General features: G+C 34.7%; 8 protein-coding genes and 1 pseudogene across 8 annotated transcripts; 5 read left to right on the forward strand and 4 right to left on the reverse strand.

Moving 5' to 3' along the window:
• Positions 1–15,275: 15,275 nt before the first annotated feature.
• Positions 15,276–19,752, forward strand: LOC131625859 (protein FAR1-RELATED SEQUENCE 5-like; annotated as a pseudogene).
• A 2,261-nt stretch (positions 19,753–22,013) lies between these two features.
• LOC131625860 (protein FAR1-RELATED SEQUENCE 5-like) lies at positions 22,014–26,544 on the forward strand. Its single transcript, XM_058896689.1, has 4 exons — positions 22,014–22,760; positions 22,830–24,188; positions 24,275–24,303; positions 26,313–26,544. The coding sequence occupies exons 1-4, from the start codon at positions 22,014–22,016 to the stop codon at positions 26,542–26,544; spliced, it is 2,367 nt and encodes a 788-aa protein (XP_058752672.1).
• Positions 26,545–28,372: 1,828 nt separating this feature from the next.
• On the reverse strand, positions 28,373–52,113 carry LOC131625861 (uncharacterized). The gene is made up of 6 exons (XM_058896690.1): positions 52,082–52,113; positions 51,743–51,915; positions 31,815–33,295; positions 31,506–31,738; positions 28,862–29,296; positions 28,373–28,745 (listed from the first exon to the last, which is right to left on the reverse strand). Exons 1-6 carry the CDS (start codon positions 52,111–52,113, stop codon positions 28,373–28,375), a joined length of 2,727 nt encoding a protein of 908 aa, XP_058752673.1.
• A 4,499-nt stretch (positions 52,114–56,612) lies between these two features.
• LOC131625851 (1-aminocyclopropane-1-carboxylate oxidase homolog 1-like) lies at positions 56,613–58,074 on the reverse strand. The gene is made up of 3 exons (XM_058896682.1): positions 57,463–58,074; positions 57,069–57,390; positions 56,613–56,970 (listed from the first exon to the last, which is right to left on the reverse strand). The coding sequence occupies exons 1-3, from the start codon at positions 57,963–57,965 to the stop codon at positions 56,719–56,721; spliced, it is 1,077 nt and encodes a 358-aa protein (XP_058752665.1). The 5' UTR covers positions 57,966–58,074; the 3' UTR covers positions 56,613–56,718.
• An 8,920-nt stretch (positions 58,075–66,994) lies between these two features.
• On the forward strand, positions 66,995–68,510 carry LOC131625852 (1-aminocyclopropane-1-carboxylate oxidase homolog 1-like). The gene is made up of 3 exons (XM_058896683.1): positions 66,995–67,582; positions 67,657–67,978; positions 68,076–68,510. Exons 1-3 carry the CDS (start codon positions 67,080–67,082, stop codon positions 68,325–68,327), a joined length of 1,077 nt encoding a protein of 358 aa, XP_058752666.1. The 5' UTR covers positions 66,995–67,079; the 3' UTR covers positions 68,328–68,510.
• Positions 68,511–75,933: 7,423 nt separating this feature from the next.
• Positions 75,934–77,812, forward strand: LOC131625853 (CASP-like protein 5B3). Its single transcript, XM_058896684.1, has 3 exons — positions 75,934–76,302; positions 76,599–76,731; positions 77,391–77,812. The coding sequence occupies exons 1-3, from the start codon at positions 76,166–76,168 to the stop codon at positions 77,580–77,582; spliced, it is 462 nt and encodes a 153-aa protein (XP_058752667.1). The 5' UTR covers positions 75,934–76,165; the 3' UTR covers positions 77,583–77,812.
• A 1,479-nt stretch (positions 77,813–79,291) lies between these two features.
• LOC131625854 (CASP-like protein 5B3) lies at positions 79,292–80,678 on the forward strand. Its single transcript, XM_058896685.1, has 4 exons — positions 79,292–79,428; positions 79,813–79,836; positions 80,310–80,415; positions 80,538–80,678. The coding sequence occupies exons 1-4, from the start codon at positions 79,292–79,294 to the stop codon at positions 80,676–80,678; spliced, it is 408 nt and encodes a 135-aa protein (XP_058752668.1).
• A 19,962-nt stretch (positions 80,679–100,640) lies between these two features.
• On the reverse strand, positions 100,641–103,357 carry LOC131625855 (transcription factor bHLH104-like). Its single transcript, XM_058896686.1, has 5 exons — positions 103,158–103,357; positions 102,523–102,645; positions 101,930–102,007; positions 101,278–101,440; positions 100,641–101,024 (listed from the first exon to the last, which is right to left on the reverse strand). Exons 1-5 carry the CDS (start codon positions 103,253–103,255, stop codon positions 100,770–100,772), a joined length of 717 nt encoding a protein of 238 aa, XP_058752669.1. The 5' UTR covers positions 103,256–103,357; the 3' UTR covers positions 100,641–100,769.
• Positions 103,358–121,753: 18,396 nt separating this feature from the next.
• LOC131625857 (RING-H2 finger protein ATL16-like) lies at positions 121,754–123,061 on the reverse strand. Its single transcript, XM_058896687.1, has one exon. The coding sequence runs from the start codon at positions 122,984–122,986 to the stop codon at positions 121,997–121,999; it is 990 nt and encodes a 329-aa protein (XP_058752670.1). The 5' UTR covers positions 122,987–123,061; the 3' UTR covers positions 121,754–121,996.
• Between the last annotated feature and the right edge of the window lie 21,118 nt (positions 123,062–144,179).

Raw genomic sequence — 144,179 nt, forward strand, 5'->3', positions numbered from 1 at the left:
CTATGGATCTGCTTTTCTCTCAAACTAAGCCCAGCGTTTCCTCCTTTTACACACCCCGTGTTCCTTTGTTTTTAGCCCATTTGTCTTTAACCTTTCACTATAGTTTATTTTATTGCTTTATTATTCCCTAAATTCTAATTGTTAATAGATATAAACACAAAAAAATATCTTTATTAGACTTTTTGTTTATTTCTTTTAAACATTATGCAAAACATATATTGTCTAGTTTTAATTTCAACTTCTCTTTATAATTTAATATTTTTAAAAGTCTTCTGTAAATTTGTTTTTGATTAATATTTGTAAATATTTTCACCAGTTGCTTGTGCATTATTTTTCATTACTAACGTTATGTTTTGATTGCGAGGTACAACACTTGAAGTCTTTGGACTATCGCAAATTCCATTCGCATATATTATCTCTGATTTTCGTTTTAATTTATATCCTGGGGTTGTAATAATTTTTATTCCCGTCTGTTGAGTTATGTACTCCCCCTCCCAAAGCCATGTAATAGCGTAGGACTTTACACTCCGCACTTTAAATTTTTGTACAAATTTAACTATTAGTAATTAGGGTGTGTATGGCAAGATAAATCAACTGAACGCTAGCTCACTAATTAAAAAGATAAAATATTCTGAAATAACACACGTGATTGCTGCACACACTCACCTCTAGGGTACGCCCCTCTTGGTTGCCTTACGAATGATAATGGTCAAGTCCCTCGAACGCAGGGATGTCTTAGCAAGGTTGCCTACGAATAAATCATCATAGTCCCTTCGATAAAAAGATCATGGTCCCTCGATGTCCCTTCGATGTTGCCTACAATGACATGATCTTGTCCCTCGAGTTGCCTACGAAAATGATGATAGTCCCTTCGAATGCTAAGACATCCTTACATGTTGCCTTCTATGACCATTCGACGACCCTTCGATGTCCCGAACACGTCCAATAGATAGGACTACCTACCCACAAATGGTATGGTTAGTCCTATCCCTTAAATGAAAGTCGAAAGTATAGGAAAGACCAAACATAGGGTAAGTAGCCTTCAGTTTGCTTGCTCAACATAAAAATGCTTTTCACACCCTATTTTTCAATATTGTCTTTTTAGACATCTTCAAATCAAACTGTTTCTCAAAACACACACACTATGCTTTTTCATGCTTTTCAAACAAAACAAAACGAGTTAAGAAAACTAAGAGCCCGTAGATAACTACGGATGAAAAGGGTGCTAACACCTTCCCTTTTCATAACTTACCCCCGAACTCTTTTTCTCAAAAGGTCTTTCCTGTACTTTTATACCTTTCCACAATTGGACAAAATAAAAGTTGATGGCGACTCTTGCTCACCGCAACATTGTTTGCGAAAAAATAAAAGTCAGTTCTCCCACCGTGTTACAGAACTGACGACTCTGCTGGGGACTGACGACTCTGCTGGGGATAAATTTAAAGAGGGGTTACCTTAGAGTTTAGTTCACTTTAATACTTGCTTGTTTGTTTTGTTTGATTTACTTTTAAAGGGTATTGCTTGGGTATTTTGCTGTGTGAAAGATCCTACACCCGGATCTAGTGTACCTTAGGTATATGGCAAGAGACCAAGGAGACTGTACGGCGTATACCGCTATGGTTGATATGGTAGCCATCGTTAGTGCGACACTTTGGTTTGTCATGATGTTCCTTGGGATCCGACTCGAGGAAAACATTTGGCTGCCACGTGGTGTCATTAAGCACTAATTTGCCCTTAGAACCTTAGTTGAACTTGACTTTGGCCAATAGGACGTAGCGAGGTGGCTGGCTTTGGTTTCGACTGAAGTTGGTTGATACTCGAAGCTACACTCATATGGACTGGACTTTCAGGACATTTTTGGTCGGTGATTCGATTACTGAACTGAAATAATGCCTTCGAGAAAGGTCAATGATATGAGCTCCCTAGAACCCGATCTTTATCTAGGACAGGTTGAACCAACTAAACTTCAGCGGGGAGGGTATTTAGCTATGAATTTCATGCGAGCCTCTAAACCTAAGGACACTTGTGTGACTTGCTTGTGTGTGCTGCTAGCCCTTTGGTTTCCTCGCAGGATTTGTTTATACACTAACCGTTTGGTTTCCTTGCAGGATTTATTTATACCTTAACTGTTTGGTTTCCTCGCAGGATTTGTTTATACCCTAACCGTTTGGTTTCCTCGCAGGATTTGTTTATACCCTAACCGTTTGGCTTCCTTGCAGGATTTGTGTGTACACTAACAACTTGAACTTTTTGTAGAACTTACTCATCCCTATCACCTAACTAACCTTTTTTAAGGATCTAAAGTATTTAGGCGCGCAATTCTAGGTGCTATCATCAAGAGCCAGATTCCTAACAAAGGGCAAGAGGATTTATTTTCCTCTAGCCAGATACCTTCAAACTCAAAGGTACAGTTCCTATCAAGGGGCAAGAGCATTTATTTTCCTCTAGCCAGATACCTTCAAACTCAAAGGTACAGTTCCTATCAAGGGGAAAGAGGATTTATTTTCCTTTAGCCATATGCCTTTAAACTCAAAAGTGACGTACCCTGAATCAGAGGCTATGATCCATTGGATATGGTGAGCTTGATTCTTATAGAAGGACGTCCAAAGATGAAAGTCAAAGTTCTTCAGAGAAAGCTGCAACCAAGTTCAATCTATAATGTTGCAAACTGGATTCCATAACGATCCTTGAAAACATTGCATAGGCATTTACATACATATCATTGCATAACATGTTTCTAGAGAACAAAGTTTCTCGTCTTCTTCCGCAAATCCCTAAAGTTGGATACTTAAAACTCTTGTGTGACTTCGTCGGAATCTTCCTCCTAGAAGTAATCTAAAGTGTCATGCAAGTTCAGACACTAACGCTCGGTTTGCTTTCCACCCTGGATCACTTGGCCATTCAATTGATGATTGTCAGCCATTCAGAGACAAGATTCAAGACTTAACAGATGCAAAGGTTATCATATTCGCACCTGCAAGCAAGATTTGAAGTTCTCCTTCGACTTAACAGATCTTCTGAAGCAATAAGTCCATGCAGAGAAAATCTACTCAACGTTGACAATCTCTATATCATCATGCATGTTCATGCGTAGTCTTTTTTGTTTTGATTCAATACTGCTCATATGTCATACTTGTTTGTTTTTGAACTATAATAATGATGCATTGGATATGTTTGTCTCTAAAAAATTCATTCGCTCTCGCTCTAACATGTTTTCTTTGCTTGTGATACCAAACTCTCGGTGATAAAGCATGATAACTCCGAAGGGAGAATGACGAACACATAATACTCATAATCTCAAATGGTGTGCTTTCGAGTAAAACCCTATTGATGATGTACATGCATTATTTCAAATCCCCAAACACTGAAGATATAAGGAAGTTAATCCCTTGTCAACCCCTTTGAGCCTTGAAGTAGGAGTTTTCTTTTCTATATGAAAAACCCTCATATTTAACCTAGGGGCAGGGTAGTGTTCAGTTAACGTGATTGAGTGTTCAGTTAACGAATGTAATGTTCGTTAAACTCACGCGAATGAGGCGGCAACACACTCTTCATTAGATTTTATAAATTCTCTCTCTTGATATCAATTTATTTATTTTTAAGCCAAGGGGGATAAATCCCACCACAAAAAATATTTAAAAAGAAGAGAGAAGTTCCAGAGCAAGAAATGCCAGGGGGGACCAAACTAAAACCCCTTAATGAGAAATTCTATAATTAGGAAGGCCAATAAAGTTTTTGGCAAACTCCATTAGAATCTCCCTATGAATAACATCCCACCAAACAAAATCTTGTATATGTAAACCTATGTTAGCAAGCCTATCAGCACAATGATTTCCCTCCCTATATATGTGAGTGATCAAAAAGTTAATGGATCTAGTATGATGTAGGACATTCTTCCATCTATTCCGAATAGTCCAAGGGACAATTTCGGGCTTGGAAAAAGCGAGAACCACCAGTTTTGATTCAGATTCCAGCCATAAATTTGTCCAATTATTTTGCCTAGCAATCTCGATAGCCAAAATGGCGCCAGATAATTCAGCCCAGAATGCATTACCCGAACCTAAGAATTTGGAGAAACTGCCATGATGCTTTCCGGTATGATCTCTAAAGATACCACCACAATCCGCCCGTTGAGGCACCCCTGTAGCCGCACCATCAGTATTACATTTTAACCAATTGAGAACAGGAGGATGCCACAAGAATTCTTTAACAAAAAAAGTTTTCGGAGGATTGACTTTAACATTGAAACTTTTGAGGAATTGAAAGTCCATAACCGAGTTTGAACCAACTTTCGGAGTAGTGTTTCCCGCGTACTCAGCATCCCTCTTGACCTCTTTGAAAAGAGAAGACCAAGTGATGCTCTTGTCCTCGAACCGGCTTACGTTACGAGCTTTCCAAATCATAGAAATAACACTGACCACCGCAGCCAGCAACACTACCTTACTTTGAGCAGAATGGAGCTTGTTGTATGCAGACCAAATATCCGGAACAGCAGATAAATTATGAGCCAAAGAAGTCGAAAGAAAATTCCATAATTTAGCAGCAAAAGAGCAAGAGAAGAATAAATGTTCAACAGTTTCACCCTTAGCACCGCAAAGATTGCAAACCGAAGGAAGATAGAACCCCCGAATGGCCATGTTGTCGTCTGTCGGAACTTTATTGTGGAGCAGCCTCCAGAAAAGTAAAGATGAAGAGGCTGGAATTTGCGCATTCCAAATGAGCTTTCCCCAATCAACAATGTTATTAATGCGGGATTTGAAATCATAAGTTGTTTTCAAAGTAAGGACGCCGTCTGTTGTTGAATTCCAAACAAAGAGGTCCTCTTTTTGGACAACAAAAAGATGAACATTAGAGAGGAGATTAGCAAGATTAGGAAACCGAACCGTAATATCCGTAGGCATATTCCACTTGCAATTTTGAATATATGCAGCCGCCTTGTCTTCGAGGAAAGGGTGAGAACCTCCGGTAGCGTTTAGGGATTCGAGAACAGCTGAACCATTCCAATTATCAGACCAAAATTTAATTCTGTTACCATTACCAATCAGCCAGCTAGAATTGCCTTTAACATCCTCCAAAGAAGCTTTCATGCTGCTCCACAAAGATGAAAAAATATGGTATGAAATCTCTTTTCCATCTCGCAAGACTCTAGCTTTTAGAAGACAGGCCCACTGCTCCTTTGAATTGAAAAGGCTCCATCACAATTTCAAGTTGGCAGCCTCATTTAACTTGACCAAAGATCTAAGCCCCAAACCACCCTCCTCAAAAGGCCGGCAGCAATCATCCCAAGCCACCGTAACAATTTTGCGAGATTCAATCTCCCCACTCCATATGAAATTTCTAGCCCATCTATTAATGTTTTTCAGAACCGAAATAGGCCAAGAGTAAATTGGCAATGTGTGAATCAACATGCTCTGAATAACTGATTTAACAAGAACCAGTCTGCCCGCAATAGAGAGTAAGCTAGCTTTCCAAGCCGAAAGTTTGGTTCGAATTCTATCCGCAATTCCTTGAAAATGAATTGGTTTAGGTCTTCCCCGGAAAATGGGAGCCCCCAAGTAAGTGAAGGGTGTTAGACCTGTGTTGAAACCAAGTCAGGAAGCAATCTGAAGGTGTTTTTGGCTAGAAATAGACCCTGCATAAATAATAGATTTAGAAGGATTCACAAGTTGACCCGAGGCTTTAGCATATCTTAGAAAAATAGTTGTCAGAGCCTCGATGGATCCTTTGTCGCCTTTGCAAAAAACCATAATGTCGTCGGCATAGAGGACATGCGAAGGCACATAGGAATCCCTTGAAGCTTTAATCAATTTCACCTTTTTGTTCTCCACTAGCTTAGTCAGACCTCTACTTAAAACATCTTCAGCTAAACAAAACAGAAGAGGTGATAACGGATCGCCTTGACGCACCCCACTCATACAAGTGAAAAAACCAGCCTGCAATCCATTCACTGAAACAGACATAACAGCCGAGTGAAGAATAGCAAAAATCCAGCTGCAGAATTTTTTGTCAAAACCAAAAGCTTTGAGGACCGTGAGCAAGAAATCCCAGTTAAGGGTGTCGAATGCTTTGGAGATGTATACTTTGATGACAAGGTTGCCGTGCTTGCAACGGTTTTGGAGGAGATTAATCGCTTCAGAGGTAATGCAAACACAGTCTTTGATATTTCTTCCCTTGATGAAAGCTCTTTGCTCCGTAGAAATAAGAAAAGGAATTAATAAGGATAATCTGTCCGCAATAATCTTGGTAATGATTTTATGCTTGAAATTTGCAAGAGCGATGGGCCTGAATTGATCAATTGAGTCTGCATTGGGAACTTTGGGAATCAAAACTAAGGTGTTGGTGTTATAGTTAGGCGTTATCCAACCCTCTTTGAAAAATTGCAAAACTGCACCAAAGACGTCTTCTTTTATAATGCTTTAGTACTTTTGATAAAAGAAACCGCTGAAACCGTCTGGGCCAGAGGCACTCTCGTTGTCCAAACTCATAACCGCCTCATAAACCTCCTCCAAAACCGGCAGCTTGGTGAGAGCCGAGTTGTACTCCTCAGTCATTAAGTGAGGAATAACTTCACCAATTAGACTCGTATCCTGCAACACAGAAAACTTGTTAAAAAGGTTAGTGTAAAATGAAACCATATGTTCAGCAATCTGTCCCCGGTCCATAATTAAGTTTCCATCCACTTTCAGACAAGAAATTCGCTTGGTAATTTGTTTGATCTTAGCGATTCTGTGGAAAAATTGCGTATTTTTGTCCCCTTCAGCTTTCCATTTAACACAGGCCTTTTCCTTCCAAAAAATTTCTTCCCTTTGAAGGGCAAGGTCAAGCTGATCCTGGGCATTCCTTTCTATGACATCCAAAGCATCCGAAGTACCCTCCTTCACAATCTTGTCTTGTATTTCTTTAAGGTTATCTTCAACTGTTTTGACATTATCATGTACATTCCCAAAAGTGGATTTATTCCAATCTTTGAGTCTAGATTTCAGAATCTTAAGCTTTCTTTGAAGAATGAACATAGGGCATCCCACCACCCTAGTTTTCCAAGTATCAGCAATAAGATATTCACAGCTATGATGAGAGGCCCACGTTCTAAAAAATCTAAAAACAGAGGCAGATTTATCATCACTTAAAAAGAATTCGAAGAGAATAGGAAAGTGGTCAGATTTGTTCCGAGGTAAGGTTTTGCAGGAATTGTTAGACCAAAGATTTAACCAACCTTGATTGCAAATAGTTCTATCGAGGCGCCTCTCAATATGCATATTACCTTTTCTACCATTTTTCCACGTGAAAAGGGCTCCAGCAGTCGGAAGGTGCACAAGGGAATTCTGGTTTGTCCAATTGTTGAAGTCCTCTATCGGAGGTCTAGCCGGAGTCCTAATACCACAGTGTTCACGAGCTCCCAAAATGCAGTTGAAATCTCCAATGAAAGCCCAAGGAAGGTTGAACTGAGTTTGGAGATGAGAAAGGTTATGCCAAAGCACTCTGCGAGTCACTATGTTTGTAGAAGCATATACTACTGAAATACCAAAAGATTTCTCATGGATCTTTAAGAGAAAAGAGACCTGCTGGCTATCAGCAGCAACTACCTGAGGCTCTAATTCCATGCGACAACAGCACCAAAGATTAGGATCTAAACCATCCCTATTGTTGACAGCAAAAAGCTTAAAACCTAATCTATGGAGCCATCTAATAAGAGCATCCTTCACCTCCATCCACGGTTCAGAAATGAAAACAAAATCCGGTTTATTTACACGAATAAGTCTTTTGAGAGCTAATTTTGTAAGAGAATTAGCTAAACCCCGCACATTCCAATATAGGCAAGTCATGGGAAAGATATAGCAGGTCCTGCTTGAGACCTAGAAACCCGTTTCGCTTTGCTTCTTACTGCCTGTTTCTTTTTGAGAATTGATACCGCATTCGTAAAAGCTCCATCATTATCCACTTGTTCTTCCTCTAAGTCAGCTAGATCCTCCCAAGAGTTTTAGAGAAAAGGACCATCATTGGCTTGCGATGATTCTACAACAACAATTGAATCTACAAAGACAAAAGGTTGTGATCCTGAATCTTCCGGAGGTTGAGACATGAAGTTTAGAGGATTAGGTAAAATAATTGGATCAGTTTGAGAATTATCCTTCAGCTATTGAACCTCCTTGGCTATGTTTTCATTTCTGTCTGCCACATCCTCAGAATGTTTGGTGTTTTGTTTCTGGACATATGTGGTTTTGTGTCTTGTAGTTGGATGAGCAGATTGCTTCTGCAGAAACTTACAATCTTGTCTAGCATGCCCCAATTTTCTGCAATGGTCACAAAACTGAGGGATGTTTTCATATTCTATATCTGCAAAGAAAGCGAACCCTGTTCTTTCTACCAGGACGTTGTGATTCAGAGGTTTTGTTAAATCCATGTCTATAAGAACACGAACATATTGTCCAAAAGTTCGATCTATTCTCGACCGGGACGACTGTTGAATGCAGTATAGGGCAAGCAACAAAAAAGATTTAGAAATATTGATCCGGGAATTATCGTCCTCAGAGATGGAGAGATGCCATTCAACAGTTTCTATGATTTCGAACTTGGGTTTGAATGAGCAAAAAGTAAACAAAGATATAGACAGGAAAAGAATAAACACATTCTTAGAAGAGAAATAACTTATCAGGAATGTAAATATATTCACTCTTCACAAACATACACTTACCAACCCGTTATACTCAACCTACGATACTCGTCTATGTCATCACGTATCTCTCACATAAGTGTCCATCTCTGGAGCACAAACGAGATCATCTCACAACTAAGGTTATCTCTAACGCGAAGTCGCGAGAACATCCGTATTCTCGCGTCGGCGATCTCTCGCGCGCCGCTCAAACACGAAAGCATTACGTACAGATACAAACGGTGAATGCTAGCTCTAAATCTATCTCTAGAGTTCAGAACCAACAGAATATCATCCTAGATAAAGATTCAAGCAGTTTATCTCTAAAGCAACTCAAATCTCCAGCACAGAGCAAAAATCCAGAACAATATCAACACAGATTTATAAAGCAAGTTAAATATAACATTATAATCGGTAAATATACACAAGATTCGAGTAACTATACAAACAAACCCAACACAAAGTAATACACAGAGAATAGAAGAGATAAACCAAACATCTCGCGGGTTGTCAGCTCCGGTTGATGAGAAATCCACCTCCGATCTTCCAAGTGCATGACCCGGTGTTGTTTTCTAAGCTAATCCTACTCTAAGAATGAAAATGATGGAGTTGGAACCAAAAACTCTCCAAAACCATGCCCTAGAAATGTTACAAATGAAGAAATATAAAGACAATTTCTGCTACGGCCGCTTAGCGGCCAAATCTCGCTTAGCGGACTACACGTATTACAAAAATATCAAGAACAGTAAACAGGCCTTCGCTTAGCGGCCAGAGTTGCCGCTTAGCGGCCAGGGAAATTTGGTTCGCCCCTGGAAAGCGCGCTTACACGCCGCTCAGCGGCGCTCTCTGCACAAAACTTGCTTATTTGATCCAAAATCGCGCAATCGGAGCCGTGCCTTCGACACTTTATTCCTCGAGGCTCCAATAAGCATGAATACCTATAAAAACAAAGGAAAAACTATTAAACGGTATATAAAACATATGAAAACTAAATAATGTGAATATATACACAAAAGTGGGGATTTTATTACAAAATCAGAATGAATAGAATCGATAAGTGCCACAATTATATACTCAAAATAACAACATTTTGGCACTTATCAAACTCTCCCCAACTTGAAACTTTGTTTGTCCTCAAACAATGTCAAATAAATCAAAGAATCAAAAGTAATAAACCAAAGAATTGTGAATCAACAAGTTTTGAAAACCAAAAACAAATGTATGGCTTAATACAAAAACGTATAAACAAAGTAAATACTTACCACTATACTACAACGACAACATGTAAATGAAACGAATCCTAAGCACAAAAAGCATACAAAACATTCTAACACAATACATGTTCACATCATGAATCACACCTAGCAAAAATTCATCAATGAATGAAGAACACACAAAGGTGAAGGACTTTTAACACTCATCCAACAATCTTGCAAACAAAAGATTAAATTATGCATTCATCCAAAAATCACATTGAAGATACAAAAGCAAGATCACAAGGGCTTTCCAAGGTTGTAATGTGGCTTGGTTAACAAACAAGGGATAAGTCCTAAGGCTAATCGAAACAAAAACTTGCCTAAACCTAAGGGAGTGATCAATCCACCAAAGATTCAAACAACAAAATCTCGATTAAACTTCTTCCTTAACCACAAGTTTCTCAAACCAATCACCATACTTATTAGCACAATTATTCGCTTCTCTTTTCTTTTTCTTTTTCAAAACTTTTTCACATTTTTTTCTTTCTTTTTCTTTTCTTTTCTTTTTCACTTTTTTTTTCTTTTTCTTTCTTTTCAACCTCATAACAACAACCAAATAAGTACATAATCATTTTCTCCCCAACTTGAATTCAACCACATCATCATGTGAATACTCCCTACTTCTAAGGCAAGGTAAAAATTCATACCAAAAATCATGGTTGAGGGTTCAAGAAAACAAAAAATCAATCATCCATGCAAAAATGAGAACTAAACACTCAAAATAAGTATTTAGGAAAAACAACATGGACATTGACAAAAAGGCTCAAAAGGGTTAACAAATGATCACACACTCACAAGGTGAATTGACTATTTGGTTATGGTGGTTGTGCTCAAAATGAAACAAAATGCCTTGATCCTTTTCATGCTTTCATAAAATCAACATAAACAAAAGATTAAGCATAATAAAATCCAGTTAAAACAAAGATTGTGGCCTCCAGCATATGTGAACAATGGAAAGTTTCCTCACATTTATGGTTTGGGAACTAAAGTGATTCAATCAACGAGCAAGTAATGCAAAAGAATGAATGGTATGGTAATTGTACAAATGAAAAGTTTCCTAAACATGCTATGCTATAGAAAGCGATAAATGAGTACCTTGAATGATACAACTTCAAAAACAATATCCTACCATACATCCGCAAGTTGAAACACTCAAGCTTTGGAAAATCACCTCAAAAATCTTCGAATTACCGACAAAATTCAAGTACAAACAACCACAAAAGAATTAGAAAAATAAAACTAGTATCTACTACTAAATAGCCTTGGTGAAAGTGGGAAAAATGAGTGAACCAAGTGGAATGGGAACCCCACTGGTACAAAGCAGAAAAACAGAATTTTACTGTCATCGCTTAGCGGAGCTAGGCTCGCTTAGCGATGACAGAAAAAACCAGAAAAATCAAAACAGAAATAGCTGTTCCAATTTTCCTCCACTTCACCTAAATACCTCTTAAACATAAAAATAAACAAAATTTACAACCATTGGGGTGCCTCCCAATAAGCGCTTGTTTTACGTCGTTACCTCGACGCCTTTATTGTTTCGGTGTTTGGAAAGTAGCTTCCTCTCGTCATGCCATGGTGACGTCTCACCGCGCAAACCTAAAGGAAGTGTCCTAACCAACCACTTAACAAACGTTACAGTACAAAAATATACAACAATTTCACAAACATAAAAGAAAACACAAGTATAAAAATATGTACACAAACAAACATATATATACAAGTATGAACACATACATGTATTATTATACAAAAAGAGAAATGTTGGTGAATGTTGGATTCACAAGTTGAAAAGTGAAGATTTTGAATAACGAACTGGTCTGATCTCAACGTGTTTCACCAACATTCACCAACAAAGTATACTTGTATGCAAACATATACAAGTAACTATATGGTGAACATAAACAAGTAAACATGTACAAGTAAGTATATATGCAAGTGAGATTATACAAGTAAACATATACAATATATACGATATATACAAAGCTCAAAACCACTAAAACTATTGCGATGCAATCAAGCCATCCCCGGCAACGGCGCCATTTTGTTGAATGCAGTATAGGGCAAGCAACAAAAAAGATTTGGAAATATTGATCCGGGAATTATCGTCCTCAGAGATGGAGAGATGCCATTCAATAGTTTCTATGATTTTGAACTTGGGTTTGAATGAGCAAAAAGTAAACAAAGATATAGACAGGAAAAGAATAAACACATTCTTAGAAGAGAAATAACTTATCAGGAATGTAAATATATTCACTCTTCACAAACATACACTTACCAACCCGTTATACTCAACCTACGATACTCGTCTATGTCATCACGTATCTCTCACATAAGTGTCCATCTCTGGAGCACAAACGAGATCATCTCACAACTAAGGTTATCTCTAACGCGAAGTCGCGAGAACATCCGTATTCTCGCGTCGGCGATCTCTCGCGCGCCGCTCAAACACGAAAGCATTACGTACAGATACAAACGGTGAATGCTAGCTCTAAATCTATCTCTAGAGTTCAGAACCAACAGAATATCATCCTAGATAAAGATTCAAGCAGTTTATCTCTAAAGCAACTCAAATCTCCAGCACAGAGCAAAAATCCAGAACAATATCAACACAGATTTATAAAGCAAGTTAAATATAACATTATAATCGGTAAATATACATAAGATTCGAGTAACTATACAAACAAACCCAACACAAAGTAATACACAGAGAATAGAAGAGATAAACCAAACATCTCGCGGGTTGTCAGCTCCGGTTGATGAGAAATCCACCTCCGATCTTCCAAGTGCATGACCCGGTGTTGTTTTCTAAGCTAATCCTACTCTAAGAATGAAAATGATGGAGTTGGAACCAAAAACTCTCCAAAACCATGCCCTAGAAATGTTACAAATGAAGAAATATAAAGACAATTTCTGCTACGGCCGCTTAGCGGCCAAATCTCGCTTAGCGGACTACACGTATTACAAAAATATCAAGAACAGTAAACAGGCCTCCGCTTAGCGGCCAGAGTTGCCGCTTAGCGGCCAGGGAAATTTGGTTCGCCCCTGGAAAGCGCGCTGACACGCCGCTCAGCGGCGCTCTCTGCACAAAACTTGCTTATTTGATCCAAAATCGCGCAATCGGAGCCGTGCCTTCGACACTTTATTCCTCGAGGCTCCAATAAGCATGAATACCTATAAAAACAAAGGAAAAACTATTAAACGGTATATAAAACATATGAAAACTAAATAATGTGAATATATACACAAAAGTGGGGATTTTATTACAAAATCAGAATGAATAGAATCGATAAGTGCCACAATTATATACTCAAAATAACAACATTTTGGCACTTATCAACGACGCTGCATCAATACAGATTGGCGTACCAACGCAGCGAGCTATGGCAAAAACGATTCTAGGTCTCCAATATTCCTACGATAACCCGAAGAAACGAACCCATACCTGTGCCAAAGTATTACTTTGGAGGGATGGATTAAAATCTTTTGTCCAAGCAAAAAGCTTCAAGGAACCTGGATTCAAACTGATGGTACCGGAAGCCCGAATTCTGTGCATATCTTCAGAGCTGGCAAAATTGAACTTGTAATATCCCTTTCCCAGAGACAACACACCCCGGTTCTTGATGTCCGTCAAAATAAGAGACAATTTTTCTTTCAGAGCAGCTACCGTTAGCGGAGTAGATCCCTTTGGCCAAATGGAGTTTGTTTTTACATTCAGCAATACCTCCTTCATATTCGTCTTCTGGAATGGTGATGGAGGGTCTGTCCCTTTTGATTACCGGATTTGGAAGTTGTGAAAGCGGAATGTCACAGACTCTTATAAGAGCTTGAGCGAAGGATTTTGAGCCTTGAGGTTTCGGTTCCGTTGAAGGTAGAGTAATGGTTTGTTTCGGTTTGTGGGGATTGTTGTGATTTCATTTCTTGTTTCTGGAAAAAGATCCTGCAAATCCATGTCTCATACAGCAGAAATTGAAAAGGGGAAAAAATTAGGGTTCATCGCAAATCTTCATAATCGCCCTTACTAAAGATTCTTTCATTCATATAGCATATCACCGTGTCTCTTGATATCAACTAAAAAGAACATAAAATAATGATATTGCCTTATTAAAGTAAATGTCTGTTTCAAAAATAAAAAATAAGAATGGCAGTTCTCATAATTTTCGTCCAACAACTATTTTCATTGGTTGGACAATAATCCGTGAGCCATTCGTGATGAAATCATCCGCGTCAAATAGCATTACTCTATTTCAAAATGGTGACCAATTTCTAAATACGCCCACCTTCGTAGGATTTCGTGAAAAAAAATTCCGCACCATATAGCACTCCCCATTATAGATTAACTTTTAAGAGATCAAAATTAAGACTTGTTAAAGTCCAACTCTTATTTTGTTTGGCTTAGATCCTTTCTTTCTATTTTTTCTCTCCAACTATCACCTTCACACTTTTATCTCTATCTTTCTCTAATATTTTCTCTCTTCTTCATTTTATCATTTTTTCATAATTCCATAATTTCGGTTACACTTACTTTTGATGAATGAGAGAAGGGAAGAGAAGGAGAAAGAAGGAGAGTATCCATGGTCTATTCCGATAGAAGTGACATACATAAGCTAGCATTGAAAGTCTTAGACTTTTTTTCTCAATCATATTTAGGAATATTGTTAGGCTATGTTTGACAGTTACATAGACATGATTGTGACATATCCCAACCCAGGGAATGGATGGTCCCCAGTGTACTTTTCACGGAAGCGGATTCTCTCACGTTCTGGCGGGAACGTTAGAGTAACTTTGATTAATTTTCAACCACATAATACTTCTAACCACTCAAATGCTTCCAGCTGGCTTTGGCTTAGTTAACAAATAAATTAAAAATATAATATAGAAACAACTCTTAACATTGATCAAATTTTGTTTTCTCCTTCAACAATACACTTCACTTTCTGTCATTGTACCACCATCACCGCCGTAACTTCCGCCGACCATCGATACAGTATTTCCTCTTCCTCTCAACATATGTCTCTATTTTGTATGAAAAAAAATTAATTTCTAACATTTCTTATATTGATTGAAAAAATAACTTAACACATGTTCATCTAATCTATTCTAATGGCAAATAATAAACTTCTTCAATGTTTTTAAGTTGTTTTCTCTTGACTCTTACTCTTGGCTTTGATGAAAGTTGTTAAACAAGAAACAATCATTTTAAGTTGCTGTCTATTTGACTCTATTTTCAATTTTTGTTCATCAAAGTTGTTTTAGTTTTTGTTGTGGTTTATCTCCTATTATCAATTAGACAAAACAAAGTTCATTGTATTTCTAATTATGTGTATGTAATTCAAAATTTCAGGTTCTTTTGCTAGGAAGTATGATAAAAAATGACATCTAAAAATATTGATTGGAAGCCAATGATTGGTATGGAATTTGATTCATCAGAGGCAGCTTTTCAATTTTGGCTCGCATACAGTGCACACGTTGGCTTTGGCGTTAGAAAACGTTACGTGAACAAGAATAAAAAAACAGGTTCTATATCATCATGCCGGTTTGTTTGTTGCAAGGAAGGACTACGACAAGCAGACAAGAGAGATGCGTTTGTTAGTAACCATAGAGCTGAAACAAGAACTGATTGCAAAGCAAGGATTTCTATTGTATTGAAGAATGAAAAATTTGTTATTCATGAATTCATAGAGGATCATAATCACTCTTTGCAACAACCAGAGACCACACACATGCTAGCATCACATAGAAAGATAACTGAGGTCCAAGCATATGAAATTGATTTAGCTGATAACTCTGGATTACGACAGAAGTCGACATTTCAACTTATGTGCACACAGGAGGGGCATATTTCTAATCTTGGATATACACGTTTGGATATAAAAAATTATCTCAATGCAAGAAGACAAAGAAGCATGGTGTACGGTGATGTTGGATGTCTTTCACAATACTTTCAGCGGCAATTGTTGGAGAATCCATCGTTTTTTCATGCATATCAGATGGATGTAGAAGAACAAATTACAAATGTGTTTTGGTGTGATGCAAATATGGTTTTAGATTACGGATACTTTGGTGATGTGGTGTCATTGGACACTACATATTGTACGAACCATGCTAATAGACCACTCGCTCTATTTTCTGGTTTCAATCACTATAGACGTTCTGTGATTTTTGGTGCAACATTATTGTATGACGAGACAATCGAGTCATTTAAATGGTTATTTGATACATTCTTACAGGCACATAACAACCAAAAACCAAAGACTATCTTTACCGACCAATATCAAGCAATGGCTAGAGCACTTGCTGAAGTAATGCCTGAGACTCACCATGGTTTATGCACCTGGCACTTGTTGCAGAACGGAATCAAACACCTTGGGAATTTGATGAAGGGTGGAAGCTTTTTTTAAGAGATTTCAAAAAATGCATGTTTGAATTCGACCTCGAAGCATATTTTGAGATAGCTTGGGCTGATTTGGTTAATAATTACAATCTTCATGAAAATAATTGGATCAAATCTGTTTATACTATTAAAAGAAAATGGGCTTCATGTTACATGAAGAAAGCATTCACACTTGGCATGCGAAGTACACAAGTCAGTGAAAGTTTAAATGCTCACTTCAAATCTTGTATGAAACCGAATGTGGATATCATGCAATTCTTCAAACACTTTGAACGAGTTATTGAGGAGAAGAGAGGAAACGAGTTAAGTTGTGATTATGAGTCATCGCATAAGCTTGCAAGGTCAAAATATGAGATGTCTCCAATAATATTACAGATGGCAAAAGTACACACACACACACACACACACACACTGTATTTGAGTTTTTCCAAAATGAGTTTAAGTTGTTCTTAACTTTATCATTATCAAAGAGAAACAAGTCTCCATCTTTAAGCGAGTATGTTATCACTATGGTCAATCATGAAGGATCTTGGAAGGTATCATTTGACCGTACTTCAATCTCCATTACTTGTAGTTGTAGAAAGTTTGAAACTTTTGGCATACTTTGTTCACATGCATTAAAAGTGTTTGAAGTGAACGATGTCAAGGCTATTCCCGTGAGGTACATTTTACGAAGGTGGACAAGGGAAGCTCGTTGCGGCATTATGCAAGATTTTAGGGGAAAAGAAGTTGAAGGAGATCCAATGCTATCTAGAACACGGAAACTTAGACAAATTGTCTCTAAATTCATTAGAGTTGCGACTGACGCATCATCCTACGAAGAATACCTCACAATCGTTGATGAAAGTGTAGAAGTCGTGTGCAAGAAAATAATGGAACTTCGCTTGCAAAACAGAGACAATGACACTCATAGTAGTGAGAATCCATCATTTCTAAGTCACAGTCTTACACAACCGAAAGGATTCAAGAAACGACAGGGTTTAAAGAGACAAAAGCGACTTAAGGGTTGGGTTGAACGACAACCTGCAAAAAAAATAAGTATCGCATGTGGAAAGTCACGCAATCAAGTATCTCAGGAAAAAGCATTAACAAGTGATTTGATCAATGGTATATCTTGTTCAACACCTCCACAAGAGGATCTGTTTAGCTTCACAACTCTTTTGATGGTAATTTTACTTGTCTTGTCTTTCAAAAGTGATTATCAGTTTTTTTTTACATATCATGACGTTAATTATTTTTTGTTTCTTTGTAGGCGCCCCTAAATGAAACAAATACTACATCGTTATAGCGATCAAAGCTAATTAGTCACGAAGTTATAATTTTTTGGGAATATATTATGTTGATATTTTGGTGTTACTATTTTTTGGTACAATACTTGATGAATTGAAAATTATAATTAGGTAGTTCATGATGTAGTATCATGAAGCTGTAATTGATATGTAGAATTATATTAGGGGTGACAATTGGATCCATTAAGCTAACATCTATCCACCAAAAAATCCATCCAATCCACCCACCACGTAAAAAACTAAGCTAATGGATGGATTAAATCCATCAATTTATATATATGGATCGATCAAATCCATCCAACACATTTTAATAATCCAACGGATTATTTTTATTTTATACTTTAAATTCATTAAATTATTTTAAAAATAATAATAAAATTTGAAAATACAAAAAATTTAGTTTCTTCAAAAAATGAAATATCGAGTTTTTTTTTTCGAAAAAATCGAGTTTTTTCAGAAAAACCAAAAAGTCGAACTATTTTCAGAAAAAATCGAGTTTTTTCAAAAAAACCTAAAAGTCGAGTTTTTTTCCAGAAAAACGAAAAAACCGAGTTTTTATAGAAAAACCTAAAAGTCGAGTTTTTCTTCAAAAAAACGAAAAATCGTGTTTTTTCGGGAAAAACCTAAAAGTTGAATTTTTTTCTGAAATAAAATCGAGTTTTTTTCAGAAAAACAAAAAAGTCACGTTTTTTTGGAAAAACGAAAAAAATCGAGTTTTTTTTAGAAAAACCTAAAAGTCGAGTTTTTACCAAAAAAACGAAAAATTGAAGTTTATCGAAAAAACGAAAAAAAAATCGGATTTTTATGGAAAACCGAAAAGTCGAGATTTTTTTCGAAAAAAGGAAAAATTGATTTTTTCGGAAAAACCTAAAAGTCGAGTTTTTACCAAAAAGTGAGGTTTTTTGAAAAAAACGAAGAGTTTTTTTAAAAAACGAAAAAATCGAGTGTTTTCGAAAAAACGAAAAAAAGTCGACTTTTCTTCAGAAAATCGAAAAGTTGGATTTTTTTTGGAAAAACGAAAAAGTCGAGTTTTTTTCCGAAAAAATCGAGTTTTTTTAGAAAACGAAAAAATCAAGTGTTTTCGAAAAAACAAAAAGTCGAGTTTTTTTCAAAAAAACAAAAATCGATATAAAAAAAAATTGATATAAAAAAATATTTTTTAAACTAATATAATTATTTTTTAAATAATTAATTTTTTTAAAACTAATATAAAATCGTTTTTAAACTAATATAAATTTTTTTAAACTAATATAAACTTGTTTTTAAACTAATACAAAAAATTATTTAAAACTTATTATTGTTTATCTATATTTTATTGTTCTCCACAACACTCAATTTTTATTATGAGCAAAGATTAAAAAAAAATTGGATGCAAAAAATAAAATAAATAACTCTTTATTAGTTAATTAACACTAAAATTGATGTCATTCCAATTTATCAATTAAGCATGTAAGAAGTTTTTCCTAGCCAAAATATTGACATGAATGGAAGTATAACATAGAACACACGTGACACGCCAACATATTAATCCTTTTTGGTTTTTGTTGATAGGCAAAAACAGTTTAATTGGGTAAATCGAGACAATCAAATAATTTGTACGTGTCTATTTTCTCTCTCTTCTAACGGAACAAATTATAACAATGAGACCACTTTGTCTCTTCTAAGAGAGCAAAGAAAGCGTGTACAAAATAAGGGAACGATCAAACCGTTCGACCACTTTCTCTCCTCTAACAACAAACAATGTGTGTGCTTTCCCGCCACAAATGTGAAACATTACTAGTATAAATAGATAGACGATTATAGTGTGAACAGTGCCAAGAAAGATGAAGCAACCAAGTTCTCTTTCTCCATCACGTAGGGAAATAAAAAAAAGATAAAGCAGCGTCTTCTTCCATTGATAACAACAATGATGATGTTGAACTTTCTCCTGACAGTGAAGCAACTGAAGCTCCGGCAACTGCACATCCAGTTGCTACTCCAATGCTTACTCAGCCTACAACAATTGAAGATCCCACAATGAGTTCTGTTGTTCTGTCGGTTCCTCCCGTGCTTGTAGATCCCGCCGCCTTGAATCAACTTCCGCCAGTCGTTCAACCCGCTGTGGTGTATGATATCAACGTTAATATTGTTGAGGTTATAGCTAGAGGTGGCAATTGGATCCATTAAGCTAAAATCCATCCACCAAAAAATCCATCCAATCCATCCACCACATAAAAAACTAAGCTAATGGATGGATTAAATCCATCCTACACATTTTAATAATCCAACAGATTATTTTTATTTTATAATTTAAATTTATTAATTTTTTTTTAGAAAAACGAAAAATCGATGTCTATAAGAACACAAACATATTGTCCAAAAGTTCGATCTATTCTCGACCGGGAAGACGCTGCATCAATACAGATTGGCGTACCAACGCAACTAGCTATGGCAAAAATGATTCTAGGTCTCCAATATTCCTGCGATAACTCGAAGAAACGAACCCATACCTGTGCCAAAGTATTACTTTGGAGGGATGGATTAAAATCTTTTGTCCAAGCAAAAAGCTTCAAGGAACCTGGATTCAAACTGATGGTACCGGAAGCCCGAACTCTGTGCATATCTTCAGAGCTGGCAAAATTGAACTCGTAATATCCCTTTCCCAGAGACAACACACCCCGGTTCTTGATGTCCGTCCAAATAAGAGACAATTTTTCTTTCAGAGCAGCTACCGTTAGCGGAGTAATCCTTTTGGCCAAAGAACTCTTCCATGGAGATTTTTTTACATTCAGCAATACCTGCTTCATATTCGTCTTCTGGAATGGTGATGGAGGGTCTGTCCCCTTTGATTACCGGATTTGGAAGTTGCGAAAGCGGAATGTCACAGACTCCTGTAAGAGCTTGAGCGAAGGATTTTGAGCCTTGAGGTTTCGGTTCCGTTGAAGGTAGAGTAATGGTTTGTTTCTGTTTGGTGGGGATTGTTGTGATTTCATTTCTTGTTTCTGGAAAAAGATCCTGCAAATCCATGTCTAATACAACAGAAATTGAAAAGGGGAAAAAATTAGGGTTCATCGCAAATCTTCATAATCGCCCTTACTAAAGATTCTTTCATTCATATAGCATATCACCGTGTCTCTTGATATCAACTAAAAAGAACATAAAATAATGATATTGCCTTATTAAAGTAAATGTCTGTTTCAAAAATAAAAAATAAGAATGGTTGTTCTCATAATTTTCGGCCAACAACTATTTTCATTGGTTGGACAATAATCCGTGAGCCATTCGTGATGAAATCATCCGCGTCAAATAGCATTACTCTATTTCAAAATGGTGACCAATTTCTAAACACGCCCACCTTCGTAAGATTTCGTGAAAAAAAAATCCGCACCATATAGCACTCCCCATTATAGATTAACTTTCAAGAGATCAAAATTAAGACTTGTTAAAGTCCAACTCTTATTCTGTTTGGCTTAGATCATTTCTTTCTATTTTTTCTCTCCAACTATCATCTTCACACTTTTATCTCTATCTTTCTCTAATATTTTCTCTCTTCTTCATTTTATCAATTTTTCATAATTCCATAATTTCGGTTACACTTACTTTTGATGAATGAGAGAAGGGAAGAGAAGGAGAAAGAAGGAGAGTATCCATGGTCTATTCCGATAGAAGTGACATACATTAGCTAGTATTGAAAGTCTTAGACTTTTTTTCTCAATCATATTTAGGAATATTGTTAGGCTATGTTTGACAGTTACATAGACATGATTGTGACATATCCCAACCCAGGGAATGGATGGTCCCCAGTGTACTTTTCACGGAAGCGGATTCTCTAACGTTCTGGCGGGAACGTTAGAGTAACTTTAATTAATTTTCAACCACATAATACTTCTAACCACTAAAATGCTTCCAGTTGGCTTTGGCTTAGTTAACAAATAAATTAAAAATATAATATAGAAACAACTCTTAACATTGATCAAATTTTCTTTTCTCCTTCAACAATACACTTCACTTTCTGTCATTGTATCACCATCACCGCCGTAACTTCCGCCGACCACCGATACAGTATTTCCTCTTCCTCTCAACATATGTCTCTATTTTGTATGAAAAAAAAATTAATTTCTAACATTTCTTATATTGATTGAAAAAATAACTTAACACATGTTCATATAATCTATTCTAATGGCAAATAATAAATTTCTTCAATGTTTTTAAGTTGTTTTCTCTTGACTCTTACTCTTGGCTTTGATGAAAGTTGTTAAACAAGAAACAATCATTTTAAGTTGCTGTCTCTTCGACTCTGTTTTCAATTTTTGTTCATCAAAGTTGTTTTAGTTTTTGTTGTGGTTTATCTCCTATTATCAATTAGACAAAACAAAGTTCATTGTATTTCTAATTATTTGTATGTAATTCAAAATTTCAGGTTCTTTTGCTTGGAAGTATGATAAAAAATGACATCTAAAAATATTGATTGGAAGCCAATGATTGGTATGGAATTTGATTCATCAGAGGCAGCTTTTCAATTTTGGCTCGCATACGGTGCACACGTTGGCTTTGGCGTTAGAAAACGTTACGTGAACAAGAATAAAAAAACAGGTTCTATATCATCATGCCGGTTTGTTTGTTGCAAGGAAGGACTACGACAAACAGACAAGAGAGATGCGTTTGTTAGTAACCATAGAGCTGAAACAAGAACTGATTGCAAAGCAAGGATTTCTATTATATTGAAGAATGAAAAATTTGTTATTCATGAATTCATAGAGGATCATAATCACTCTTTGCAACAACCAGAGACCACACACATGCTAGCATCACATATAAAGATAACTGAGGTCAAAGCATATGAAATTGATTTAGCTTATAACTCTGGATTACGACAGAAGTCGACATTTCAACTTATGTGCACACAGGAGGGGCATAGTTCTAATCTTGGATATACACGTTTGGATATAAAAAATTATCTCAATGCAAGAAGACAAAGAAGCATGGTGTACGGTGATGCTGGATGTCTTTCACAATACTTTCAGCGGCAATTGTTGGAGAATCCATCGTTTTTTCATGCATATCAGATGGATGTAGAAGAACAAATTACAAATGTGTTTTGGTGTGATGCAAATATGGTTTTAGATTACGGATACTTTGGTGATGTGGTGTCATTGGACACTACATATTGTACGAACCATGCTAATAGACCACTCGCTCTATTTTCTGGTTTCAATCACTATAGACATTCTGTGATTTTTGGTGCAGCATTATTGTATGACGAGACAATCGAGTCATTTAAATGGTTATTTGATACATTCTTACAGGCACATAGCAACAAAAAGCCAAAGACTATCTTTACCGACCAATATCAAGCAATGGCTAGAGCACTTGCTGAAGTAATGCCTGAGACTCACCATGGTTTATGCACCTGGCACTTGTTGCAGAACGAAATCAAACACCTTGGGAATTTGATGAAGGGTGGAAGCTTTTTTTTAAGAGATTTCAAAAAATGCATGTTTGAATTCGACCTCGAAGCATATTTTGAGATAGCTTGGGCTGATTTGGTTAATAATTACAATCTTCATGAAAATAATTGGATCAAATCTGTTTATACTATTAAAAGAAAATGGGCTTCATGTTACATGAAGAAAGCATTCACACTTGGCATGCGAAGTACACAAGTCAATGAAAGTTTAAATGCTCACTTCAAATCTTGTATGAAACCGAATGTGGATATCATGCAATTCTTCAAACACGTTGAACGAGTTGTTGAGGAGAAGAGAGGAAACGAGTTAAGTTGTGATTATGAGTCATCGCATAAGCTTGCAAGGTTAAAATATGAGATGTCTCCAATAATATTACAGATGGCAAAAGTACACACACACACTGTATTTGAGTTTTTCCAAAATGAGTTTAAGTTGTTATTAACTTTATCAATATCAAAGAGAAACGAGTCTCCATCTTTAAGCGAGTATGTTATCACTATGGTCAATCATGAAGGATCTTGGAAGGTATCATTTGACCGTACTTCAATCTCCATTACTTGTAGTTGTAGAAAGTTTGAAACTTTTGGCATACTTTGTTCACATGCATTAAAAGTGTTTGAAGTGAACGATGTCAAGGCTATTCCCGTGAGGTACATTTTACGAAGGTGGACAAGGGAAGCTCGTTGCGGCATTGTGCAAGATTTTAGGGGAAAAGAAGTTGAAGGAGATCCAATGCTATCTAGAACACGAAAACTTAGACAAATTATCTCTAAATTCATTAGAGTTGCGACTGACGCATCGTCCTACGAAGAATACCTCACAATCGTTGGTGAAAGTGTAGAAGTCGTGCGCAAGAAAATAATGGAACTTCGCTTGCAAAACAGAGACAATGACACTCATAGTAGTGAGAATCCATCATTTCTAAGTCACGGTCTTACACAACCGAAAGGATTCAAGAAACGACAGGGTTTAAAGAGACAAAAGCGACTTAAGGGTTGGGTTGAACGACAACTTGCAAAAAAAAGTATCGCATCTAGTGGAAAGTCCCACAATCAAGTATCTCAGGAAAAAGCATTAACAAGTGATTTGATCAATGGTATATCTTGTTCAACACCTCCACAAGAGGATCTGTTTAGCTTCACAACTCTTTTGATGGTAATTTTACTTGTCTTGTCTTTCAAAAGTGATTATCAGTTTTTTTTTACATATCATGACGTTAATTATTTTTTGTTTCTTTGTAGGCGCCCCTAAATGAAACAAATACTACATCGTTATAGCGATCAAAGCTAATTAGTCACGAAGTTATAATTTTTTGGGAATATATTATGTTGATATTTTGGTGTTACTATTTTTTGGTACAATACATGATGAATTGAAAATTATAATTAGGTAGTTCATGATGTAGTATCATGAAGCTCTAATTGATATGTAGAATTATATTAGGGGTGACAATTGGATCCATTAAGCTAACATCCATCCACCAAAAAATCCATCCAATCCACCCACCACGTAAAAAACCAAGCTAATGGATGGATTAAATCCATCCATTTATATATATGGATAGATCAAATCCATCCAACACATTTTAATAATCCAACGAATTATTTTTATTTTATACTTTAAATTCATTAAATTATTTTAAAAATAATAATAAAATTTGAAAATAAAAAAAATTTAGTTTCTTCAAAAAATGAAATATCGAGTTTTTTTAGAAAAACTAAAAAGTCGAACAATTTTCAGAAAAAATCGAGTTTTTTCAATAAAACCTAAAAGTCGAGTTTTTTTCCAGAAAAACGAAAAAATCGAGTTTTTATAGAAAAACCTAAAAGTCGAGTTTTTCTTCAAAAAAACGAAAAATCGTGTTTTTTCAGGAAAAACCTAAAAGTTGAATTTTTTTCTGAAATAAAATCGAGTTTTTTTTTTCCAGAAAAACAAAAAAGTCAAGTTTTTTCAAAAAAACAAAAAAGTCAAGTTTTTTTGGAAAAATGAAAAAATCGAGTTTTTTTCGGAAAAACCTAAAAGTCGAGTTTTTACCAAAAAACGAAAAATTGAAGTTTTTCGAAAAAACGAAAAAGTTAAGTTTTTTTGGAAAAACGAAAAAGTCGAGTTTTTCGGAAAAACGAAAAAAAATCGGATTTTTTTGGAAAACCGAAAAGTCGAGATTTTTTTCGAAAAAAAGGAAAAATTGATTTTTTTTCGGAAAAACCTAAAAGTCGAGTTTTTACCAAAATACCAAAAAGTGAGGTTTTTTGAAAAAAACGAAGAGTTTTTTTGGAAAAACGAAAAAATCGAGTGTTTTCGAAAAAACGAAAAAAGTCGACTTTTCTTCAGAAAATCGAAAAGTTGGGTTTTTTTTGGAAAAATGAAAAAGTCGAGTTTTTTTTCCGGAAAAATCGAGTTTTTTTAGAAAACAAAAAAATCAAGTGTTTTCGAAAAAAGAGAAAGTCGAGTTTTTTTCAAAAAAACAAAAATCGATATAAAAAAAATTGATATAATTTTTTTTTTTAAACTAATATAATTTTTTTTTAAATAATTAATTTTTTTAAAACTAATATAAAATCGTTTTTAAACTAATATAAATTATTTTAAACTAATATAAACTTGTTTTTAAACTAATACAAAAAATTATTTAAAACTTATTATTGTTTATCTATATTTTATTGTTCTCCACAACACTCAATTTTTATTATGAGCAAAGATTAAAAAAAAATTGGATGCAAAAAATAAAATAAATAACTCTTTATTAGTTAATTAACACTAAAATTGATGTCATTCCAATTTATCAATTAAGCATGTAAGAAGTTTTTCCTAGCCAAAATATTGACATGAATGGAAGTATAACATAGAACACACGTGACACGCCAACATATTAATCCTTTTTGGTTTTTGTTGATAGGCAAAAACAGTTTAATTGGGTAAATCGAGACAATCAAATAATTTGTATGTGTCTATTTTCTCTCTCTTCTAACAGAACAAATTATAACAATGAGACCACTTTGTCTCTTCTAAGAGAGCAAAGAAAGCGTGTACAGAATAAGGGAACGATCAAACCGTTCGACCACTTTCTTTCCTCTAACAACAAACAATGCGTGTGCTTTCCCGCCACAAATGTGAAACATTACTAGTATAAATAGATAGACGATTATAGTGTGAACAGTGCCAAGAAAGATGAAGCGACCAAGTTCTCCTTCTCCATCACGTAGGGAAATAAAAAAAAGATAAAGCAGTGTCTTCTTCCATTGATAACAACAATGATGATGTTGAACTTTCTCCTGACAGTGAAGCAACTGAAGCTCCGGCAACTGCACATCCAGTTGCTACTCCAATGCTTACTCAGCCTACAACAATTGAAGATCCCACAATGAGTTCTGTTGTTCTGTCGGTTCCTCCCGTGCTTGTAGATCCCGCCGCCTTGAATCAACCTCCGCCAGTCGTTCAACCCGCTGTGGTGTATGATATCAACGTTAATATTGTTGAGGTTATAGCTAGAGGTGGCAATTGGATCCATTAAGCTAAAATCCATCCACCAAAAAATCCATCCAATCCATCCACCACATAAAAAACTAAGCTAATGGATGGATTAAATCCATCCTACACATTTTAATAATCCAACGGATTATTTTTATTTTATACTTTAAATTTATTAATTTTTTTTTGGCTTAAATGCAACTTTTGTCCCCCTATTATGATCATTTTCCAATTTTCGTCCCCTCATTTCAAAAACTGGTTGAATCAGTCCCCATATTTTAATTTTCTGGGGAATAAAGTCCCCTTTCCAATCTGGGAGATTTTTTTAATGATGTGGCAGAGTTAATGGTGATGTGGCAGTACCATATCAGCAACATATTATTTAAATTTATTATATATTTATTTCAATTATATTTTAAAGGGTTAATGAACTTTTTCGTCCCTTTAAATATTTCAAATTTCATTTTTAGTCCCTCCAAAATTTTCCTTCAAGAAATCGTCCCTTCAAAAATTTTCTTCTGAACTATTGGTCCTTAACGTCAAACTTCGTAGCTAATCGGTGGCTAAATTTGTAGCTAATCTCTAGCAAATTTGACGTTAGGGACCAATAGTTTAGATGAAAAATTTTGAAGGGACGATTTCTTAAAGGAAAATTTTGGAGGGACTAAAAACGAAATCTGCAATATTTAGAGGGACCAAAAAGTTCATTAACCCTATTTTAAATAATTTCTAATATATTAATATATAATAAAACAATATAAAAATATGACTTGAACCCTAAATCTATGTGATATGATTCTCTTTGCAGCGGCGTCTGGGTTCATCTGGTTATTGGAGAAGCAACGACTTCATCTTCTTCGTCTCTTTTCTTTCACCACCTATCCATTTTATTTCATCTTTTTTTTCTTTCCATGTCTTCAAGGGTCTCATTTGCATCTACAAATCAATCTGGTTTAAGAAGAAGAGGGAACAAGTTTTGGTGCGAGGTTGAGTCTCTATTGATGACATCTTGGACCTACGAGAATCCTGGAAGAAGGTTCTATGGTTGTGGGAGTTTTAACTTGATGAGGAAAAATGGGTGTAACTATTTTGAATGGTTTGATGAAGAGATGAACATCCGTGCAAAAGATGTGATTCGATCTTTGAAAAACAAAAATGATGAGCTTCTGGATTTAAGCAAGGAGAGCAAGAATCATGAAAAAATTCTGCAGTTGAAGATTAAGTATATGGGTTGCTGTTTGGGTTTGGCATTAGGGTTTGTAATGTTATTAGTTGTTACATTAGTTGCAACAAACATTTTCAAGTAGTTTAATGTTCAACTTAATTCTGTAATGTTCAGCTTAATTGTAATGTCATTTTCAACAAACATTTTGTAATGTTCCATTGTAATGAGGCTTATAATTCTGTGTTGTTAATGGTTATAATTCTGTGTTGTTAATGTTCCATTTGGTTATATTCACTGTGTATGCTTGTTAATGGTTATAATTCTGTTTTAATGTGAACCTGTTATTAAGCTAATTAAATTTGTAACTTGCAACTTGCTATAAGATGAACCAAAACAGAATATTGATCTAAGACCTGATACATTTGGGGTATAAGACCTGATATATCATAATGCCAACACAAAATATTGATGTAACTTAAGATGAACCAAAACAGAATGGTTTCACATTACAAAATACATATATCCTAATGCCATAAACAGAGTGGCTTACAAAAAACCAAATGCCATAAACAATATGTTTGGAACACAAAACAAGTAACTTAAAACTAGAATTCCATAAACAGAATGGCTTACAAAAAACCAGAATGCCATAATAGGCTTAAAAAATGTTTGAAACACAAAACAAGTAACTTAAAACCTAATGGAACTATTCTTGAGTTGGTCTTGGTGCTTGCGAGCCTCCTTCTATGACAGTTTGCTCAACATTCTTTGTTTCCTTCTTTTTTGCCTTCTTGTTGCCACCCTTAGGAATGGATCTGTCAGCTGCTCTCTTACCTTTGCAAGTTCTTTTGTTATGTCCCATATTTCCACATTTTTTGCATTTCACAGTTTGAAGAGTTCTTGGCAACGTGTTTGTGCTTCGAGGCTCATCATTAGCCTTGTTTCGATTCTTTTTAGGGCGTCCAATAGCTCTCCTCATGACAGGTGGGTTAATGGCAGTGTCTCCACTAATTGGCCATAGTTGTGGCCCATTTGTTGGCAATATTATGTGACTGTATGTAGCAAGCACAGTAGATCTCCTATATGAATAAAACAGTCCCATTAAAAAGCATACACAGTGAATAAAACAGTCCCATTAAAAAGCATTCATAAAACAGTGGATATGTAATACGAATAAAACAGTCCCATTATTTACCTGTAATACGAAGAAACATAATCCTCGGGCGCTTTTTTGTTATACCAAATGCAAGCAATAGCATGACAACAAGTTATCCCTGTTAATTCCCACTTCCTACATGAGCATTTCTTTTGAAGCAGATTCACAACATACGCGTCAATACCATTTGATACCCCAAAAATGGCAAAATCATCATCAGAATGCCAAGTTGCACTCCATCCACCAGCTTCCCTTTTTGATTTCTCTAAGACCTTTTGGATGTTTGGACTTATAATTCCTTTGCATTTAGACAAAGCATCTTTTTGTGTAGCAATCCGCATTGTTAAGTAGTGCTTGATTCCTTCCAGCAATGTAATAATCGGTTTATCTCGATACTCCAATATTGCTCTATTGAAGGCTTCGCACATGTTATTGACTTGTAAGTCGCATTGTGTATCTAGCTTAAAATGTGCCCTGCTCCAACAAGCAGCAGTGTAACACCCCATACATAATTGACTAGTATATTATGCATGAAACGTTAAAAATTGATATTTGAGTACATACAAAAGCTCAGATACAAGATGATCCATATAAAATACAACATGAAATTCTAATAAGAATTACAAAACATGTGTCTTCAATGGATCTGCACAGCGGAAAATGAGATCTGACGAGGTCTCCGAGCCATCACCATTTCCAAGTCTTCAGTCCAATCCTGCCACTGACCAATCGCTACTAAACTACACCTGAAAAAAAATATAAGTGTATTGGGGTGAGATTACTAAATCTCAGTGAGTCCTCCTATCCTATGGGTCCACTCGGTTCTACAGGGTACATGCATCAACAAACCGAATCCACCATTGATTCGGGGTTATCCTCACATCCGGTACAAGTACGGAGCAAACACATGAATCGTCCACCATAGGAGTCATCATATCACAAATACCTATTTGTATAACAAACAAGTATGCAGGCCCATACCCATGTACGGGGAATCCAGAAGCGCGTTAATGCCTCGACTAGGTTATAAAATACACACCCTCGATGAGTTACACCCATGCCTATTGCCAAGAGACTCGTACAAGCACACTGCAAGAATAGTTAAGCGGGTTCGCACAAGCCTATTTGGCCGCGAGATGACATTAGCCGAAATGGCGTCATTGTCCCGGTAACCACCTTTACGCACGTGTGTTCACTCCAAGTACTGAACCGTCGTCTTGACACATGAGCCCACCGGGCGAAAGCCTAGTGCTTAGTCTACTTGACTTCACTAGAGGTGAGTTACCGATTATGTATTAGCCTACATGGCCACATAACCCCACCATACCGAGCACGCAAGTGTGTTAACGCCAAGTGAGTAAAAACCCCGTACGGAAACTCACGAGCACACTGCAACGGTAGCTCAGGTGTGAGCCCCAATGATCATAAGATCGAGCTATAACATGGACCACAAAGTCCAGGACACTCCATTGACCCCAAGGTCAGAGTCATGTTCCCAACCTAGCCCCTGGCCCGCTTCGATTCAAGCATACACACGCATAACAAGCGATAATCCATACAATACAATCAATTCCGATCGTTTAACCAAAACGACGGTGTCCACAGATTCCATGCATCATACATAATGGCATAATAATTCCAAATATGGATATCACATTCATAATAAGTAATAGATAATTTATACCACGCATAACGTAAGAATTATTAATCAGTTAGTAAAGACATAAGTTCTTATACTAATTCAGTGGTTCACTAAGTGGGGTTCCAATATTATTAAATCAAACATTCTGGTTTGGGGACCTATTTCATTAGATAGTACATGTTACTAGCTTTCCAACGATATAAAGTTTGCGCGAAACGGACTTACGACGCAAAAGTTATGAATTTTCGAAGTTTTGCAAAATCTGCCCCAAACAGTGATGTAACGGGTTACATGAATCATGTAACCGGTTACATGACCCAAAAACTGCGTTTTTCACACATGTAACCGGTTACATCAACCATGTTACCGGTTACATCGCTGACAGACCCAAAAATTCTGCATTTTAAGAGTTCTAAACCAGACCCAAACCCCTGTAATTGATTCCCAACATCATTCATATAATTCCAACAAAAATCAAACATGCAACAATGATCCAAGGTACATATCATACTCATAAAACATAATATTGTCATTAAATCAAGCATGCATCACATTTAACTCAATCTAAACCCTTTACATACAAATTTCCCTACATTCCTACCCAAAGTCTCTAACTAAGGACTCACCTCAAAAATCTGAACTTGATGATGATGGAGATGAAGATTCTGACTTGATAATGGAAGGGCAGAGATGATTACAACCTTGTTGTTCACACTGGATCATGGTTCTTCATCCTAATTTGCCAAGGCCTTGCACATGCATGTTGGTGATGGAGCTTGAGTTCTTACTCCATCTTTTCTCCCCCTTTCACGTTTTCCTCCTCCCTCTCTATTCCAAATTTTGGTTTTGCTTCCAATGGAAGAGTAAGATAACATCCAAACAAACCCTTAACTTGACATTAGTGATGTAATGACAATACTACCCTTATGAGACTTATTTATCCTCTTTCCTTTAAAAAAAATAAACAAGGTGCTAGTATACTTTTATCTACTAATGTTTTCACCAAAATTAATTAGTGACATCCATTAGTGATAATTATACCGGGTATTACAAGCAGGAACTGCCATCATGTCTTTCCAAGCCTTTGGATTAAGTTCTTTCATATGGATCATTGCCCTCTCCCATCCAGGTAATGTTGTTGCTCTGGCAGCCCTCCATAAAGCCTCCTTTAGCTCTATCCCCGGGTATTTCTTTCTCCAATTGCCATACAAGTGTTTGACACATAGTCGATGTTCGACATTTTGGCTTGTCTCCAGAATAGCCGGTACTAATCCCTAAAACAATGAAACACAAAACACATATAGTAAATATGACATAGAGCATAAATTATAAAGTCGAGATGTTGAATACCTTCTGCTGGTCTGATATAAATCCGTAGGCCTTGTCTTGGATTTGTTGTAAATCATCGAGCAACAAATGCAGGAACCATTTCCAAGAGTCTTTGGTTTCGGCTTCCACAACTGCATATGCTATAGGCATAATCTTGTTATTTCCATCCTTTCCAACAACAGCTATCAACTGACCTCCAAAATCCCCCTTTAAAAAGCATGCATCCAACCCAATTGAGGGTCTACAAGTTGTGACAAAGGCCGCCTTACATGCTTCCATGCATACATAAATTCTCTCAAATGTAGGACCACCATTTGAATCTGAACACTGAATCTTAACTGTAGAGTTTGGATTAGACTTAAGCAATTCATTAGCATAGGTCCTCAAATGTGAGAATTGTTCACGACCAGCTCCTTGAATCAACTCTAATGCCTTTCTCTTAGCCCTGTAAGCTTGGTCTTTTGACAACTTAACACCCCATTTTTGAAGGGCTTCTGCAATCAGGCCTTTACATCTCATCTCGGGACTGTGTCTCAACATATACATAAATTTGCGACCTAACCATTCAGTAGTTGCTTGTCTATTCTTGGGTGTCCTTTGGAAGCTATGTGTTTCAGTTAAACTTATAAGTTGCCAGAATATATTTCCAGTCCTCATGCTAAACCGTATATAAAAGGGGCAGCCATCCATGCATCTTACCACTACTCTCTTCTTATCATTCTTGGTTATGACAGCGTTTTTCTTTTGTTCCATTGCATATTCCTTCATAGCATCTCTAATTTGCAATTTGTCTTTGAACTTCATGCCTAACTCAAATTTAGTGGTATCTTTAAAAACTGGAAACTTTGGCATCTCATCTTCAACATCACTTTCTGGAGGGGTGTGCAGTTCATCCGAATCACAATCATCCTCATCTGGAATAACATGTTTGGAAGAGCTTTCACCACACTGTGCATTGGGAAAAATTGTTGCCCAATCCATAACACTTTCATCATCACCTTCCTCACTTTCATCATCAACTTCCTCACTTTCACCATCGTATGTATCACTTTCATCATCAACTTCAGCACTTTCCTCATAATCCGGATCAGTTTCACTGTCATCTCCTTCATTCTCCACATTCACATCAGCCCCATTAACATCAGTTGTTGCATCCTCATTCAAATTCACATCAGCCCCATTGACATCAGTTGTTGCATCCTCATTCAAATTCACATCAGCCCCATTGACATCATTTGTTGCATCCTCACTTTCCACATTCACATTAGCTGCCTCACTCTCCTCATTCAAATTAGCTGTCTCACTCTCCACATTCAAATTAGCTGCACCACTCTCCACATTCACATTAGCTGCTTCACTCTCCACATTCACATTAACTGCCTCACTCTCCATATTCAAATCAGCTGCCTCATTCATATCAGCCTCTTCATCACTCTCTATGACATCAGGTATATCAACATCGTGTTCAACATATATATCAACTACCTTAAACCCTTTAACATCTTCAATAAACCTTAAAACATCTTGGTCATTATTTAAAGGTCGAAGCTGAAGGATAGAAAAACACTTAGAAAGGGGGGGGGGGGTTTGAATAAGTGTAGCTTTAAAAACTTGACAGATAAAAATAAATTGCACAGTTATTTTTATCCTGGTTCGTTGTTAACTAAACTACTCCAGTCCACCCCCGCAGAGATGATTTACCTCAACTGAGGATTTAATCCACTAATCGCACGGATTACAATGGTTCTCCACTTAGTCAGCAACTAAGTCTTCCAGAGTCTTCTGATCACACACTGATCACTCCAGGAACAACTGCTTAGATACCCTCTAAGACTTTTCTAGAGTATTCTGATCCACACGATCACTCTAGTTACAACCTGCTTAGATAACCTCTAAGACTTCCTAGAGTATTCTGATCCACACGATCACTCTAGTTCCTTACAACTTAATGTAATCAATTCTAAGAGTATTACAATTGCTTCTTAAAAGCTATAATCACAAACTGTGATATTTCTCTTAACGTTTAAGCTTAATCTCACTAATATATTACAACAGCAATGTAGTGAGCTTTGATGAAGATGAAGATTCTGAGCTTTGAGTAGAACAGAGTTTCAGCAAGTTAATAGGCGTTGTTTTTGTTCAGAATTGTTAACCTTGCTTCTCATCAGAACTTCATATTTAAAGGCGTTGGAGAAGATGACCGTTGAGTGCATTTAATGCTTTGCGTGTTCCGTACAGCATCGCATTTAATGTTATACGCTTTTGTCAACTACCTCGAGCCTTGTTCACGCTGTGTCTACTGACGTTGCCTTTAGTAGCTTTTAACGTTCCTTTTGTCAGTCAGCGTAGCTTGCCACGTGTACTTTCTTCTGATCTGATGTTTGTGAATACAACGTTTGAATATCATCAGAGTCAAACAGCTTGGTGCAAAGCATCTTCTGATCTTCTGACCTTGAAGTGCTTCTGAGCGTGATACCATCAGAACTTCAGTGCTTCTGATCTCATGTTCTTCTGATGCTTCTATAGACCCATGTTCTGATTCTGCTTCGACCATCTTCTGATGTCTTGCCAGACCATGTTCTGATGTTGCATGCTGAACCCTTTGAGACAAAGCTTCTGAGCGCTGAATTATGCATACTCTTTATATATTTCCTGAAAAGGAAATTGCATTGGATTAGAGTACCATATTATCTTAAGCAAAATTCATATTATTGTTATCATCAAAACTAAGATAATTGATCAGAACAAATCTTGTTCTAACAATCTCCCCCTTTTTGATGATGACAAAAACATATATAAATGATATGAATTTGCGATCAGAAAGAGCAGACGGCAAAAGACAAATTACACAGCTATAGCATAAGCATATGAATATGTCTCCCCCTGAGATTAACAATCTCCCCCTGAGATAAATAATCTCCCCCTGAAATAAATACTCGAAGAACTTTAATAAAAGACTTCCCTGATTATTTCGGTAGAGACGATCACATAAGCTTCTGTCTTTAGAGAATTCATAGCTTCTGACTTCTGCTTCCATTGGACAGCTTCAGAACTAGAATTTCTTTAGATCCTTAGAACACTCACAGCTTCTGATTCCTGCTTCCATCTAGGACAGCTTCAGAACTTGAATTTCTTTGATCTTCAGAACATTCACAGCTTCTGATTTCTGCTTCCATTTAGGACAGCTTCAGAACTTGAGTTTTCTGGATCCTTAGAACATTCACAGCTTCTGATTTCTGCTTCCCTCGGATAGCTTCAGAGCTTTGAATTTCTACCAACCTCACTTCATGCTAGATTTGTATCAGAACATTGTTGAATGTACCAGAGCATCATCAGAGCATCTCTACATCCTGAAATGTTACAGAACAAAAACTAAACGACAAAAGTCAGCATGAACGAGTCAGAACATAAAATGTATATTCGAACACATGATATGTATCAGAGCCATATTGGCTAAAATAATGTATCAGAGCAAATAGAATTTTGTCAGAACAAATAGACAAATATGGATCAAATTCTATTATCAGTGCTTCTGATTCATTCTTCTTTCTTGCTTCTGATTTCTGAAGCTTGATAGCACTCAGCTTGCTTCAGTTTCCATGAGCTTATTCTTTTTACAGAATAACACTTCTTATGGTTTTGCTTCTTGTGTTTGCTTTGAAGATTCTCTTCACTTCTTTATACCTGCAAAACACTTAAACCATATAGAACTTGCAGTTCTTGTTAGTAAAAGCAACTGATTAAATTGAATCATTTATCACATATTTCTCCCCCTTTTTGTCATATCATCAAAAAAAACAAAAAAGATTCAGAGACGAACAAAACGGAGGAAGAAGATGATTTCATTGAAGTTCAAACAGCAGGTACAGAAGTACATGAAGATAAGTAAGATCAGATGCACAAAAACAGATGCAACGAAAAGAAAGAAACAACACAGACTCAATCTAAGATGGCCCTAGCCTTGACAAGATCTTGGCCAGCATCTCTTGAACCTCATTGTTGTGTCCATCTTGCCTCACCATGAAAGCTCTATACTCATCATTGAGTGAGCTTTGCTCATCCTGTCTCCTCTGAATTTCTTCCAGAGTCCTTGCAAGACGAGAAGATTCATCAGAAGAAGCTTCACCGCTTTCAACCACAGGAATAGCAACTTGATCTATAGCTTCCATGGATAGATCATTTGCAGGGATGTCCTCAACAGGATCTGATTCAGCAACATGATCTTCAGCATCTGCTTCTTGCATGGAAGCATCTCCATATTCTGCAGCAGGAATTTCCGAGTCTCCATTCTCAAGTGCCTGAAGAATGGCAGCTAGATTCCTGGGAGCAAAAGGACCTTCAACTTCTGGTGGGTCAACAACTTCTGGAATGATCTGTTAGAACAAGATTTGTTCTTATCAATTATCTTAGTTTTGATGATAACAATAATATGAATTTTGCTTAAGATAATATGGTACTCTAATCCAATGCAATTTCCCTTTCAGGAAATATATATAAAGAGTACGCATAATTCAGCGCTCAGAAGTTGTATCTCAAATGGTTCAGCATGCAACATCAAAACATGGTCTGGCAAGACATCAGAAGATGGTCGAAGCAGAATCAGAACATGGGTCTATGGAAGCATCAGAAGAACATGAGATCAGAAGCACTGAAGATCAGAAGATGGTATCACGCTCAGAAGCACTTCAAGGTCAGAAGATCAGAAGATGCTATGCACCAAGCTGTTTTGACTCTGATGATATTCAAACGTCGTATTCACAAACATCAGATCAGAAGGAAGTACAGGTGGCAGACTACGCTGACTGACAAAAGGAACGTTAAAAGCTACTAAAGGCTACGTCAGTAGACACAGCGTGAACAAGGCTCGAGGTAGTTGACAAAAGCGTATAACATTAAGTGCAATGCTGTACGGAACACGCAAAGCATTAAATGCATTCAACGGTCATCTTCTCAACGCCTATAAATATGAAGTTCTGATGAGAAGCAAGGTTAACGATTCTGCACCAAAACAACTTATATCAAACTTGCTGAAACGCTGTTCAAATCTAAACTCAGAATCTTCATCTTCATCAAAGCTCACTACATTGCTGTTGTAATATATTAGTGAGATTAAGCTTAAACGTTAAGAGAAATATCACAGTTGTGATTATCGCTTTTAAGAAGCATTTGTAATACTCTTAGAATTACATTAAGTTGTAAGGAACTAGAGTGATCAGTGTGATCAGTATACTCTAGGAAGTCTTAGCAGTTGGCTGAGCAGTTTGTAACTAGAGTGATCGTGTTGATCAGAATACTCTAGGGAAGTCTTAGGAGTGAACTAAGCCTAGAGTGATCGTGTTGATCAGTAGACTCTAGAAAAGTCTTAGAGGGTATCTAAGCAGTTGTTCCTGGAGTGATCAGTGTGTGATCAGAAGACTCTGGAAGACTTAGTTGCGGACTAAGTGGAAAACCATTGTAATCCGTGCGATTAGTGGATTAAATCCTCAGGTTGAGGTAAATCATCTCTGCGGGGGTGGACCGGAGTAGCTTCGTTAACAGCGAACCAGGATAAAAATACTTGTGCAATTTATTTTTATCGTCCAAGATTTAAAGTCACACTTATTCAATCCCCCCCTTTCTAAGTGTTTTTCTATCCTTCAATTGGCATCAGAGCGCCGGTTCTAAGGTGCAAGCACTTAACCGTGTTTAGAAAAGATTCAGGAAGAGAAAAACGCTTCATTTAAAAGATGGTTGATGAAAGTGAAAAGTCTACATCTACACCTGCATCTACATCTGGCTCTGCTGAGCAATACAACGGTAACAATGGTTATACTAGACCGCCGGTATTTGATGGTGAAAACTTTGAATACTGGAAAGATAAACTGGAAAGTTACTTTCTGGGTCTAGATGGTGATCTATGGGATCTTCTAATGGATGGTTACAAACATCCAGTAAATGCCAGTGGCGTGAAGCTGTCAAGGCAAGAAATGAATGATGATCAAAAGAAGCTTTTCAGGAATCATCATAAATGTAGAACTGTTTTGCTGAATGCTATCTCTCATGCTGAGTATGAGAAGATATCTAACAGGGAAACGGCCTATGACATATATGAGTCCTTGAAAATGACTCATGAAGGAAATGCTCAAGTCAAGGAGACAAAAGCTCTTGCCTTAATCCAGAAGTATGAAGCCTTCAAGATGGAGGATGATGAAGACATTGAAAAGATGTTTTCAAGATTTCAAACTCTTACTGCTGGATTGAGAGTTCTTGACAAGGGATACACCAAGGCTGATCACGTAAAGAAGATCATCAGAAGCTTACCCAGAAGATGGGGTCCTATGGTGACTGCATTCAAGATTGCAAAGAATCTGAATGAAGTTTCTCTGGAAGAGCTTATCAGCGCCTTGAGAAGTCATGAAATAGAGCTGGACGAAAATGAGCCTCAAAAGAAAGGTAAGTCTATTGCATTAAAATCAAATATCAAGAAATGCACTAACGCTTTTCAGGCCAAAGAAGAAGATCCTGAAGAATCAGAATCTGAAGAAGAAGATGAACTGTCCATGATCTCCAGAAGGCTAAATCAACTCTGGAAGACCAAGCAAAGGAAGTTCAGAGGCTTCAGAAGTTCAAGGAAATTTGAACGTGGAGAATCTTCTGATGAAAGAAGATTTGACAAGAAGAAGGTCATGTGCTATGAATGCAATGAGCCTGGACACTACAAGAATGAATGTCCAAATCTTCAGAAGGAAAGTCCCAAGAAAAAGTTTCATAAGAAGAAAGGTCTTATGGCAACCTGGGATGAGTCAGAAGATGATTCAGAAGATGAGAAGGCCAACTGTGCGCTGATGGCGACAGAAGATAACGGATCAGAATCTACATCAGAATCAGATTCTGAAGAGGTATTTTCTGAACTTACTAGAGATGAGTTAGTTTCCGGTCTAACTGAACTTCTGGAACTCAAGTCTCAGATTAGTCTCAAATACAAAAAGCTGAAAAAGCAATTTGAATTTGAAACAAAGAAGCTTGAGTTGGAGCATTCTGAATTAAAAGAAAAACTTCTAAAATTATCCAATAATGTTGGATCTCCTTCTAATTCAGAAAAATCCACTCCTAGTCTAAACCATATTCTGAAAGAATATGATTTAAGTTTCAGGAAGTTCTTATCTAGAAGTATTGGCAGAAGTCAGCTAGCTTCTATGATATATGCCGTATCTGGAAACAAAAGAGTTGGCATTGGTTATGAGGGTGAAACCCCATACAAACTTGAACCTGTTGATGAAATGAAACTCACATACAAGCCATTGTATGATCAGTTCAAGTATGGCCACTCTCATGATATTAGGCACACTTCACATGCACAAAGTTTTCACATAACACACACCAAGAAGCATGTGACACAACCTAGGAAATATCATGAAACTCATATTAAAAATTATCATGCTGTTCCTCCTATTGCTTATAATGTTAAACCCAAGTTCAATCAGAACTTGAGAAAATCTAACAAGAAAGGACCCAAGAAAATGTGGGTACCTAAGGACAAGATTATTCCTATTGCAGATATCCTTGGCTGCAAGAAGGACAAAGCACAACATGTCATGGTACCTGGACTCTGGATGCTCACGACACATGACAGGAAGAAGGTCTATGTTCCAAGACCTGGTGCTTAAGTCTGGAGGAGAAGTCAAGTTTGGAGGAGATCAGAAGGGCAAGATAATTGGCTCTGGATCTATAAAGTCTGGTAACTCTCCTTCCATTTCTAATGTACTTCTTGTTGAAGGATTAACTCATAACCTCTTATCTATCAGTCAATTGAGTGACAATGGTTATGATATAATCTTTAATCAAAAGTCTTGCAAGGCTGTAAATCAGAAGGATGGCTCAATCCTATTTACAGGCAAGAGGAAGAACAACATTTATAAGACAGATCTGCAAGATCTTATGAGTCAGAAGGTGACCTGTCTTATGTCTGTTTCTGAAGAGCAGTGGGTCTGGCACAGAAGATTAGGTCATGCTAGTTTGAGAAAGATTTCTCAGATTAACAAACTGAATCTGGTCAGAGGACTCCCTAATCTGAAATTCAAATCAGATGCTCTTTGTGAAGCATGTCAGAAGGGCAAGTTCTCCAAACCTGCATTCAAGTCTAAGAATGTTGTTTCTACCTCAAGGCCATTAGAACTCTTGCACATTGATCTGTTTGGACCAGTCAAAACAGCATCTGTCAGAGGAAAGAAATATGGATTAGTCATTGTAGATGATTATAGCCGCTGGACTTGGGTAAAATTCTTAAGACACAAGGATGAGACTCATTCAGTGTTCTTTGATTTCTGCATCCAGATTCAATCTGAAAAAGAGTGTAAAATCATAAAGGTCAGAAGTGATCATGGTGGTGAATTTGAGAACAGATCCTTTGAAGAATTCTTCAAAGAGAATGGTATTGCCCATGATTTCTCTTGTCCTAGAACTCCACAGCAAAATGGGGTTGTAGAACGAAAGAATAGGACTCTGCAAGAAATGGCCAGAACCATGATCAATGAAACCAATATGGCTAAGCATTTCTGGGCAGAAGCAATAAACACTGCATGCTATATTCAGAATAGAATCTCTATCAGACCTATTCTAAATAAGACTCCTTATGAATTGTGGAAGAATAGAAAGCCCAACATTTCATATTTCCATCCTTTTGGATGTGTATGCTTTATTCTGAACACTAAAGATCATCTTGGTAAGTTTGATTCCAAAGCTCAAAAGTGTTTCCTTCTTGGATATTCTGAACGCTCAAAAGGCTACAGAGTATACAATACTGAAACATTGGTTGTAGAAGAATCAATCAATATCAGGTTTGATGATAAGCTTGGTTCTGAAAAACCAAAGCAGTTTGGTAATTTTGCAGATTGTGATATTGATATATCAGAAGTTGTTGAGCCAAGAAGCAACGCATCAGAAGCAGAGCTCCTCAGAAGCAAAAAACCAGAAGATCAAGTATCAGCTTCTCTGGAGGATCTAAGTATTTCTGAAGAACCATCTGTCAGAAGATCATCCAGACTCATCTCTGGTCATTCAGAAGATGTCATTCTTGGAAAGAAGGATGATCCAATCAGAACAAGAGCATTCCTTAAGAACAATGCAGACTGTCAATTAGGTCTTGTATCTTTGATCGAGCCAACTTCTGTTGATCATGCTCTAGAAGATCCAGACTGGATAATTGCTATGCAAGAAGAACTGAATCAGTTTACAAGGAATGATGTTTGGGATCTTGTTCCTAGACCAGATGGATTCAATATAATTGGTACAAAATGGGTCTTCAGAAACAAGCTCAGTGAGAAAGGTGAAGTGGTAAGAAACAAAGCCAGACTGGTGGCTCAGGGTTATAGTCAGCAAGAAGGGATTGATTATACAGAAACCTTTGCACCAGTGGCCAGGTTAGAATCTATTCGTCTATTAATTTCTTTTGCCACTCAACATAACATCACTCTCTATCAAATGGATGTTAAGAGTGCCTTCTTAAATGGTTATATAGATGAAGAAGTTTATGTCCATCAACCTCCTGGTTTTGAAGACTCTATGTCTCCGAATCATGTGTTTAAACTAAAGAAATCATTATATGGATTGAAGCAAGCTCCCAGAGCTTGGTATGAACGCTTAAGTTCTTTCCTTCTAGATAATGGTTTCACTAGAGGAAAAGTGGACACTACTCTCTTTTGTAAAACCTTTGAAAAGGATATTTTAATTTGTCAAATATATGTAGATGATATTATTTTTGGAACATCTAATGCTACACTTGGAAAGGAGTTTGCTGAGTCTATGCAGGCTGAGTTTGAAATGAGCATGATGGGAGAACTCAAGTATTTCCTTGGAATACAAATAAATCAAACATCAGAAGGAACATATGTTCACCAAACCAAGTATGTGAAGGAACTTCTGAAGAAGTTTAATCTTCTGGACTGCAAAGAAGCCAAAACTCCTATGCATCCAACATGCATCCTAGGTAAGGATGAGGTAAGTAAGAAGGTAGATCAGAAGTTATACAGAGGTATGATTGGATCTCTTCTATATCTGACTGCTTCTAGACCTGACATTCTGTTCAGTGTTTGTTTGTGTGCTAGATTCCAATCAGATCCTAGAGAATCTCATTTAACTGCTGTTAAGAGAATTCTAAGGTATCTGAAAGGTACTACTAATGTTGGCTTAGTTTACAGAAAATCTAAAGAATACAACTTAGTAGGATTCTGCGATGCTGACTATGCTGGAGATAGAATTGAAAGAAAAAGTACTTCAGGAAGTTGCCAATTTCTTGGAAGTCATTTGATCTCCTGGTACAGCAAGAAGCAAGCAACTATTGCTCTATCAACGACAGAAGCAGAATATGTAGCTGCTGCTGGTTGTAGTACACAGATGCTCTGGATGAAGAGTCAGTTAGAAGATTATCAGATATTTGAGAGTAACATTCCTATATTCTGTGATAATACTTCTGCTATATGTTTATCTAAGAATCCTATTCTTCATTCAAAAGCTAAACATATTGAGATTAAACATCATTTCATAAGGGACTATGTTCAGAAGGGTGTCATATCTTTAAACTTTGTTGATACAGACCATCAATGGGCTGATATCTTTACAAAACCCCTGGCTGAAGATAGGTTTAAGTTCATTCTGAAGAACATCAGTATGGATTTATGCCCAGAATGAGAAGATGAGAAGTTCTCATGTATGAGTATCTTCTGAAATGAATGTGGAACATTTTTTTGACAGAAGTTCTGATTGAAATCTTTTAGAAATTATGATTCGGTTATTACTAACGTTTCATTGTCTAAGTTGATTCAGAACCTCTTTTAAAGCAAAACAGCTGTTACGTTTTATCTCGGGATGGTAAACCTGTCGTTACTATTCATGGATAAGCGCGCGTGCAGTTGAAGGGACGCCGTCCATAGATAACTGTGCCAGTCACCTCATTTGTCTTTATTATCTCTCCTCACGTCACGTAACATTAAATGCTTTTCTTCATTCGTTTCACTTTATTTTCTTTTAAATACTCTTCAAAATGGTTTTTGGTTTCCTATCTCTTTGTCTTCCTCTTAAAGTTTTTTTTTCTCTCTCTCTCTCTCTCTCTCTCGTTTTTCATTTCTTCTCTCAAAACCTAGCGTTCACTCTAAGTCTGTTGAAGCTCCATGACTCAAAGGCGACAGATCTCTGTGCATCTCGGGATGGCTCTTCTAATACCGCTCAAGTCAGACTCTTCTTTGATGTTGTTATCAACTTTCATCCAAAGACAGAAGACTTTCTTGAGTTATGGGAGGAGGTTAAGAATGATATTCTTGACTTCTATGTTGAGGGAAAGCCCCGTTTGCAACATTAGCTCTCTGTCTGTGAACTGTCCCTCACTTCCTCCTTGGTTCTGGGATCTCTCCTACAGTGGAGGTTTCAGTCTGGAAGACAAGAAGTCCTCCGGGATTCTTGATGGGTTGACACAGAGCGTGTCTAGCTAGGGTTCTGTTTTTAATTTTTGTAGTGATTTCCTCTTTGGAAACTCTACTTTGTATTTGCTAGGAATGTTTTTCATCTTGTTAAACATAGGAACCTTTTGTAATATCTTTTGATTATCAATGAAAAGTTTCTTTGTGTTTTACATTCCAGTAAATGTTTTCTTTTGTCGTTTTATACATCTAAATCTTTTTAAATTTTCTTTTTGATGTTATGACAAAAAGGGGGAGAAGATAAATGATAAATGATTTGATTAATCTATCAGTTGCTGGGTAAAGGCTCCCACACATTCACTAACAAGAACTGCAAGTTCTACATGGTTTAAGTGTTTTGCAGGTACAGAGAAGTGAAGTTAATCTTCAGAAGCAAACACTAGAAGCAAAACCATGGAAACTGAAGCAAGCTGAGTGCTGTCAAGCTTCAGAGATCAGAAGCAAGAAAGAAGAATGAATCAGAAGCACTGATAATAGAATTTGAATATCATTGTCTATCCTGTTCTGACAAAATTCTATTTGCTCTGATACATATAATGTTATGGCTCTGATACATTATTTGCTCTGATACATTATTTCAGCCTATATGGCTCTGATACATATAATGTGTTCAAACATACATTTTATGTTCTAACTCGTTCATGCTGACTTTTGTCGTTTAGTTTTTGTTCTGTAACATTTCAGGATGTAGAGATGCTCTGATGATGCTCTGGTACATTCAACAATGTTCTGATACAAATCTAGCATGAAGTGATGATTGGTAGACATTCAAAGTTCTGAAGCTGTCCTGAATGGAAGCAGAAGTCAGAAGCTGTGAATGTTCTGAAGATCAAAGAAATTCAAGTTCTGAAGCTGTCTACGATGGAAGCAGGAATCAGAAGCTGTGAGTGTTCTAAGGATCTAAAGAAATTCAAGTTCTGAAGCTGTCCAATGGAAGCAGAAGTCAGAAGCTATGAATTCTCTGAAGGCAGAAGCTTATATGATCGTCTCTACCGAAATAATCAGGGAAGTCTTTTATCAAAGTTCTTTGAGTATTTATTTCAGGGGGAGATTATTTATCTCAGGGGGAGATTGTTAATCTCAGGGGGAGACATATTCATATGCTTATGCTATAGCTGTGTAATTTGTCTTTTGCCGTCTACTCTTTCTGATCGCAAATTCATATCATTTATATATGTTTTTGTCATCATCAAAAAGGGGGAGATTGTTAGAACAAGATTTGTTCTTATCAATTATCTTAGTTTTGATGATAACAATAATATGAATTTTGCTTAAGATAATATGGTACTCTAATCCAATGCAATTTCCCTTTCAGGAAATATATATAAAGAGTACGCATAATTCAGCGCTCAGAAGTTGTATCTCAAATGGTTCAGCATGCAACATCAGAACATGGTCTGGCAAGACATCAGAAGATGGTCGAAGCAGAATCAGAACATGGGTCTATGGAAGCATCAGAAGAACATGAGATCAGAAGCACTGAAGATCAGAAGATGGTATCACGCTCAGAAGCACTTCAAGGTCAGAAGATCAGAAGATGCTATGCACCAAGCTGTTTTGACTCTGATGATATTCAAACGTCGTATTCACAAACATCAGATCAGAAGGAAGTACAGGTGGCAGACTACGCTGACTGACAAAAGGAACGTTAAAAGCTACTAAAGGCTACGTCAGTAGACACAGCGTGAACAAGGCTCGAGGTAGTTGACAAAAGCGTATAACATTAAGTGCAATGCTGTACGGAACACGCAAAGCATTAAATGCATTCAACGGTCATCTTCTCAACGCCTATAAATATGAAGTTCTGATGAGAAGCAAGGTTAACGATTCTGCACCAAAACAACTTATATCAAACTTGCTGAAACGCTGTTCAAATCTAAACTCAGAATCTTCATCTTCATCAAAGCTCACTACATTGCTGTTGTAATATATTAGTGAGATTAAGCTTAAACGTTAAGAGAAATATCACAGTTGTGATTATCGCTTTTAAGAAGCATTTGTAATACTCTTAGAATTACATTAAGTTGTAAGGAACTAGAGTGATCAGTGTGATCAGTATACTCTATGAAGTCTTAGCAGTTGGCTGAGCAGTTTGTAACTAGAGTGATCGTGTTGATCAGAATACTCTAGGGAAGTCTTAGGAGTGAACTAAGCCTAGAGTGATCGTGTTGATCAGTAGACTCTAGAAAAGTCTTAGAGGGTATCTAAGCAGTTGTTCCTGGAGTGATCAGTGTGTGATCAGAAGACTCTGGAAGACTTAGTTGCGGACTAAGTGGAAAACCATTGTAATCCGTGCGATTAGTGGATTAAATCCTCAGGTTGAGGTAAATCATCTCTGCGGGGGTGGACTGGAGTAGCTTCGTTAACAGCGAACCAGGATAAAAATACTTGTGCAATTTATTTTTATCGTCCAAGATTTAAAGTCACACTTATTCAATCCCCCCCTTTCTAAGTGTTTTTCTATCCTTCATGATCAAGCTTGGATCTTTCTCAGAAGGGTTTTCCCTCAGATAGTCAAAGAGAGTCTTGAAGTCTCCGAGCAGAACAGGATAATCAGGAATAAAGATAACGATATCCCTGCATGGATTTGCTTCCATTTCAGCAGCCAGTCTTGCTACTTCCAATTCATCCACAAAGGGCTTCTCCTTAGCAGCAACACAATTTCTGAGAGGATGGTAGTATATACCATTATCATCCTCCAGAAGGTAACCAGGGTAACCAGGGGCAGCAGCCACTAGTCTTTTCTGTACTCCCATTGCTTCTACTTGAAAATCCTTGCGAAATCTTCTCCAGAGATTTCTTGTAGAAACATCATCCAGACCATTTAGAAATGCATCCTTCAGAAGGTCTAGACTGCTAATCACCTCATGTCTGAAGAGTTCCAGGTAGGCATAGGGTTCAGGTTCAGGTGGATTGAAGGTGAATTTGTAGTCAGGGTAGAGAAGACAGTAAGGTTTGGATTTTCTGGTAGGTAAGGGATGGGATATAGAAGGTGGAGGTGCGGTGGATGAGGAAGAAGGGATATCTGAGAGAATGATTGATGAGGATGGAATATCAGAAATGATAGATTGAGACGAGGATGGAGTATTTGTAAAGGGAATTGGTGAGAAAGATTTATCAGAAGGAGTTGGGGGAAGAATACTCAAAGGTGTGGGGTTTAGAATGGGAGAGGAGAAGGATGATGGAGAAGGATTTGGTAAGGTGAAGTTTATTTTTGGTTCAGATGGAGGTGATTGGAAAGATGGTTTAGGGACAGAAGGAGGTGGAGTAAAAACCTGTCTGGAGATTTGTACAGAAGAAGAAGATCTGGTTCTACGAAAGGAATCTCTAATCCTTTTCTCCCTTCGTTCTTCAGAGTCCACCTTGTCAGGATCAAAGGTGACTCTCAACTTCTTGGCCTTCTTAGCCTCATCTTCTCGGGCTTTTCTTTTAATCCTAGCCTTTTGTTCCTTCTGATCCTTCTTCAAAAGGTCAGCCTTGGACGGAAGTACTCTGCCACGGATCCAAGCAGGATCAATATCTGATTGCTTCCTAACACAATCTTCCAGGTAAGACTTGACAACCTGATGCAGTTCTTCTTGAAACAGGGAGGCAAAACCTTCAACAACAACTCTTCTTGAGAGAATGTCAGGAAAGCTTGGGCACAGAGAAGGTACATTTTTAATGAGTTCTAATCTGAACAAATCCACACCATTAAAAATGGGACCTTGAACTACTCCAAGCAAATGGGATGCATTGAGTTTTCTGATGGAGTCCAGCACTTTGCTTTCAGTAAGAATGTCTGAAATCATTCTTCCAAACGGAATAGTCGTTCTTGAAAGATGAGGGTACTTCGCCCTTTCCTCTTCTCTTGACTCAAGGATTGAAGTCTTCAGATTCTCAAACAGAATGTGAGAAATGTTGATCTCAGTCTTTTTGCCAATGCAGAAAAGAGTGTGCTTGTGATCTGGACTGATGTAAGAAGAGGAGAGCATCCTTTTTCTGTGGTGAAGAGAACCTAGAATAATCTCAGCCCATACTCTATAAAATGGCCTCAAGGTGCCTGTGTTATTCGAGTCAATCCCAGAAGTTTGAGAGATTTGTTTTTCAACTATCGACCAATCAACAGATGCATGTCGAAAACCAGTCCAACCTTCTTCATCATTCAGATTGTATAGCTTTCTGATCAGTTTTTCAGAGATAACCACTTCATGCCCTAGCACGAATGAAATGATGGCTGTTGGGGTAACCATTGCATGTACCCAGAAATCCTTCACAAGATCAGGATAAATTGGACCAACCAATCTATTAAGGTACTTGGACCATCCTTGCTCAAGGATTCTTGCATCACACTTAAAGCCATTCGCTTTAAGATTGTTTAAGTCCACAGCAGTTTCACATAAAACCTCCAAGTCCTTCGTGGGTATCAAGCAAGTTTTCAGAGGAGCATATTCATAATTTCGTAGAAGGATTTGTGAAGAAGTAAGTCTTTCTTTTGAGGAAGATGAACAAGAGGAAGAGTTCATGATGATTATGTCGAAGATTAGAACAAAGACTAGGGTTTGAAAAAGAAAAACAGATGCAGCGAAAAAAATGTACAATAAAATAGAGAGACGGAGAAAAGAATGAAGTTGAAGCGGGCTATTTAAAAGATTTGAAAATAAATTAAATCATTTTGCATTAAATGAGAAATGACATTAGGAGAGATAGCATGGTAAATGAAATGATTTAATACAGTTACCTAGGTCGGCGTCTTTTCAACTGCACGCTTCGTACTGACCGTAGAGACACGTGTTCATCATCAGATAATGGATGACAGGTGTGAAATATTCAATAGGCTTTACGCCTTCTGATTTTGATCACTGCTTCTAAATTGATCAAATTTCTCTTCTGGAAACACTCCTTCTGAGGTGTGCTGATGTAAATCTGAATGATCTTCTGATCCATTACTTCTGATATACACAGCTTCTGGAGATTCACTTCTTTGTTCTGCAGCTTCTGATAAGACACAAATGTATCTGCAGAAATTCTTAAGCTGCTTTGTTTCATCAGAAACAAGTTTATCATCAAACCAGATATTTATTGATTCGTCCACAATCAGTGTTTCAATATTGTATATTCTGTAGCATTTAGAGCATTCCGAATAAATAAGAACGAAACATCATTGCTTTAGAAACAAACAAAACAGATGGTTTCCAGACTAATAAACTTTCTTTTCTGATCTCCTACGAACATAGTTTCTTCAACAGATTTAAGTACCAGAACTTGGAAGACAGTCCTTCTTCCCTTCAAGTGTTGAGACCAACTTGAGTCCAGGTGACATGACATGTTGACTTTTATCTTCTTTGTCGCCAAGAGAATCTGCAAAAGAAATAGTCTTTTTCTTTGGTACCCACATCTTCTTGGGTCCTTTCTTGTTAGTTCTCCTCAAGTTCTGATTGAACTTAGGTTTAACATTGTAAGCAATAGGAGGAACAACATGATAATTTTTAATGTGAGTTTCATGATATTTCCTAGGTTGTGTCACATGCTTTTTGGTGTGTGTTATGTGAAAACTTTGAGCATGTGAAGTGTGCCTAATATCATGGGAGTGGCCATACTTGAACTGATCATACAATGGCTTGTATGTGAATTTCATTTCATCAACAGGTTCAAGTTTGTATGGGGTTTCACCCTCAAAACCAATGCCGACTCTTTTGTTTCCAGACACAGCATATATCATAGAAGCTAGCTGACTTCTGCCAATACTTCTAGATAAGAACTTCCTGAAACTTAAATCATATTCTTTCAGAATATGGTTTAGACTAGGAGTGGATTTTTCTGAATCAGAAGGAGATCCAACATTATTGGATAATTTTAAAAGTTTTTCTTTTAATTCAGAATTTTCCAACTCAAGCTTCTTTGTTTCAAATTCAAATAGCTTTTTCAGCTCTTTGTATTTGAGACTAATCTGAGACTTGAATTCCAGAAGTTCAGTTAGACCGGAAACTAACTCATCTCTAGTAAGTTCAGAAAATACCTCTTCAGAATCTGATTCTGATGTAGATTCTGATCCGTCATCTTCTGTCGCCATCAGCGCACAGTTAGCCTGCTCATCTTCAGAGTCTGAATCATCTTCTGACTCATCCCAGGTTGCCATAAGACCTTTCTTCTTATGAAACTTCTTCTTGGGATTTTCCTTCTGAAGTTTTGGACATTCATTCTTGAAGTGTCCAGGCTCATTGCATTCATAGCACATGACCTTCTTCTTGTCAAATCTTCTGTCATCAGAAGATTCTCCACGTTCAAATTTCTTTGAACTTCTGACGCCTCTGAACTTCCTTTGCTTGTTCTTCCAGAGTTGATTTAGCCTTCTGGAGATCAAGGACAGTTCATCTTCTTCTTCAGATTCTGATTCTTCAGGATCTTCTTCTCTAGCCTGAAAAGCGTTAGTGCATTTCTTGATATTGGATTTTAATGCAATAGACTTACCTTTCTTTTGAGGCTCGTTTGCATCCAGTTCAATTTCATGACTCCTCAGGGCACTGATAAGCTCTTCCAGAGAAACTTCATTCAGATTCTTTGCAATCTTGAATGCAGTCACCATAGGACCCCATCTTCTGGGTAAGCTTCTGATGATCTTCTTTACGTGATCAGCCTTGGTGTATCCCTTGTCAAGAACTCTCAATCCAGCAGTAAGAGTTTGAAATCTTGAAAACATCTTTTCAATGTCTTCATCATCCTCCATCTTGAAGGCTTCATACTTCTGGATTAAAGCGAGAGCTTTAGTCTCCTTGACTTGAGCATTTCCTTCATGAGTCATTTTCAAGGACTCATATATGTCATAGGCCGTTTCCCTGTTAGATATCTTCTCATACTCAGCATGAGAGATAGCATTCAGCAAAACAGTTCTGCATTTATGATGATTCCTGAAAAGCTTCTTCTGATCATCATTCATTTCTTGCCTTGTCAGCTTTACGCCACTGGCATTTACTGGATGTTTGTAACCATCCATCAGAAGATCCCATAGATCACCATCTAGACCAAGAAAGTAACTTTCCAGTTTATCTTTCCAGTATTCAAAGTTTTCACCATCAAATACCGGCGGTCTAGTATAACCATTGTTACCGTCGTGTTGCTCAGCAGAGCCAGATGTAGATGTAGGTGTAGACTTTGCAGTTTCATCAGCCATCTTTTACTGAAGCGTTTTTCTCTTCCTGAATCTTTTCTAAACACGGTTAAGTGCTTGCACCTTAGAACCGGCGCTCTGATGCCAATTGAAGGATAGAAAAACACTTAGAAAGGGGGGGGTTTGAATAAGTGTAGCTTTAAAAACTTGACAGATAAAAATAAATTGCACAGTTATTTTTATCCTGGTTCGTTGTTAACTAAACTACTCCAGTCCACCCCCGCAGAGATGATTTACCTCAACTGAGGATTTAATCCACTAATCGCACGGATTACAATGGTTCTCCACTTAGTCAGCAACTAAGTCTTCCAGAGTCTTCTGATCACACACTGATCACTCCAGGAACAACTGCTTAGATACCCTCTAAGACTTTTCTAGAGTATTCTGATCCACACGATCACTCTAGTTACAACCTGCTTAGATAACCTCTAAGACTTCCTAGAGTATTCTGATCCACACGATCACTCTAGTTCCTTACAACTTAATGTAATCAATTCTAAGAGTATTACAATTGCTTCTTAAAAGCTATAATCACAAACTGTGATATTTCTCTTAACGTTTAAGCTTAATCTCACTAATATATTACAACAGCAATGTAGTGAGCTTTGATGAAGATGAAGATTCTGAGCTTTGAGTAGAACAGAGTTTCAGCAAGTTAATAGGCGTTGTTTTTGTTCAGAATTGTTAACCTTGCTTCTCATCAGAACTTCATATTTATAGGCGTTGGAGAAGATGACCGTTGAGTGCATTTAATGCTTTGCGTGTTCCGTACAACATCGCATTTAATGTTATACGCTTTTGTCAACTACCTCGAGCCTTGTTCACGCTGTGTCTACTGACGTTGCCTTTAGTAGCTTTTAACGTTCCTTTTGTCAGTCAGCGTAGCTTGCCACGTGTACTTTCTTCTGATCTGATGTTTGTGAATACAACGTTTGAATATCATCAGAGTCAAACAGCTTGGTGCAAAGCATCTTCTGATCTTCTGACCTTGAAGTGCTTCTGAGCGTGATACCATCAGAACTTCAGTGCTTCTGATCTCATGTTCTTCTGATGCTTCTATAGACCCATGTTCTGATTCTGCTTCGACCATCTTCTGATGTCTTGCCAGACCATGTTCTGATGTTGCATGCTGAACCCTTTGAGACAAAGCTTCTGAGCGCTGAATTATGCATACTCTTTATATATTTCCTGAAAAGGAAATTGCATTGGATTAGAGTACCATATTATCTTAAGCAAAATTCATATTATTGTTATCATCAAAACTAAGATAATTGATCAGAACAAATCTTGTTCTAACAGAAGCCCACGAGTAAACGAAAACATAGGGTGGCAATACCAAAGACACTTTATACTTGTGTAACCCACATCTTTTATCATTTTTTCAACCTCCATATAAGACAGATAATCTACATCCCAATCCCAATCCATTTCAGTCAAAGTCTCACCAACATACAGTGTAATGGGATGAGTTATCAAATCCCCTTTATGGTGTATTCTAAGTCTCACAGTTTGAATAGGTGCTGGCCTACACAAAACAAATACAAAAAAGAGTTGGACATACGTGTAGGACGTTAGCTTAAGGGACCACAAATAAACAACAAAAAGAAAAGTTTGGGACCACATTGATAGAAGAAATAAAATACCAAAAGAAAAGTTTGGGACCACAACAACAAAAAGAAATCAGAAATTACCTTGATACGTAGGATTGTTTTGCTGCTTCCATGTCTCACGAAGAACAGAGTGGTGGCAATATGTAGTTTGAGATCTGTTTGTGATTGAAGACGACGAGGAATTTAGTTCAGGAATGTTGTAGAAGACTATTGCGATTTAAGGATGAACATCAGCGTTGAAGACGGTAGGGTTGAAGACGACAATCAGTGTTTGAGACATTTTAGGGTTCATGATTTGGGGGAGCCTATTTAGTATTCTGATGACATTATATGCATTTTCAAGTATTTAATGTACAATTGAAATTCTAAAATAAAAATAAATAAATATATATCCCATAAAAATCAAATACATATCTACCTGGCACCTGACACGCAAGCAACTTATCTGCCACATCATTAAAAAAATCTCCCAGACTGGAAAGGGGACTTTATTCCCCAGAAAATTAAAACATGGGGACTGATTCAACCGGTTTTTGAAATGAGGGGACGAAAATTGGAAAATGATCATAATAGGGGGACTAAAGTTGCATTTAAGCCTTTTTTTTAGAAAAACGAAAAAATCGAGTTTTTTTCCAGAAAAACAAAAAAAATGGAATTTTTTTAGAAAAACCTAAAAGTCGAGTTTTTCTTCAAAAAAACGAAAAATCGTGTTTTTTTTGGAAAAACCTTAAAGTTGAATTTTTTCTGAAATAAAATTGAGTTTTTTTTCAGAAAAACGAAAAAAGTCGAGTTTTTTTCGAAAAACCAAAAAGTCGAGTTTTTCTTCAAAAAAATGAAAAATCGTGTTTTTTCGGAAAAACCTAAAAGTTGAATTTTTCTGAAATAAAATCGAGTTTTTTTTCAGAAAAACGAAAAAAGTCGAGTTTTTTCGGAAAAACAAAAAAGTTAGGTTTTTTTGGAAAAACGAAAAAATTGATTTTTTTTTTTCGGAAAAACCTAAAAGTCGAGTTTTTACCAAAAAGCGAAAAGTTGAGTTTTTTTGGAAAAACAAAAAAAAATCGAGTTTTTCAGAAAAACGGAAATTCGGGTTTATTTTGGAAAAACAAAAGGTCGATTTTTTTTCGGAAAAAGGAAAAATCGAGTTTTTTCGGAAAAACCTAAAAAGTCAAGTTTTTACCAAAAAACGAAAAAATTGAGGTATTTCGAAAAAAACGGAAAAAGTTGAGTGTTTTCGAAAGACGAAAAGTCGAGTTTTTTGGAAAAACAAAAGGTCGGATTTTTTTTGGAAAAACGAAAAAGTCGAGTTTTTTTCGGAAAAAGGAAAAATCGAGTTTTTGTCGGAAAAACATAAAATCAAGTTTATTAATCCTTTTTGGTTTTTGTTGATAGGAAAAAACAGTTTAATTGGGTAAATCGAGACAATCAAATAATTTGTACGTGTCTATTTTCTCTCTCTTCTAACGGAACAAATTATAACAATGAGACCACTTTGTCTCTTCTAAGAGAGCAAAGAAAGTGTGTACAGAATAAGAGAACGATCAAACCGTTCGACCACTTTCTCTCCTTTAACAACAAACAATGCGTGTGCTTTCCCGCCACAAATGTGAAACATTACTAATATAAATAGATAGACGATTATAGTGTGAACAGTGCCAAGAAAGATGAAGCGACCAAGTTCTCCTTCTCCATCACGTAGGGAAATAAAAAAAGCTAAAGCAGCGTCTTCTTCCACTGATAATAACAATGATGATGTTGAACTTTCTCTTGACAGTGAAGCAACTAAAGCTCCGACAACTGCACATCCAGTTGCTACTCCAATGCTTACTCAGCCTACTGCAATTGAAGATCCCACAATGAGTTCTGTTGTTCCGTCGGTTCCTCCTGTGCTTGTAGATCCCGCCGCCTTGAATCAACCTCCGCCAGTCGTTCAACCCGCTGTGGTGTATGATATCAACGTTAATATTATTGAGGTTATAGCGAGAGGTGGCAATTGGATCCCTTAAGCTAAAATCCATCCACCAAAAAATCCATCCACCACATAAAAAACTAAGCTAATGGATGGATTAAATCCATCCTACACATTTTAATAATTCAACGGATTATTTTTATTAATTTTTTTTTTTAGAAAAACGAAAAATCGAGTTTTTTCAAAAAAACCTAAAAGTCGAGTTTTTTTTCCAGAAAAACAAAAAAAATGGAGTTTTTTTAGAAAAACCTAAAAGTCGAGTTTTTCTTCAAAAAAACGAAAAATCGTGTTTTTTTTTGGAAAAACCTAAAAGTTGAATTTTTTTCTGAAATAAAATCGAGTTTTTTTTCAGAAAAACGAAAAAAGTCGAGTTTTTCTTCAAAAAAACGAAAAATCGGGTTTTTTCGGAAAAACCTAAAAGTTGATTTTTTCTGAAATAAAATCGAGTTTTTTTTTCAGAAAAACGAAAAAAGTCGAGTTTTTTCGGAAAAACAAAAAAGTTAGGTTTTTTTGGAAAAACAAAAAAATTGAGTTTTTTTCTTCAGAAAAACCTAAAAGTCGAGTTTTTACCAAAAAGCAAAAAGTTGAGTTTTTTTGGAAAAACAAAAAAAATCGAGTTTTTTCAGAAAAACAGAAATTCGGGTTTATTTTGGAAAAACAAAAGGTCGGTTTTTTTTCGGGAAAACATAAAATAGAGTTTTTTTTGGAAAAACGAAAAATCAAGTTTTTTTCGGAAAAACCTAAAAGTCGATTTTTTCCCGAAAAACCTAAAAGTCGAGTTTTTACCAAAAAATGAAAAAATCGAGGTTTTTCGAAAAACGAAAAAAGTTGAGTTTTTTCGGAAAAACTAAAAAATCGATATTTTCGGAAAAACAAAAAGTCGGGTTTGTTTTCAGAAAAACAAAAAAGTCGAGTTTTTTTCCGGAAAAAGGAACAATCGAGTTTTTTTTCGGAAAAACAAAAATCGAGTTTTTTTTGGAAAAACAGAAAAATCGAGTGTTTTCTGAAAAACGAAAAAATTCGACTTTTCTTCAGAAAAATGAAAAAGTCGAGTTTTTTTTCCAGAAAAACGAAAAAAATCAATTTTTTCCTGAAAAACGAAAAAATCGAGTTTTTTCGAAAAAATGAAAAGTCGAGTATTTTTCTTCAGAAAAACGAAAAAATCGAGTTTTTTCGAAAAAATGAAAAGTCGAGTATTTTTCTTCAGAAAAACGAAAAAAATCGAGTTTTATTAGGAAAAAACAAAAATTCAAGTTTTTTCGGAAGAACGAAAAATCGATTTTCCAACAAACGAAAATTCAACTTTTTTCGGAAAAACGAAAATTCAAGTTTTTTCGAAAGAAAGAAAAATTATTTTAGAATATTTAATTTTTTTTATAAAATTAAAAAAAATAAAATTTTTTTAATTATATTTTGGATGGATGGATATCCATTAGAAATATGTTAATGGATGGATTGGATGAATTTTATTCTTTAATGGATGTATTGGATTGAATTTTTATTAAGAGAGTTTAGTGGATTGTAATGGATTAATGGATTGATTTGGTCCATCCATTAACCATCCAATCCATATCCATCCAATCCATCCATTTTGCCACCCTTAGAATTATATCAAGAAGCTGGATGTTAGACATGCTTTGAAGCAGGATTTTGTAATTTTGGAAATCAGAATTCTAATGTAATTATGCTTGGTTCAATGCTGAATTTAGACATGATTTGAAGCGCAATTTTGTAACTTTGGAAACTAAAATTCTGCATGTTCTTATGTTTAGTTAAATTCTGTATTTAGACATGATTTTAAGCATGATTTTAAAAGTTTGACAGTATAATTTTAAAAGTTTGACAGTATGATTTTAAGCATAATTATTAGTATATGTACATTTTGATGGTATGTGTACATGGTGTGCTTTTGTCTAAACATAATTATAGTGATGTTCTTTCAATATGCTGGAATCTGGAATAATGTATGATCTGCAAAAAGATGGACTGGTATGCTTTGATTGTGTAAGAACTTGTACAATATAAAAGACTGCAACATTTCAATTAGTTGAATTTGTTAACATGGAAATATTAGTAGAGCCTTTGATTGAATGATTCTGTATTATTATTAATCATATTGTAATTGGATTGTCCATCTTACGGTGAAAAGCAACTAAAAGTCACTCTAACGTTCCCGCGCGAACGTTAGAGAATCCGTTCCCACTTTTCACTGGTATTCCATCCAGTTTTAATCCCAACCACTAAAAGCAATCCATCTAATTTTTTTATGTTTCAAAATTCCATTTTTAAGGGTCAGGTTAGCACTTGAGGGATTCTCACGGGAGAGAATTCACTCCCCACAACCCATTTGATTCCACTCTGCTTAGAAAGTGATAACACAAAGCTGAATACTGTACTTGATTTCACTCTGCATAGAAAGTAATAAACCACAAACTGAAAACTTACTTTTCATAACTTCCTCAAGTAAAAGTTGAACCAACTTATACCTAATATTATACCAAACATGCCATTGTTCTTCCAAATTCTATTATATAACAATGACAAATAAAAAATATATTGCAAAACAGTGTGATAAAAACAAGGCCAGTTGAACAATAAAACATAATGTAACTGAAGCATGGTAATGTTTCAACATAGTGTAGAAACTACTATAAATAACTACAAATATCCATTAAAACTTTCAGAACTTGAGCAATCATATATTGAAAATATAAAGTCACATGCATAACCAATTTCACTAGCCTCATGCTAGTTAAATCCTGTAACGCAGCAGAGGAGAAGTACCAGTGGTGCATTTTGTTGTAAAGTGAACTACAAATTCTGAAATTGAAGTTTCTCTATATTTTGCAGGATTCTCTTCAGATATTAGTTCCTTGATGGGACCAAACTTTCTTGTAGATTCATGATAAATTGTGCCAAAAAAACTTGCAATAGACACTCTTGGTGCTCCAAGATTTGCCACTACTCTGTGATGAACACTCTTGAATTTATCATTCGTGACAAGCTGAGATAAAAAAAAAAAAATCTAATTAGCCACAAAATAGACGAGAAGATCAAAACCAAATAATTATCTGTTCTCGAAGAAGAAAGACAACAACATGCCTGTATTAAATCACCCATGTTAATGATAAGAGCATCGGGTACAGGAGGCACATCAATCCACATATCCTTATGAAGAATTTGAAGGCCACCAACATGATCTTGAAGAAGCACGGTCAAGAAAACAACATCAGCATGTTTTACCGCTCCCAAAGTTAATTCAGGTTCAGGACATGCCGGATAGTAATGACCGAAAGCATATAAACCGTCCGCACAGCCATAATCTCTTAAATAGCTCGGATTCAAACCAAGAGCTTCTGATAGTAACTCAAACAATACATTCCCCAATTTCTTCACTTGGTTCAAGTATTTCAACAATATGTCCCTACAAACAAATAAAATAAGCATGTTTATGGTTTTGATTAACAGAAGATTAACATTAATTAAGGAAGATTACCTGCATACAATTGGCAGATCTTCTGGTTTAGGAGGAACCGGAGCCATATTGCAAAGGAAAGTATCTTTCCAAGTAGCTGCAACTGCTTTGTATAGTTTAATATTACTATAATACATGAATGGTTTTGGTTCACGAGTATAAAACTCCTTCTTCACTTCATTATCCTGTTCAAAAAAATTTAACACTCCATCTTTCATTTGATTCAAAATACTCACAGGGATGCCATGATTTACAATCTGAAAAAATCCAAATGTCTCTGATGCATCTCTAATACTTTCAACAACGCTTTTGCGTGCACATGGATCTTGGTGAATGTTAGCTAGATCTATCACAGGAATAGCATAGTTTTTTGTATCTTCTGACTGTGATGCGATTTTGGTGTTATCATGTGGATGATGGAAGATACGAGGGACCTTGGTGATGCCTGCATCAACAAGTCCTTTGACACCAAGTTTTGTTTCATCAAAAGCTTTTAGTTCTTTTTCTCTTTCGAAATCTTCCATGACTTTCTCTCTCTTTTTTCTTGTAATGTTCTAGTGAGTAGTGACCATATAATTTCCTTCTTTGAAATCCAAAAGCAAAACACAGACTTACATTGCAATTAAAAAAAATACGAAGTGAAGAGGTACAGTTTAATAGGATTTCCTTTTTTTTTTTATTACAAACTTTGGTGCGAGGTTCACGTGGAATCATGAAATTAGTAAAAAAAAAAAAACCTCTGTAGTCAAAGCCATGTGTAGCTTATTTTCTTTTAAAAAACACACACAAGTGACACAACAATGCAAGATGCAACACTAGGCAGGGCGAGGAAGACTTATTTGTTAATAACACATTATTTTGGTGACAATTATAATTTTCGATGACAAATTATAGCGTGGAACCACTAAATCCTCCATATATACGGAATGTCTTAATTCTGTCTTAATAATTTACGGGGTTATGGACATAACTTTGCCGAGGTCAAAAACTCTCACAAACTAAAAATATTCAAACCAAGCATTTGAGTTTCAATGATAAAAGAGTTCTTGTTAAGGACAATTTTTAGAATATCGGGTTCAGTTCTTAGTTGGGAATAATATTTGGCCAGTATCCATATCTTTCGGCACAAACTTTGGATTACTAGGATCCATTTTTTCTTGAAACCAGAGTGTAAAACCCAAAAATAAAAAATAAAAATCAAAGAACAAAAACTTCTTGAAAAGATGTTCATTGCAACTATTTTGTCAAGAGCGAAAACCCTTACGACAGTTACCAAGAATACAACTCCTCGCAAACTCCAACACAATATACACTTCTCAACCAGCATGATAATAAAGTGTAGGCTATGTTATGTGATGTATTTTATAAGAGGTAAAACACCTGGCAACACTATGAAGGGACAAAAGCTCTGACAAACATTTCACGTCTTGTTATTAAAAAATTATTTAATATAGTTATATTATTATTATTATAAACTAGGGATACGACTCCCCTTGACTGCTTTTGAAAAGGGGGTGTAGGATTATCTTCGCATTCCTCCATCACAACTTCATCCTTGTAATTGGATCTTCGTGAGAGTTTTTCAATACTGGTATGAATATAGGGGGGTACATGGATTCAACTTCCCTAAATCTCTACTTTCATCTCTTTAAAGTTAACTCCCTTTTCAGAGCCATGGTTGTGACTTATTTCTCTTCGCTGAATGAGAAACGAGGTCTTCAATGTTTACATAGACAGTTGAAATATTTCAAGGAGCATTATTTCCTGATTTCCCACTTTATCCTCTTGCTCATTTTGAGTTCTGCTTTGTTTCTTCTCCTTCTTTGACCCGAGTAGTATGTTCTAAACGGAAAAGGCGATTTGGTCTTCATATCACTTCTCCTAGAGAGTTAAAGATTATTTTATCCCATACGAAGCCATCGGTGTTGCGGAAAATGCTATGAAGTAAATATTACTTTCCTTTTATGACTTGGAAATACATTACCGGGACATCACTAAGGCATAGTCTGCGGATGAGAGGAGAATTTTTTTTGGTATGGCTTCTTCCCTTCTTTTACTGGTAGTCTCCACCCTCGCTTATTCCCTTTCTAACTAATTATCTTAATCTTTTTACAGATGACCTCAAAAGGAAACTCACCGGCTAGCTACATCACTCCTGCATTGAATGTCGGGGCTCCGTTAGCTGCATCAGCGTCTTTGGAGATCACTAAGAGTAAGAAAAACCATGATTGTCCTGCTAATAAGGACCAGGGCAAAGCAATCATTCGTGGAAGTCCTGCAAAGAAGAAAAAGTCAAAACAACTTGGTCCTACTCTGAGTATCTGTTTGGGGGATACTCTAGTTCCTTTTGTGGAATCTTGTTTTATAAGTTAAGTCTTTAGAACATGCTTTTGATGATGACAACTAAAATATGAACATGTTTGTGATATTTATAAAGTCTTTAATAACAATAATTAAAGTCAAGTGCAAAGCGGTTAAATATGCAGATAAACTCAACACAACTTGATAAGTTGGATTAAATGATGATGACACCTAAATGGAATATAAATTAAGCCTCATCTCAAGTAAAGATCAATCAAGTGTCTACAAGATTGAGATATCTGAAAAAGTCTTGAAGTATGTGAAAGGCTACCTGAATGCATCTGAGTGAAAATATTGTAAATGCATTAGGGATTTCTTATAAAGTATGCGGCTAATCACTCACACACACCAAAACAATTTTTAAACAAATTTTTCTAAATAAAATATTTTCAAATATGTTTTGAAGTCTTGCCAAATGAGTTGGGAGCTGTAAAAAATAACTCTGGGCAAAATTTCGCCTCTGACAATCAGTTGGCACCTTATCTTAATCGACTGGGAGAGTTCAAAAATGTGCCCTAAGCGATTAGAAAAACATCTTAATGATGGGTAATGGCTAGATATATTTCTTTACCTTTTTTAACTCAGCAATCAATTTTTAGGCAACCAACCGATTGGTGCATATTTCCAATCAATTGACAAATCATAAAAAGCCTTAAAGATTATTCATTTTTTTGTAAAAACCTCTAGCCTATAAATAGAGATCCCTTTCCACATATTTTTTCATCCTCAATATCTCTCTAAAATATTTCTTTTACTTTCTTTGACTAAAGTCTAGTTGTAGTGTTTTCTAAACATACCACCACTTTTTGAAAGTAGTAGATTTAATATACGAAAAGCTAGGTTTAGAATTTTATTCAAAGTATAAATCATGAATTATGAGAAACTATAATCAATGTTCCAGTTATCCCTACTTTTAAAGTAAATAGAAAAGTAAAAGATAAACCCGATTCCCTTTGGACCAAAGAGGAAAAGAGAAAATTTGAAATAAATTTCAAAACTAAGAGTTTTATTACAATGTCTCTAGATGATAGTAAATTTTTTGATGTTTATCATCGCAAAACCGCCAAAGAAATGTGAGATACTCTTGAAATTATATATGGAGTTTATCCAAGTATCATTCAAAAGCGAATGAACACACGAGGCGAAGAATATGAAGATACCACCTTTAATTGATTTTCAAAGTTTAGAAACATTAAAAATTATATTGGAACATTTGTCACTAACCAGTGTCTAAAATTTAAGAATTGGAAGTTTAATCCAATCCTTAAATCAAAAGATACCAGTCTTCATGAATTTTAGGAAAGATCAAAAAAGAAGAAAATCATAAAGAAATCGAACAAACTAGTTCAATTTCTCAAAGATGAATAAACAAAAAACGAATAATCATCAACTTCATCATACTCCTTTCAACCAACTCTAGTGGAATCCTTCGAAAGAACATACTTAGTAGTTGAACAATCTTTGGAAGATTCAACATCAAACGAATGGATTTCATATTTAAGAAATTGTGAAGAAGAAGTATCTTCAAGTGAAATATTCGAAAGGAGAGGAGAGACATCAACCTCGGGGAGAAACCTAAAAGAACCTTCTTCCAACGAAGAAGATGAGTTTTCTTAAAGGCATCATACGAGGTAGATATTTGTTCATGTAAGTAAACCACCTTACAAACAATTGTTTAGAATGAGTGCTCAGTTAGTTAAAGAGAATGCTAAACCGAGAGAACACAACTTAGGTCTTCCAGAGTCTTTAAGATCAGTTGAAGAAATAAATAAATCATTCAAGATAGCAATAACTAAAATTAGAAACTCAAGAGAAACTTATGAGACTTGTATCTCCCTAAGAAAGGAAGCAAATGATCTGCATGAAACCCTAGGTGAGTTTTATCCAAGGGATAGAAAAGTTTGACTTGATCTTATCAAGTCAAAAGCCTTCCTTAAACAAAAATGAACTAGGATTTAAAAAAGGCAAAAAAACCTAGTAAAAGTATATATATATATATATATATATATATATATATATATATATATATATATATATATATATATATATATATATATATATATATATATATATATATATAAAAGGACTGTCCAGTTTATAAATGAAAACATTATAAAAGGATTGTCCATTTAGAGCCTTTTTGCTTTGATAAATTGAAAAGATCAAAAGGCAACAACCTTACATCTTTTGGAACTAATGCACTTGTGCCCAAGAAGATGTGGATATCTAAGATGAAACCTTAGTATATTTTACAGGTATGCTTTGCAGCTTAATGTCTTAGCTAATATTAAATGAAGATGTGCAAAACAAAGATAATATACTTTCAAGTTTATAGTGATTTAAAGCCTTTGATCCAAGAATGTACGACGGTCAAAGCAAATATTGTTGATTTTCTAATTTAGTTGTATTTTGTGTTAAATACAGGGACTATTACCAACACTTGATGAATTGCTCCCCGAAGTGGACCAAAGATTATGTATCTGCTAATTACATTATGTGGCCAAATAGTGAATTCTGGTTTAAAAATTCATTCTAGTTTAATGGTGATTTAGTTCCGTAGTATTTTTAATTGATTTTAGTTTAATCCTTTAACTTTTTATTATGTGAAATTTCAGGGCATTTATTCAACAACTTCAGGAAGAAGTATCCATACATTAAGCTGAAAGAACTGATATGAGAGGCTGCTACTGCTAGTTATGTTAATGCATGGAAAAAGGCCATGCTTAAAAGCAATGAAGTGAATTAGGAGGTATGCAAGCACATGATAACGGCTCCGCCAAGGTTTTGGTAAAATCAAGAAAGTAATGAGGATACATTCAATGCATTGTTATGAATTTTTCTTACAAGCGTGCAGGTGAATGCGATTATGAGGTTAGACATATCTCATATAATGCATAAAAATATACTATGAGTTTGTCTAAAAAAGAATTCTCTTGTAAGATATGGACAGTGACAGGGTTACCATGTTGTCATGTAATATCATGCATGAAGGATTGACACTTGGAAATTGACAAATTCATGCCTTAATGCAATAAAAGAGATTACCATGAGGCTTGATATGCTCTAATTATATATCCAGTGAATGGGAAAACTCTGTGGTCTAAAACAGAGTATGTTGATTTACAACCACCTCCAATCAAAAGAAAACCTGAAAGGCCAAAGAAGAAAAGGAACAAGGATGTTGCATAGATTATGAAAGATGAGACACAACTGAAGCGGTCAAAATGTGGAATCAAATGCAGTAGGTGCCAGCAGATTGGACACAATAAAGTGTTAAAACACTTTTGATAGGGTAAAGTATTTGTATTATCGTTTTCCACAGAGATTGGTGTGATATTACCGCCGTTCTACAATTATATTTGTTTTAAGCATAAGACTCATAAAAGGTTTTGGTTTTGGTTTTAGTAATGGAAAGCTAAAATCTCATAAAAAGTATCAAGTATCGGTAAAAGAGAGTTTTGGTTTTAAACGATTGGTAAAAGCATGCATGATTAAGATTCGATAATCTACTCCGTACGTATTTTCTTAATAAAGCATGTGAGCTCATAAATGATCAATATAATCACATTTCCTCTCAATATGTTTCATTTCTAAACCATATTGTGAGTTTCATCATTTTGATCCTTAGATGATCTCTCAACCTAACTATCAAAATGATAACATTCAAAACTTGATAATAGTGAATATCAACTCACAAAGCTATCTCTAAACTTTGTTTGTTGATAAATGAAAACCTAAGTCAAGACTTGAAACCTATTTCTCAATAACGATCCAAATCATAAATAAACATAAACACAAGGTTATTCACCATATATTAATCATCACTTGTTCACTTACAAAGTATTAAGAGAAATACATAACAAAAGCAAGATTATCTACCTCTAATCTTGACACAAAAAGATGTTTAGCCACCCATTTCCATGGTGACTTGATCAACAAGTAAATGGAGAAGATGATCAAGCATCAATGGTGATTTCTTGACTATCAATGCTTCGATTCTTAGATTTCTTACTTGCTACGGTGCTATATTTCGTTCTTGGGCTCCAAAGATATGTTAACCTCTTCAAAATGCAACAAGATCTCTATTTATAGAAGTGTCAAAAAAATAGAGTGCGTGTCGCGCCCTGAAGCGCGCTTCGCACACCTTCATTAAATTCTAAACCGCCCCAGAATGTGCGCCGCGCCCTCCTTCCCGCGCGCCGCACAGTCGAGACTGCCAGAACTCCTTGGAAACTCCCAGACCGCGGTACAAGCGTGCGTCGTGGGCCCTGAAGCATGCTGAAAAATTCTCTTTTCTTCTTGAAATTCTTTTCTACTCTTCATGCTCCAAGCTTCCAACCAAAAAGGCATAACCTACAATAAAATTACCGAAAAAGTAGATTACTATGAAATATAAACTCGATTAAATAAACTACAAATGTATTTATCAAAACAAAGGGGAAAAATACGAATATGCGATAAACGAAATCGAAAGGTACCAAAAACTATACTATGTATTAACACAATTTGACACCTAACATAAATCTACTTGCAAACTTTCTGTTACACAAGAAACAAGTGAGCTAACACCAAGTTAGGGACCAGGCCATTCAACACCAATTTAGGGACAAAGTCATCCAGGATCTAATAAACTAGCACCAATTCAGTGACCAAGTCAGTGACCAAGTCAGTGACTAAGTAAGCCAACATCAACTCAGCCTGAACCAACATCATTGTGATTTTATGTCACAATTTTACTATAGAGTATGTGATACTTTTTGTATTAGTGTTTGCGTACACTTTTTGTATTAGTGTCTGTGTACACAAACAATTATAACATTATGATTTCATGGAAGAATTTTGTGGCTTTATGGTTTCAATGCCAACATGGTTCAATGTAACAATATTCTTATTCAGATTATATTAATGCAATCAACTCTGTTTACTTCAATATTACTCTCATGATATTGTGTATGGTTTAGTTTTGTATCATATTTGGTCTGATAAATAACTTAATAGAGGGAGAATTCATTTAAAATTTAGTTAGACTATCGAACTTAACATGTCTGATAAATAACACATTTGGTCCCTTTATTTACTTTAAAGTTTAAATTTATTCTCTTATCTATTAAATTTAACATTTTGAGTCCCTTAACTAATAGTGTTTGTTTAAAAAAAAACTTATGTACTGTAATTTAGCTCAACACAGTAAGTAACACAAATTGTCAATGACTATATTAAACCATTTTTAGCAACTACTTAGTTATAGCAGAGTAAAGTATCAACGCAAATTATTTTGATCGACCAATTTCATGAAACCAACAAAGCTATAACATAGATTTCCTACATTCAACCCTAAACTAAAAATGTCAAACACCATTGACATTTTCAACATTACTCTTGTGTGGACAACCTCATGCTTCAACTTGAAAATTTTGTTCTTTTGTCTTTCAATCTTCAAATTCCTTTCATCAACAATTTCATCACACAACCGCTTGAAAAAATTACATCTCTTTTCCATTTAATTTTTGTAATTTCTACAACCCCAAATTTTTTCCAAACATTCACACTGTTCATATCTGTAAGTGTACGGAGAATACACCATTTTGGCAAAAATACTAACTCATCTTGTTTCTTCTGGGCATAGATCCAAATGTCCCACAACTTTGATTGTTTGAGGAGGTGCTAGAACTTTTTGACATTTTGAACATAAATTTTAAAGAAGAATGTTTATTGAAATGAGTGTTAAAGAAGACAAATGTTGAAGAACATGAATGGAAACCCTATAAACTTAAGAAACAAATGAAATTATGAGAATCAAGTTTAGAATATTGATATAACCAGTTTGATGAGTCAATATTTTAAGTTTTATCTTGCTGTCATGCTTCATCACCACAAGTTAACATTTTTTCTCAACATTTAACAAAAAGGATTAAGTTGGCTAACACAATTGTTTTTAAGGGACTAATAAGTAACGTTTATTAGATAAAGGATAAAAGCGAAATATGAAATTAAGTTAAAGAATTTTTGCACTAATTAAACCTTATTATTTATATTAAAACCCACTTTATGCCGAAAGAAGATTATTTAACTTTGGATTCTCTAATTTTTCCTTGCTTTTATGCGGGAAGAAGATCCTTTAACCTTGGACTCTCTAACTTTTCCTAACTTTAGGCAATTTTCATGAATGAAAAGTGAGAGAGATAAAAAAGCGGAGAAAAACAAGATAAGAGAGACTGCATTTTTAGAGAGAGATCGAGAAAAAGGCAAAGTGCAGTTCCCACACTAAAGTCATAAAATATTCTTCCCTTTATGTGAATTAGTTTTTAATGCGGAAAAATCTCTCTTACGAAACTACTACCTAACTTAATTTATAAGTAGTTTAGACAATTTGAAACAAATTAAAAAGTATACTTAATTTTATATGAGAAATAAAAATTATGTATTGTTTTATAATATCATTTTTCATTAATTATATAAGAATGAAAAATTAAAAGAATTAAAAGAAAAACTATTAAGTGATATATTAAAAAAAATAAATGACTAATGTTGCATTAAAATGGTAAGATGATTTATAATATAAAATAATTTTTTTAAACAACTTATTATTTAGGATGGATTAATATTTTTATTTGGTTGAACTTGTTTTCTTTGAGCTAATGGGAAGGGCAGGACATTCTAATTATTGTACTTAAGAGTAGAGCTGTGGGAGATTCCAATTGTCGTACTAAAATAGTGAAACTTTCGGACAATTCAATTACTGTATTGTCCTTTTTATTTGTTGAAAATTATTGTTCTTTGCTTTAATAGATGAGTTAAATTGTATTTTGAGACATTAATCTTATTATTTTGCAAGAATTTTTTTAAAATAAATTTTTTATTATGAGACAGAGAAAATTTTATAAGTATTTCAATAAATATTATTTGAATTTTTGAATTTTCACTAATTTTCACTTTACACTGTTATTTAATTGTTATTTAATAGGAGTCTATCAATCAACCATGTCATATGATTTACATTAAAAAAACGGTATAATTTAGCATAATACATGATGGCAATTGATTGAGAGTGTAAAATGATGTCCTTTTTTCTCTAATAAAAAAAGAGTTTTCAAAAACATTTTAAAATGATATATAGTCTCTAGTTTAATAATTGTTGCGGTGTTCTTTTGTCCCTTTTCACTTCATATCTATTTATACAACTTCTTTGCATTGTCGTGTGAAAGTTTCATAAGAATATTGAAAAGGAAATTACAGAGTCACTTGTATTAGATAGAACTGAAAAAGAAGAGAAAACCATGGCGGATTCAGAAAGAGAAAAAGAACTAAAAGCCTTTGATGAAACAAAACTTGGTGTTAAAGGACTTGTTGATGCAGGTATCACCAAAGTCCCTCGTATCTTCTATCAACCACCTGATAACACCAAAATTGCATCAGAGTCAGAAGATACAAAAAACTATGCTATTCCTGTGATAGATCTTGCTAACATTCACCAAGATCCATGCGCTCGCAAAAGAGTTGTTGAAAGTGTTAGACATTCATCAGAGAAATTTGGATTTTTTCAGATTGTAAATCATGGCATCCCTGTGAGTATTTTGAATCAAATGAAAGATGGAGTGTTAAGTTTTTTTGAACAAGATAATGAAGTGAAGAAGGAGTTTTATACTCGTGAACCAAAACCTTTCATGTATTATAGTAACATTAAACTATATACAACAACTCCAGCTACTTGGAAAGATTCTTTCCTTTGCAACATGGCTCCTGTTCCTCCTAAACCTGAAGTTCTGCCAATTGTATGCAGGTAAGTAATCTTCGCTAATTAATGTTAATCTTCTGTTAATTAAACCATAAATATGTTTGTTTATTTGTTTGTAGGGACATATTGTTGAAATACTTTGACCAAGTGAAGAAACTGGGGAATATACTGTTTGAGTTACTATCAGAAGCTCTTGGTTTGAATCCGAGCTATTTAAGAGATTATGGTTGCGCTGACGGCTTATATGCTTTCGGCCATTACTATCCGGCTTGCCCTGAACCGGAATTAACTTTGGGAGCGGTAAAACATGCTGATGTTGTTTTCATGACCGTGCTTCTACAAGATCATGTTGGTGGCCTCCAAATTCTTCATAAGGACATGTGGATTGATGTTCCTCCGGTAGACGAAGCTCTTATCGTTAACATTGGTGATTTTATACAGGTATGTTTTTGTCTTTCTTCGAGAACAGATAATTATTTGGTTTTGATCTTCTCATCTATTTTGGGGCTAATTAGAATATATATTTTTTTTATCTCAGCTTATCACGAATGATAAATTCAAGAGTGTTTATCACAGAGTAGTGGCAAATCTTGGAGCACCAAGAGTGTCTATTGCAAGTTTTTTTGGCACAATTTATCATGAATCTACAAGAAAGTTTGGTCCCATTAAGGAACTATTATCTGAAGAGAATCCTGCAAAATATAGAGAAACTTCAATTTCAGAATTTGTAGTTCGCTACACAAACAAAAGCGCTGATGGTACTTCTCCACTGATGCATTACAGGATTTGACGAGCAAGTTGCTAGTGAAATAATTGGCTATGTGTTTTATATTTTCTCAATATTCTGAAACTTTGACTGGATTTGGATTGAGTTATTTAACTAGGTGTTAGTGTATTTGTAGTTACTTATAATAGTTTCTACTTTCTACACTATGTTGAAACATTACCAATTTACCATGCTTCAGTTACTTCATATTTTATTGTTGAACTTGCCTTATTTTTATCACATTGTTTTGTAGTTTAATATATATTTCTTTTCTCATTGTTATATAATGGAATTAGGATAAATTAAATGTGATAACCTCTGCTTCATCATAAAAACATGATAATCTCAGTTCTTGCTTCAGATGGGATTTGGAAGACTAGTCTTTTCTCTGTGTCTGAGACTGTAATTCTTCTAGAAACCTTGACTTAATCTTAGATTATTTCATACATACTTTTTTTAATTCAGGATACTAATGTTTGGCTTAGAAATAGAAGCTCTAACAAGTGATATGTGCAACAAAATCCGGTGATTTATAGAAACACAAACACTACATGTATCTCCCATGATCTTATTCCCTTGTCTCGCCTTTCCCTGTCTACCCGCTATGGCAAACTCCTTCCACACTTGTTTTAGCAAACCCATTCACGAACCCAGGGACGATTATCAATGTAGATGGTAACTGTAATGACACACCAACCTACACTGGTACCATTCCAAACTGTAACGATATCCTTTAGGCGAAACTTTATACTATTTTCCCTTGTCTAGATCTTTATGACTCAATTTTCTACGCAGACTCTTCTCTTAGTCTCACTCTATCAAAATCATAATAATCAATTGTCATAAACTTCTTGTGTTGATTCAAGAAATCAAAGAGCTTAAGGTGTTATGTTTATGGCAAAAGTCAGAGTTGCCGATACTATTGACCCCAAAATGCATGCCTCATCTAACAAAAGAGAATGATGACTTGCAAAACAAGTCATCTTAGTAAGGTGCATGTGAGCAAGGTTACTTGTTAAGCAAGTAAATCAGTCTCTAAGTTGGTTGGATAGTTACTTAGAAATTCATTTTTCTATTACAATTAATGTAACCGACTTCTCTCTTTCTTGTGCTTCTATAAAAGTTGAGCTTGTATCCATTATTCATTAATAAAGATATGAGTTCATTCACTCTTTTTCACATATTTTAATTCTACTAATATGGTATCATAGAGCCCGCTGATCTAGCTCTTCTTCCTCTTTATGCAAGAGCAATGACGAGGAATAACGACAACAACAACAATGACAGATATCAGGGTGCATACGTGGAACTCAGTCCATATTACATCCATCCATCAGAGAGTTCAACCACTCTGTGTACGCAACAAGTTCTTACCACCAATAACAAATTTAATTTTGTGAACGATACAATCCTATTACACCAAAAGATGATCTCAACTACACTGCTTGGGAGAGGTGCAACCATCTTTTTCATTCATGGTTAATCAATTCCATAAAACCGTAAATTATAGAGAGTGTGCTTTACGCCGAATAAGTGGTGGACGTCTGGAATGATCTTAAAGAACGCTACTTACAAAGTGATAAAGTCCGTGTTGCTGCGTTATATCAAGATATCCCGAACTTCAAACAAGGGGAATTGAAAGTTCCAAAGTTTTTTTTACCAAAATGTGTGCTATGTGGGAAGAACTTGAGCATTTTAGGCTCATGCCTCAGTGCACATGTCATGTTGCTCGTCGCTATGCGTAATGCAAGAAGATTCAAGAAAGAATTTCTTATGGGATTGAGTGAACGGTATCAAGGTGTCAAGTCTAAAATTTTGTTAACGGACCCTCTACCGACCATCAGCAACATTATTTCAATCGTGCTGCAAGAAAAAAGACAACAAGATTATGGATCTAGTGACTGTGCTAATGTGAAGGAGCATGAAGTAGAGGCACTAGTTAATGTAGTGGAAAACAATGGAGTTAATCAAAAGTTTGGCAGGGGAAGAGGATAGAATCAAGCAGGACGAGGTTTATTTATTTTTTCAAGGACAAGGTATGCACATATTGTGGAAAGAATGGCCACACTATGGATGTATGCTATAGGAAACATGAATATCCTCCCAGCTGAGAGCATGAAGAGGAAATGCCTCTGCTAACAATGTTGGAATTGATTTTCAAGAGGTCAATGCTGAAATAAAGATGAAGGGCACTGATGAAGGGAACATGCCCCCCACTCAGGAACTATATAGCAGGTTGATAGCTCTTCTTGAAAAGAATAACATTGATGGAGGGAAACATGCAACCAACACGGTGAGAGGAAAAAGCAACAGTTGCTATTCTGCAGGAGTAGCAAGTAACCATTCTAATTGTGAATCCAAATCCAAAGATAATGATTATAACTAGATTTTAGGTACAGGAGTAACAAACCATATATATAATTATATTGATTGGTTCATGTACTATAGATAAGTAGTCCCCCTATAACTACTGGCTTGCTTGATAAGATAAACATTCAAGCACACATGATTGGAAAAGTGAAAATACATGATAAGTTGGTCATAGTTCCATCGACAAAGAAGATGACCAAAAGATCTGCTACAATTGCAACAAGCCTGGTCACTTCAAATATGATTGTCCCGATTTACATAAGGATAAGTCAAAGAGAGGAAGCTTCCAGAAGGATAAGTAAAAAAATAATTTGTTGAGAGAAAATTTCATTTTTCCGTTCAAAAATAGTTTGTTGAGAGAGTTTTCTATTTTTCCGTTAAAAAATAATTTGTTGAAAGAGTTTTATATTTTTCCGTTAAAAAATAGTTTGTTGAGAAAATTTTCTATTTTTCCGTTCAAAAATAATTTTTCGAGAGAATTTACAATTTTTCCGTCCAAAAATTACAATTGAGAGAGAGTTTGCAATCTTCCCGTTCAAAAGTTCAATTGAGACAAAGTTTGCAATTTTTTCCTTAAAAATCACAGTTTGGAGGGTTTGCAATTTTCTCCTAAAAAATTGCAATTATACGAGAGCGTATTGTTTTTTTGTCATTTCCCAACCAGTAGTATCAAAGCCAAGAAGCTGATCCAAAAGTGAAAAAGAAGAGTAACAAAAATTCAGATCAAGTAAAGAAATAGACATAAATATTGAAGAGTAATAATTTTACAAATATAACTAATGTAAGATTTTGGATGAATACGTGAGACTTTGGATGAATTTGTATCTTCTTTAAAAAAATTTAAGAGAAATTTATGATATTTGTGAATTAATATGAATTTGTGTCTTCTTTGTATCATTCTATTAATTCACAAATATCATAAATTTTTATATTTTAATATCTGGTTTTCTCGACAAACCAAACACTTTTAAGTAAAATGTCGTTTTCTTTTCGCATCATCCCTTTCATCTATCTTGAAATAAAAAGTCCCTAAGTGTTTTTATAAGTTTTGAGTAATTAGTTTGGGAAAAAGTTCAATATGAATGGTGTAAATATGAAAGAACAATTCAATCTAACTATTCTTATTAATGCAATAATAGTTTGGCATCAAAGAATTCATCTTAGACATTACCTCAAACTATAAAGAGAGATTTTAAATAAAAAAACAAAGGCTAAATTACACTTTTAGTCCCCCTATTTTATCCAACTCACGAAATCAGTCCCCCTATTTATTTTTTAAACAATTTTGGTCCCCTATGTCTATTTTTCATTAAAAAATCTGAGTTGTAAAAAAATTTTAAAACGTGGCATTAATGTGATGACCTGGCACGAAATAAATTGATATTTAATTATCAATGAATATTTTAATTAATAAAATTAAATTGAAAAAATAAATAAAACCAACCAAGTAAAGAAGATGAAAGAACACAGTGAAGAACTAGAAAGAACATATACGATACCCAGAAACCAATGAAGAAGATGAACCCTGCGAAGGCGAAAACAAAGACCAAACAAGCGAAGAACAACACAGCAAAGAACGCGAAGACGAAGCCCTAACTTTTTACAAGATATCATCTCGAATCGATTCATTTTCTGAGATTGAAGAACATCACAAATCAAATCCCTAACTTCAATTTCAATGTCAAACAGCGGTGGAATACCGTTTTCTTACGGTGCACCGTCCTCTTGGAGAAAGGAAGAGAATTTTATGAGAACATCACAACTCATTCTCAAATTCTACTTATTATAGGTATGAATTTTAGTGATATATGCTCGTACTGATATAGACTATTTGTGATATATGCTAGTACTGGTATAATATTGTTGTATAATATGTATGTATGATGAGAATTGTTCTCTAGTTTAATACTGGTACTGATATATGCTAGTACTAGTACTAGAATTGATATATGATGTATGATTGGAATTGGTATGCACTGAGCCACTGATGCAATTATGAGCTGCACTTAATATGATTTGGAATTGGTATCGATGTAGTGATATATGCACTAGTTTAATACTCTAGCTTGTACTGATATGCACTTAATATCCACTTGTTTAACAATTCTAAAATGCATTTTCACTCATGACATGAATTGATATGCAATTCTGACTTGGTTATGCAATTTTGACTTGGTTATACTTAATTTAAAATCTATGTTGTATTGAATTTGTATAGCAATTTTGAATGTTGAATTCTGGTTGCTATATGTATTAAATTTGTATGTAATTCTGAGTGCTATATGATGTACTGATGCAAACATAATTAATTTGAGTAACAATTCTGAATGGTGAATGTTGTTCTGATTATACATGTCTACATGTTGCACTGGTGTTGCTGTTCTGATTGTCATTTGTACTTGATAGTTTATATGCTATACTTGCAAAGGAAAAACAGTGGCGGACCAACAATTTCCCAAAGGAAGTAACAAGGCTAAGAAGCAAAAGATAGCATTAACCAAAGAATCACCGACCGTTTTGACATAAGGATCACAAGTACCAGAAGCACAAGTATTATGGAGACTACTAATGCAGCTTATGTTATACCCAATTGCTTCAATTTTGACATTCTCAGAACTTTATAATTTTGTGAACACTAATGCATAGGCTATTTGTATGTACTGATAGCAGCACCAATTTTGATACATTCTGTAAACTTAACCATTTTATAAGCACTGCAGCTGTGTTTATACTGCCAACTGCTCAATTTTGATTCATTTTGTAATGCTATTTGATGTAATATCTTATGAAATAAAGGCTACCATTCATTTTTTAATCTCATTTTGTACTTTATTGTTGGTCATTTTGTACTCTTGATTTATTAGGTGGTCATCTATGAATTAAACAACCATCATAGATAATTAACATCATCCATGAAGTAACTACATTAATTTAGATGGTGGTTGGTGATTGGTGGAGATTAATTAGTTGTGAAATCGAAATAAAAATAAAACAATTTGGAAGTGGGCTTGAAAACCTAAGTCCTTCAAAACTAATCATTGATGAGTACACACACTAAAAGCAAGAGAAAATTTTCATTGATGTTTAAATAGAATTAAGTGTAATTTGTCCAAAATCATTAAAAACTAAATAAATATGCTATTACATCCATCCAATTTCATATTTTCTGTTAATATGACCATTGATACAATGATGTCTAAATTAATCTCCATAAGGTTTAGAGTTCTTGCAACTAGGAACATTCAGCCTCTAATGATTCTAGTGTATACAAATATGCAAGTACATTGTATTTATGATTCCTTTAAAGACTAAACATGGCAGCTTTACAAGGAACATTCAGCCTCTAATGATTCTAGTGTATACAAATATGCAAGTACATTGTATTTATGATTCCTTTAAAGACTAAACATGGCAGCTTTACAAGGAATCTAGTGTACTATTTTTCCAGTAAGAACATTTGACTGTGCCACAAAATATCAAATCTTTTTAAGCAATGTCAACACACTCTTAAGCTTCTATAGACCATATAAAATTTGTTTTTTCAGTATGAACATATAGCATGTATAAGCCTACAATATCAATGAACAAGTCTTCACTTGCTGAAGCAATCAAGTTACCAGTGTGATTGAAACTAATTGTTCGGACAGGCCATCTGAGAAACATTACATTCCAAATTTGTCACAAGAATCATTTGTGATGTTCTCGTAAAATTATTCTCCTTTCTCCAAGAGGACGGTGCACCGTAGAAAACGGTATTCCACCGCTGTTTGACATTGAAATTGAAGTTAGGGTTTTGATTTGTGATGTTCTTCAATCTCAGAAAATGAATCGATTCGAGATGATATCTTGTAAAAAGTTAGGGCTTCGTCTTCGCGTTCTTCGCTGTGTTGTTCTTCGCTTGTTTGGTCTTCGTTTTCGCCTTCGCAGGGTTCATCTTCTTCATTGGTTTCTGGGTATCGTAAATATTCTTTCCCGTTCTTCACTGTGTTCTTTCATCTTCTTTACTTTATTGGTTTTATTTATTTTTTTAATTTAATTTTATTAATTAAAATACTCATTAATAATAAATTATCAATTTATTTCGTGCCAGGTCATCACATTAATGCCACGTTTTAAAATTTTTTTTACAACTCAGCATTTTTTAATGAAAAATAGGCATAGGGGACCAAAACAGTTTAAAAAACAAATAGGGGGACTGATTTCATGAGTTGGATAAAATAGGGGGACCAAAAGTGTAATTTAGCCAAAAACAAAATTTTAAAATTGTCTACTATAAAATATAAGTAATGCTATTCTTACACCCAACATTTACACCAATACTTACACCAAACACTGTTCACCGTATTTATACGGTAAACAATGTTTTTTAAAATAAAATAATAATATTTATAAAAAATATTTTTTATTTTTAAAATTACGGACGACGATGTTCATGTACGGACGTGCATTAACTAACTTCATTACTGAATTAACCAAGTTTTTACACTGTATTAACCAAGTTTGATGACTCTTAAAAATTATTTTTAATACTTGGATGTTGCATTAACCAACTTCATTACTGCATTAACCAAGTTTTTACACTGCATTAACCAAATTGGAGTAATGCTATTCTTATACCAATGAACAGTACTTTACAGTAGTCATCAAATTTGGTTAATACAATGTAAAAATTTGGTTAATGCAATAATGAAGTTGATTAATGCAATATTCAGGTATTAAAATGTTTAGCAGTCATCAAACTTGGTTAATGTAGTGTAAAAACTTGGTTAATGCAGTAATGAAGTTGGTTAATGCGCGTCCGTACAAGAACAGTGTTGTTCTTAATTTTAAATATAAAAATAAATATCATTATTTTATTTTAAAAAACACTCTTCACCGTATAAATACGGTGAACAGTGATTGATGTAAGTATTGGTGTAAATATTGGACGTAAGAATAACATTACTCATAAAATATTTGTATACATGCTTTCAATCAAATTATATTAAATAAGTTTTCATTTAAATATTTTTAAAACCAAGTTAAAAAAATACGTATAATATAGTGATTTGGTTAATTATATGTATAAAAGAGTTTTACATAGTATTCTGGTAATATTAATCTCATGTTTTTAATAAGTTTAAAAACATTATTCAAAAGTATATGTTAATTTAATTATATGAATTATAATTTGCTGCAAAATAATTATGTAAGAATTAAAAAAAGAGATTAATTGAAATTTGTAAGGAAAAGTGAAATTTGTAATTGAATTATAATTCATTTGCTTAACAATTTTCCCTTTCAGTTTCGTTGCCGAAGTTCCTTTCGCTCTATTCTTTTGTTGTATTGTCTCCATAATTAATCACCAAAAATTCAAATCTTATTTCATAATCTTCACTTTGTCTCCTCGTGGATTCTTCTATCTATTCATTAAATTTCATTCTGAATTCTGAAGATGGATTTTTAATTTTACCCCTTAGGGTTCTGAGGATTGGTGTTTTTGGTAAAGGAAGATGAAGGATTTCTCTGGGATACCTGGCACTTTTCTTGGCTTGATTCTTAGGATTACACAGTTCGGTTTTGCGGTTGCTTCAATTGCTTCCATGGCTAGCGCTAAAACACCGCGTTTCTTCAATTTCACTACATTTTGGTAATTTTTCAATCCATTTTACGTTTAAGATTGATTTAGCTTGAAACTACTTTACCACTAAATTTCTAGCTACATTGTTCGATTTTATTGCAATGGATATACACAGGTTCAATAGAGTTATAAGATATTAAGAAAGATCTCGGTTAACGTATTGGATAGAAGCATAGTCCTGGATAGAATATTATGGCGAAAGTTGATCATGTATCTGATTCCACTTAGTGAGATAAGACTTCAACAACCATGCTTGAATGTTGGATTGAAATATCTTAATACTGACTGTTCCATTGGTTTTTCAGTTCCTTGATGTCTTCAATGGCTTTACAAAGCATTTGGAGTTTTGCACTTGCTTTGTTGGATACGCATGCTTTGGTGAGAAAGAAGATCGTGCTTAACCCTGTAATAATTGGCTTCTATGCTGTTGGAGATGGGGTTAGTTTCTTAGTAAATTTATACTTTTCCTTATTGGTTTGTTAGACATAGCTAGGAATTGTTGATTATGATGCTTATCATTTTACTCCCTTTGTGACTCTATACCTATTTATAAACCTCTTTTGACACTTTCTATTATGGGTGGAAAAATGGGCCCGGTCCGCCGGGCATGTCTGTTTTGCCCACACTTTTTCATGGGATGGGTAATAGTTTTAGACCCGCATCCTCTAATGCGCTCGCACATTTTTATAGGGCGGGTTAAGGTTTTAGACCTGCACTCTCTAATGTGTCTGCCCTTCCCCACCCCATTTTCTTGCGCGCGGGCATTAACATAATTTTTTGCAATTTTTAGGCTTTAGAGGGGCATTGCCCACGGGCCCGCACTCATTTTTTTCACGGGGTGGACCTTGATTTTAGGTCCGCATCCTCGACTATGTCCGCCTCACCCCGCCTCTTTTTTTGTAGACTTTTGCGTGGTTTACTATGATTTTAGGCCCGCATCTTGAACTATGTATATGTATGAGGCTTATATTAAGAAAAGTTGATGCTGGGAGACTTATATTGAAGGATAATTTTGTTTTCTTTTAAATAAGACTTACAATTAAGGACATAGTTTGTGATACGTTTTGTTATTGATAACTACTCTCCACACTCTACAGGTAATATCAACACTATCTCTAGCTGCAGCTTCTGCCTCAGCTGGCGTTACAATTTATTACTTCAATGATATGGGAAACTGCCATTTTGTAGAGTGCCAAAAGTATCAGATTTCTGTTGTTTTTGCAATCTTGAGCTGGATATCAGCTTCAATGTCATCTCTAATTATGCTCTGGCTATTAGGTGCAGCATAGCTTGGCCGTTGGATTAACCTAACAACTGGGCATATTAGGTCTCGACCATTTAGATTAATCTAATGTCAAGAGATGTAATAGATGATAAAGTTAGTTAGTAATCAGTTAGTTAGTTAGAGTTGTTAGTGTAGTTAGTTACATTAGCTAGCTTGCATGCTAAGCTATCTCCTCTTGTATATAAACATTCATGAGCAACATTAATGAGATAAGAGAGAGTTTATCTTCTAGCTTTTCTTTCTTCTTCTATATTCTCTGCTTCCATGATCTCCAAGCATAGATCATAATAAGATGATTCATTTTGAGAATTCTCTCGTCCAACAGAAAAAGTTACCTTGTTGAAAATTTTCTTGCAAAGTGTGAATAGAGAAAAAGAAAAAAGGTAGAGCTTCACATTCAAATTTATATCAACTAGAACTGGGATAGCAGCAGATTGTCAATGGTACGAAAAGAAAAGTTCATATGTATCTTGAGTCCTGGCATTTCTTGTGCTTGTCCCTATTTTGATTTTAAATTATATGTTCTTTCTTTGCAAAAATAAAATAAAATAGTATAATACTTTTATACCAGAAGTTGCTTTTCTATTTTATATGCAAGTTCTCAATAATAGAGCATACTGAAAGAATTAAAAACAAAAAAAAGAACTAAAGAGTAATACATTCTATTTACAAAGTTTATCCAATAAATCTAATGCAATATATTTGAAAAAGACGCATAACCAACATAACCAACGGGAAGACTATTACTCAGAAAGACTATTACTCGCATCTTTATTAAAAAAGATGAGTTTCAAATGCTCCTTGGTGTTGGTTAGGACGGTTCATTTGTGAAGAATTCTTATCGTTATTTTCCATGACTCTTTTCTGGCATTCAAAAATATATATTAACTTAATTATGTAGTCTAAATTTATTCATATTTAATCTTTATAATTATAGTTGTTTTATTTTAATTTCATAATTAAAAAAAAAAAATTGCTTCACTATTCTCCCTTTCGGTTACAGTTCAGAAGTTGGTATCACTCTATTCTTTTGTTACGTTTGTGTCCATAAATAATCTCCACTTTGTCTCCTTTTACTTTCTCATTCTCACTTTCTTTGCTTCATCTTTCTCTCACTATATGTGATTTGAAGTGAGTTTTAAACATCTTTCCTTTAGCTTTTCTATTGAACTTCATTCTTAATATGGGTTTTCATTTTTAGCCCTTAGGGTTCTAAGCAAGGTTGTCAAGATTGAGATCTTACATAAGATCGGAAGAGAATAACAAGATCGTAAAATATAAAATCGTAGCTAAGATCGGAAGATCCAACCCAATTATTTTTGTAAGGTCGATAGCAGGTAACAAGATCGTAAAACATAAAATCGCAGCCGAAATCATAAGATTCTACTATATTTGAAGTATTTTTACATGATATATTATAGTAGGCAAGTGTATCAGTGAGAAAATGACTCTTTTTCATATTCTCTAGACATGTATGACTGGGTTTTCATACGTTATTACTACCACATGGACAATTTGTTAGACTTTAGGGACATATTTGGCCAATTACTAACATTAGGGACATTTTTTTACAATTTAACTACAACACGCGATTTTAATTAAGATCGGAATCGTTAGAGGTGAGTGAGATCGTAAAATTTTAAGATTTTAAGATCTAGATCGAGATCTTGACAACCATGGTTCTAAGAATTGGTGTTATTTTTATAAAGGAAGATGAAGGATTTCTCTGGGACACCTGGAACTTTTCTTGGCTTGATTCTTAGAATGTCACAGCTCATTTTTGCTGCTGCCTCAATTGCTTCCATTGCTACTGTTACATCACCCAGTTTCTCAAATTTCACTGCATTTTGGTAATTAATTAACCTACTTCACTCTTAAATAAATATTTTGTTAAGTACATTGTGTAATTTTGTTGCAATGGATAACACATGATGATAGATATATTATTAATTCAGATTAGATGACTCCCTAGAACTTGTTGCACTATTCTTAAAAAAAAAAAGTGACTAAACGTGATTACTTTTAATTTATTTATTTTTTAAACTATTATCTGTTTTAGTTTGTGATACTCTTTTTTAATAATGTATTATAAGGTTTGTAGAACCGACACTTCTGAAAAAATGTGTTTATGTCAGTGTAGGTGTCTGATACAGACACCGACACATATGATTATATTTAATTTAATTATATTTTAAAGTATTATCTATATTAGAGGTGTCATTGTTACTGTCGAGTTTCTTGTGTGTTTCTAGTGTATTGCATGTGATTCAATGATTGGAAGTACAATATATGAGAATGAATTTAATTTTAAAATCATAATTTACTTGTTTAATAACACAAATTTATGATGCTATATCATTCAAAAGCTCCTTATATTACTCTAACTATATAGTTGGATGCTAGAATTTTGACTAAACAAACTAGATGTGTCGCTATGTCCTTCCAAACTTCATCAAAATTTATGACTTATCTAACATTGTAATCTGTCCCGGACCACTCCGGCCAATCCAACCGGTTGAACACAGAACAAAACATGTATCCGGTCCAAATGACTTCATTAACCGCCTTGGCAGAAAACTGGACTACAATGGTCCAAATGGATCCATTAACTGCCTTGGCGAAAAAGTTTCGGTGCAACCTTTAAAACTTGATCCGTGGCTACACCGGTTCAATGTAAATCAAGATAATAATGCCAAACAAGTATGGAATTTAGTTGTAAATCAAGATAAAGAATCGTTTGGAGTTTTGTACTTGCTTTGTTGGATGCATATGCTTTGGTGAGAAAGAAGATCCTTCTTAACCCTTCTTCAATAGGCATCTTAACTATTGGAGATTGGGTTAGTTTCTCAGTAAACTTTTTCTAATTGGTTTGGTATCAATATATGATGGTCTGACAATGTTTTCTTAAACAAGGGGCAATCATCACCTTATAAATTGGTTTTGTTCATACTCTCCACAGGGAAAATCAACATACTCTTTAGCTGCAGCTTCTGCTTCAGCTGGTATTCCAATTTTCTATTTCAATGATACTGGACATTGCCATTTTGGAGAGGAGTGCCGAAAGTACCACATTTCTGTTGCTTTTGCATTCATGAGCTAGATATCAAGTTCAATGTCATTTCTCATTATACTTTGGGTATTAGGAGCAAGATAGTAGATGAGCGTATTAGATGTCACAATTAGGTTAATCTATAATGTTGGAGGTGCTGTTATAGAGTTAAGAGAGGATTCATTTTTGAGAATTCTCTCTATAACAAGAAAAGTTACCTCTTGAAAATTTACTTTCGAAGTGTATATAGAAAAGGAAATAAAGGAGATCTTTACATTCAAATTTATATTTCATTTCTTCATATTTCAACTAGAATTGGGATACAACATATCTCTGGTCCTGGCATATCTTGTGCTTGGGTCTGGCCTCGAGCATGCCTTGCTGGTGGTGTGCGCCTGCGGCCTGCACATGAACTTGGGTTGTGTAACGTGTTCTAGCTTTGTAATAGCCGAACATCACGCCAATAAATTTGTTGGCGCTGTCCGAACTTGTTTTGCCTAATGCATATGGCGCCGTCTAAGGTGGGCAATGCCCATAGGTCTCTCACCGTGAGAGACCATTTTTTCTTTTTCTTTTTTTTTCAAATCAATCTCAGCCATTGAATAGTCATTAAATATCAAGTCTATAATTATCATCATAGATATCAACCACACACTAAAATACACCCAATATTACATATTAATTATCACATTGAAGATTCCAATGCTGCAAGTACTTACTAATTGTAACAGTAAATTAAAAGAACAGTTTTTATCTAATTAAATTTTAAACATTAATAAAAATGTTAAAAGAAAATATTAAATAAAAATTAATTAAGATAGTTTTTAATACAATGTTTTTTTTTAATATTAAAATTTAAATTGTTACTTAATCAAAATAAGTATAACTATTTTTAATATTAATTTTTTTATAATATATTTTAAAATAATTATGTGATAACTATGAACTAATTTATAAATAATAAGTACTATTTATTTACTTAATTGCTTTAATTACGCCATTTGAAATAGTCTAAAAAGCAATGAATATTCAATAATTCAATTTAAAATTGTCTTACAAAAGATTTATTTATTTATTTATTATATTATTGAATCTTTATATCATCTCAATAAATATTCATTACTAGCCAATCAAAATATTTTAAATATAATAAATATTTTTTAATAAACACTACATATTCAATATTTTGTAATATTAATTAAAAGATAACAGAACCCAATAAAATATATAAAGGTTTTGTTCATATTAAGTATTCCATATCAAAGAACTTGTACATTTGTTAAAATATAAATTCACATTCAAGAATGAAGGATAATTCTTACAAATTACAAACTTGTCATAAAAAAAATAAAATTAATTTCAATGAGTTGCATATTATAATGACCATCTAAACAAAAATGTGTTGATACTAATTCTTCTATTCTTCAATTCCATCAAAAAGATGCACTCCTCCAGTTGATCTTGATATGATTCCCAACATTCTCAATATAACAGACAAACACATAGCTAACACTTTAAAAAGAAATTTCTCTGCAATATAGATAAATGTTAATACAAATTAATAGAATTAAAATATTATAAATTTACAACAAAACCTTAACCATGCCGAGAAAGTAAGAAAATTTTACCAGATCAAAACATCAATAGTTATAAAAAATATTAGCAAACTTCAGACCTAAAAGAAATTAGGGTAAAAAAGGGTTTTTTTTTCAAATGGAATTATGAACTGAACAAAAGAAAAAAAGAATTGACTACTCGTCTGTGAAGAGAAGAAGAAAATCAACAGAAGTTTATTTCCGGCGCCGGTAACAATGTTGAAATTGTGAAGATCCAGATGAAACTTCAATCATTAAGATCACAAATTCAAAGTGGAGCTTTCACCCATGAATGTCTGGCGCAAATTTAATCCGTAGAAAAACTATGTATGTTGAGAGGAAGAGATTAGTGGTGATGGTGTGGCCATAAAAAACTGAATCATGGCCAAAAAAATGGAAGGGGCTGCTAGGGTTAGTGTTTGGGGAAGATGGATTTAAGCGTTGTTGTAGAGAGAGAAATAAAGAAACTTCCTATTTAGTAGTGGAATCAGTTTAAGTGATATATGAAATAATGGTAATATAATAATAATAATAATAATAATAATAATATTAATAATAATAATAATGACAACAGAATAAATATATAAAAAAATATATAAAAGTAAATATAAATAAAAGATAAAAAGAAATATCTATGACATCAAATAAATTGTATAATAATATTTTATTACCATATAGAAGAGAGAATGTGAAAATATCAAATTAGAGAGAAAGTGAATGTTAGTGGTACAGAATATTCTGAAATTATCTTTTTTTATATAATTTAAAAAAAATTGGTTTAACCTGAAAATAAAGGAGGGAAAGTTTCAAAAAATGAGAGGGAGTGGAAAATAAGTGTGGGAAACCTTCATCATATAAGAGGGAAAGGAAAATAATTTCTAAAATTTTAATTTTTTCAAAATTTATTAATAAATGTATACAAAATATATTTTCATTTTCATATGTTATATATATATATATATATATATATATATATATATATATATATATATATATAATAATAATAATATAATATAAAAATGGTTAGAATAATGATAAATAATATTGGTTTTTAAAAATCAATATGTATATATATATATATATATATATATATATATATATATATATATATATATATATATATATATATATATATATATATATATATATATATATATATACGAGGAGGGATATATTTACTCCAAGAGTAAGTGTTGAACACTTACTACAAATCTTAACCATTGATTTTCATTAATCTAACTTTTTTAATTGATCATTTAATCTAATTAATTTTAGAAATATTTTTCTATATAAAACTTTAATTAAAGTCGTTGGATTATAATCAATGGTTATGATTTGGAATAAGTGTTGAACACTTACTCTTGGAGTAAATATAACCCTCCTCTCTCTGTCTTTCTTTCTCTTTCTCTCTCTCTCTCTCTCTCTCTCTCTATATATATATATATATATATATATATATATATATACATACACGAAAAATGATCAAATTTTACTCATAGTTTACCATCATCAGTTCATCTGTAACATGCTTCACACATAGTTGACCATCATCAGTTGACTCTCTGACATGGTTAACACGTAGTCGAACATCATCAGTTCATCTGTAACATGCTTCATACATATTTGCCATCATCAGTTGAATCTCTAACATGGTTCACACATAGTTGACCATCATCAGTTGACTCTCTGACATGGTTCACACATAGTTTACCATCTTCAGTTCATCTATAACATGCTTCATACATAGTTGACCATCACCAGTTGAATCCCTGACATGGTTCACACATAGTTTACCATGATCAGTTGAATCCCTGACATGGTTAACACATAGTTTACCATCATCAGTTGAATCCCTAACATGGTTAACACATAGTTGACCATCATCAGTTGAATCCCTGACAAGGTTCACACATAGTTTGATATCATCAGTTGAATCCCTGACATGGTTCCCACAAAGTTGGACATCATCAGTTGAATCCCTGACATGGTTCACACATAGTTGGACATCATCGGTTGAATCCCTGACATGGTAGACACATAGTTGGACATCATCGGTTGAATCTCTGACATGGTTGAAACATAGTTCGACATCATCAGTTGAATTCCTGACATGGTAGACACATAGTTGGGCATCATCAGTTGAATCCTTGACATGGTTGACACATAGTTCGACATCATGAGTTGAATCCCTGACATGGTAGACACATAGTTGGTATTCATCAGTTGAATCCCTGACATGTTTCACACATAGTTCGACATCATCAATTGAATACCTGACATGGTTCACAGATAGTTTACATCATCAGTTAAATCCCGCACGTGGTTCACACATGGTTCATCATCATCAGTTGAATCCCAGACATGGTTCACATATAGTTGAACATCATCAGTTGAATCCCTGACATGGTTCACACATAGTTCGACATCATCAGTTGAATCTCTGACATGGTTCACACAAAGTTGGACGTCATCAGTTGAATCCCTGACATGGTTCATACATAGTTCGACATCATCAGTTGAATCCCTGACATGGTAGACACATAGTTCGACATCATCAGTTGAATCCCTGACATGTTTCACACATAGTTCGACATAATCAGTTGAATCCCTGACATGTTTCACACATAGTTTACCATCGTCAGTTGAATCCCTAACATGGTTTACAGATAGTTTACCATCATAAGTTGAATCACTGACATGGTTGACACATAGTTCGACATCATCAGTTGAATCCCTGACATGGTTCACACATAGTTTACCATCGTCAGTTGAATCCCTGACATGATTCACACATAGTTCGACATTATTAGTTGAATCCCTGACATGGTTCACACATAGTTCGACATCATCAGTTGAATCCCTGACATGGTTCACACATAGATTACCATCATCAGTTGAATCCCTGACATGGTTCACACATAGTTCGGCATCATCAGTTGAATTCCTGAGATGGTTCACACATAGTTTACCATCGTCAGTTGAATCCCTGACATGGTTCACACATAGGTTGACATCATCAGTTGAATCCCTGACATGGTAGACACATAGTTGGACATCATCAGTTGAATCCCAGACTTGTTTCACATATAGTTCGACATCATTAGTTGAATCCCTGACATGGTTCACACATAGATTACCATCATCAGTTGAATCCCTGACATGGTTCACACATAGTTCGACATCATCAGTTGAATCCATGACATGGTTCACACATAGTTTACCATCGTCAGTTGAATCCCTGACATGGTTCACACATAGGTTGACATCATCAGTTGAATCCCTGACATTTTTCACACATAGTTTACCATCGTCAGTTGAATCCCTGACATGGTTCACACATAGTTCGACATCATCAGTTGAATCCCTGACATGGTTCACACATAGTTTACCATCGTCAGTTGAATCCTTGACATGGTTCACACATAGTTTACCATCGTCAGTTGAATCCTTGACATGGTTCACACATAGTTTACCATCGTCAGTTGAATCCCTGACATGATTCACACATAGTTCGACATTATTAGTTGAATCCCTGACATGGTTCACACATAGTTCGACATCATCAGTTGAATCCCTGACATGGTTCACACATAGTTCGACATCATCAGTTGAATCCCTGACATGGTTCACACATAGTTTACCATCGTCAGTTGAATCCTTGACATGGTTCACACATAGTTTACCATCGTCAGTTGAATCCTTGACATGGTTCACACATAGTTTACCATCGTCAGTTGAATCCATGACATGATTCACACATAGTTTACCATCGTCAGTTGAATCCCTGACATGGTTCACACATAGATCGACATCATCAGTTGAATCCCTGACATGGTTCACACATAGATTACCATCATCAGTTGAATCCCTGACATGGTTCACACATAGTTCGACATCATCAGTTGAATCCCTGGCATGTTTCACACATAGTTCGACATCATCGGTTGAATCCCTGACATGTTTCACATATAGTTTAACATCGTCAGTTGAATCCGTAATATGGTTAACACATAGTTTACCATCATCAGTTGAATCCGTGACATGGTTCACACATAGTTCGACATCATCAGTTGAATCCCTGACATGGTTGACACATGGTTTACCATCATCAGTTGAATCCCTGACATGGTAGACACATAGTTGGACATCATCAGTTGAATCCCAGACTTGTTTCACATATAGTTCGACATCATTAGTTGAATCCCTGACATGGTTCACACATAGATTACCATCATCAGTTGAATCCCTGACATGGTTCACACATAGTTCGACATCATCAGTTGAATCCATGACATGGTTCACACATAGTTTACCATCGTCAGTTGAATCCCTGACATGGTTCACACATAGGTTGACATCATCAGTTGAATCCCTGACATTTTTCACACATAGTTTACCATCGTCAGTTGAATCCCTGACATGGTTCACACATAGTTCGACATCATCAGTTGAATCCCTGACATGGTTCACACATAGTTTACCATCGTCAGTTGAATCCTTGACATGGTTCACACATAGTTTACCATCGTCAGTTGAATCCTTGACATGGTTCACACATAGTTTACCATCGTCAGTTGAATCCCTGACATGATTCACACATAGTTCGACATTATTAGTTGAATCCCTGACATGGTTCACACATAGTTCGACATCATCAGTTGAATCCCTGACATGGTTCACACATAGATTACCATCATCAGTTGAATCCCTGACATGGTTCACACATAGTTCGACATCATCAGTTGAATCCCTGCCATGGTTCACACATAGTTTACCATCGTCAGTTGAATCCCTGACATGGTTCACACATAGGTTGACATCATCAGTTGAATCCCTGACATGTTTCACACATAGTTTACCATCGTCAGTTGAATCCCTGACATGGTTCACACATAGTTCGACATCATCAGTTGAATCCCTGACATGGTTCACACATAGTTTACCATCGTCAGTTGAATCCTTGACATGGTTCACACATAGTTTACCATCGTCAGTTGAATCCTTGACATGGTTCACACATAGTTTACCATCGTCAGTTGAATCCCTGACATGATTCACACATAGTTCGACATTATTAGTTGAATCCCTGACATGGTTCACACATAGTTCGACATCATCAGTTGAATCCCTGACATGGTTCACACATATATTACCATCATCAGTTGAATCCCTGACATGGTTCACACATAGTTCGACATCATCAGTTGAATCCCTGACATGGTTCACACATAGTTTACCATCGTCAGTTGAATCCCTGACATGGTTCACACATAGGTTGACATCATCAGTTGAATCCCTAACATGTTTCACACATAGTTTACCATCGTCAGTTGAATCCCTGACATGGTTCACACATAGTTCGACATCATTATTTGAATCCCTGACATGTTTCACACATAGTTTACCATCGTCAGTTGAATCCTTGACATGGTTCACACATAGTTTACCATCGTCAGTTGAATCCCTGACATGGTAGACACATAGTTGGACATCATCAGTTGAATCCCAGACATGTTTCACATATAGTTCGACATCATCAGTTGAATCCCTGACATGGTTCACACATAGTTCGACATCATCAGTTGAATCCCTGACATGGTTCACACATAGTTTACCATCGTCAGTTGAATCCTTGACATGGTTCACACATAGTTTACCATCATCAGTTGAAACCCTGACATGGTTAACACATAATTTACAATCATTAGTTGACTCCCTAACATGATTAACACATAATTGACCATCATCAGTTCATTTGTAACACGCTTCACACATATTTGACCATCATCAATTTAATCCCTGACATGGTTAACACATAGTTTACCGTCATCAGTTCATTTGAAACACGCTTCACACATAGTTTACCATCATCAGTTAACTCCCTGACATTGTTAACACATAGTTGACCATCATTAGTTGACTCCCTGACATGGTTAACACATAGTCGGACATCATCAGTTGACTCCCTGAAATGGTTAACACATAGTCGAACGTCATCGGTTGACTCCTTGACATGGTTAACAATTAGTTGACCATCATCGGTTTATATGTAACACACTTCACACATATTTAACCATCATCAGTTGAATCCCTGACATGGTTAACACATAGCTTACCATCATCAGTTGAATCCCTGACATGGTTAACACAAAGTTTACCATCATCAGCTGAATCCCTGACATGGTTAACACATAGTTTACCATCATCAGTTGAATCCCTAACATGGTTAACACATAGTTTACCATCTTCATTTGAATCTCTGACATGGTTAACACATAATATACCATCATCAGTTGAATCCCTGACATGAGTAACACATAGTTGACCATCATCAGTTGAATCCGTGACATGAGTAACACATATTTGACCATCATCAATTGAATCCCTAGCATGCTTCACACATCGTTTACCTTCATCACTTCATTTGTAACACGCTTCACATATAGTTTACCATCATCAGTTGATTCCCTAACATGGTTAACACATAGTTGACCATCATCAGTTGACTCCCTGACATGGTTAACACATAGTCTGACGTCATCAGTTGACTCCCTCACATGTTAACACATAGTCGGATGTCATCAGTTGACTCTCTGACATGGTTAACAAATTATTGACCATCATCAGTTCATATGTAACACGCTTCACACAGATTTGACCATCATCAGTTGACTCCCTAACATGGTTCACACATAATCGGACATCATCAGTTCATCTATAACATGGTACACACATAGTCAACATTATCAATTGACTCCCTGACATGGTTCACACATAGTTGGACATCGTCAGTTCATCTGTAACATGGTACACACATAGTTGACCATTATCTATTGACTCTCTGACATGGTTCACACATAGTCATATATCATCAGTTCATCTGTAACATGGTTCACACATAGTTGACCATCATTAGTTGACTCCCTGACATAGTTCACACATAGTCGGACATCATCAGTTCATATGTAACATGGTTCAAACATAGTTGACCATCATTAGTTGACTCCCTCACATGGTTCCAACATAGTCGGACATCATCAGTTCATCTGTAACATGGTTCACCCATAGTTGACCATCATCAGTTGACTCTTTGACATGGTTCAGGCATAGTCAGACATCATGAGTTCATCTGTAACATGGTTCAGGCATTGTTGACCATCATTAGTTGACTCTTTGACATGGTTCCCACATAGTCGAACATCATCAGTTCATATGTAACATGGTTCACCCATAGTTGACCATCTTTTGTTGACTCCCTAACATGGTTCAAGCATAGTCGGACATCATTAGTTCATCTGTAACATGGTTCAAGCATAGTTGACCATCATCAGTTTACTCCCTGACATGGTTCAAACATAGTCGGACATCATCAGTCCATCTGTAACATGGTTCAGGCATAATTGACCATCGTCAGTTGACTCCCTGGCATGGTTCACACATAGTCGGACATCATTAGTTCATCTGTAATATGGTTATTATTATTATTACTATTATTATTATTTTGGTTGCAATTATTATTATTTTGGTTATTATTTTAATATTATTATTATTATTATGGTTATTATAAATATGTGTTGTTATTATTATTATTATTATTATTATTATTATTATAGTTTATTATTATAGGTTAAAATAATTTATTTAAACGTCAAAATAATTTTTTTAATTAAAAAAAGTTAAAATTTAAATTAAAGTGAAATTTTAAAATTTATACATAATTTATTTTTTAAATTAAAAAAAAAAACAAATTTAAAGTTAACGTGAGATTTTATAACTTAAACAAAATTTATTTTTAAAAAAAATCAAATTTTAAATTTTACAAAATAAATTTAACGTTATATTTATTTATTTAAACTTTATTTATTTTTTAAAATTTAAAAAAACATCAAAATTTTAAATAAAAAACAATATTAATTTTAATTTTAAGTATATAATTTTTCTTTAATTAATTTTAATTTAGTAACGTTTTATATATGTTAATGAGGAATACATGTGAAAAAATATATATTTTTCTTTGGTATCCATATATGGTATCCATATATGTTGAAATAATGTACTAAGAATCAATTTGCTCCAACGTCCATTTTTTCATTTTTTTTATTTCTTCAGCCATTAATTGATGCTATAATTATTTGCTGCAGAATTTTGTACTTTTACTGTTTGAGTCAGACATTGGAAATAGCAAATAACACATGCATCAATATTATGGAGTATTATTGTGTGTATTGGGTACACCATATTATCATACAATCAAATCTAATCTAATGGCAATATAATGATTTAAAACCAAAAAAAAAAAAAAATGAAGTCTCTCACGGTGAGAGACCTAAACAGGCCTCTCACCCTAGCCTGAGCCAATGCATATATTGTGAACCCAGGACCTCTGGTTAAGCTGGAAGAGATCCCTGCCATCTCACCCAAGTGCTCTTGGGTCCTTTTCATTCCTCTTTAATTCTTCTACCTTCTCTAATTCTATTGTAACAACATAAATTATTTTTATCTCTTTCTTTTGCAACAGTTCATGTTTAAGTGTTTAAAATTTACATTTTGTATTTCAAATATCATCTTTTTATTATAGATCCATTAACTTAACTAATATATAAAATTATATCTTTTATTTAAATAATTTATTTTTTTATTTCTCTTCAACAAGTGCAAGTTTATGAAATGATTTTATTTATTTATTTAACTTTTTTTATAAAAAAATGTGATTAATAACAATTGTAATTGCAAAACTTTTTTTATTAAATAATTTAATGATTGAAATTTTAATAGGTGAACAATTGTTTATTTACATATATAAAAGACACATTTTGATTGTGTAGCTAATAAAAAAATAATTTAACAATTTTAAAAAATAAATATTTGAAAAAAATAATTATAAATTATATAGTCTTTAATATATTTAAAGTTTATTATTTTATTATAGTATTTTTATCTATCCAAACTATGTGAAATATATTTGTGCCCCCATCAACCAATTTTTCTGGATCCGCCACTCTGTGTGTGTATATATATATATATATATATATATATATATATATATATATATATATATATATATATATATATATATATATATATATATATATATATATATATATATATATATATATATATATATATATAATGTTTTTTGTTTGTGATTTTGTTCAAGGTTGTCAAGATCTCGATCTAGATCTTACAATCTTGCAATTTTGCGATCTTGTTAACCCCTAACGATCTCGATTTTAAGTAGAATCGTGTGTATTAGTCAAATTGTGAAAAGAAAACAAAATCATAAAACCAATTATTTTGTGCGATCTACTCTTTCTAGGTCTTCCTTTTCCTCTAATTATTTTCCTTCTCCCCATCTGATATACCATCCTTACTACAAAATCTAACGATCTTCTCTCTACATGCTCAAACCACCTAAGTATATTTTCTACCATCTTCTCCACTATAGACGCTACCCCGACAAACTCTATAATATTTTCATTTCTAATTGTATCATGTTGAGTATTACCACACACATTCACCACAACATCCTCATATGTGCTACACTTTATTCTCGCGTTGATTCTTAATCGCCCAGCATTCTGTATCGTACAAAATCGCAGGTCTTACCGCAATCCGATAAAAATTTCCATTCAACTTGAGCGGTACCTTTACGTCGCATAAAATACCTGATGCCCTTCTCCATGTCAACCACCCAACTTGAATTCGATGACTTACATCCCCTTCTAACTCTCCATAATTTTATATTACAGATCCAAGATATTTAAACCGTGTCACTTGAGATATAATATGGTCTCCAACTTTCACATCTAGGTTTCAAACCCTTCTTCTTTTGTCGAACTTACATTCCATATACTTCGCCTTACTTCTGCTTAGGTGAAAACCATGTGTTTCTAAAGCTCGTCTCCTCGTTTCCAACCTCTCATTTAAATCCTCCTTCGACACTCTGAGAAGGAATATATCATCATGCCTATGTTAGCTTTGCTATACATAGCCAGTGTGAAGCTCCGAATAAAAGGAGAGGGTTGTGTTAGACAGTCGATAACCAACGTAAAACTTTGTCGAATCTCTATGACATGAATACGAAAAAGACTATTGTGCCTAATTTTTTTCATTGTTGCTCTAAAATGTTCAATATATGAATCCATAAGCCACCATTTTGCCAACAAGCCATGCTCCATCCACATGAAAAAGGGGCTTGCTCTTCCCATTATTGGTGGTGAAGATCCACCTTTAGAAAACTCGAAAATGCCCTTGGAATAATACAAATATTAAATTCCAAATGCCTCTCATAAACCCTAAAACACTTTGTAAGTGAGTCACTCCTATTTTGCCAAAAATTCATGCGAAAGTTAACCTCCGTATTGATGGAAGGGTGAGTTCGTAGGTTAAGTTTCAGAATAACTTATAAGAAACATTTTGATCTCATGGCAGTGTGTTTATTTCATTATTCAGTGGATATTGCAAAAATTAAGTTTATTAACTCTCAAGACAGTAAATTTCCCTCACATGCAATATTTTTGCTATAAATTTGACATATTTTAATAAACTTTATGAAATTCAATCAAACCATACATTGATCATTAAATTCCATATACAATTCAATCAAACCATATACTTTTGTAATTCAATCAAAATACCATATATTAAGTCAAAATACAAACCTTACATCGTTCACAAAATACAAATTATCAAAAAACAAAGAAAAAGTTAGCTACTAGATATCTAAGACTCTCAGTTCTTCCTCTACCTCATATACTGAAAGGCACTCCATGTCTCCTCTATCATGCCCTCTATAGTGGCCTTTGCCAAAGTGCCTCTATGAAACTCTCTTCTCTATACCCGCTCACCCAATAGCCACAATACGCTAACATGCAGGTTACACATCGACATAATCTACCATAACCTGCTTCTCCTCTAATATCTCCTGATGAGCTGGCCCAGGTGGCTCTCCATCTGCATCCAGTGTCATGTAAGAATGTGACACTATGAAAAATTATTGGATAATCGAATGTATAACTCCATGGATGAATAACTAACACACTATGTACATCATATGGGACCAGATAATCAAATATATTATTTACACTTCACCTTCACCTTTATCTCATCTTCACATTCATTTTCAACTTCTCTGTCGACTCTCTCTTTATTCGTTACTTCATAAAAAAAATTATTCTCCTAGGACTCACCGATATGGATACCAACATAATTTTCAACTGAATTTCCTTGCAAAACTCTTTTTTTGTTTTTGTTTTTTTTTGTTTTCAAGAGTATATACAACAGCTCATTCACTCAAAGTGAGTAGTTAGTTGCCTTGACAACTAACCAATTTGAGTCTCTATGTTTCTAATGGACATTTCATTATTCTCGATGGAAATTTCTTGATCTATTTTCATAGATTCTAAGTTGCTTTGAGTCATCTTCAGGAACCGAGATAAATACTCTTCTAAAGATGGAGAGTTATTGGTTGTTGAGTTTGATGAGTTCTTTGATTTGATCATCGACTATGATTATTGTTTCACTTAAACTTAGGATGGTCTTTCCATCCTAGTTTGTAAGTGTTAAATAAATTACCTTTTTGAAAATTCAACATTTAGTTTATTACTTCAACTTCTCCTACAGGGTCACACTCTCCATTCACATGCCCAAGTCCACGCATTTTACATTTGAAGGATTAAGTTTGTTGAACATTTTATTGAATGCATTACCATATCACTTAGGGCCCGTTTGTTTTAGTTTTTTCTGAAAAATAATTTTTATAGTGGTACACATTTTTGTTTAAAAAAAATTACAAATATTTTTTAATAAAAATTTTAAATAAAAATTGATTTAAATAGTTATTTTTAAAATGTTATTTCATCATTTTGATATAACTTTTTTTAAATATCAAAATTTAAAAAAACATTTAAATTTGAAGTTATTTCAAATATCTTTTTATAAAAATTATTTTTGAGATATATTTTTGAAAAAAACTATGATTTTGATATGTTTTAATCTTCAATAATCTATATTTATGTTATAGAATATCAAAATTTGTCTTTTAAAATAGAAAGAAAATAATTTATTTTTTTAAAGTTAAAAAAAACGGACCGGACCCTTTTTGAGTATCAAGTTTTGTCATCATACTGCTTATAGAACCCTTATAAGTGAATGCTAATATTTGTTAACGAGCCATGTTTTCTATAATATTTTTCACTCAAATTTCAAAATTGATCTTAATAATACTTCCAACTAAGGATCAGTTAAATTTGAGCCCTCAAATAATATATAAAAATATGTGATGAGAAATTAAGATACAATAACAGACCAATACGTAGCAGATATAAAATTTCCTACACTTGTAGGAACCTTGAGGATCAATAACAAGTATAAGACGGCAAAAATAAACGCACAAAACAACACCGATATTTTTAACGTGGAAAACCCCTCAATTTGAGAGTAAAAACCACGAGTCGTCCAGACCAAAGAAATAACTCTACTATAATCAATTGAGGGTACAGGAGAGTCTTAAAGTGATTCACAAATAAGTGCTAACAACCGCAAATCACAAAGCACAATTAACTTACAAATAAGAATAAAAAACTAAAAAATAACTCAAATCTGCAGCTCCAATACGATGCACATATCTCTCAACTCAGACCTTTTTTTCAAATTCTGAATGGTAAAAAAGTTAGATACATGAGTTGCAAACACGCCCACAAAATTTCAGCTCGATCCAACGATGAACGAATCGGGGATCGTTGATTTAGTGGGGCTGGTGCAAAAAACGGGAATGAGTTTCTCTCCCTTTTTCTCTCTTTTGAATCCTTATTTTCTCTCTGTCTCTCTTAACCCTAAATTGACACTCTCCACTTAAATAATTGATAAAAATTGGCTATTGATATTTGGGCTTTTCTCCACATCAAAAGGAAACCCAAACCCAACAAATCTCCCCTCACGACTATGTGGAGGAAATCGCCAAACCGACGATATCACAACAAGCTTCAAACTTCCCTCTTGGTAATGCTTTAGTCATCATCTCAGGACCATTATCATCTGTATGAACTTTAGCTAACTCCAATAACTTAGCATCCAAAACATCACGTATCTAATGATACCTCACATCAATGTGTTTGGACCTATTATGAAAAGTTGGATTCTTACTAAGATGAATAGCACTTTGCCTATCAACAAATAACACATATTTGTCTTGAACAAAACCAAGCTCCTGCAAAAATTTCTTTAACCATAATAGCTTTTTGCATGCTTCGGTAATGACAATGAACTCAACCTCTGTAGTAGATAATGCCACACACTTTTGCAATATGGATTGCCAAGCCATAACTCCCCCTGTAAATTTAATCGTGTAGCTCGAAGTGGACTTTCTGGAATCAATATCTCCTACAAAACAAAGCCTCATATAAGTACCCACTAAAGTAGGCTTATCTCCTCCAAAACAAAGCCTCATATAAGTAGTATTGCGAAGATACCTTAAAATCAATTTTACAGCATTCCAATGCTCTCTACCTGGATTTGACAAAAATCTACTGACAGTACCAACAACATGTGCAATATCTAGTCTTGTACACACTATATACATCAAACTACGCACAACAGACGCATAAGGAACACGTTTCATATCAAACGCTTCATCTTCACTTGAAGGACTTTTATTAGAACTCAACTTGAAATGAGTAGCAAGAGGAGTGCTTACCGCCTTAGAGTTTTCCATTTTGAATCATTGCAGAACTCTTTCGATATAATGTTCTTGTGAAATCCAAATTTTCTTCTCTTTTCTGTCACACATGATTCTAATGCCAAGAATCTATTTAGATGCTCCCATGTCTTTCATGGTAAATGACTGGCCCAATTGCTTCTTTAACCTGTCAATGTTAGAAATATTTTCCCTACAATAAGCATATCATCAACATATAACTACAGGATAATGAAGTCATCGTTAGACAATTTTCTAAGAAAGACGTAATGATCTGAAGTAGTCTTATGATATCCTTGATCACACATAATAGACTCAAACTTCTTGTACCACTGCCTTGGAGCTTGCTTTAACCCATATAAACTCTTTCTCAATCTACACATATGATTTTCTTTGCCTTTAACTTGAAAACCATCGGGTTGTTTCATGTAGATCTCTTCCTCCAAATCACCATGAAGGAAAGCGGTTTCCACATCCATTTGCTCAACCTCTAAATCAAGAGTAGCAGTCAAACTCAACACGGTTCTAATTGATGACATATTTACAATAGGTGAGAAAATCATATTTATCAATGTCATCAATATTTTGGTCTTCCATGAACACCACATTGTGGCTTCTAATAAGCTTCTTCCCTACAGGATCATACAACCTGTAACCAAACTCATCTTGCCCATAGCCAATGAAAATCATTGTTTTTACTTTGCATCCAACTTGGATCTTTCATCCCTTGGAATATGCACAAAATCCTTACAACCAAAGATTCTCAAATGATCATACTTGACATTCTTTCCAAACCAAATTTTGTCTGGAACTTCAAGCAACAGTGGGAGTGAGATTAATAACATGCACCGCCGTGTAAAGTTCCTCACCTCAATAATTATTTGGCAACTTAACTTCAGAGAGCATACACCTTACTCTCTCAATCAGTGTTCGATTCATCCTCTCTGCTAAACCATTCAATTGAGGAGTTTTAGGAGGAGTATTTTCATGTGCAATACCATATTGCTTGCAATAGGAATCAAATGGTCCACAATACTCACCACCATTATCAAAACGAACACATTTCAGCTTCTCACCTGTCTGCCTCTCTACCAAAGCATGGAATTCTTTGAACTTGTCCAATACTTGATCTTTTGTCTTCAATGCATAAAACCATAATTTCCTGGAATAATCATCAATAAAGGTAACAAAATAAAGTGCACCACTGAAGGAATTTACCTATAATGGACCACAAACATCAGAATGTACCAATTGAAGTAGCTTTGACTTCCTTGAGGGAGGATGTCTCTTGAAAGATACTCTAGTCTGTTTACCAGCCACGCAATGAGAACACTTCTCCAAATATGCATTCCTTAATCCAGGAAGAACATCCTTTTTGGCCAAAACATTCAGCCCTTTTCACTAATAAGACTAAGTCTTCGGTGCCAAAAAGACGCTTCCATGTCGATAACATTCACATTGTCTGTAGAAACCAAAGCTTTTGTCCAATAAAATTTAGGAAACTTCTTCCCTCTAGCCACAACCAAGTTAACTTTGTTTAGTTTCCACTTTCAAGAACCAAAGTGATTGTCATAACCACAATCATCAAGCATATGCACATAGATCAAATTAAAGCAGACATCTAGAGCATGTTTAACACCTCTAAGCAACAATTTCATTCTCATGTTGATTTGCAAGCAAACATCACAAGCACCAATTACTTTAAATACACCATCATTTCCCATCTTCAATACTCCAAAATCTCTAGAAGTGTAAGATGTGAAGAAATCCTTCTTTGGTGTAACATGCAATGTAACACTACTGTCAGCTATCCACATGCTCTCGTCTGATACAAGATTAACAGACTCATGATGACAGAGAATAACAAGATCATCACTAGTAGTGTAGTAACACGATCATCAACATGGTCTCTTTATTTAGACTTGTCTTTCTTGCCTTTGTTATCCCTTTTCCACTGATAACAATACTTTTGTATGTGTCCTATTTTATGACAATAATGACACTCCAGATTCTTGTATCGTGGCTTGGACTTGCTTCTGCTATTCTCTATACCACCCTTCGGTTCCTTTTTCTGACTTCCCCTTATTTTTAGTGACAAGTACCTCAGATTGAGATGAAGAACCTTGTGTCTTCCTTCTCATCTCCTCATTAAGAATACCACCCTTAGCTATTTCTAAAGAAACAACACCTCTAGGAGCAAAACTTGTAATAGAAACCTGAAACGTCTCCCAAGACTCTGGTAAGGATAGGAATAGAAATAGTCCCAAAAATTCATCATCAAATTTAATACCCATTCTTGACATATGATCAAGGAGCCCTTGAAATTCACTTAAATGATTTGAAATAGAAGTCCCCTTCTTATACTTCAAATTTATGAAGCTATTCAACAAGAACAATTTATTATTCCCTGATTTAGAGGCATACAAGGACTCTATCTTCTCCCACAAAGTTTTCACATGTGTCTCATTAGCAATATAATTATAAACATTATCTTCTATATATTGTCATATAAAACCACATACCTGTTGATGTTCAAACCCCCATTCTTCATCAGACACAGAATTCGGCTCTGCGGAATAAAAAACCGATAAATGTAATTTCTTCATAAATAGTAAGTCTTTCATCTTACCCTTCCATAAATGGTAATTAAAACCATTCAACAATATCATCTTCATCTTTGTATTTGACTCCATCATTCAAACAAGTAAAATATCTCTTAACCAAGAGTCTGATGCCACTCTGATGGGAAATTAAGATACAATAGTAGACCAATACGCAACAGATATAAAATTCTCCACACTTGTAGGAACCTTGAGGATTAACAACAAATATAAGACGACAAAAATAAACGCACAAAAGAACACCGATATTTTTAACGTGGAAAACCCCTCAATTTGAAAGTAAAAACCACGAGTCGTCCAGACCAAAGAAATAACTCCACTATAATCAATTGAGGGTACAAGAGAGTCTTAAAGTGATTCACAAACAAGTGCTAACAACCGCAAATCACAAAGCACAATTAACTTACAAATAAGAATAAAAAACTAAAAAATAACTCAAATCTGCAGCTCTAATGCGATGCACATATCTCTTAGCTCAGACTTTGTTTTCAAATTCTAAACGATCAAAAGTTATATACATGAGTTGTGAACATACCCACAAAATTTCAGCTCGATCTAACGGTGAACAAATCAGAGATCGTCGATTTTGTGTAACTGGTGCAGAAAAACAAGAATGAATTTCTCTCCTCTTTTCTCTCTTTTGAATCTTTATTTTCTCTCTATCTCTCTTAACCCTAAATTGACACTCTCCCTTTAAATAAACGAGACAAATGAACTATTGATATTTAGAAATTTTTTTCCATATAAAAAGGGAACACAAACCCAATAATATGTACTTGAGCCTTGTCGTCCAAACCATATGATGGATACTTCTTGAATGTTAGCTTGAACCTCTTCCATGAGTCATGAGTCATAGAGAGATGCAATGTAACCTTATTCAAAACTTGTGCTTTCCGTGTTGTCTAAGAATTTAATGATGGAAAAGAATTGCTTCAATCTTTTATCTCATCCCATTCTCTTTCTCTTTTCTTTGAGACACTTAGCAATGGGATGAATTAATATTAATATATAAAATTATATTTTAATATAATTGGTGATAAACGACGGAGCTCCTCCATCCCCTTGAGTCTCTAGAGGCGATGGCACATGCTGTCCAATGTTGACCAGCGTTGATTTCTTAATATACCTTTAAATTAAAAATTAATTTAAATATTCAAATTTTGATTTCGACAAGACTTGATTGTCATTGTTGTTGTATTTTTTAAAACTTTACTTTAAAAGCAAATTTAAATAAGTTTTATAAATAAATTATTTCTGTTTTGTTTAGTGATTTTAATCGATTAAAAAGGTATTTACCGTTTAATCTTAAAATATAATTCCATTAAAATATACTCTTTAAAAAGTGTTCATTTATGTAAAAAAACTTTATTTTTAATATACATCTAAACGATGAGATGAATATTTATAAAAAAAATAAAATAAAATATATTTGTAGTCCTCTTAAATATCTCATAATTCACTTTTAATTTACACTTTTGATTCTTAGCGACGATTTTAACGACTTTTTTAGCAGTAAGGACCAAAAATATAGATGTTTTAGCAGTAAGGATCAAAAATATAGATGAAAACTTTTAAGAGGATTATTCTTTGAAGAAAATATTTTAAAGGACTAGAAATGAAATGAGATATTTAAGAGGACCATAAACAATTTTGGGGAGTATATCAATGAAAAACTTGGATTATTCTTATGAATAGCAGATGGATTAGTTTTTGTAATGAATTTGAAAATATTGTAATTAATTAATAGATTTTATTGATCTGTCAATTATCTTCCAAATATAAATTCATTCCATCATCTATTTTGTCACTATATAATAAGGTAAGTGAGCATCATTCAGCAGTAACAATATACTTTAAACCAACCATATACTGAAATGATTTCCACTAAAATATATGGAATAATGCATCCTGCAAAAGCGAGTGGTTGAAAATGGAAATGCATTTGCATCATATTTTTTTCCATGATGTGAAACCACCTTTCTTTTTATTCCTTTTATTCAAAACTGTTCCAAATGAAAGTACCTGCTTGCCCTAAAGTTTTTACTCAAAAAATTGACATTATTAAAGGAGAGATCTATTTGAAACTTGGACCAACATAGATTGGTAGTTGTAAGCCTAATTTATCATATTAAGACCTGAAAATTTGAAGCAATGGTAATTTACATGTCAATAGTTGGACAGTGTTGTCAAAATGGTGAATGAAAAATTAACCAAAGTAACACAAGCAAAGCAACTAGGCGGCAGGAGGCCTGAGCTCGTGATCTTGGGATGTATCGCGAGCTGATTGGGGAAGATATTGCCACATTGGGATATATCCATAGTTTGGATAAACAGCCATCTTGTTCACGCTTGCTTGATAAGCAGCCATAGGAGGAGGAGGAGGCATAAATCCTGCTGGTGAAATAGGCAAAGTTTTCAGCTGTTTCTCCATCTTTTCTTTATCAGCTTTCAGAACAAGTTTCTCTTCGCGGAGTTCATTTTTCTCTGCCTGTCATGGATGAGAAATTTTTTTATATAATCTTACACACAAACACTCGAGCATTGAATGCAATGTCCTTGTTGATGCATCTATTTCATAGACAAAGATTCTAACAGTTGCACTAGAAACAAAAATCAATTTGTTTTCCACCGTCGTAGAGGGAGATTTCATGAGGTAGGTAAAGAAGATAATGTTTCAAGAGAAAAAGAGAAATGAAATATAGATAATAGATACTATTATCAGTAGTTGAAAAAATACTAACCTTCAAACATTTTATTTCCTCTAACAATTTTCCATTTGTTTCTTTGAGTTCCTCAGCTTCAGTTTTAAGTTGGTTCAAGACTCTGATAGCATCATCAAGTATAGCAGGCTTATCTGTTCTCACAGGCCTCCCGGGATCCAAAACAGCGCTCAAATCGCAAAACCTGCATCAAATAATTACAATGGTGTTATTCCCTTTGATCATAAAAAGTAGCAGCAAAACACAGTACAAAACACTGAGAAGCTGTTTGGAACACACATGTCTTCATAACAAGGCATAGTAGAAATTTTAAGAACTAAGATCATTAATGATAAAGTTCACAGTTTATGAAAGTTCATATTAATCTCATAAACATCATATTCGCATCCTATCGGAGAGATACAAAAATGCTTTCATTTGGTCGCTATCAATGCTTAACATTGTTAAAAACTATCTTCATAGACAGAGTCATAAATTTGATACATCATAGTATCAAACACATGCAACTAACTCAAGTCTAAAAAGACAGTATAAAATGTGACCTAAATTTGTGAAGCAACAATAAATTTAATGATGTTCAGCAAAAGCTACATGAAAAGCTAAAAAAGCAGGCAGCATCTAAATGACTAACTTTGATATAAACAATAAGTTTAATAATTAGAAGCACTCATGCCTTTCATTGAGTTTCTCCCTCCGCATTTTCTCACGGCAAGCTTTTGTTCCTGCCTTGTGACATGATTCACCGCGTCCCCTACAAATGATTCGAAGGAAATTTATCACAAAAACTAAAATCTCAATTGATTCAAAAGACTGCACGATTAGACCTACATAAAAACAACAAAAAAAGAGGAATTCAACCCATTTATTAGGATTAACATGCAAATAGATAAGATGACTAAGACACCACCAGATTCATCTAATATCATCATGCGTCATTTGAAGTTTAGATTTTCATGATAATTAACGTAATTACAGTTCGTATATAAAAGAAAGATCACAGATTTGGTCAATCGCGATTGTGGAAAATAGAGGTTTGTTCAAATTCTGCTATGCTTCATAGCCGGTCTAAGACAAAAACTTAAATGGCGTGTATAATGGAACAATAACAATTAGTTCAAATTCTGCTAGGATACAATACAGAGCTGCTATTTGACAGCACTGGAGGTTGGTTACATAGAATCAAAATCATAATTTTCAAGACAGTAATTATTCCATCCTCACATTTTCAGACAAGTAAATCACTTCATATCTAACACATAAAGATACCTCTTCCTGGTATTATTCTCTTCTTGACACGCAACAACACCACTCGGAATGTCAATGTCTGCACTCACACTTGCAAAATCACTGCTTCGAACGTCAATTTCCGTGTTCATACTCGCAAAATCACTGCAAAATATAAATCATATCAGGCATAATTTACCACACAAAACATAAGCAACAACAATCAAATCTTCGGAAACAAGAAAGTGAAAATGGGGAACTGTTTCGCAATTCAAAGTAAAAACAGAAAATGAAAACAAAAAACCGTTTTCTCAAAGTAAGCAAACCCTAAAACTTCAGTGTAGGGGAAAAAATCAACAACAAATTCATGATAATAATTTACAAGAAAAAAACTGAAATTGATTAACAATTCCAACTAACAATCAATTTTATAAATCACCATCAGCAAAATATTGATCCAACCATGCAACACCAAATTTCCCCAAAAATTAACAAAAAAAAAAAAAACGAACTTGAACAACTAAAATGAAGAATCAATCATATTGACTACAAAATCAAAAGGAGGGTATGAGATTTCACCATATTGCAAACGAAAAACGCGATTTTTGGAAAATATAATAAAAAAAGTGAATCGAAAAAGCGAAAAGGAAAATTAAAATAATGGATTAAGGGAAAACCTTGGATTGGACCAAAGGAAATCGGTGGGAGGAGGATCGATGAATGAGTAATCGAGAAAATCCCAAGAATCGGAGTTTCCTAACTCTAGAGAATCCATTGGCGATTGAATGAATTTCTCACTGTAACAAAACCGCTCTAGCTGGGAATAACAATCTTCGATTTTGAGTACGCAAAATAACAACGCCAATAATAATAAGAGGGAAAATACAATGTTACAATTTCTTTTTTTTTTGTTAAAAGAGTAATTTTGAGGGTTTTTTTTTTTTTTTTGGGATAGATGCAATGTAGTCAAAATATTGCATGCGACCATTTAATGTAATTTAGATGGGTTTTCATTGGACAAGAGTGTAAAATCATTGAATGTCCATTGAACTTTTTTGATTGTAACAAAAAAAAATGTAAATTCATGTTTTGAAAAGAATTAGTACTATTTAAGAATTTTTGACCAATATGCCAACCCCACAAAAATAAAATCTCAAAATGTCACTATTTGAAAATTATTTTTCAAAATGTCATTTTTTTTTTTTTTTTACTTTTTACAAGGTGACCTCCGTTTAAAATGGAGGACATGTAAAGGGCCGCCGTTTCAAATAGAGGGCAAGTTTTTTTTTTTTTGTTTTTTTTTTCTTAATATTTTTTAATGTTTTTAAAATGATTTTTGTTTTATGTAATTAGTTAATAATTATAATTTACTTATTTAAATTATTAAAAATTAAAAAATAAAATTTTTATTATTTTTTCAAATAAGGAAAAATTAATAAATACATAAAATAATAATTGGACATTTTAGTGAAAAATTATTTTATTAAATTATATTTAATAAGCTAATATTACACCATGATAATGCGATGAAAAAAAATTAATTTTGTCCTGGATGGTCATGATCTTGTGGTTGTTGTCAGGGCCGGCCTAAACAATTTGGAGGCCCGGTTCTATTTTAAAATTAAGCCTTTAATAGATGAAACACGACAAATTAAAAAAAAAATCATATTTCGTTTAAATTGTAAATAAAATTAAATATAAAAAGATATAAATGACATAGAAATATTTTAGAGAAATTTGACTCATCGAAGTTTACAATTTTCGCATTTTTCTAATCTAACCATCTTCGATTTATAGAAAAGTAAAGGAAATAATTCTTTGAACAATTTCGACAATATTAATAACGAAGTGTTTTATTTAATAAACAACGAACAATATAAAATTACAAATTTTTAAGTCTCAAAATTACTATTTCAAATTTATTAATATGTTAATTCCTAATAGTAGAAAATATAAATATTTTCAAATTTACATTTTAAAAATTTTCTACATTTATAAAATATAATAATAAAAAATTGATAAGTTAATTACACCAATAAATTTTAAATAAATAAAATTCATTTTATTTAGGTTGTAGGGAACTGTAGGTTTTAAAAAGTATGCTGTGAATGATTTTGTAAAGAAATATAAAATATATATAAAATGAAAGACTAAAGAATCGAAAACTATGCTGTGAATGTTTTTGTAAAGAAATATAAAATATATAGAAAATGAAAGACTAAAGAATCGAACACAGGTCCTGCAACTCCAAAAACAATTTAATTACCCGCAGCTAAACAACAATATATTACGGAATTAAAGGTATATAATATATATGTTAAATTTAAATTAAGCCCATTTTTTAAATTTGAGGCCCTAAAAAATCGAAGGCCCTGTGCGGTAGCATTCTTTACACCCCTCAGGGCCGGTCCTGGTTGTTGCAACAGGTGACTTTCGGTTGCACATCGGTTACACATATACCTACACGATGTGGAACTGGAAGTCACCTGTTGCAACAACCACAAGATCATGCCCTTCCAGGATAAAATTAATTTTTTTCATCGCATTATCATGGTGTAATATTATCTTATTAAATATAATTTAATAAAATAATTTTTCACTAAAATGTCCAATTATTTTAATGTATTTATTAATTTTTCCTTATTTAAAAAAATAATAAAAATTCTATTTTTAATTTTTAATTATTTAAATAATTAAATTATAATTATTAACTAATTACATAAAACAAAAATCATTTTAAAAACATTAAAAAATATAGAAAACGAAGAAAAAAAAGCATGCCCTCCATTTGAAACGGCGGCCATATGAAGGCCTTTTACACGCTCTCCGTTTCAAACGAAGGCCACCCTGCAAAAAGTAAAAAAAAAAGTGACATTTTGAGAAATAATTTTCAAAGAGTGGCATTTTGGGATTTTATTTTTGTAGGGATGGCATATTGGTCAAAAATCCACTATTTAATCCTCATGTTTAAAATATAGTCTTTTATTTTCTTTAAGTCTTTGATTTTTTTTAATATAATATTTTAAAGTTGTTTTTATTTCATCCATGTGATTTTTTAATGATAAAATAATATATTAATCTACCAAAATAAAATATTCTAAAGCACAAGAAGTGTGGAGAGGATAATCAATGAAACAAATAAAAAACTAATGAAAAATAAACATCACAACCAACATAATAACTAACCAAATAAAATACACAAGTCTCAAGCAAGCAATTAAAGATCAATCCTTTAGGATTCAAATTAGCACTTATATTACTAAAACCACCATTAAAAAATAAGAATCTACCAAGAGAATAACAAAATTACATATCATAACCTATCTCATAAAAAATAAAAACACTTGTCTGCTTGCTATTGGGTAAGGTGGAGGACAGAATTCTGAAGCTAGTTAAAGTATGTGCATGAGTTCACGAGTGACCTATCTAAAAATCATTTCTAAATAAACAAAAATTCTCTTCTGCTCAACCTCTTTCACAGTTTTTGTAACATTATTAAGATGATATCATTTTGGCCTCTCTAAATAATCCAAACTACATTGTACCAAATCATAACAAAATCATCTCTAGACTTTATCCTAACATCTAAAGAAAAGAAAGACTCAAAAAAAATTTATGGTCACTAGAAAAAACCATCTGACAATACAACCATTGAAAGATCATATACCACATAAATAAAATTAACTAACAAGTGACAAAATATGAGAAATTGATTGAACCGAATATATAGTACAAAAACTTTTAAGAGAAGACCAACACTTAATGAGGAGTATGGACACTACTATAAAATATATAGGGTTAAATACCTTTTACCCCCCTGCCAAACAAGCGAGATTTGGTTTTGCCCCCTTTAAAAAAAAAATTTGTTGCGCAGACCTCACCAAATTGAATTTCCAACCATTTGAACCTTCTACCATGTTTTTACCTAGAGTAACAGGTTTCCATCCTACGTGTCTGTTACCAATGTTTTTTTTTAATTTTACCAAATGCCACGTTGGCACAGCATCATCTTTTTCACTCTTTCTTCCTCACGAATCTGAAAATCCCCAAATCAAAAACTGTGAGCCCTAGGGTTTGGCAAACCGTGACCATCCTCAACGGCTGCGCAGTGTTGTTCTTCATCATCTTCTTCGTCGTCATCATCACTAATAGGCATGGAACAAAGCTACAGCAATGGAAGCAGCAACTCTCATGAGATTACGAGTGTTCCCCAATGTGGTTGTCGTTTGCCAATGAAGATGTGGGTAGCAAATACAATGCAAAATAGAAACCGGAAGTTTTGGAAGTGTCGTTTGGCCGGGGTAATATGTTGTATGATTTATATATCTGACTGGGCTAATTTGAGTTAACATATATATATGTGTTATATGTCCAATTTTTGTTGATGTTTGCAGGGTCTTAATTCTTGTGACTTGTTTTTATGGGATGATGAATTTGCCACAGCTATGGGTGGAAGTTCAAAGAGTGAAAATCGTGAATGCAAGAAATGTAACGTTGCGTTGGTGAAGTTGGAAATAACAATGAAAAAGCTTGAAAAAACAAAGTTGAAAGTTACCATAATGCAGAAGAAGATGTTTCAGATGAAAATGGGACTCATGTTGTGCTTGATCATGTTTGCAGTGATTTTGAAGATCAAGATTTAGGCATTAGAGTTCTATAATAACAAGATGTATGCTTGTAGTATGTTATAGTATGCTTTATTTAATTTGCTGTAGTCTTGTGATGGGCAAATTATGTAAACTTCAAATGAATTAATGGAAAATTTTGTTTACAATTGATGGCTTTAGATGTATTAAACTATCTCATTGTTTTGTTTATAAGGTGTAATGAGTTTACTATGCACCAGAAAATAAATTGCAAACAGGTTATGAGCATAAAATGTTCTTCATATTAATCAAGACATTAAGTCTTAAACTGTCAGTACATTGACTTACACAAAACACCATTAACTTGTTCAAAACATGCCCAAAACTTACAACACTCAAAGATCAGTCAAGATTCACTTGTTCATAACACCATAAACTTACAAAAAACTTAACATTGTCTTAAAGTTAACATAAAACATGTGACAAAACATAAAGAGACATGATTCTATTTCTTTGCTTTCTTGTTTGACTTCTTTGATCCACTACCCTCCTCTTCATCTGTCAATGACATTGGTTGGTCACTATTGGAACCTGGCCCTGTAAATGGTTTTGGTTTTTTAAACCAATTAATCTTGATTCTTTCACTTGACCTCTTTCTCATTGGCTTGAGCTCTTTAACTGCTTTCTTTTTCTTGGTGGCCTCTTTATAATTCTGTGCAGTGGTGATGTCTGGTAGGCTTGTTATGATATCATCAGAAATCCCATCAAAATAATCAGTCTGAGCTGGATCAGTTGGGATAACTCCACTTGCCTGTGTTGCATCAGTATGTTCAACTCCACTTGCCTGTGTTGCATCAGTAGGGTCCACTCCACTTGCCTGTGTTGCATCAGTAGGGTCAACTCCACTTGCCTGTGTTGCATCAACTATGGTTTTTATAGCAAAAGTATGTTTGTGGCCCACCTTTGAACAAAGTATTAAAAATCCACATTTGGCCCTACATTCCACCCTAACCCTGTAGCTCTCGTTTTTCACAAACTTTATTTCCCTACCATTTAATACTGACCACTCACGTATAGCTTCTCTAAACTCATCAAGGGAATTAAATTCCATACCCCACTCAAATTTAAAATTCTTATTAAAATGCTCCTTTTTGAACTTTTCAAACTTGTGACCCTTGTCCTCATCTGATAAATCAGGGTCTGAGCTGTCCAACTCATCAGTAACATATTCATCTCCATCTTCCATTTCTTTCTTTTCTGAACCCCTCATAACATCTGATAGGGAAGGAGCTTCCTTCCTAGGTACAGACACATCTACACCTTCAAACCCATCATCCAACCCAGTGGCACGTTCATCCTCACTATCTCCTAATCCTTCCACTCCTTCTTCATCACTATGATCCTGAACTGCTATTTCATTAACACATCTAGGACTAACAACTGAAAATGAGACATTTACTACATCGTGCTCTACATACATTACACCATCTACTTCATTGGCATAAGAAAATGCAGCTACATCATAGCAGTCATCATCTTTCCTAATTTGGAAAAAGTAAGGATCAATTTCAGGAACCTTTGTCCATACCCTAAATGTGCCTTCACTGTAACCCCACTCATTCAACAACTTGTTAACGCAACTCATGGTAAAGTTGTCAATGTGAATGTCAGTTACATGTGTCGTTACCCCACCCCTGTATATCATATCCCCGTCACCCATGCTCACAAATTCCCCTCCATGATTGAAAACAATACTGATTAAATGCATATTCTGAAAATTTTTAAGGAAATGAAAAATATGTTAAACCCTAAAATGATGACAACACCTTAAATTTGTTAGACCCTAAAATAATGACAAACCCTAAAATTCGTACCTTGCCATCTTCAATAACTTCTTCTTCTACAGGTTCGTCCCTGTTCACAGCATTGGTTTTCTTCGTTGAATGGCTTGACTGAGTCGTCTTCTCACTCTGGCTTGACTGTGTCGTCTTGCTTGACCGCGCCGTCTTCTTTGGCTGACTCGTCTTCGTCTTGCTCGTCTTCGTGTTCTTCGATTTCGCCATTGCCCTAGCTTTCGTTTTCGCCTTTCCTTTTTTCAGACTGATTTGACCTAATTTTTTTCAGGGGGTAAAACAATAACAATTATATAATATGGCTTATGTGGCATTTGGTAAAATTAAAAAAAACATTGGTAACAGACACGTAGGATGGAAACCTGTTACTCTAGGTAAAAACATGGTAGAAGGTTCAAATGGTTGGAAATTCAATTTGGTGAGGTCTGCGCAACAATTTTTTTTTTTAAAGGGGGCAAAACCAAAACTCGCTTGTTTGGCAGGGGGGGTAAAAGGTATTTAACCCAAATATATATTTTGTAACGCACTGTCACTACGGTCATAGTGTCCATCGTGGTAAAATATATTCATTTAGGCAATTTTCTTTCATTTTCAATTTTAAACCATTTTTTACCACGATCAAAACTTTCAACCATGGTGAAAATAGAGTGTGGTCATGCGTTCGAATCCCAACACAATCACTTTTGTTTTTTATTTATTAATAAGCCATTTTCAACCACGGTTGAAATTTTCTACCGTGGTAAAAAGTGGCATCTGGTCATGAGTGGAAATCCTAGCACCAACAGTTTTGTTTTTCATTTATTTTTAAGTCACTTTTCCCCACTATTGGAATTCCAACTATGGCGAAAAATGATTTATTCCTTTTAAAATTAAAAATAAATTACATTTGCAAGATATATAACGCTCTATGTTCATTCACTTTTGCCCTAGACTAACTTTGTCTTCTACCTCCAAATTCCATCTTCCATTCACGAAACTTTATTTCTCCACTAAACCAAACTCGAAAACATTATTTTGTCCACAATGGATTCAAGCTAGCAATGCCAATTGTTGTTGTTGTTGTGTTAGATATTATATTTAATATTTTTGTTGTTGTTGTAATTTAATGTTTAACGATTTTATTGATTTTTTTTTTTGTTGTTGTTATTTTTATTGTTGTTGGTGTTGATGTGATTTAATGTTTAACGATATTATTGATTTAGTTTTGTTGTTGGTGGTGGTGATGTTGAGTGCAAGTGTGAGTGAGTAAAGTCTGACATTGTCTATGAATGGGTGGAATGTTGAATTTATAAGAGGGATAACCCATTTACCTAAAACCTTAAGGTTTTAGGTTGAAATGTGGCTTCTCCCTCTCTTGTGGTCCTGGAGCATTGGTTCCATTGATGCTCCCGACTTTCCCGTACTCCCCAAAAGTGGTATCAGAGCCGTCGTTCGGCTTGGAGGGGAAGCGAGAGCTGGATTCAGTGTAGGATCCTGTTATAGGATGTGGGAGACTCACACTTGTGGGAGAGAATGTTGAGTGCAAGTGTGGGTGGGTAAAGTCCCACATTGTCTATGAATGGGTGGAATGTTGGATTTATAAGAGATATGAATGAGTGCAAGTGTGAGTGAGTAAGTAAAATTAAGTGTGTGAGTGAGTATAGTTGTTATTGTTGTTGTTGTTGCTGTTGTTATTGTTGTTGTATTAGAAATATTTAATATTCTATATTGTGATTGGAGTTCTCAATGTGGTCAGCCAAATGACTGACTTTTCACCACGGTTTGAACGTCAAACTATGGTGAAAATTGGACTGATTGACATTTTATCATGGTTAGAAATTCCAACCGTGGTGAAAAGTGGGCTAACTATATTTCACCAAGGCTGAAATTTCTAATGTGGGATTATTTAGCTAGGTACTTTGTTACGTTTGTTGATGATCATTTTAGGTATGCTTGGATTTACTTTTATTAAGCATTAGAATGAGGTATTTAATATTTTCAAGTGTTGGAAAGAATTAGTTTGAAATTCTGTAGAAGAAAATACCAAATTCGAAGATGCATCTCCGAAAATCTGAAAGGACCCAATTCAAAGATGCATCTTCAAAAAAGCTTTGTGTTTTGCTTCAATGGCAGAATTATTTCTTAATCTTTCCCTAACAAACCAAAATACATCAAAATCGTTGTGCTTGTTTGTATCATTACCTATTTTGAATTCTAATACTACATACTGCATCAAAAATAAACTATTTTACCTAATACATTAATCAAAAGTAAGAAAAAAATAAATGACAAACTTACTCAAAAATGAGTTAATAAGGATCAACAATGTTGAATGCAGTATGTGAAGAGAGTTGATATTGAAAAGATTCAAGTAAAGGTACTTTTGTTGCTTGAAAAATTGACTTGCACAATATTGCTCACGAGCTCCAATGGAGAATGAAAAAGTTTCAAAAAATGAAAAAGGAGGATGGGAGAGTCTGGCGCGTGTTATATAGACATTGAAAATGTTCAGAGATGCATCTCCAAAAATTTCTCTTAATTTGAAAACAATAGTTAGTTGGAGATGCATCTGCGAACAAACTCTAAAACACATTAGAAAATGTATCTCCGAATTAAAGTTTGACAAAGTGAGGGGTGTTCAACAATTAGAGTCTATTTTGTGTAAAAATAATACGTCTTCAAATGTAAGGGACATTTTTGACTTTTAACCAGAGATTTAAGAGAATATTAAAGAGTGAGATAAAAAATTCATTTATTTTTAACTTGACAATAAAATTTAAGTTAAGATTATTCTAGAATTTGAGTTGAGTTCTTATCAACCAGACCAACATACTAAGGTTTCAACTGAATTTAATATTATTTTAGAGCTATAATTTCAATGAGAATATATAGTTGCAACTTGCACTGCATTGGAGTATTGAGCTCAGGGTCAATTTGTTTCAAACGGACTGAAATTATGCTTTTATTATGAAGAATCAAGCAAGTCTCCACACGTCTTATTCAAGCAATATCTAAAAAGATATGAAGAATCTAACTTTGAAAAAAGTTAACGTTATAGAACCTAATCAAATTAGAAATAGGCCAATTTTAATAACCAGCATTAACTCATTTAAAAGGTTGTCTTTAACTGATTTAAAAACTTCAAAATTCAGTGGTGAATCAACCATTTACGTGAAAGGTAGTATGTCACAAATTTGATGTATAAAATAAGAGTGGACCAATTTCTTTGATAAAATCTTATGAAACATGTAACCATCACATTCATTTTTCTAAATATACATTCTGTATGGATATTGTGTGGGGATGTTGGAATACGGAGCACAAATACTATACCACAAATTTATTCTAATGCTTGAAATATATATTCTGTATCAATCATGAAAGCATTGGTAGTTAATAATTTTTCTCAAATAAAAATTTATCTTCACAAAATATGTTCCTTTAAAGTTTATGAAGTCAACTCTGCTTGTATGAGGCATATGCTTTAGGTTTAACATTAAGTTAAAATATAATGAAAAAACAAGCACTAGGAATATTGTCTTTCCACTACTTTTTCGGAATGTTGACTCGGTCATGAGTGATGACTCTCTTGGATCTTCTATGTCTTTTTTTTTTTAAGCCAAAAGGAAAATATATAAATTAAAAGAAGAGGATTACAAGAGAAACAAGAGGGAGACCAAGCCAAAATCTCTCAAGAACAAAGCTTAAGACTAGGGGTTCCCGCCTTGTCTAAGTCCATGTAAAGGTGACTTTAGGAATTTTGCAAAATTAGGATCAGACCTTTCTTTTCTATCAATTGTTTGAGTTTGGAATTTTCATTTCATTTTTAATAATTTTAAAGAAAATGCTAACCAGTACTTCAAGTATATTTTTTATGTAATTAAAGTAGTAAGTTTTTTTTATAAACGCGTGCATTCAATGCATTGAAAATGTATTAAAAATTAAAAACATAACTTTTATAAAAAATATTTTCTTTACTTAATATGCTTAAAGAATGTCCTGACCTTTATTTTAATCATACATTTATTTTAATGATACACATGCGTGGTTATTCTTTTCATATAACCAACACTTTTAATTAATTTTCCAAATAACTCACATTTCCATCTAAATACTAGACTACTCAAATAGATTTTTTTTTGCAGTAAAGTGTCTGTGTCTGATAAATTGGTGTCATTCTTAAAAATGAACTTATGCACCAGTCAGAGTGGCTATTACATTACCAATGCGCCAGCCCAACGGGCACCACTGTTGTAGGAGAAAGAAAGGAAAGAAGTCTATGTGTGTTTGTATTTTTTTTATAAATAAGTTTTTCATTTTCCACTATTTTCACACCTCTTTTCATTTTTTTCTTTAGTTTTTCATTATTTTTTCTAACAAGATTATTAAAAAAAATGAGTATGTTTGTTATTTGATTCTCAAGTCTCCAATGAAGATGCGTTTTTGGAACATCTACACTTTTAGCATCTTGAGAGAAGCTTGATCCGTTGGTTAGACAGAGAGATTCATGACGATGAAAAAATTAGAATAATTGGTAGGCTTGTCTCGGTGTTCAACATTGCGAATGAGAATAATAAAGCACATCGTGCGAGGGAGTCAGTTAAAACTGACAATGATGTTCGTGTTATGATGTATGGACCAAATGATCTTGCTTAGATGATTGTAATCTCTTAGACATGTTGCAGTGTTAAGTCCTTTTGTTTGTTCTTCGTGTTGTTAATTTAGCGTGTTTGTTTCTGTTTGTTGTAACCGAAAGTTGTATTTAATATTAAATTTTATAGTTACAAAAAATAAATTACATACTAAAAGTGCATACGATAATTATGTCATGTTCCTAGATTGGGACAATGTTTCCGTGTGTGTCCGGGATGACGATTATACCACTTAATCTTATTATTTTGTCATCCGAATCCATTTTGGTTCAAATACACGTGTTGTTAAGGCGGCCCTTTTTCTTCCTCCACATATTTTTGTTGTGCCAAACTATGTCCCTTGATATGTAGGACAATATTCCTCCTTTTCTACCACTAGGAAGTTATTGTTGTACACATTGAATACATTTATGACTTTTTAAACGGTGGATAGATGCTTGGAAGGGTCCCGACGAGCCACAATAACATGGGAGCAAGGCACATGGAAGGCTTGAAATTTTCCATAGTCGCACCAATCTCTATTTAGTTCAACCCGATAGTATCTCATTGGCCTCCTCTCATTATGGTCTTTTGTCTCATGTACACTGAAAGTGTGTCTATGACGATCAAAGATTGTAACCCAATATTTTTTAGCTTTGGCAGTTTCCTTCCTAATAAATTCATACAACTTTCGCTAAACAATTGCCTCTATTCTAACACTGAACTCCACTTTGCACCTTTGGTCACAAACAATTATCCTAACCTAAAATTGGTTGCTCTCACCAACACAGTTATAGGTAAGTTTTTGATACCTTTGAAGACAGAGTTCATGGATTCCACAAGAGTTGTTGTCATATGGCCCAATCGTTGACCATTGTCAAATACCTTGGTCCACTTCTCCATTGGAATATTATCGATCCGCCTTAACGTGTCCACATTTGACAATCTGATCTCTTTGCAGTAGTGTTGGAACAATGGTTGAGTTAACGCATACCCTGCCTCGCGTTAACAATATTTTCTAAAGAGTCTTGTCTTTGATCTTCCGCATGAAGTTTTGTGCAATATGTCTAATGTAGTAGACATGCGTAGAAAGGGGATCTTACCAACCATTATCAGGGTTATTGTACCCACTCTCAATAGAAATATGTCTATCTTAAATTAAACAGAGATTAGATTGCAGAGCAACGCGTATGGGGAGATTCTTGAGAAAGAAACTCCAACCACCATCGGTCTCACCTTCAACCAGAGCGAAGACAATTGAAAAGATGTTATTGTTGCCATCTTATGTCACTGTCATAAGTAACATTCATTTATATTTCCCGTATAACCATGTTCCATCAATTTGAATAATAGGTTTGCAAAACTCAAAACCTTTCATGCACGGTTGATACACCTAGAAGATTCGATGAAATATTCTATTTCCCCTAACACAAGTTCTGTCTAGCGTAAATGCCGACACTGTCTCCAAAATTGCAACAATTCCCAGAGCATATGTCTTAAGTGCCACCAAATATTATGTAAATTCTTTGGACGAATCCTCCTACTTTTTGTATACTCGTTCAATAACGCATAGTTCTTGCATGCACACATAGTTGATTTTCAACATTTAACACGTACAACAAACCATACAACCACCATCCAACCTGTTAAATTACACCCTTACTCAATTCCCTATAAATACTACATTCACTCACTTCATTTTTATCATCAACAAACACATTTTCCTTACTCACCAGGTTCACTACAGTGAAGATGCACCATAGTGACAGTGTTAAACTTCAGTTCAACATGCATCGACAAATCCCAGATTCCCCAACGTGTTTGGGACAGTGGCATCAACTTAGAATCGATGCCCAATGGAACTTTACTGATTGGAAAGACTTTTCTAAGGATGCGTGTCGTTAGTGGAAGTGTTCTCATCAACGTGTCATAAATCAAGATGTCATTCCATTTGAATTTAAACCAATGCAAAATTGTATGAATTGGTATATATTAGTTACGACAACTCAGTTTGTGTCTGAATCGAGGTATTTGATCGGCTGATGCTACAAGCTTTGTCATCAAACGCCTAACAACCAACCTAACAAAATTTCTAACCCACCTACACCCAACAACCAACCCAACAACATTACCGAACCGCAACAACCAATAACCAAATGAACATGATTATTAATCCACCTACACCAAATAACCAACCCAGCAACATTACCAAAATCGCGACCAATTCATGCCACACACCCAAACACAAAAAGCAAGAACATATCACTTACCCCTAAGAAACATATGTCGCGACCATATTTTACCATAGCATCGATGAGGTATATGATACCACCACTTCCTACCCTAGCACCCAACTAACATACACTCAAACATCACACTACCAAAGCACCCAAACATCAGACAACCAAAGCACCAAAATAACACATGCCTACCAAAAACCACATCAACCATTGCCTCATTTCCAAAAAAATCAATGTCTCAATTCAACCTTCCAGCCCGTCCACCCGTAACCCAAACCAACACAATCAAACTACTACGGCATGGGCACCAAACTCGATTACAGAAGTTGGGAAGAGATACTAGCTTTCATGGATAACACTAATATCCTAAGTACCTTGCACCAAACACCTCTTGTGAATCCTCAGAGGCACCAAACACCCTAGGGGAATCGCGGGAGGCGTCAACGGCAAAGGGCAGCATTAGGGAGTGAAACCAGTGGCCGTTATGATCAAGTGGATCATTAAAATAAGTGTACAAAATTTTCCCGCATGTAATTCTATTTAAATTCATTAATATCAGTATTTTTATTATTATTTAATTGTATATTTAATTTTAAAAAATACACATTGGCGCCAAATCAATTAACACTTGCATATAACATTTAAACATAGACACTAATGGGCCTGACGCATTAGTGGTGCATGCGCCAATCGGTATGACGCCTCAGTGTAATTTTTAGTGCATGCGTCAATTGCTTGGCACCTCCTATTTGCTGCATAATTGTTTTTATTTGAAACATGGAAAATTTGGTATTTAGATGGAAATGTTGGTTATATTAGAAAATAAATTGAAAAGGTTGGTTATTATAAAAAAAAATCCACATGTATATCCTTGGACAAGTTGTATCTTCTCTTGAATAATTTGATCTTGCCATTGTACAATGAATTATCTCAGGGTCCATTTACGAGATTATTATTTGATTCATACCAACATAGTGGAGTTAGTCATTCTCCAAGGTATGAACAAGGACGTGAACTTCTCTCAACCTCTTTTTTTTTTTTTGACAAACTAGACAAACTCTGCTACATCATTGTTCATTTTAGGCCACTAAATCATCTTTTTTTTAAATTTATATCTGAGTAGTTATGGGAAGAGTAATCATCTTACTTATGTGTTCTTCTTCTAGTATCCACTTTATATGTTGATTTTATTGGAAAAAGATTCAAGTTTCACATTAGTTAAAGATAGATTTCATAAAGAATTTATATAAAGTGACACCCCTCACCTTATAATCTAGTTTTGTAGAGAAGAATTAGATCAAACTCTAATTCTATCATGATATCATGATCCTATCGATTCAGGCCACCCACCGTTTATATGTGCACCAAGCCCAATAGTGTTGGGCGTAAGGGGGTGTCTTGCAAAAAAATCAAGTCCCGTATATCGATAATTTGAGCCATCCACTATTTATATTCATGCACCAAGCCAAAGTCCCTCAATGGTTAAAGATATAGTTCACAAAAGTATTATACAGAGTGACACTCCCCACCTTGCAAACCGATTTTGTAGGGACGAGTTAGACTTAACTCTAATTCTATCATACTTCCTTAAATTTCAGAAACCCATCTTCCTAGACTCAAGAATATTAAACACGCTACAAATTCTTTATGGTCGATGGACATTTCATATTTTACTCTATAGATATTTTTTCCACATCTTGAGTGTAAATACTGCTGCTCTTGATTCCAAATTATGAATTGGGTAATTCTGCCATTGTATCTTTAAGTGTCTTGCTCCTCCTAGACATTTCAAAGCAACATTATAAAAAAACCATAGACAATTTAGTTTGATATAGTAAGGTTAACATTGACGTTGTGGTAATTTTTTCCTTAAATCTTCAAAAACCTTCATCACGCTTCACATTCCATGCTAAAACTTAATTATTTTATGTCAAATGGTTTAAAGGCAATGTGAATTTAGAGAATCCTTCAATGAATCTCTTATTGTAATCTTCTAACGCCAATAAACTCTAGGCTTATGTCACGTTCTTTGATGCATTCATATATTCAAAAGCTTCTACCATCAAACAATCAACTGTAATTCTGCATTTTAGAATTACATGACAAAGGAAACTTTTTGAATCAAAATTTTCACTTCAAAAACTTAGCAAATAAAATATTGTTTTTAAGCACTTGTAATACCATTTTGAGATGTTGTTCATGATTTTTTTTCTCCTATAAAAATACATAAAAATATTTTCAATAAATAAGACATAAAATGTATCTAAAAACGGTCTAAGTATGTATTTATATAATTCATTAATATTGTAGTCATATTCTATTGATTAGAAATATAAATAAAAAATGTCTATAAGAGAGTTAAATAGACCATTCCCTATAAAACAAATTTCAAATATTTTCTAATACATGATCAATGATTTATGTACAAAAACAAAAACAAAATAAGATGAAAGTTTAAAAACTCGTTAATATAATTTATAACTAAGATATTTCAATATTGTCGCTAAAATTATGATCCTTTGAAGAACATAAACATAATAGTATAATTCAAGTTGATTGATCCAATCAATTTAATATCCAAACATAGGCATTCTTTTTATCATAATTGACTTAAAGACAATTCAATAGATTTGATGCAACACAGACATATGCTTATACAATAAACCGCTATAAGCATAATCTAACATAGATGACATACAAGCGATGTTATGATATATCAAATGATAATTCTTTTGTTGATGCAGATACTCAATTTCTACATACAAGATCCTCGATGATCTTGATCCAATAATCTTGCTATCCACAATAATCTGGTCCAAGCTTCATTTCTGCAACATCCTTTCCTCAAATATGACAAAGACTTTTATGAGCGATTGCCACTAGCCTTGAACAATTGGATAACTCCAAACTTTGTTCTATGACAACCTTCACATGGTTTCGCCAAAGTCTTCAATGGAGTACAGAGAAACTTTTCTCTCTTTGTGAACAACACACAACCAGAATCCTTGTCTAAGAAACAATTCTTCCACCCGTTACACAAAAATAAAACTTCAAATAAAAACATTAGATTCCCTAATGTACCTTTAATCCACCTCTCACACTCAATAATTAGAGTTGAATATCCACAACAATGGATCTTAATAAATGTTGAAGATGGTGAATAATATATAAAGAATTACACACGCAACTAATTCTCACAATTGGTAGTGGGAATGGATTGAACATGTACTTGACTCCAGGGTACATGGTTCGATTTCCATGAAAGGCAAAAACTTTACTAGAGAGGGGGGTAACGAAGATCGTGAGGTAGCAGTGTCGGGAGCACAAAAGGCTCGGGCTGTTACATGACTCCCCTACGAAGCATCAACATATTCCCACTGACTTGGATCACGATGCACATCACTTTCCTCATATTTTCTACTCTTCTTAACTCCTCTCTTTAGCTTGTATTTCACCGGCGGTGGACACATTAAAGTTGTGGATGGATAGGCAAGATTACGAACTTTTTTCTTTAACGCCCTTTGACCCACAATATCCAAAGTACTGAATTGTATCTTCAAATCTTCGCACTCCTCTTCTAAATCCCACTTGCTCCCGTCAAGACTCACCTCATGTTCTGAAATTTACAATTTCGTCCAAAACACGTGAATATTTTCCAAAGGTATAGGTGGTAACCGACGAGCTGACACGCACACGGTAACCCATGCGTTGTTCTAATGTAACAGCCACACCTCTCCTTGCTCGCGCCAACAAATTTGACTCTTTCTAGTTCCTTTCTAATGAGTTGTATACACTGTCTTGAAACAAAATTGTGCAATTTAGAATAGAATGGAGTGTTATACTGATGCTCAATATTGACGATACTTTTTTGAAATGACACTCTTATGGAACTTAACTACAACTTCAACATTATGTTCACAGCATCCCAGCTTGCACATAAATCACCATGACTTGTAATCAATATCTTCTTCAATATCCAATGTGCAGAATCCACCCTAGAAATCATGGACACATTAAATAAAAAACACACAAATAGAAAACATAAACATATTTTCTGTTAGAGGAACGTACCTGTTTGTTGTTGTTTTCCCTAAATGAGTAACTATGTTAGTCCATGCAGCAACAAATCTTTCTTTATATGGTGTCAATCATATTTCTTTCATGTACTTGACCAATAATGGAATATCACCACACACACTCTCGAAGTAGTTGAGATGTACATCAAATTCGTCTTCTGTATTTGAATACATCATGTTGTTCCAGTGATCCATGACATGTTCATGTCTTTCTGATTTCACATACTCTTTACATTTCATGCTAACGTTTTTTGAAATATGAAACGTACACAACAAATGAGACGCATTTGGATACATAGAATCAATGGCATTCATTAATGCAAGTTCCCTGTTCGTCCCCATGACATCTGGTAGCAACTTCTCATAATAGAACAACTCTTTAAGCTTCTCTAGTGCCCATGTGAAGTTCTCATCCCTTTCATGTTTCAAATATGCAAAAGCAACTGAAAACTTCAATTTTATTGAGGTAACACCAACAATCTCAAGCAGTGGTAGCCGGTACCTGCACGATTAAAAAAATGCATTCAGCAACCAACTCACTCGACATATTTTTAAGTTGGGAGAAATTAAAATTAAAATTCTTACCTATTCGTTTTGTACGTGCAATCAAAAATCAACACCAGAGGAAACATATTCAACAACTTGACAGAGCAGGGTGTGTCCAGGAGATATCAGCCACAATATGTGAATTCTCCTAATTTCTAGACCAACACATGTATTTCTCTTGGTGAATAAGGCTCGATAAAATTTGTATTTCTGTCAGTGCACCTCTCTTGCCCAGTTTGTATGTTGCTCTAGCTCGGTATATCCGGGTAATACTCGTGAGATTTTCTGGGTCTTTGTCTTTCAAAGCAGACGCGATGTACCTTGGTGCCATATTGTACTTCGTAATGTCATTCACAATCTTTCTTTCATTATCTTTTAGACGGCCCAAGATGTCATGACCTACCAAATCCTTATCTAGTCTATGATTATAAATCCCACATTTAATCTCCACCTTCCAACCAATACCACTCGGAACAGATATAAGCCTAAATGGGCATCTAAGCCTCATAGAGTCATAGTATAATTGCCATCAGAAGCGGCCACGACTTCATTTTTCTTTTTGTAATTTCCTCCTCTGTCACAACCCATAATCAATTTATCCTTCCTCCCTCGCATTCCATTAGCAGAATCAGATCGGATTGTAACAACAATACCATGACTTTTTCCAATTGAACGTGCCCATTCTAGAACCTTATCTCGTGATTCAAAAATCTGACAATCACAAAAACGTTTAATTAGATAACTGCATCAATTTATAAAAAAAAAAAAATTGTGTATGAAGTAAAGTAAACATATTGTATCTGTGACGAAGTACTGTGTAAGATCACTACATGAATCTGTAGAAGAAGCTGAAGCTTCCGGTTCAGGACCACAAAGATATAAAACTTCATCTGCCATACAAAAAATTTTAGGTTTTAAAGAAGTTTCCGATACACAGCAGAAAATTGGAATTTCCAATATTGGGTTTTCTACCGAAAATTTGTGAAATTTCCGGGACAGGATAATGAGTTTTGCAAAATTACCGTAATTTTTAAAATCTCCATGTATAATATGGAGGGTGACATGTTAATTTCGCTTAAGTTAGAGCCCACCAAACAGACTTTAAAAATGACATTGAGTAAAATGTAGTTATATTTAGCTTCACACTAACATCTCATAACACAAACACTAGTTAGCATTTTCTAAACACAACAGTTAGCATCGACCTTTTAAATATCTACCACAACCTGACACTAAATCAACGCTAACTTCCATCTAGCGTCCGCTTTTAGCCCGACACTTCAATTTTCTTATAGTGTGACCTAAGACATAACAAATCAAATTGAAAGACAACTTTATTGCCGGTGTATTCTTTACCAGCTTAATAGAATTGTGATACACATGTTTATCATACAAATATTAAAAACTAAATGGAAACACAAACTCCAAAATTTCTCACACGAAAAAAAGTCACCACTACATTGTTCTAGAAAATCCAAGCGTTTAATTGGGGAGTCAACATTAACCTTCAGAACACGTAGTGGAAAGACAATGTTTCTAGTGTGATTTTCTTTCCATTATTTTTTATTTTTAATGTAAAAGCATATGCCTCATAGAAAGAAACTTTCAAGGGTCCAAATGAATAGGTAATACAACATCTCTCGATCTACTTCCATGTCCAAATGAAAATAATGATCTCTTAGCTCTACCACTACTATCACCGCAAACTTCAATGGACAAGTCCAATGAAAAAGACCTTCTAATTGGTTGGACTAAAAAACCATCATCTTTATCATTAATACCAATTATACCCTTATCCTTCATACTACTAACTTTATGAAGCTTAATTGCTTTCTTGTGTGAATTAGTACTAATATAATCACTTGGAGACACCAGCAATTCTTGACCTCTTTCATGTCTTCTTTCATGCAAGTTTTGTCCTTCATCATCATCATGTTCATTTTCATGATCCAAATCAATCACAACAAAATCTTCACAATCACCAATGATGTTTTCAACATTTTTGGTTTCTCTTGTCAAAGAAACTCTTCTTCTACAAAGTGGACAATTTGCATTGTTTTGAAGCCAAACATCAACACAATCAATATGAAATAAATGGTTACAATTAGGTATAGCTCTAAGTTTCTCATCTTGTTCAAACTCATTCAAGCAAAAAGCACATTCACAAGAAACTCTTTCATCATGACCATATTCCTTTTCTTCTTTGTAGCGAATAATCGGAATCGAATTAATCACTACTTGTTCTAATCCTCTTGGCTCCGATGTCATCGAGTATGATGAAGATTGATTTTGATCATTTTGTCTTGAAAAAGAAAACCGTCTTCCTCTCACAAGATCAATATTGTTCCAATCAAGACAACATTTGATAACAAGAATATAATAGGCCATAAGCAAGAGAGACGTGGCCATCATTCCTATTACAATGATTGCTACGACGGGAAAATTTGTGACGGAATTTGGATTAATATGTTGGATAGGTGGAAAAGCATTTGGCAAAAATAATGGTGCATTTGAAACATGATGGATAGTGCTTTTGTTGGTCGTAAAATACATGTTAGATTCTATAGGATATGTTGAATGTTGTGAATTTATCATATTAATAGAGTGTTAGGATAAAGGGATACAAGAAAAATAGGGAGTATGGAAGTGGTTAGTGTGAGTGAAGAGAAATGAAAGATGGAGAGAAAAGTAGAAAACTATGGTAGTTTATAGGAGTGGTGGTGAGTGGACTTAATAGAGCTTGGAATTCAAGAAGTGTCATCAAACGTGTATATTACATTTACACTGAGTCAAACGTATATATTACACTGAGTTAATAGAGTACTCCATTTAGATGAAATATAAGAAAAATTTAGCTAAATTATGTATATAAATTTTGAAAAATTTTAAAAATAGTTTATATAGCGACATCTATTACTTTATAAATCGATTTTTGAAGAATAATACAAATCAAACCTTAATATGATATCGATATTTTGCCTAAAATAATATACATGTGATTCACAACTCAAACATTGAGAGTTAATGTAACAAAATTTTGATGAATAATATATATATATATATATATATATATATATATATATATATATATATATATATATATATATATATATATATATATATATATATATATATATATATATATATATATATATATATATTCTTTGAAACTTTGAGGTCTACCTCAAATCTCCAAGTCTATATCATTTTCATGAACTCTGAGGCTCAATCAATTTATTACTCTCTATCTCATAAAAAGTGTTTAATTTCCAATTTTTTTGTCTCAATAAATGTTTTTTATAAGTTATCAATACAATATTTATTATTGTTTGTAATATATTTTTATTTAGGTGAATAGTTTGGTACTCTTGAGTTTAGTTGGATATCAATACCCTAACTGATTATAATTAATAAGTGTTTGAATGAATAACACTAATTTTATTATTAAAATTATCATAATAAATTTTATCATTAAATCATTTATTATGAAATGGACAGAGTAATAAATAAGTATAAGTATTGATTTTATGAGGAACATGTCAAAGATGTAGAATAAATTACACTGGAATTGAATTTCTTTATACTTTTAGCTTAAAGTATAAGTCGATGAATTTAATTCCGATTCCAAGTTAATTTAAGCTACAAAATATTCAAAATTATGTTTGTATATTCAATAACGTGTAATTCAGTTTTGAAATGAACACACCAAGTGGGGACATAGTAATAGGTTACTCGACGACCTCGTCCGGACCAATGAAAAAATATGTTGACCCCACAAAATTTTATAAAGTGTGTCAAAAGATAATTTGTTTAATAAGCCAAGTTAATAAATTTTAACGAAAAAATGTTCATTCAATTCAATGCATTAAAAAGTTAAATAATAATTTGATAATAACTTTTTAATTATAATATTTAAACTATATATTTAGGCACTCTTTATCAAAACTTACTCTTTCTTTTTTTTATACAAAGTGCATGACCTATTTAAACTTCATATTTCATAAACTATATATATCACAGTAGAATAATTCTTACTCAATTATCATCAAAGATTATATCTATAATCATATATTCACATACCAAAATCTCATATATCCAAATAAGTATATAAATTCAAACATTGGGCACCAAGTCCACTCAACATAAACATAACAAATACGAGAGCACTATAATATCTCCCAACGACAAAACATATGTTCAAAATATCCTCTAGTGTTACATGACCAGAGCATCGACTCACTACTTAGGAAAAGCGGATAAACACCAAGTTATCTTCTCAACTATCCTCGTGCGAAACACCACTATTCTTCAGTGCCTGAGCGATGTCGCATAGAACATCATTCCAACAAAAGGGTGAGAATTCACATCATTGTAGAAACATGTAATATAAACAATATATAAAACATACAAACATCCAACGAATTCATCACACTTCACAATCAAAATGATTTCTACATTATCGCATATAGCTTAATTATCAACAATGTAACATCAATGTAACAACTACCAATTATTACATATCATACACCGAAGCAAACACCACTTAATGATAAATGTGACTCCAATGCAAATTTATGCAACTCATGCATGTGGTACCAACGTGAACATCAAGCTCACCTCGCTCCCGATTCAACCTAGAATCAGAGCCACGCTCCCAATCCAGACTAATATCCAAGCCCAAATATGAACATATAGTCCACCGTTTCTATTTCCACACTAGGATCAAAGCAACCAATCGGAGTACAATCTCCCCAGGAATGCATGCGCAATTGACCAACAATATATGGAATTAAGAGTATCCATTCAATCTTAATCATCCAAGCATATCACAATAATCCAACACCTTGACTTATCCACTAACAATTTGCACAAAGCAACATGTATCATTCTAACATCATCGACAATGTATTCACATAGCATTTACCAATCACAAATAACATATAATATTCAAGACAACCAATATTATTCTCATTAATCACCAATTTTCAATATACACATACTAAAATTCAAGTATCATGTATTCGTTCATTTTCGACTCAAAACTTATCCAAACTTCATTGAATAAATTATCAAAATACACGGAAATCCCTCATAAAATATAAGCATACAGGATCCCAAATCAAAGAATCAAAAATTACAAAATTACATAGCATGCCGCGATACGCGCGCTACACGTCCCAACATCAGACCCGACCACGCGATGCGCGCTCCAGATTGCACGACGCGCGATCTGCGATTTTGGGAGAAAATCCCCTTTTGACAGCACTTCATTCCACACGAATCCACCGACCAAAACATACCAGTCATTTATCACAATTAAAGGATATCCTATCATAGTTCTATCATGGGTTATCAAATACCACTCATAAAACATGATTTTCTCATTCAATTTCAAGGATTTTCTACACAAACCCTAACATACAAGTTCATAAAAATTTGAAATCAAATACATAAGCATGTTACTACCCATTGCATACAGCATATACCCATAACAATATGAATACCCACCCTTACCTCTTGAAGATTTTTCTTTTAAGTTTCCCTTCTCTTTTCTATATTCTCCTCTTTTCCTTTTCTCTTCTCTTCCTTATTTCTTAGCAAATGAGGGTTTAATCTCTTGTTTACAAAATCCTTACTAACTAGTGTTTCTCTTATTAGGCTTAACCCACTTACCCGCTCATTATTTCTATTTCTAATAATTAGGCTCAATTAGTTATTCCATCATTATTACACCTAATGACCCAATAACACGATTAATACATAATTACACAATTAAATTAATTATCACACCGCATAATAATTAAAATAAATAAGCAAATATTAAAAATAGCTATTTAAATAAAAATCGGGATGTTACAAATTAGACTTTCTTTTTGAGTTTTGGAAAAAAAGAAGAGGCTTTTGGGTGTTAGGGCTTTTTCTTTAAAAAAAAAACTTACTTCTCCTTTCTCTCTCTAATTCTCCCTTTTTTTCTAATTAAAATTTTAATAATTAACCCCCCTTTATTCCCATTCAATCCTCTTAGTAAAATTATGATTTTTATTTCTTTGACTTTCCCTATTAATTTTTATTTTTCCAACTTTTTTGTTCCACTAACTCTACTTAATTCTAATTAATTCTCATTATTCTTATCCTTGATAGTAACAAAATAATAGCACTAATAATAATAAAACCATAACACACAAAATATGATTATTAATAAAAATAAAATTTGAATAAAAAATTTGGGGTGATACACTAATCTCAAATCAAAGTAAGCTTTTGATCCTAGTTTAGCTTACAAACCAAACCAACGACTTAGAACCTGAATTTCAAACCAAATATTTTAAAGGGTTTAACTTTGAACCTAAACAAACACTCTCTTATGCATAAATTATTCAATCAAGAAAAAAATACTCTTTGGTGAATTTACAACAATGCCCTTTTCATAATACAAAAATTTCTCACTAAACAAAAGAACTTTCTTGAAGTGCTACAACTAAAATTATGTGAGAGAAAGTTGAAAATATTTTAGAGAGAGAGTGAGGAGTTAGATAGGATGCTCACGTCTTTGGATGTGAAAGTATAAAGGGAAGACCATCTTTTATACTAGAGGTTGACACAAAAAAGGAAAATTTCATGAACAAAAGTTTATGTACCAATCGATTGACACCTTGCTCCAATAGATTGAAAGGCCTAAAAATAAACGATTACGAAAATTTAAAAGGAAAGAAAAGATTCAGAGACGTTGTTGCTCATTAAGACATATTCCAAAATATTTAAGGATATTTTTTCACTACCCTAATCGATTATGTATGAGTGCCAAACGATTGGACAATATAATTTTTGTCCAAAACCATGCACATAATTCCCTATTCAATTGGCACGAATAAAAACATTTTTAGGGATTTTTTTAAAAGAAATAAAGGCTTAAAAACTTATTTTAGAGTGTTTGTGATTTAGACATATAATTTACGAAAAACCCCTTGTGTTTTTTACAAAACACGGTTCTCTTAGAAGCGATATGGCATACTTTCACACTTCCTCTCTTGCACATTTTGAAGCTTCAAGACTTGTCAAGTAAACCAATCATATATACACTTGCTTGAATCTTCTTGCAATGATCATCAAACCCTAACTTTTCTACTTGAATCTTTTAACCTCTTATGATATTTAAATCCCCATAGGTTATAAAGGTTCTTATGCAAGTTACCATAGATGTTTCATGATCAAATACTCCTTTTAAATGTCATCATCAAATACTTATTTAACTACCTGCAAAACATGGTTGCATATTCTCCCCCTTCTGATGATGACAATGTATCTCTTAAAGAGGTGGTAAAAAAACAAACAAATGTATTATGAGTGGTTTAACTCTCCTTCAATTAAGTATAGATTATACTCTACTTTCCTTGAGAGTATACTTCTCCCATTTTGTCAAAATCAAAAAGGCAGTTAAAATGATGCATTGCGAGAATTTAAATATGCAAAGACAAGCATTTAGAAAGGAAAACATCACACTTTATTAATTCAAAGAATACTGGAAATAAAGTACAAAAGCAGGAAAATGCATAATTTAAGAATGTTTTGAAAAGCATGAAACAAACACTCTTAAAAACTAAGACATATGAGTGAGACTATTCTGCATCAAAATCATCGTCTAAGAATAAATCTCGAGGCAATTATGTTGGGTCTTTGATAAAGTGACGAGTTATGAAGTAGATTTTTTTGTTTGTTATATCAATCTTCTTTTATTATAACCTTAAGTAGATCTTCAGTTGAAGGCAGTTGAGGGATAATGTAGTCAAAGTCTTATAAATCTATAGGTACTTCTTGATCAGTTTCCCTCCTCTTCTTTTCATTTGAGGGCCTTTCAATCACTTTTTAATCGATGATCTCATATTTTACATCTTTTACACATTCTTCTTCTCCAAAGTTGAATTAGGTGTGTTCTAGGATTTTTCTGACTAAATTACCATATGGTAGGCACAATCCTTTTTTCTTACTTCCCATCATGTATTGGATTACTTGATTTTCCTTGTTTTCCTTGAGTTTATTTTTGATTACCCATACGACTTCAACATTAAACAAATTTATGAAAACAAAGTTGCTCTTTCTTGGAAAAAGTATGTAGTTGGTCATATAATGGATCATACGATTGTCAGAGCGAATGTATCCAACAACTAATGTATTTGGCATAGAGGATGATGGATTCTTCAACAGAGAGGATGAAATAGCTTTTAGGTTAAAATTGTATCATTTATCTCATGGCTCGAAGACAATATCTTAATGGGGGAAGATTTAGGATGTTTGCAAAATCTTCTAATGACAGAGATATCCTATGTCTTTTTTACTTATGAATAAACTATTCCATGAGTGAAGTAAAGATTTACAAAGAACATCTTAATTAATGATGGATAAACCTTTCTTGAGGCGCTGCAGAGTAAGGTGGATAGGTTTAGTTTTTCAAAAGTCTTAAAGAATTTACATTCTTTAAAAGCTTCTAAATCTAGGGTATGAATTCTCATAATGGTTCGGTCGGCGAACTCTTTGAGGAATCTCTCTTCTTGTTGTTAAGAGGTGAAATAATAAAAGATAAGACTAGAGGAAAAATTCATCCTTCTAACTGCCATGTGTCATACCCCAAAATTTGCCCCCCATATGCCATTCACTATGATTCAAAGTTCAAGGTTCAATTCCAAAGCTCACTCAAAAGTCCAAATGATCCCAAGCTCAAGAGAGGTCCATTAATCACATGAATTCTATTGCATGATTTTTATTTTATTTATATTTGATTTTATTCATGTAAAATCAAATTTAATCGAAATAAAAATCTCAATTAAAATAAATTTTATAATTCATGTACCAAATATTCAATCAAGCCAAATTCAATCCAATGGTCAATATTAAATGGAAAATATGCATGGAATAACATAATGTCCAAAATAGCAAGATTTTATACAAAATCTTTTTTCCAATTTTTATGTGAATAATGGATTAAATGTTTTCCAAAGATGCAACCCTAGTATGAGCCCATATATATATTAAAACATTTAGAAGGAGAGGGGGGACGAATTTTGGAGGAGGGAGAACTAGGGTTACAAGTTCAAAGAATGCAAGAAACTAGGGCATGACGCTAAATCCTTCTCTATGAGTTTCAGTTCGTTCTAACCACTCCAAGTCGTCCCTGGGGATTTAAGGAGCAGGATCGGATCAAGAGTTGAGGGCCATGACGCCCTGAACGTGTTCCATGCATCCATTATTTCTGTACAGGTTCAAACTTATATATCGTGCATTACATAACGTTTTAATCGGATCTAACCGTATGCTTGAGTTCCTGGCAGTGTGTGAGGAAGGTCTGAATCGCTGGTGATGAGTTTTCACGCAGGGACAAGGTTATGCCATGGTTAGGGCATGAACCAAGTGTGAGATCGGGTTCATGTGTCCAAGGGGTTTCAACCTAAATGATCCCCATATTTGAATTCAGAAGGTGATTTTACGTGGTCCTGGTTTGTTTTTGCTGTATGTTCGTCGTGTTTTGCAGGTAGAAGGATCGTGAGAATTTGGCTTCGAAAAATATGCAGGATCCATAGCTAAAACCGCAGCAACTCCATGGCAATTTCGTAGCGAAAATCCTGCAGCTTTTCAGTGGAGAAGATGAAGCACGTGGAGCGTCCTAACTGGGCGGTCAGGGAGTCAATCTCCATCCCCTATTCCTATTGGTTCGTCAACAGAAGGAGTTTATCTCCCCTTCGCTCATTGGCTAAAGCGCATGTATCGGGTCCCACTGTGACTCACTTTTTGACTTTTTCATTTACTATGCTGTATCACATTTATTGTTTGTTGGCTGTTTACAAAACATCAGATGCGCTCAGCATAGTTGGCAATGAACAACCGGGCAGTATCTCAAGGGCCTGGGTTCGATCCCCAGGTTTCAACATTCATTTTTATGAATAACAAGGTTCTGGATTCAGCGCATAACATCTACAGGGGATCATAATACACCCTCGTTCTGCCACCATTAGATCTTCTATTATTCAAATCTAACGTACCAGGACGACGACACATGCTATGGACTCTCAGCTTGCCCACACAGGATAATTGCCAGGTTCTTTTGCAATATATTTATTTATTTAATATCTATTTATTTATTTAATATCTATTTATTTAGATTAATATATTTGCTTCAATTAGTTTATTTTGATTAGGATTAGAATAAATTAGGATTAGGTTTAGGTTTATAATATTTTCCCCGATTATTCGAGTATCTCGATTAATTTTTTATTAATATTAAATCACAAAAATCCTAGAAAGTCATAATGTATTAGGGTTCGCTCAATCCCATTGGCCCTTGGCCAAATATTAGGATTTAAATTATTATTCGTTCCGACTAAATTTATTGGTCGCGATGATTAATAATCGATTAATTTAATTAATCAAATCCTATAAATTCAAATAAATTTATTTTGCTAAATGGTTTTAACCATCTTATTGGTTATGATGATTAGCATATTTCCCCTTATCAATTCGTTATTATTTGTAATCGAAACTATCGGTTATGAGGGGTAACGATAAATTAATAAATTAATAATTAAAATACATCAATTTGCTAAAAGTGATAATCGAATCAATCGATTAGAATTGCCAGCAATCCTTTACTAATCTGTTAACTATGGCGATCGAATCTATTGATCGTTGCGGTTAATAGTGCCATATTAAACCATGGTTGTACGCCCAAACATTCAAAACACTTCAAATCAAACTACGGATTTTCATCCTAATTTAAAACTGCGAATAGGCCACTCAAAAAGCCTTTAATCAACTTCAAACCATTCAATTCAAATTCGATGGCGTACAACCCTGTGCCCGAACTACGTTGACTCTGATTCTCCCTAAGGAGATACGTAGGCACTTGGCAACAAGGCGAGTCCCCCTCCCTAAAATCTCAATCTTTCCCCTATTCAATTCCTTAGCTATAAACCTTGCCATAAACCTTTATCTTTAAATGTTAGCCTTTAGGAAAGGGTTGAGGGTGCCTAACACCTTCCCTCGACCTGAATATAGTATCTTACCCTGATCTCTATACTGCGTAGGGTTTCCTATTCGCCCTTCAGAATAGGTGGCGACTCTAAAAGTTAATTTTTAGGGCAGGTTGCTACAGCTGGCGACTCTGCTGGGGATAGCTATTTCGGTGAATTACTATGCTCCTATAGGATTTAGGTTTTGGCAGGGTTTAGGTTTGGCAGCTTTTTAGGGTTTGGCTAACGCGCCTTTTTCAGGGTTTATAATTATTTTTTTTTATTTCTTATTTTTTTAAAAAATTGTTTATTTATTTATTTTTGTCTAAAAATATTTAATTATTTATAATATGTTTATATTTAACTGTCTATGTGAATATATTTATATTTTTATTAACTATTACATTTTTATATACTGCTGGATATATTATGTAGTGTTAAAACCCTAAGTGTGGGAGTTAACTTTGAGATCAATAGGGGAGTATGAATCGCCTACGAGTCTCATCGATAACTCCACTCGGAGTGGGTTAGGTATTTGGAAAGGTCCGAAACGAAGCTTGACTTTGTGGAGGGCTGGACTGGGTACTTAGCTGATCTCTCCGAGAACCTACCCCAAAAATTTGAACCTCATGGATAAAATGAGTTGTTCCAAAATCCGAAGAGACAAAAAGTCTCGGAGGCTACGAACGACCCCATGAGACCTTCTAGAACCCCCTGTGAAAAGGTTGGCTTCCAAGAGCCGCTACGTCGAACCTATGAACCTAGGACTTTTGTGCTGTTGTGCTCTTTATATGTTTGTAATTTATATACTTCGAATATCTATGCGTTTCGATTTTGCAGGTATCCCCACGTGGTCCCTAGCCTGTAGGGACTCTAATTTCTGAAGATCATGTCTTTCCCACGAAGGACATCACCATCTATGCATCCCCTAGCCTGGGGGGATTTTATTTTTATATCCTCGTACTCTTGAAAATACGTGTCCTTCCCACGAAGGACATCTTCGCTTATGCACGTCGATTGACTTCTCGATAGCCATGAGACTAAGTGACTGTCATGAACAGTCACTCCGCGCCCCGCATCTACGCACTCCCTAACCTGTAGGGATGTTACTTTTATATCCTTGTATCTACAACTACGCGTCCTTCCCACGAAGGACATTTCCATTAACGCACGTCAATTGGCCTCTCGATGGCCATGCGATCTAGTGACTGTCTCGAACGGTCACCTCGTGCCTACACCTACGCACTCCCTAGCCTATAGGGATTTTCTTTCACACCCGTGTGTTTTCACAACGACGCGTCCTTCCCCGAAGGACAACTTCATTAGCATGCGTTTGATTGGCCTCTCGATGGCCATGAAATCTAGTGACCGTCCTGAACGGTCACTCCATGCTCAGTCCCGCGCACCCTCTAACTTGTAGGGTTTGGATCTCCATTTACACATCACATCCCTAGCCTGTAGGGATTGCTCTTCGTCCGTATCGTCCTTAGATAGGTTGTGTTCCGCATAGAGAACCTTCCCACGAGGGACAAATTCATTGGTACATGTTGATTGGCCTCTCGATGGCCATGAGATTTAGTGACTGTCTTGAACGGTCACTAGCCGCTATCTTCTGCATACTCTCGAATCCAAGGGATTTCCCTTAGCATGTCATAACATTTACCCTGCAAAGATTCCGAGAGGGTCTAATGTCGCCTCTAAGGCTATCCCTAGGATCATATGTTACACGTCTGCATTGCATACACGGAGTTACAATATAAGGAGTCTCTCGCTTACGCGTGCATTTGCATTTTCATGCATTCATACATTCGCATTTGCATTTCTATCTTCGCCCGCATCCATACCAACCATGCTAGCCGGTTTCCCGAAACTCGCCAAAAAAATCAAAGGAAAAAAAAAACTATGGAGAAAGGAGAATAAAAGATCTTGGTCTTGCTAATAAAAGGGGACGTCTTGTACCGTGCCAACCACGTGTCCATGCCTTGGCTTAACAGGATTAAAAATACAATAAAGGTTTTCATCGAGCAAGGATTAGTTCAACAAAGAGTTCCCTCATAGATACACTCAAGATGTATCTAGTCATAAAGGGGTTCATCTTAGAACATATCAAAGTTACAAGGACGCTCTACGATAACCTGGGGGCAAGGGTTAGTCCAAATGGGGCAACACCCTGAACGAAGATGCTTAACTACAATGGAGGGAAAGCGACATATGTTAACTCCCCACCGAGGGGCAAAAGGGTCGTAGGTTTCTCTACCAATCTACAAAATCTGGACGTTGCAAATAGTGTGATACTATCCTTTAGAAAAAGCAAAAGAGGTTCAGTCAAAGGAAACTCATGAAGTTCCGATACAACGAAAACCCACCGCCAACGATTTATTCCCGCCAGGTTTGACATGTCCAAAGAAAATTCGAGGTCGCCCTCACTTCTACAAGTTTAAGAATCTAAGGAGTGAAACAAGGTCAGTGGATCTACAAAGGAGATTATCCCTAGGATCAATAGGTGTTTACCGTGCTCATAATTTCAACCCTTACGACCGCTAAGTGTTACTCAAGATAAAAGTTGTACCTTCAGATTAGCAATTCTAATGGGATGACCATGCAGGTTTTGGAATCAATTCATTCATTTCGTTCACTCACTACTATGACTTTCCAGTCACACACTCCTATTTTTAGGGTTATTAACAAACTTGAGGGAGAATGACGAATACAAATGACTAAGTCCAGCTAAACGTATGCTTTCAAGGTAAGACCAAGCCGAGGATGTACAGGCATTGTTTCCATTCCCAAACAGTGGAGATATAAGGATGTTAATCCCTCGTTACCCCCTCGAGCCAGGAGTTGGAGTTTGTTTCTACTTTTCAAAAGAACCTTGATTTTAACCAGGGGCAGGGTAGATGTCAACTAATTCAATGATGTATTTTGGTTGCCAAGAGAATCAGTCAATCCAAGCATAAGGTTCAAGCATATCTTCTTCCTCGCATTCATCCAAGATTGAGGAAGCAATGGAGGTAACATTTACAACACCTTCTTCCTCATTACATCATTCAAGATCGAGGAAGTATCAAAGGCGAAGCTTACAGATCAAAATCAACATAGCAGTCACAACATGCAATATCCAAGAATCAATCTCAAAAGGAGCTTTCAAGAATAAAAAACGCCCGCTAAGTCAAAATGAAAATTCCATAAAAGGAAACAAAAAGACTTAGGCAAAATTGGGGCATCCCGATGGGTCAAATTCAAAAGAATCAGCTCATGCAAAAATAAGGGATAAAAACAAAGGTGAAATACAAACGATAATCTTGTGACTGCTAAACCATCAAAGCTTCACATCAATGCTCGGATCTTTACAACATATGTCATCAAAGTTTGGATCTCTACTAAGGCTTCTGCTCAACATCGAAACTGAAACGATTCTCTTGCAAACAAAGCACGTCCATTGGATTAGGCGAATTTTTAGGATTTGGAGAACATCAAGGAGAAAGGGGTGGGATAAATAAAATTTTGAGCCTTATATCCATTGTTTCTTAAAACATGAACCAGGCCAAGTTACAACATTTAAAAGCCCTAATTGAGGCAAGGTTAACTACGAAAGCATATTAAGCAGGAATTTGTTATACTGACTCCTATGTTTGTTAAAACTACTTCTAATCACTATGCTTCTTCAAGCATTCTTTTCAAAACCATCCAGTCCTAATTCATAACGGACTTCGATTTCAAAACTTGCATACGCATTCCATTGGAGCTACTTCTCAAAAAGTACAACACCATCTACGAGTATACACTTAGCATCGAGGAAATCTCGAAATGGGTTAATCAAAGGTGATCATTTCTAATAAAGACCCTGGAGTCGGGGGAACCACATCTAGGGGGTTCTCCTAAACAGGGGCAAAAATTTCAAGGAGCACAGGGGCATACAATCGAACATCCTATTAACTAGGGGCAGTCTTCCTAAGGTTCAATCGACTTGGGGCACATCTCAAAGCAATCTCAAACAGGGGCATGTCAGACATGGGAAGAATTCAAATTCAAAGGATGGAACACTATGGATAACCTTCCATGACCTGGAGATCAGGGGCACACCCTTCAATCTAAACATCGAAGCATATGACAAGGCTATTCCCTGGGGCACTTCCTTCATAAGCATCTTTCTCCATGAAAATACTGGAGCAATGGATATCAAATCCGCAAGACACACAACAAAAGGAAAGGGCGTTCTCGCACTTTACAACCTCGAACAAATATTTCTCCTAACTACGATCATCAAAGTTCAAAAACAGGTATCGGGGAATCGCGCTAGCATCACACCCCATCAAAAAAAAAACCCTGCAACTTCAGCAAGCTATATATGCTTTGGTTATCAACAACCCATCATTGGAGCATCATACAAATCATGCATTACATACATTGGTTGATACATTACACCGTAGATTTTATGTGGTCTTCTTTAAGATAAATCTCACGGTCCTTTCTAGGAGCCTCCTCAAACAGTCTTATTCAGGACGAATTATCACCACTTCCAAGAACCTCTTTAGGTAGTCTTTTTCAAGATATTCTTCTCTAAAAAACCTTTATAGGCAGTCTTCTCTAAGACAATCATCGTCATTTTCTAAGTACCTTTTCAGGTAGTCCTCTTCAGGACATTCCTTTTCTAAGTGCCTTTGCAGGTAGTCTTCTTTAAGACATTCCTTTTCTAAGTACCTTTTCAGGTAATCTTCTTCAAGACATTTCTTTTTCTAAGTTCCTTTTCAGGTAGTCTTTTTCAAGATGTTCCCTTTTCTAAGTACCTTTTGAGGTAGTCTTCTTCAAGACATTCTTCTTCTAAGCACCTTTTCAGGTAGCCTTCTTCGAGACATTCTTGTCCTAAGTACCTTTTCAGGTAGGCTCTTTCAAAAAAACAATTCGTCATCCCTCTCAGGAACCTCTTTAGGTAGTCTTCTTTAAGACATCTTTCAACCTTTTTCAGGTAGTCGTCTTCAAGGACGTTCTTCATTCCCTGCTAAGAACCTTTTCAGGTGATTTTCTTTAAGACAAATTTCTATCTAGTCTAAGAGCCTTTACAGGTGGTCTTCTCTAAGACAAATTGCTACCATTTCGAAAAAATCATTGCAGATAGTCTTCTTTAGGACAAACATTCACATCCATTCAAAAGACCTTTTCAGGTAATCTTACAGAAGACATTACTTCGTTCCACTCATTACGTCAACCAAACATACGTATGTGCATAGGCATACATAAACATTACAAAGCCAACATAAGCATAGTCATGGGATAGGTGCATGCATGGAGTAAACAAGTTCAATGGGTTTAAGGAGATAAAACCATGGGATTGCATCATCATTGCATACATTCATCAGTATACATACAACACATACATGTGTAAGCATTCACACATACGCATTATACAAACAACAGGGGCATGTGCATAACGCATAAGCATGATGCATACGCATTTACAAAACAAAGTTCTACATAGGTAAATTTCGCGATAACACTCGCGGATAACCCTATTGGTGGTACAGGTAAATTCTGCGATAACACTCGCAGATAACCCTGGTGACATAGGTAAATTTCGCGATAACACTCGCGAATAACCCTATTGGTGACACAGGTAAATTCTGCGATAATATTCGCAGATAACCCTGTTGGTGCAGGTGAACTTGCTAGAACTATAGCAAGCAATCCTATTGGGGTCCACAAACTGCGGAAACTTACTAGAACTATAGTAAGTTGGGGTTCACAAACTACGGAAACTTACTGGAACTACAGTAAGTGGGGGTTCACAAACTACGGAAACTTACTAGAACTATAGTAAGTGGGGGTTCACAAACTAAGGAAACTTACTAGAACTATAGTAAGTGGGGGTTCACAAACTACGGAAACTTACTAGAACTATAGTAAGTGGGGGTTCACAAACTGCGGAAGCTTGCTGACCATAGCAAGCCAATTACACAACCAACAGAAGGTCCTCGCTATTCCTTTTCAGGAGCCTTTCCAGGCAGTCTTCTTTAAGACGTATTCCATCCTTTCTAGGAGCCTTTCCAGGCAAACGGAGTTTCACAAAGAATTTCACAACAAAGGAGTTTACAAAGGGGTTTACAAAAGTTTCTCAATTGGGTTTATCACGTTAGTCCCTTGGCAGTGATCTTCTCCAAAACATCATCAATAACAATCAAAGGTTTTATCTTTCTTTTCAGAATTACTAACATACTTCAATTGACATAACTAACAATCATGCATCATTCAACTAACATACCTCATTCATACATAATGCATATACAAACACCGCTCTCATTTATTTTGAGAAGCTTACTGCATCATACATCGTATGCATCATACCATTGCATAATATTCAGGTTGCCTTTTCAGGCCATGCTATAATCAAAGTACAGGGTTCCTTCCAGAAAGCATTTGCTTCATATACTGAAAAATGGTGTTTACCTTGGGTGGCATCTGTAAGCCCATCCCTCACGGAATTTATACCCAACGCATGCAAATTTCAGGGCATTTCAGTGTCCAATCATCTTCTACCTTTAGATCACGATAGGCAGACGTGCCTATCTGATTCTTCAGGTTTAAGAAGATTGAACAGGGGCAGCTGTCATACCCCAAAATTTGCCCCCCATATGCCATTCACTATGATTCAAAGTTCAAGGTTCAATTCCAAAGCTCACTCAAAAGTCCAAATGATCCCAAGCTCAAGAGAGGTCTGTTAATCACATGAATTCTATTGCATGATTTTTATTTTATTTATATTTGATTTTATTCATGTAAAATCAAATTTAATCGAAATAAAAATCTCAATTAAAATAAATTTTATAATTCATGTACCAAATATTCAATCAAGCCAAATTCAATCCAATGGTCAATATTAAATGGAAAATATGCATGGAATAACATAATGTCCAAAATAGCAAGATTTTATACAAAATCTTTTTTCCAATTTTTATGTGAATAATGGATTAAATGTTTTCCAAAGATGCAACCCTAGTATGAGCCCATATATATATTAAAACATTTAGAAGGAGAGGGGGGACGAATTTTGGAGGAGGGAGAACTAGGGTTACAAGTTCAAAGAATGCAAGAAACTAGGGCATGACGCTAAATCCTTCTCTATGAGTTTCAGTTCGTTCTAACCACTCCAAGTCATCCCTGGGGATTTAAGGAGCAGGATCGGATCAAGAGTTGAGGGCCATGACGCCCTGAACGTGTTCCATGCATCCATTATTTCTGTACAGGTTCAAACTTATATATCGTGCATTACATAACGTTTTAATCGGATCTAACCGTATGCTTGAGTTCCTGGCAGTGTGTGAGGAAGGTCTGAATCGCTGGTGATGAGTTTTCACGCAGGGACAAGGTTATGCCATGGTTAGGGCATGAACCAAGTGTGAGATCGGGTTCATGTGTCCAAGGGGTTTCAACCTAAATGATCCCCATATTTGAATTCAGAAGGTGATTTTACGTGGTCCTGGTTTGTTTTTGTTGTATGTTCGTTGTGTTTTGCAGGTAGAAGGATCGTGAGAATTTGGCTTCGAAAAATATGCAAGATCCATAGCTAAAACCGCAGCAACTCCATGGCAATTTCGTAGCGAAAATCCTGCAGCTTTTCAGTGGAGAAGATGAAGCACGTGGAGCGTCCTAACTGGGCGGTCAGGGAGTCAATCTCCATCCCCTATTCCTATTGGTTCGTCAACAGAAGGAGTTTATCTCCCCTTCGCTCATTGGCTAAAGCGCATGTATTGGGTCCCACTGTGACTCACTTTTTGACTTTTTCATTTACTATGCTGTATCACATTTATTGTTTGTTGGCTGTTTACAAAACATCAGATGCGCTCAGCATAGTTGGCAATGAACAACCGGGCAGTATCTCAAGGGCCTGGGTTCGATCCCCAGGTTTCAACATTCATTTTTATGAATAACAAGGTTCTGGATTCAGCGCATAACATCTACAGGGGATCATAATACACCCTCGTTCTGCCACCATTAGATCTTCTATTATTCAAATCTAACGTACCAGGACGACGACACATGCTATGGACTCTCAGCTTGCCCACACAGGATAATTGCCAGGTTCTTTTGCAATATATTTATTTATTTAATATCTATTTATTTAGATTAATATATTTGCTTCAATTAGTTTATTTTGATTAGGATTAGAATAAATTAGGATTAGGTTTAGGTTTATAATATTTTCCCCGATTATTCGAGTATCTCGATTAATTTTTTATTAATATTAAATCACAAAAATCCTAGAAAGTCATAATGTATTAGGGTTCGCTCAATCCCATTGGCCCTTGGCCAAATATTAGGATTTAAATTATTATTCGTTCCGACTAAATTTATTGGTCGCGATGATTAATAATCGATTAATTTAATTAATCAAATCCTATAAATTCAAATAAATTTATTTTGCTAAATGGTTTTAACCATCTTATTGGTTATGATGATTAGCATATTTCCCCTTATCAATTCGTTATTATTTGTAATCGAAACTATCGGTTATGAGGGGTAATGATAAATTAATAAATTAATAATTAAAATACATCAATTTGCTAAAAGTGATAATCGAATCAATTGATTAGAATTGCCAGCAATCCTTTACTAATCTGTTAACTATGGCGATCGAATCTATTGATCGTTGCGGTTAATAGTGCCATATTAAACCAGGGTTGTACGCCCAAACATTCAAAACACTTCAAATCAAACTACGGATTTTCATCCTAATTCAAAACTGCGAATAGGCCACTCAAAAAGCCTTTAATCAACTTCAAACCATTCAATTCAAATTCGACGGCATACAACCCTGTGCCCGAACTACGTTGACTCTGATTCTCCCTAAGGAGATACGTAGGCACTTGGCAACAAGGCGAGTCCCCCTCCCTAAAATCTCAATCTTTCCCCTATTCAATTCCTTAGCTATAAACCTTGCCATAAACCTTTATCTTTAAATGTTAGCCTTTAGGAAAGGGTTGAGGGTGCCTAACACCTTCCCTCGACCTGAATATAGTATCTTACCCTGATCTCTATACTGCGTAGGGTTTCCTATTCGCCCTTCAGAATAGGTGGCAACTCTAAAAGTTAATTTTTAGGGCAGGTTGGTACACCATGAATGCGTTGAAAGAATAGTCATACACACAAAATTTAAGATGAGTTATAATATCCAATGCAAAGAAGTGATAAATGAATACTTATTTATAGCGTGCCTCTTGACCATTTTCAGCGTGTAATTGTTGGAAGCAATTAATGGAGATTGTGCACATTCAAAATTAGATCGAAATAATTCCAAACGTGGTGTGCTAATTATAACGCCCCGGACTGCTTTCAGGATTACCGACTGACCTCACAAACTAACACGAGTATTTTCAGCATGCTTTGACCTCACTCACATGCTTTCCATGAAACTTCCTAGAAGGTCACCCATCTCTAAATTGCTTAAAGTCAATCACGCTTAACTTTGGAGTTCTGATGGAATGAGCTACTGAAAAGAAGATACATCTTGTTGGTATAGATAGTACATATTAATCCTTATATGAATTCCTTCAACCATGTTATCCCTTGCCTGCACAGCCTTAGGATCCCTCTCATTCTGATGTGGATATCACCCTTGCCCTCTTTGGCCTCAGGTGTTACATGCGGTGCAACCACCCCTCGCCTTCTTCGGCCTCGGGTGTTACATGCCCACTATCTTCCGCATGTTTTGTCCTTGAACCACATAATACTGGGAGAGATATGACACTGATACCATTTGTAACGCCCCAGACTTCTTTTACGATTATCGACTGACCTCAGAAACAAACACGAGTCTTTCCAACATGCTTGGAGCTCACTCACATGCTTTCTAGGAAACTTCCAAGAAGGTCATCCATCCCAGAATTGCTCCAAGTCAAGCACACTTAACAGTGGAGTTCTTATGGTACGGGCTACCGAAAACAAGATGCATTTTCTTTTCGGTATCCCGTTCCATAAGAACTCCACAATTAAGCGTGTTTGACTTGGATCAATTTTGGGATGAGTGACTTTCTGGGAAGTTTTACGGAATGCACGTGAGTGAGGATAAATAATGCTGAAAAGACCCGTATTGGTTTGTGGGATCACTCGATAATCCCGAAACTAGTCTGGACATTACACTAATTGATTGGTTTATGGCTCCAATCAGTTAGATAATCAGATTTTCTGAGATATTGAGCAATTTTTATCAATGGGAAGATATGATTACCTTGGAGACTACGTTTAGCTCATATTTGATTTGAAAAGCTTTATTGTTTGAGTTTTTGGGTAGGAAAAGTTTTAATCTTGAAACCCAATTCAAACTCCCTCATGTGTTTCTTTGAACCTTCACTCCTTTCTAAAAACACTTAAAACACGCATCTTTTAGGCTAAATTGTTTTTAGTGAGATAAGAAAAATTAGATTCATTATTTTAAGGGTTTGATCAAAGTTTTCCAATTATTTTTACCTTAAAATAATGTATATCTCTTTTATCAAGAATACTTGATAAATACTTTCTTTAAATGGAAACCCAAAATATACTATGGTGTATCCTTCTCTACACATTGTTGGATGTGAAAGTTGGTAAAAACAACAAAATGAACAAGTCCACTATAGACGTGTCCATTCAATTGATCACTAAGGATGATAAACTTTGGGATATTATCAAATAATTTTCTTTGATTACAACAATTGACATTTTCCATCATTGTTCATCCTCGAATCAAAGACTTCATAAATGCTGTATACTTTAAAAGTATACTCTTGCTTTGCATAACTCCACTAATAATAGTCAGATCCTCGAGGAATGTTCAACTATTGAGTATGTTCTTTCGAAGGATTGCACTTGAGTTGTATGATAGGAGTATGATGAAGTTGATGATTCTTCAGTTTGTATTCCTTCATATTTAAGTAATTGAATTAGTTCATCTAGTTTCTCTACAATTTCCTTCTTTCTCGATTTTTCCTAAAATTCATGAAGGCTCCCATCTTTTGATTTAAGAGTTGGATTAAAATTCCAATTCTTAATTCTTAGATATTTCTAAGTGATACAATTTCCAGTACTTCTAAACTTTGAAAAACATACATGATTAGTACCTTCACCTTTTTTTCCTTGTGTTCTCATTTTCTCTTGTTCGATACTTGGAGAAACTCTATATATCATTTCAAGAGTATCCCACATTTCCTTTGCGGTATTACATTGATGAACATAATAAAATTTGCTATCATCTATTTACATTGTTATGAAGCCCATGGTTTTAAAATTTATTTCAAACTCTCTTTTCGTCTTTGGTCAAAAGGGAATCGAGTTTCTCCACTACTTCATCATTTACTTGATGAGTATGGATAAACGAACCATTGACTATTTTTCCCCATAATTCATGATTTATGATTTGAAGAAAAATTCTAAACCTAGCTTGTCAAATATCAAATCTACTATTATTTAAAGGTGGTGGTGTGTTTAGAGAAGATCTCTTGTCGAAAGTCTTCTTCCTCTTGAGACGATTAGTCTTTAAACAAGAGTTAGACTTTGATGCCATTTGTTGGACATGTGAATTCACAAACACAAGAGGAGGGGCAAATTGTGTGGTTAAAAAAATTATGGTTTTGAAAAACTTAGCGGATAAAAATCAGAGTTTTAAAATACTTAGAGTATTTAGCAGATTGCATATTATAAATTGCAGAAATGAAAGAGTTTAGCAAAAAGAGATAACACCAAAAATTATAGAGGTTTGTTTAAAAACAAAAGGACTTACTCCTCTCCTCATAAATTGATCTTGAGAGTATCCAATAAAATTTGATAGCTTTAAGTAGGAAATACTCACAAACCCCCTTATACAAGGAAAATGGTTGAATTCCAACCAAACAGTAAGACTGAGAATATAGGAAATGAGTGTTTTCTTCTAAATGGTAGATCAAAGCGATTAGTCTTTTTTCCACAAATGGTAGATCGAAGCAGTTAGTCTTCTTTCCATAAACAGTAGATTGAAGCAGTTAGTCTTCTTTACACGAGAATCTTGGAGCGACTGAGCTCACGAACCTTAAACCTTGGTTTTGCACAGGCTAACCAATAACCGAGAGATTTTAATACTGGACTAATCTTAAACCTTATCTAATCTCTTACCACGAGCTAAGCTTTAATTGAATTTTGGTTTTACCACAGGCTTACTAAGAAACTAAAGAGACTTTACCACAGACTCATCTCGAACCTATACTAGGGCTTGGTCACACAATCCTCAAACCAAATCTTTTTAAGGGTTTAACTTCTAACTCACAAATAATCCCTAAAGGGATAATATTCAGCCTTGGTGTATATAAAACATTCCCTTGGTAAATTTTACAATTCTACCCTTTCAAAATTACAACTTATCTTCACTCACAAAAGAACTTTCTCGCAAAAGCACTTCGGCTAAAATATTAATGAAAGTAAAAGAAAAAGTTTAGAGAAAGGGAGAGAGTGAGAAGTGTCAAAACACATTTTTGAATGATTTTAAATGAGGGAAGGGACATCTATTTATAGGCTAGATGTTGGCACAAAAAGAATTTGAAATTAAAACTTTTTAAACGTTCCAAAGAATCAACGCTTATTTCCATTCGACTAGATATTCAAAATATAATCGATTGTAAGTTCAAAATAGGAAAAATATCTATTTGTTACACATCATTAAGGTGTTGTTCTAATCGCTTGAGGCTCAATTTTAAACTAAGCTAATTGATTAGGTCAATATGCTAATCGATTAAAAAATTCAAAATTTTGCCCGCAACAATTCTGACAGCTCCCAATTCATCTGACACAACTTC

The sequence above is a fragment of the Vicia villosa genome, unplaced genomic scaffold (assembly GCF_029867415.1).
Source record: "Vicia villosa cultivar HV-30 ecotype Madison, WI unplaced genomic scaffold, Vvil1.0 ctg.000244F_1_1_5, whole genome shotgun sequence".
In the NCBI taxonomy this organism is placed as follows: domain Eukaryota; kingdom Viridiplantae; phylum Streptophyta; class Magnoliopsida; order Fabales; family Fabaceae; genus Vicia; species Vicia villosa.

Bases quoted from the DNA above. Each gene is read 5' to 3' on its own strand.
- LOC131625855 (XM_058896686.1), bottom strand. From the start codon at position 103,255: ATGGATTCTCTAGAGTTAGGAAACTCCGATTCTTGGGATTTTCTCGAT. The intron at 102,008-102,522 runs GTATCTTTATGT...AATCATTTGTAG, and splicing joins GAGAATAATACCAGGAAGAG to GGGACGCGGTGAATCATGTC. The intron at 101,441-101,929 runs GCATGAGTGCTT...TATTTGATGCAG, and splicing joins AGGGAGAAACTCAATGAAAG to GTTTTGCGATTTGAGCGCTG.
- LOC131625854 (XM_058896685.1), top strand. From the start codon at position 79,292: ATGAAGGATTTCTCTGGGACACCTGGAACTTTTCTTGGCTTGATTCTT. The intron at 79,837-80,309 runs GCATGTGATTCA...ATCAAGATAAAG, and splicing joins TTGTGTGTTTCTAGTGTATT to AATCGTTTGGAGTTTTGTAC. The intron at 80,416-80,537 runs GTTAGTTTCTCA...TACTCTCCACAG, and splicing joins TCTTAACTATTGGAGATTGG to GGAAAATCAACATACTCTTT.
- LOC131625857 (XM_058896687.1), bottom strand. From the start codon at position 122,986: ATGATAAATTCACAACATTCAACATATCCTATAGAATCTAACATGTAT.
- LOC131625852 (XM_058896683.1), top strand. From the start codon at position 67,080: ATGGCGGATTCAGAAAGAGAAAAAGAACTAAAAGCCTTTGATGAAACA. The intron at 67,583-67,656 runs GTAAGTAATCTT...ATTTGTTTGTAG, and splicing joins GTTCTGCCAATTGTATGCAG to GGACATATTGTTGAAATACT. The intron at 67,979-68,075 runs GTATGTTTTTGT...TTTTTATCTCAG, and splicing joins ACATTGGTGATTTTATACAG to CTTATCACGAATGATAAATT.
- LOC131625851 (XM_058896682.1), bottom strand. From the start codon at position 57,965: ATGGAAGATTTCGAAAGAGAAAAAGAACTAAAAGCTTTTGATGAAACA. The intron at 57,391-57,462 runs GTAATCTTCCTT...ATTTGTTTGTAG, and splicing joins GATCTGCCAATTGTATGCAG to GGACATATTGTTGAAATACT. The intron at 56,971-57,068 runs GCATGTTGTTGT...TTTTTATCTCAG, and splicing joins ACATGGGTGATTTAATACAG to CTTGTCACGAATGATAAATT.
- LOC131625861 (XM_058896690.1), bottom strand. From the start codon at position 52,113: ATGGAAGCAGCAAAACAATCCTACGTATCAAG. The intron at 33,296-51,742 runs GTATAAAGTGTC...GGTTTATTGAAG, and splicing joins AAAAGATGTGGGTTACACAA to ATGTTAAAGGGTTTAAGGTA. The intron at 28,746-28,861 runs GTAAATAATGGG...TTATTCATATAG, and splicing joins TATGTTTCTTCGTATTACAG to GAGATCTACTGTGCTTGCTA.
- LOC131625860 (XM_058896689.1), top strand. From the start codon at position 22,014: ATGACATCTAAAAATATTGATTGGAAGCCAATGATTGGTATGGAATTT. The intron at 24,189-24,274 runs GTAATTTTACTT...GTTTCTTTGTAG, and splicing joins GCTTCACAACTCTTTTGATG to GCGCCCCTAAATGAAACAAA. The intron at 24,304-26,312 runs GTTATAGCGATC...TTCTCCTGACAG, and splicing joins AATGAAACAAATACTACATC to TGAAGCAACTGAAGCTCCGG.
- LOC131625853 (XM_058896684.1), top strand. From the start codon at position 76,166: ATGAAGGATTTCTCTGGGATACCTGGCACTTTTCTTGGCTTGATTCTT. The intron at 76,303-76,598 runs GTAATTTTTCAA...TTGGTTTTTCAG, and splicing joins TTCAATTTCACTACATTTTG to TTCCTTGATGTCTTCAATGG. The intron at 76,732-77,390 runs GTTAGTTTCTTA...CACACTCTACAG, and splicing joins TCTATGCTGTTGGAGATGGG to GTAATATCAACACTATCTCT.